We start from the raw sequence: 136,564 nt of genomic DNA on the forward strand, positions 1-136,564 counted from the left end.
GAGCAAGTGACAATGCGTTATCGTTACTCCCTCGTCGCTCTTCCTCTCTGTCGATTAATATCAACGATTTGTCGAACCACGAGCAGTTTGTATTTTGCATTGTCTTAGTTCGCAAAAGAGTGTAAAATTTAAGAAATTTTTTGTTTTCCTTTTTTCTTTCCTCATGTTTTTGTAGTTTCTATTATCCCATATAAGGCCTCAAAATGCAGAATTTTTTAGTGTATTTTTCAAAAATTTGTCCGAGCTACAAAAAGGGTCCCCCATACTTGAAATCCCAAATCAATTTTAAATATTTATGCGAAAACGGAGCCTAGAACGAGGAGGTTGAAGGTTAAGTAAAAAGTTGGGGCCCTGAAGAAAATTGCATAGGGGCCCATAAATCCTGTCGACGGCCCTGCATGCATGCGGATCATTATCACTGGCACTGACATAGAAAGACGAGAAGAGAGAGGACAATCTCGTTGTAGAGGATTATAAATCACTAAGATCGACAAACAGAGGCGGACTGGGTCCCCCAAGAGGGTGCCAACCTTAACTACCAAAGGGCGCGAAAGAACTGAGGTCCAAGGGCGCAAAGGTTTTAAAGGTGCAAAAATAAACGAAAGCGCACAGTTTGAGGGCGTGAAAAACGAAGGTACACAAGTTCAAGGACGCCAAAAATAAATAAATAAAGTAAACGAAGTCTCACCGGTTTGAGAGAGTCAAAAAAAAAAAAAAAAAACGAAGGCACACAGAGGACGCTCGAGGGCGCATCGTCCCGCAGGCCAGTCCGCCCCCTGCAAACAGTCACTGCCTTAAATAACGTGATTGCGCCACCAGAGGTGTTTCCCTTGACGGAACTAAGAAACCTTATGCCTAAAAACCCTAACCCCCTTTTTGTTTCATTTTATTTTATTTGTACCTTTGAAAGTGTGCGCCTTTTTTTTTTTTTTTTGAACTCTTGATCCTAAGCTCCTTTTTTTTGTGCTCTCAAACCTGAGCGTCCCCCCCCCCTCCCTCAAACCTTTTTTTTATTTGTGCCATCGAACGTGTGCGCATTTTTTTTTTTTTTTGCCCTTTCTTGCGCCCTCCCCTCGAACCTGTGTGCCCGTTTCTTTTTGCGCCCTCACACCTGTACGCCTTCGGTTTTTTTTTTTTTTTTTTTTGCTTTCTCAAACTTGAGCGCTTTTTCTCTTTTTTTGCGTCCTTGAACATGTGCGCCTTCTTTTTTTTATCTTTTCTTTTTTTGCGTTCTCAAACTTATGCGTCCTCGTTTTTTTTTTTTTTTTCTTCTTCTTCTTCTTCTTTTTTTTTTTTTTTTAACGTCCTGGAACCTTTTTTTCCATTTTTCATTTCTGCCCTTGAACGTGCGCGCCTTTGTTTTCTTTTCTTTATGCTCTTTCCTCGAACCTGTGCGCATGTTTCTTTTTGCTCCCTCAAACCTGTACGATTTTTTTTTCCCCTTTAAACTTGAGCACCTTTGTATCTTTTTTTTTTTTTTTTTTTTTGCGCTCTTTGAGAGTCAAGGTTGGGGCTGGCACCCTTTTAGGGGACCTTGTCCGGCCCTGGTAGAAAGATCAATTTTTGGGTCCAAAAGTAAATTTCGAATAAAAAAAGAACTGTTCATCGAAATTTTTTCGAAAATGAGCACTAACCTTTTATAAACTGAAAATAATACGGTTTTGGTGCTGCTGAAAATAATTTTAACGAAATCGGTCCAGTAGTTTCTGAATTTTTCCCGTACATATACAATTGGATTTTTTGTTTTTTTATATAAAGATATCAATGCTAAATTATTGGCACACTTACTTTCATTCGTAATCTTCAGTGTGATCGTAACTTCAATAAATATACATAATCCGGGAAGGTTTGTTACTGAAGATCTGTGATGCGACTTATATGCAAACATACGGTGCTTCAAGATTTATTATTTTTTAAAATTTATATTTATTTCATTTTATTTATTTATTTATTTATATTTAGTTTTTTTTTTTTTTTCAACTTGAACTTTTTTTTGGACATGGGGCTCATAGAAGTGAAGCCGATACTTCGATTTTGCATCGAAAAGTAAATGATTGTACATTAAAAAGTACGACGAAAACAAACTGCGGAAAAAAAGAAAAAACAGTTCATTTTGATGACTTTTTAAATATTTTAGGGAAGAGGTTGATCACCAGAACTCCAATCACCAAAACTCCAAAACGGGGTGGGTAATAGGGGGAAATAGTGTTCATATTTTCAGGTCCGGATCTATAAAATTTGGACTCCCTGCAACTAAATCCGCAGAGCCTTTCCCCAGAGGCCAGCAGTGGATAATTGCAACGTTAATAGGTCTTAGTGCTAGTGCAAGAAGAAAAAATCTTTTCAAGTATAAAAAATAAATGTATCGATCAGGTAATTTATAATCAAATTTTTCTTCTTCTTCTTTTCAATAAAAGGTTTAAGAAATACTACCAGTATACAGTTTTAGATCATGTTTTAAATGTTTTTATCTAGGGAAAAAATTATCTCTCATTATGCAATAATGTAGGTGATTCGATGTGTTTTGGTTTTGTCGGTTTAACATGTTGTGTAAATACATTTGTTTTACGTCAATTCTCGAGTGTGGGAATGTATGTTTTAACTAAATATGGAAGTTATACTGGCCTCAAAAAGTTAAGGTATAACCGTTTTTTTACGTCTAATTTGCAAATGAATGAATGTAGAAACAAAAAATTTGGAGGATACATGCCTTAAATGGTTTTTTATTAATGATTAATGACAAAAAAAAAAAAAAAAAAAGCAATATTCGCGGTAAAGTCCATTCTTGAAGAAGACAAAACATCACAGTGTTTTGTAGTAAAGTCGGAGAAACAATACAAAAATGAGTTTTAATAAGAAATGTGTCCCCCACTAACTTGAATTCGTTGGCGGCATCGATTTTCCATGCCGTTTATTAAGTTGTCGAACACCGGAATAAGAAGTGAAGACCAGACACAGAGTAAGAATTTGTTTCAGCTTATGTAATGACCTTGGAGGAGGATTAAAGCATTAACCTGTCTGCCAAGATAGTCCCAAAGATGTTCTATCGGATTCAGATCTGGAGATCGAGCTGGCTATTCCATGTATCCCAAAGCGTGATCCTTAAGATACGCCTCAACAATACGAGCGCGGTGAGGTAGTGTCTTATAAACCATTAGAATTAATGCCCCTATATATACGAGCCGACGCATCAGCTTAAGATCAGCCTTTTTGATCGAAGCGCGTGTTTGAGTGGTTGCCTTTTCTGGCAAGTTATCGCGTTTGTTGAGTTTTCGCTGGGAACCATTTCTAGCGTCACGTGAATTATTTATTAAATAAAATATTATGTTTGACGAAACACGAAACTTTTCTCTGGTAACCCTAGCTCCGCAACAATGAAAAATTTGATCCAAAATGGCTAAACTTAAGCTGATGCGTCAGCCTATCTATATACCGGCTCTAATCAGAATGAAGTCATTACCAATAGCACCAGCATATGGGCGAACATATGGATCTAGGATCTCATCTCGATATTTCAGACCAGTCAGAGTTCCTTCATGGAACACATGCAGGTCAGTGTGACAACCGACCGAGATCCCTGCCTAAACAATGATTCCTCCACTTTTATGAATTGTGGTCTTTCAACAGTTTTGGATTGATGGTATCTATTGCGCTGTTCCCTCCAGATCAGTAGACTCCCTGAATCACTCTCCAATGTAGATCTGGACTCGTCTGTGAACAGCACAGAAGCCCATTGCTGCTGGGTTCAGGAAACATGTTTTCTTGCCCAGCATAAGCGGATCCTTCGGTGTGGTCTGTTTTTGGGAACACACACAACTGGTCATCTTGCATAGAGACCTGCATTGTGAAGACGATTTCGCACCGTAGTAGCTGAGATTATTCTTCCTGTTGCTACAAAGTAGTCCGCAACGAGCTGCGGCACTGTAGTGGTTCTTCTCCTTCGGGCCGAAAGAACTAGAAAACGGTCTTCTGCTGGTGTTGTAGCTCGTGTTCGGCCTTGAACAGGTCTTCTGGACACAGAATCTTCGGATTGGTATCGATCCCAAAGTCGCTGAAAAACACTACGAGACACATTGAGACGTCTAGGAGCATCAGCCTGCGACAATCTCATTTCAATCCACCTAACTGCCCTCTACCTTAACGAATTGGGTTAACGACGTCTCTGGGATATTTTCTAAACTCTATTGACTATTGTCACCAAAATTGCCGACAACGGTTGAAAATTAACACAATTTACACACAAAAGTACAAAAGCTCGATATTTCCATTTTTTTTCTCACTCGTAAAAATATGTTCTTTTCTATAAAGTAAAAGTACTAGCAACTTCTTTTTCATAAATGTATTTAAAGTTCATTATTATCATTCATGCAAATTATGTATTTTATTGTTACTGACATTTTTTTTATGATGAGCTTCGAAAAACATGTACCTTAACTTTTTGAGTCCACTGTATTTCTAAGCCTCGAACTACACCAGGAAAAAGCAATGTGTGCATAAACTCTGCTCTTTATCGGAATAGAAAACTTACTTGTCCCACGAAAAACTGATCTTTCCCCTTCCTTCCTTAGAGCATTCGTTCATGTACAGCCCCAAAATCGTCGAACAGATACGCGAGATGAGCACCGAGGCCTTAAAGGTGCAATGCCTGAAGCGGCGCTCGCCGGATCAGCTGCGCATGCTGCTGCACAAGCTGCCCGAACTGAGGGGTCTGGGCGCCCGCTACGAACACCACCTGGAGTGGTGCCGCAACCACTGGAGGAGCCTGAACCTTCCACCCCTCTACTCAGAGATCTTTGACATCCCTAAGGAAACGGAGAACGTATCCCAACAGCAGTAGCTGTGCGCCCCATCGAAAGAAAAGAGTGTAAGTAAAGACATGCTGTAATTAACCAAAATGGAGGACTTTTTAATGCAACCAGGGAACTTCATGGATAGTGTAATAATGAAAACAAATTTGAATAGTTAGCAATCGAAAGAGCATATTGAGACATTTTTTTGGCTCAAAAATTATTTGCCCTCGTTCCCCGATATCGAAATATAAGGTCTTAAAATCAGCCGAAATGTTAAGAAAAGCCGCCAATTTTAATGACATAGCGAGAAATGGAAGGTATACCACTCAATTTCACCGTCTGCACTTGGCAGAGTGCATCCATCTGCGAAGCGTATGAAAGATGTCTTCCATTACTCAACCGAAACTCGTTAAATTTGGCCATTTTTCTTAAAATTTCGGCAGACTTTAAGGTCTCATATTTCGATAGGGAAGACTCGAGGACAAATAATTTATGCGTTCAAAAACATGTCTTACTATGCTCTTTCGGTTGCTACGTATTCAAATTTTTTTTCATTATTACAGTATTGTATAGTTCCTAGTAAGTTGTTTGGTAGGGTTGAAGATTCGACCCTGTGGAACCTAAAAGTTTCTTTCATTTCAGAACGAGTACATTGTCAGTCCAAAAACCTATCTATTCTAGTAAATAACTTCGGAAAAGAACCAAATATGCTTATTCAAGTTTTAAGAGAATGTAAACCATTTTCACATATCGTTGCTTAGCGTTTAGTGACACACAATATGGAAATCCTGTAAAATGAATTTTATTGCCCATTGACGATATAAGTGATGAACTTAACCCTAATATATTAATGACGATAAACGCATGCCTATCATATGCTCCTTTAAATTAGCGATATTGGCTGAGCTCTACTCAGTCTTAAATTTTTATTCGTCACACGCTGACTGACTGGACAAACGTTGTTATGCAATATAAATAGTTTCTAGTACATATTTTGGTTGTTAATCAAAAAATAACGAATGTATTGTGTAAAAGTGAGGAGATGGGATCTATGACAGAAAGAGAAATGGAGCGCTGTAGACGATGATTGCTGATTTAAAATAAATAAACGCCAACCATTCATTTTCTAATTGCAATTTATTTCGTTAACGTAACGAACAAATTCATTCTTTGATTTCTTTAAAGGTAAACATAATGCCCAAAAACAATGCATTTTTTATCCTATTACATGAAAATGAAAAAAAGAAAATCATTATCCATTTCGAAGAGCAATTGAGTGAACAATATTTTTTCGGTTTATGGACAGCACAAATAAGCTCCATGATTTGCCCATGCAAAAACATGCTACCTATAATTGTTCATGTGAAAATCATAGTGTGCTCAAATCTAAGTCGCAAACAGACAACGAATGCCGATCTAACAGGAAATTGAACAACGTGTTTGAGTTGAATTGGCAGGTGGTGGAAATTATTGGAATTCGTGTCAGCAAAACATTTCGGCTCGGAATTTGCCATTCAAAATGGTGGTATATGGCATTCGATTATAAAGTGGCGATGATTTCAAGCAAGCGTTGATCTCCTCAGCGTATTTTGAATGAGGAAGTGTTTGTCTAAAAGGAGTAACAGAGTACCACCAAATACGTAGTTTGTTGTTATTTTTATATCGTTCAGTGTTCTATTCAACGTCTCAAGAGAATGTTTGTGTGCCACAGTTCATCCCAGATGATAATTTTCCATTGTTTCAGTACCGTGGCCATAGACGATTTTTTTTTCTTATGCACACTGCATCTGGATTATTTTGAATAGTCAGTGGAATGAGAAATGTTTTGTTAGTTCCACCTGGTGCATCCAAAAGAAAAAAATCCACCTTGTCCTGCTGAAACTGCCAGCATTGCTGTGAGGGGTTTAAATAGCGTGTTCCTATCCAGAATTTTTTTTCCTTTTTTTTTTTTTTTTTTTGATAATTTTTTTTTGTGTTTTTTTTATTTGGCATAAAAAAAATCCCCAAAACCGTACATTTTCATCCTTTTACCGCTATTTTTTAATCGCTAATTTCCGAATTATCGAATTACCTCCGCAGAGAATGAAAGAGCGAAATTGAAAATCATTGTAAAAGTCTTACTTAAATTAATAAAATATTTGTTAACATACAGATGATACCGACAAATAAAAATTTTAAATCGTTGAGAATTTTCCGATACTTTGCCGGGGCTGGAGCGTCGCATTATTTTGACATTGGTAGCCAAAAGAATTCTGGAATGGACACTCTAAATACCAGCGGTATGAAATATACTTCATGACATATTCTCATACCTACCAAATACACATTAAAAAAATCATAAAATCGGTCGAGCCGTTTCGGAGACGTACAAACGCCAACGCCTTGACACGAGATTTTTTTATAGTAGATTACGGATCTAGGGGAATCAAGTCAAGGTAAATTCCTCTGGTTGCAGAAAATTCTTCCTATTTCCGTGGTTTATTTCGCTGAAATTAGCAACAAAAACATCCTGGAAGATGGCTAAAGGCCGGAGTTTCAAGTTTTCTTCTCGGCGTGGAAAAATCGTAGATCCGGTACTGCTTTCCTTCATGTAGTCACTGGGCAGATGAATAGAATCCTGCGTATTAAATATGATTTGGTTGAATGGTGCGCAATTTATCGCTATATTTTCAAAGATCCTACTAGATGATACACAAAATTTTGCTTCATTTCTTTCAGATTTCTTTGTTTATGTTCGTTTCTACTTGGTTGGTGGAAGGAATCTCTGAAAAGCGGGAAAAAAAAGAATGAAGAAGGTCTCAGCTCGACTTCGAGGCAAAGTTGACATCATCGGATCGTCCTTCCGAGAAGACCAAAAGATAGGGAAATAGCATTTGTCTTCAAATGGGGACCATATTTATTATTGCTTGTATTTATTCATTGCGTTCCACTTGTCGTTATGTTGCCAAGGTACTTTATTACCCACCGAAGATTTGCAAAATTTGTCTGGTGAAATTTGACAATACAAGAATATACATTTTGCCACGAATTCGGCAGCACGAATATTTCAGCAACTTGCAAAAGTCTTCTTTTAGCTACTGCGTATTTAATCAGTTTCGTCAATTGCAATGAAGTAGCATAGATTCCCTCACTCAGAAATGTTACTTCCATCAATATTTTCAATGCAAATACATGAATCATATACACTTTATCTCGTGTGCAAATCAATCTTTCCAATAAGCAAATTCATTTAACGAAAATCACGAATTTAATTGTTTTGTCTGGAAAATAATGTTGGATCTGATGTAGGAGCACTGTTCCATTCCAGGAAGCTTGTGCATGTGGTTAAGTTAATTAGAAAGTACAAACCATGGTGTTCTAGATAGAGATCATTTTGAGAGTGGCGGATTTTCGCTGCTCTACTGATGAAAAAAGAAAAGGGACCTGGAGGCATCATTTCTAGTTTTTGAGTATTTCGCTATTTTTGAAATCCAAGGATGTTGTCACAAAATAAGGATGACTATCAAACATTGAAAAGAGTCGTGGGTTAAAACGAAGCGATATACAAACGGCCATGCATTGATTTTAATAAAAGTAGCTTATAAATTTACCCTTTAGCTCCCTATTTACTTGACTGCAATAGTTTTTTCAATGACGGTGATTTGATCACAGTGGCCCTATCATTTAAACATTTTGATAAGCTGCTGCAATGAAAAAAAAAAAAAATATATGGAATGTATTTGATTTATTTATACAAGTAACTTCTATATTTAATCACTAAACGAAACTTTTCCATTTCTTCCATGTAGTAAATTTAATTCCTTCGAATCTTAGTTATTAGTATGCACGAAATAGTTCTATGAAATATATTTTTCAAACTTATAGAAGGCTCCGATTCTGAAGATGAGAATGTATCCTGAAACTTGGATTCTATGCAGAAGGGATGATTTTGAGTTAAAATAACAATCGATTAAAAATGATTCAGAAATTGAAAAATGCTGAATCCGACAAATAATTCGAGAACGTTTGTGAGGAATACTTCAAAATGTTCTAACTGGAACTATGCGCTTTTTCTTCTACCTCAGTTGTGTTCGTAGAGCTTTGAAAACGAACTCTTCGCCGCACGAACTTTTTGCAAATCTTTGGGAGTTATTTTGTTGAGGACTAGATACTTTATTTCGAAAATAGATCAAGCTTGATTGAAGAACACTAGAATATACTTGGAAAAATCGAAAAGATCTGTACCATATCTGTAGCCTACACATTTGTTCATAAAACCTGAGTGTTCGTTATGAACGAAGTTTAGAGCAAACTCAGTCATCAAAAAGCTTGATATTTTTTTTATCAATAAAAGAAAGGAAGTAACAAGATTTTTTTTTCTTGTATATATTTTCTCTATATCTTTGCATCCTTGCTTTTAAATAAAACTTACGACCAAACGGCACGACCTTGAGGGTCACGGATTTGGACAAAATTCTAGCTATAGGTTCATTCCCACTAGATATGAGCGCAGGTAAAGCGGTTTGACTGCATAGGCCCTAGTTTCTCTGCAACGAGGGTTCAAAGTTGCTAATTTGGCCCCAGAAATGCAATGGCGTTTCCATTGGAATTTCAGAATTCAACACTGTGTTCGATCTCTTAACACCTTTTTCATTTTTTGTTAGTAAATTAAGTATAAGGGAGGACAGTATTTATTTATGGACATTAAGTTATTTGAAACTTCGATACGATCTTATATTTTTGTTCTTTTGTGTGCCATTGTGCAACAAATCAGAGTTTTTTCTCTTCTCCTATTTTTTTTCTTATCAATGTGGGATATCTTTGATGCAAGACAATAAATATCCAGTTAAAGTAAATGTTTTTGTTAGCAAACGATAAATATTTGTTACTAGCAAACGATTAATATACAACGAAAATAATTAGTTTCATCTGCAAACGATAAATATCCTGTTACTATGTTATTTTGGCATTCAAGTTATTGAAATTAAAAGTAGTAGCCAATTTGAATTTGAGAACTGCTTATTAAAAATTAGTATTCAACTTAGTTAATTCAATTATAAAGCACATGCTCATTCTGCAGAACAATAGCAAAAAAAGTGTTAAAAATGGTAATTTTAAAGGAAATTCCATTGCATTTCGGGGTCCAAAGTATCAACTTTGGACTCCCGTTGCAGCCGAACTTGGGCCTATGCAGTCAAACCGCTATACCTGGGCTCATATCTAGTTGGAATTGACCTATATCTGGAATTTTGTCCAAATCCGTGACCCTCAAGGTCGTGCCGTTTGGTAGTTAGTTGCAACGAAAATCTTCAATTGCTTACTTTGATACAAAATATGCTGGTAGAAATCATACATTATAATGTGTACATTTAGTTAAAGAAAATGAGAAATTATAGAAGTAAAATATATTTTGCATGCTGAATAAGGATTTTTCTCTTAGACCAAAGGTAAACATAGACTACACCTTCTATTGCACCCAGGTAGAAACTAGCAATCAGAATGAAAGAGGAAATTGTGGTCAAGACAAGAAATTTGCAAAGTTTTACCATTTGGTCCCGTTATCACATCAATGTGAAATGGTAAGGTTGCTTCTAACTAAATTTGCAAGAAACACATCATAAATGGAAAACAACTTAGATGAAAGGTAGACTGATCTGCTCTTAAAACTGCTGCATAATCATGGTCAGAAAAGTCTTCATGTTAAAAGCCGAAACGTAAACCTAATTCTTCTTCTTGCTATCTTTAGTCTGGTTTTGCTTGTTGTGAGCAAGCCATTATTCCTTATCGAACCTATAATTTGCTAGTCCTGTAAATTTACCTGCAACTTATTAATCTCCCCCTTCCACCCGTAAATGTCACTATTGAACCTACAAGTTGTTACTCTATTTCTCTAAAAAACTGTTTTTGTTGAATCAAGGATGCCAATAAATGTCTTCTTTTGTATCATAATTTTTTACACCAAGATTCAAATATTAAATTACGGTTAATTTGAAATAGTTTATAACCATCCACAGGGGGTACCATTCATGACGATGCTGCGTTGTTTGTCAAATTGTTTCCAATTGCAATCAGTTTGGATCTATTCAAAATGAAGTATCTAGTTGCGCTACAAGTATAAAATAAAATGTTATTTGGTGTAGAAATTGCAATATTTATTACATTTCTCGTGTTGATGGATGTTTGTATTTCTTGTTCTTAGTTATGGTGTTTCTTCATTTTTATAAACATTACCTCATTTTGAAAAATGTAAAATATGTTATTGTTTAAAAAAGTAAAACATTTACTCATTGTATAGTTGTTGACGACTGCATTATTATCAGCTAATAGAAATCCATCAACATTAACGTTTTTCTTTCGAATGAATTAACTCATCAACTCCTGTATGTAAAAATTATGCAGACATTGCTAAAATTTGATATGAAATCAAAACTTGAAATGTTTCTATTGGAAAAAAAAATCATATAGTTGTGTTTTGGAAGCAATGAAAGTATTTTTTGAAAGTTTGACAAAATTATGAAGTTCTATTTAGGAGCATTGTTGTATTTAAATGTTGGTCTTATAATTGATGAATTTTTTGGTGAAATATTTTGTTCATTGTATCTATTCTGTATTTTAAGTAGATGAAGTAGTACAGATTGATTGAAATGAGAAAGGATGATAAAATGATAGAAGTCTTTTCTTAAAACAAAATCATTAAGACCATAGTTGTATATACAGCCAGCATTTATATTGTATTTGTCTCCAACCTATCCATGTTTTTGTGGAAAACATTTTTTTTTCTTTTATCATTAAGTCTAATATAATATTTAATTTCTTTTCTCTGGATGCAATGTTATTTCATTTTCCTCCGTAGCGTTAACCATCAATAAAATATATTTAGAAATAATTTGATCATCATCAGGATAATGCTTCATAGCACTTTCTAAAAAACTAATTTTTGTTCAGATTTGCAGAAGATTTAAAATGCTGTGAATTTTTATCAAAATATTACAGTTAGTATTCAACAGAAATTTATTCTGCACAATTTATTTAGTAACTTATATTAAAAGAGAAATTGTGCAAAGTAAATAAATTTCACAAAAATAGTCATACCACTCCAAATAAGTTTTAAAGTTTGAAATCCAACAGAAACTGTTTATGATCCTCAATAAATCATTAACAATGCTAAAATTATAATTAAAAAAAGTGGTGGGGGTGGGGGCTCATATAGATAGTTCAATAAAAAAAAAAAAATTCTCCCAAAATTTCAAAAATGTTAATACATGATATACGTTGGTCTTTTGTTGTACTTGATTCTTGCACAGATGCTTCTTAAAATTGCTTTTTTTTATTAGTAAGTAAATATTTAAAGTTAACTTTGAAGAACATTTAAATAAATGTGCAGAGTTCAAGCAAAAGAATATCATGTCAGATAAAGTTCAGAAGAAAATATCAATACAATGGAATGAGAAACTTCAGCTACTTCTAAAATCCTTGCAAACAAATCGAATTATAACGCATGTATTGAAATTTTACCATCATATACTTATTACTTACATTTACCTTCATGTGTTCAAGTACCGTAGTATCAATATTCGCAGCTGGGTATTTTAAGACACTATGAACTCTTTTAGTTTGCCAATGAACTTCAATATGCTGCAATTTAATATATGTATCCCAGTTCTGTAGCTTGTTCAGCTCTTAAAAACGTACTTTTGGGCGTGTTACAATGGCGTGACAGAATCCAAATTTCAATCATGGGACTTGGACACAAAGTCCAAGTACTGTTGCGCTATTACTGAAACTTACAGCATAACAGTAATAAATCATTAATTTGTTACGTTTTTCCAGCTAAGTGAGTTTTGGATGCTTGAAATAACTTAACTATAAGTTAAAAAAAAAAAAATTTGAGGAGAATTAACTGTTTATTTAATATTAATTTCATGTATTTATGAAATGTTTTTCAAAAATTTATCAAGCCACATTACAGAAAAATTAAATGTGCACTTATTGAACTCCATCAAAATTCAAAAAATTTAAGGAATTGATTAGGTTTTTTTTTTATTGGTTTCAGAAAAGAATACTTTGCAAAATTTGTAATGCAAAACAGGAACCCCTTCATAAAATTACCTTCCATTTTTACCTTCTTACTGAACTAAAAAGGTTTCCTCTACATTTCTAATTTTATGATGATTCACTTAAATTTCTCAGCGTAAAAATAATAAATTTTATGAAACGAATCGCATTTTAACAAAAACTCTTAAATATGCCCTGAAAAGGGACTGCTGCAATTTTTTCTACTGAATAAATGATTATACAAACAATTCAATTCCTCAACTCATAATTGATGAAACAATGATAATTCAATTATTTTTATTTTCCAAGATGCCTACCTAACATCCGAAAAACTATCAGTCTTAATAAGAATGAGGTAATTTTTGAGGGTAACAAAAAAAAAAAAAAAAAAACTGGACCATTTGGGTTGCCTTGCTTTAAGGACATTTCCTGTTTTTTGCAAGCTTCGCTTCAAGCTAGATATTACCAGGTTGTGTTAGCCTAGATTTGCAAGTTTAGAACGTATATATATATATACATATAGCTAAAAGTGGCTTATTTGGTCAATCGAGATGATTGGACATTTTCAATTTTTTATAAATCATACAAACAATTCATCTCTAAAAGAAAAAAAATCCCTTCAGTTTCTAAACAATTTTTGAAATGTAAGTAGAGAACATTTGTACGAAGTTGTAGAATAGAGTTTTTTTCATATAATAGATTAAAAGAGTTTGGGAGAACATACACACATAACTTATTTCCATTAAAAAAATTGCATTAAGCCCATTCTTCTTGTTTTAAATTTTATCTTCAATGATTTATTCATGCTTTACACAGTGTCAAAACTCAGTAGTGGAAAAACTTTTTCGTTCTTCATATTGCATTACATTTCTAACTGTCCATCGCCTTTTGGAAGCATATATTGACCTCTTCATTAAAAAGAAAAAAAAAAACCGTTGATTAAGTTTCACGAACTTAAATTAGCTACAAAACAAAATATAAAGAGAAGAAATATTCAAAATCTGTGATAATCGCTCTTTTTCATAGCACATGGATATGTTTCGCGATAATGAAATTGTTACTAATGTAGCTGATGTTAATCGATTGCTGTTAAAATATTGGTACTTTTAGCATTGTGTTTCAATGCTATTTATGCAATGAAATGTGTTATCAATTCTTGAAAAATGAAATGTATTCTAAACTCTTGTGCAAGACAGACATTTCAATCCACTTAATTTATCTGAAAGCTACTGTCTTTTCAGTTTTTCATAGTTTTAAAATAATAAATAAAATATTCCTATTTACTAATCTCATTTGCATATGAAAGCTTACCTTATATGAATTAAATCTCCAAATTTAAACTTTTTAACAAATGTGTTATTAAACTTTTAAGGTGTTTATATTCGCCTTAATGTACTTTTAAAATCTTTTTTGTTCTTCCCTCTCAACTCGCTTTTGAACGCTCAATTTGTCTTCTTGAATTTTTTATGCATTCAGGTATCGTTATTATTGAAATTTAAAAAAAATACTGATGATTTAGAAAAATATATTTTTTGTTTTTTAATCATTTTATTTCGCTATAATTCAGAGTACATTTGAAAACTTGCTCTAACTTTACTGCATTTTCGAATAATGAAAGAAAACCTTTTTTCTGCATATGTAATGCATCTTAAAATTCTGACTGACATTTTGAAATAAAATAACTTAGGATTTTCGAAAGTTCTACAAATGCTCATGATTAAATCTCATTAAACTCAGAATAGTGATGAATAAATCCAGTTGAACTATTTGCTTTATTGATCAATTTTTAAGGAAAACTTTATCGGTTCATTTTATTATGAGTTTAGTAAAATTGCTTGTTTCATAAATTTTTCAAATCAGTATCAATAGCTATAAAATACTTCCCTTCGTAGAGTATATCATGCATCTTATTCATAGATAAATAAAGCAAAACTATCACGTCATTAAAAGAAAATGTCACCATAAAAACTCTCATTAAACCTCTCATAACATTAAACCCCTTACATTAAGGTAAATAAAAAAAGTTAAGTGTTCGCCAATTTTGACGACAAAATTGGAGATCGAACAGGTAATTATAATCTCCTCAAACAGATTGTGCACTTTTCATTTTTGGGTCATTTTTCAGATTATTAAGCATAAAGAAGGCCACGTCTGCCTTGCATTTGTCAGCATTGTGTATCACCTTACACTTTAAATTGCAGGTCGTTATTGTAAATGCCATGGAGGAAGGAAGATACGCTTTTTTTTTCAAAACGCCATTGGTCTCAAAATGCCAACTATTCTATGGAAAGCATCATGGGAGACTGAAAAACAAAATATTTTAATGCAGAGGTCACGAACTTGTCACAATCGTGATGAAAACATTTATATATCACATTTAAATGTTCACATTTTGGCTAAAGCATGCAAAATCTGAAATAACACAGAATCTTAAGCTAAACTCTTCTTAGTTCCACACAAAAAACGAAAAAATTAATGTGTCTTTTGAATTATGCTTCCCATCAGAACACTATGGGGAAAAGACAACGATTGTATTCAATGACACCTCTGTTATAACACATTATTCTAATGAAGGTCTCTAGTTATTTCCCCTTTGAATGGGGGGGGGGGGCTCATGACGGTCCTTATATGTAAAGATATAAACATACTAGGATTAGGAACATGACTCGAGTTCGTTGACTTGAAAAACCCCTTCTGGCTACGCTGCTAGAGATTTTAGCATTGCATTGTGTAAAAGCATTGCAAGCTGGCTTCAAAATCTACCGATTTAAAAGGGCCTACCTTCCTTCCTAACTCCATGGCGAATTCAGAGTTTTATTTTGCGCTACATTCATTGTTGTTATTTGTGCTGCCCATATCGAACTTAGCCTGTGTGACCGACTCATACCTTCGATTGCTGAGAGCGGGATGGTGCTGCCTCTCAACGTCTGACAGAAGTAAAAGCTCAATGGCAGAACTAGCAATAAACTGTATGGGTCGGTGGTGTTTGTAGATATTGCTCATTATCTCACTTCTTTACTCTTTTACATTCTATTATTAGGTGAAGAAACAAGCTTAAGGGGGAGTGACACATCCCCTTTGTTTAACCTTCTTTTTGTAGTGGTAGTTTTATATAACATATATTTCTTGGATATATATATATTTTATGTGTTACACGCAGCTGGTTGGTTGTGCAGTCGCGGCCCTCCTAACCTTCACTGCCAAAATTCCAAGGTTAGGGCCCGACCGTCGTTTCAATTTTAAATATATATATAAATGAGGTTCGCAAAACAGATTTATTTGTAATTTAGCAGTGGCAAAGTAATTATGAAAACTGTAAATTAATAAAGCATGTTATGAAAACCTAAGGACTCCTGTTTTCATTCACGAAGCAATTGAAAGACTTCACGGGAATCAGGTGGGAAGTAACAAGATTATTTTGGCGAGAAGACCAGGGAGACTTACCATGTTGCAAATGTCTCAACTGTGAGGAGCTCCCATGCACAGCGGCCCCAAACGGGATCCAAAAGATGCGCATAAAACATGTTTCACATAGACAAAGGCCCCCAAACCTATAAATCCGATGAAGATAGATGAGTGACATAACAGGAAAAGATTGGTAGATTGTGGCTGTGATAGATTCAGCTATGACCTTAACAATGTTTACCTCTTTTAGGGTAATAGGAATTGGCGTTGATTTAAGTTGGGTCACTTTTGTGGTAGTTTTTCAAAAGTATTTTAACTCGGATCCATGTCAATTACAGACCCTTTTTCACTGAATTTTCTAAAAATAAGTAAACATTGTCAACTTAAAAGCTCATGGAACCGGACACTATACAAAAGTTGCCACTTATGACACACACAGAGAAAAGGTTTGATTAATTATAGGCTGACATTTCTTAATACAGTAGGACTCTGGTTTAACAAGCTTCTATTTAAAATTTTTTGTAATTTAGCGAATGTTTTCTTTCCCCCAAATAAAATGAAGGCAAAACCCCTTATTTACCGAATAGTAAACACCAAATTAGCGAATTATTTTAACAACCAATTTTTTTTTCTTATTTCGAGTTATGAAACGAATTATTGGATTGTTTTCCAAATGAGGTAGTGAGAAGCAAAGGGATGTAAGTGGCAAAATTAAAAATTGGGAGATAACCAGTACAAATGGTAGGTGAACCTCTCCTGTCTTGGGGCAAGAGATAGTACTAGCAGCCCTGGTAGGTGCTGCTGTATAGCATGATTTAGAAAAAAAAATCAATGAAAGCCTACCTAGGACGTAATCTTTATACACGTTTTACTCAAAATTTGAAAATGTCCACTCACATCTTTTTGCTTCTCACTGCCTCAAATGATACATTTATCTTGTCTGGAGCAGAAAAAGACTTTTCTTGAAATTAGCAATTTTTGACGGGCAAGGGGGACAACCGATGAATAGTGATTCAAATGCAGGAAACGATAATGAAACTCCCATCAAAACTTACTCTTCCTAATGCTTTACATGACCTGGAAGCTATAAATATATCTCATACAGCAGGCTGTAAAGGACACAGTATTTTCTTCTCTCCATGAAGTTGAAAAAGAACTATTTCGAGTCAAGTATCAAGGAAATTGTCGCACCTATAAAATTTGAAATTTTGAACAAAGTAGGTACACTTTGAAAATTTCAAATTAACTAATGTATAATAAGTCGCAGAATGCGAATAAAAAGTGTACCCTTTATAGTTATGGATATTTTTGTGTTGTTAATAACTAGGGTCTTTAGATAAAGTAAGGACCATTTTTTCCTCATCCTGATATTATGAATGACATTGATTCAACGCATAAAAATTTCGGGCGCCATGAATTCGTTAAAACGGGGTGCGACTATACAGTAGATTAACTTGAATTGATTACACAAGAGAAGTCATTTTAGTGCACAGGTATTTGAAGATAATTTCATATGAATTTGGCACCCTGAGTTCAAATATGACATCAGTTTTTGCACAGGAGCTCAAGTTTCTAAGGTATAACATTGAAATATATGTAATATGAGTTTAAGTTACACCCATTGATCAAATTAAAAAAAAAAAAAACATGGAATTTTTATTCCTACTGTATTATACAAATAAATCAGAGCTCAGTTACCAAACAGACCAGTTGGGCCCCGATTTTTTAGTTTCCTAAAATGACTGAAATAGTAGTAGTCTGTTATAAAAAAAATTAAGGCACTCTCCTTTACTTATTTACCTTTTTTAGGTGTATTAATTGTGGCGTGCTATGCCTCCCATCAAGTATTTTGAATGAGTGGTTCAGCACCTGGTTTTCCATTAATGCTTGTGTTCGTAAGGTTTGACTGCAAAGGACTCCACAAAAATGTTTGTTTAGGGTCACCTACTGTATTACATACAAAGATGCAAATCATCACACATTGTGCAAAGCGAATATATGCAAACTTACAAATTGACATTAATTTGCTGAAGCATTGTCACTAAACTTGCCAGATATTTATTCCATGAAGTGAATTTTCAGGAACATAACTCTATTTCAAACTGACAATAGGGCAAATATGCTGGAAGCAATGCTTGTTTCAGAAGCCTATACTTGCTTTAGAAGTGTGCAAAAAGGAGTTAAATCTGCATATTTTGGGTGAAACAGCAGCACATATCTGAAAAAGTAGAGCTGCTATTAAGAAAAAACTAATTTCATATTTTGATTCAGAGCCCCAAACAAATCTAAAATCCATTCTCAAACTCTCAGCACCAAAGAAAATTCTTTTTTTGTTCTACTGTGTTACCATTAAGACAACAACATCCAACTCAACTGTATATGCATGTTTTGGAAGACAAAAGAAACTGCTCAGGGATAAATATTGAGTAACATGAGAAAAACAACTAAATATAGAACATATAGCCACTATTTCACAGCTTTATTTCTGTAACTGAAGAAAGGGTTCCTTCTAATTTTGAAACATTGGTAACTTTCACTATACTTTTAACTCTAAAACTTGAGACTCCTTGATAAAACAAATTAATAAGTGAATTTAATATAAATTAAACTATGTAAATAGTGGCGTAGCAAAGGAGAGGTTCCAGACCTTTCCTGAAATGAGCAAAAAATTTCAAAAAAGAAAATGTCCATTTCTTCACATATCATCCTACTTGTATAATATAAGAAAACTCTGAATTTCAAACCATACAAGGGTGTATCGAGCTCAAAATAGAAGTTGAGCAGGCTCATTGTTCAGGCAATTAGGGTGGTAAATATCTTCCCTGAAGACTCTTGAATGCATTGCATTTGGTATATATGGGAGCAGCTGCCCCCCCCCCAGATACGCCCATGAAACCATATAATTATATTTATGTAGGGAGGAGAAATGCACATGTGAAAATTTTTTTTCATTTTTTTTTTCAAAAAGTATCAATTTCTCAGCTCAAATAATCTTTTCTTTGTGTCACGGAGTTTTTCGAAATTCTTAAAAAATTTTTTTTTTTACTTTATATTATTATGTTTTAAAGCTAGAAGCAAATGTTCAGATGTGCCCCTATAGAAGGGCACATGTGAACAGGCTAGTGGCACATATGAACACTATTACAAGAGGCAGGATAAACATCATATTTTAAAGATTTTTTTTTTTTTTGAATATATAACGCTCACTGTTAAGTTTAAAAGTTTCGTAGCCTGTCCTGATCACTGGATAGACACGAAAAATACTTATAAGAATATACAGTACAAAGACTTTTTTAAAATAGTGTAAAGATTATTCTAATTAAATACTGCCTTTAAATTACATATAGAGTACAATAATAATGTTTAAAATGTTTGTAAACTGCAGTTTTTAACTAAATGAAAATATTTTGCACCTTGTATAGGTATTACTCCTGTAAGTAACTGTAGACCAACAATTTAGTTTCAAAAGAATTTAAAAATAAATAAATATTTAATAATAATAAATAAAAAAAATTACAATATGATTATAGAAAACTAATACAGTAGACTCCCGATTATCCGCGAGCGGTTTATCCGCGAATCAATCAACAATCACGAACATGTATTTTCGCAGTAAAAAGTGAATACCAGTGGCCGTTTTTTTTTTTTTTTGAAAAATTGTAAATTTACACTCAGTTATTTTTGCTTGATTGATTGATTTAATTTTATTATTATTATTATTATTATTATTATTATTTTTTTGTGCGTTCTTCATCGTACATACACTTGTTTGTTAAGTTCGGTTATGCAAAAATACAAAACATTTGTACTGCACTCTATATATATTTTCACTATTGTTTGCAGAAAGTGTTATGCATCAATACAGTTAAGAATTTGAGATAGGACAATTTTTACCTGATTTGCCCCCCATTTTAGTCTTTTTGCGGTTATCCGCGATTTTTATTATCCGCGGCACTTGTGCCACCCAATTCCGCGGATAATCGGGAGTTTACTGTAGTTATAAATATTTACACTTTTTTTTAAACACTTATAATATGTTACACAAATATTAACGTTACAGAGAGGACATGGGAACTGCTCACAAGAGCCCCATCATCTACTTTTGAACAATCTTGCAAAAAAAGAAGAAAAAATGAAAACATTGTCGTAAATTTATTACAACGTTCATAAATGGTTAGCAATAATTAAGTTTAGTTTAACAGTTGATTTAAAATACGTTTTCAAGACGGAGATGCAAGTGGACTCAAGTAAAATTTTCTGAAGGCAGTGAAATTTTCTGAAACTATGAGGAAAAGCTTGCTTATAAGATTAAATAAATTTATAAAGAGCTAAGCTATACCTCTGATTTTAAATTTTTCTCTGGTAGTTACTCTTTGAATGGTATAACACAAATGACATTAATTCATAACTTCCAATTTTACTTTTTTTTTTGGAAGGGAAGGGGGATCTGCCTGACTTTTTGAGTACAAAACACTAAGCTAAAATTATAAACAATATAACATTTTTTAAAAAAAAGTGGAAAATGACAGCTTACACATACAAATCTTCAAATTGGTAACTTTACTCGGTTAGCTCCCTATGCCTAAGTTCATTGAAAAAGTTTGGAAAGATGGAAATTCATAATAATAATAAAATAAAAATTATTATTAGAAAAAAAAAACAGAATATAGCAAAATATTATTGCTGGACTACATGCCGCGAATGTGGATAAAGATGAAATGAAAAAATAAATAAAATTGACAGCTTATGCTGATTCTAAACACATATTTTTTAAGATGAATAGATAGGGACAGAAAAATACATTTTAAGAAAAGACAGTAAATAAATAGTATAAAACAGTTTATTTAACATATCTTTTATAACCCATGTCAAAATACATGACATATTTTCAAATGTATGACATGATACAAACTGAAGCATATGTCATAAAACGAAAGAGCAATTTTAGATTGCCATTTTTCGTCCCTCAATACTGATGGTAATAGCTCTTTGTGTTTTACTCAATCTTTTCTTCTCTTGCAACATTCTCATATGTTTTTCTATTCTAGTAAGAGGTTTTTTAGAAGAGCCCTGAAATAATTACACCTGATTAAAATATATTGAAATGCAATCAATTTCATAAAGAATTGTTTAATATATGAAATTCTTACTTAAAACAGTAATAAAATAACACTTTAGCATAATGATATAGCTTTATGCAAAGAATTAAAAATGAATAATATAGTCAAGCATATTTTCATGTTTTGAAAAAAAAATTAGTAGATCTGTGTGAAGCATTCGAGCTAGACAGAAACAATTCAAACACCCAGTCTTTTACGTTTTTCTTCTTCTTCTGAACAACAACAAAAATAAGAGTTTGTTTACTTTCTGCTGATAACTATGCAAAAACGTTTTAAACGATATCTTGCTTTTGAAGTTTAATGAAGTATTACTAACCAGTTCGGGAGGAACGAAGCAAAAGGACGCTAGGTGGTTCTTCATGCAACCGACCTAACGACTCTATTCTGAGTTTGGGATTTGGAAGGAAATGCTTACTATTAGATGGCATTACTTATCCATGTTCCCTTCAAATGATTGCTCTCAAGCATTAGTATTTCTCGGTCAGACCTCAGAATGGGGTCTGTCAAGTGTCTGTGGTTTATTACATTTCGTGAAAGAAAATATAAACATGTGCTTGCAAGTGAGAAGGGAAACGTATACTCATTTTGAAGTGGCTGTTTCTAGTTTTGGTTCCATTTATAATGGGATTGGAGGGGAGATATTCTAGCAAGGGGTTTTACTTTTATGTTCATTTGGTAGCCATGGTGAACACCTAATCTTTCCGAGGAGGAAATATCTTAATTTATGACTGATCCATCTATGGATCTTTTGGGTCACATTGAAACAACTATAAGTTATTTTTGTTGGAGTTCTTCATACAGTAGTTACTTTCGAAAATCATACACTGAAAAAAAAGGCAAAGAACTTGGATGGAGATGTGTAATTTACTCGAAGCAGAATAAAAGACATAACCCTACGTATGAGTGTAAAATGCTCAATGTGCATTTATCTGTGCTTTGAAATTTTTCATGTGGCTTTAAAATATTAATTGTTACAATATTCTTCAAGTATTTCATAATATTAAGCGCAAATATTTTTTCTGTTTTGTAGAAAATATATTGTTTAATTTTGGTACTTTTAGTTATTGTAAAAAACAATATATTTTGCATTTTTATTGTTCAATATCCATTATTTTCATCCAATTTTTTGTTATGTTTGAAATTTTGATATATTTTATCATGTATTAAAAAATGGTTTCATTTCTGCTTAAAGTATACATTTTATCCATTATTATGTATGCGTACTTTCCGAAATTGCGTATTAGGCTTAGCGGGAGAAATTGCCATGGCCTGTGCGCACAATCCGCGTGTAACAGCTGGCGTCTTGAGGGAGCGCTATCTTCTGCGGATTGCCGTCCCAAATGGGTTAAGGAAGGTATGGTGTACACCCACCAAAAACATGTTTGAGAAATAATATACACGTGATTAATCATGTTGAACTATACATTTTTTAAATTTCAATGGCACAACACAATTGAGGCAGTGAGAAGCAAAGGGATGTAAGTGGGTTTTTTAAAAGTTTTAAAAGAAACATGCTTAAAGACAAGATACTAGTTAGGCTTTCATTGAAATTGTTTTTCTAAATCATGAGGTATAAAAGGACCCACCATGGCTACTAATACTTTACTATTTCTTGCCTCAAGATGGAGGAGAGGTTTACCTACCATTTGTACTGGTTATCTCCAAATTTTTAATTTTGTAACTTATGTACTTTTGCTTCTCACTGCCTCAATTGTGGTTGTGAATCCTGCTCTCCAATGAGTAAAGATTATATATTCATAGAAATTTGAACCAGAATTCAGTTGAGGAAGATTAGTCACTCAAGAACTACATATTCTAGCCTATGGGAGGATTGATCCCATGCCCCTCAGAATTCTCTTACAAATTGAAACAAGTTTCCATCCCAGAATGCTGTGCACTAAACAATGCACAATAAAGCAACAAAATAAATAAAAATCGAAGTCTCTATTTTGCTAAAACATTTTTAAAAGCCATACTACGATTCACCACGTTAAAATTAACGTCTTTTTTTCAATTAAACAACAACAGAACAATAGCTCTAGTCAGCTGAGCCAATGAGTCGGGATGCTATATATAGACAAATGCATATGCATCAGTGAATCATCAATATGAAGCAATGCTGAGCGGAAAACAGAATCAATTGTTTTTTCAACAAAACAACTAAATTGTGGGTTGGTTGTCTCTTTATTATCCACAGGGAAACATTGCATTTTTTAAAATTTTTATTGATGCTTACTTCTGAAGTCTGATAAAGTATTGGGGAAACTGTGGCATTACCACAAAAAAAAAAAAACACCTTTGAGAAATAGTAGATATGATTCCAATATTTACACATTTTTCAAATTTATCAAACGTCCTAAAGGTTAAAAAATCAAAATAGAACACCACTTTTCTTTCAACAAAACAGCTAAATTGTGGGTTGGTTGTCTCTTTATTATCCACGGGGAAAAATTGATTTTTTTTTTTTTTTTTGATATTTACTTCTGAAGTCTGATAAAGTATTGAGGAAATTGTGGCATCACCACAGAAATAGTAGATATGATTTATCTTGGAAAATGTGAGGAGCGGTGGGAAGCAACTGGAATTCAAAACATTAAATACTACATTTAAATATTTACACATTTTTCAAATTTATCAAACATCCTAAAGGTTAAAAAATCAAAATAGAACACCACTTTTCTTTCACTGTCATCTTTCATCTCATCTAAGTTTTTTCATGGAATTGAACCACTATTAGTCCCTTTACTGTTTTCATATATTTCACTGCTCCAAAACGAATTTCACTGCTCCTAAATATGCAAGAAGTTTTTATGCCAAAAAAAAAGGGGGGGGGGGACTGTTTCCAATTTGTATTGCGTTGAGAATGCCTACTGTTTACAATTTCAGATTTCCTTCTGACTGAAAAACTTGATAACAATACTTTATATTAAAAAAAATATCTATTTTTAGTTGAATACAAATTGTAAATTTAAACTATTTTCATGTAATAGGAGGGAAATATACAAAAGTTGGATCCCAGTTCCCTTTTTGCATTTTTTATGTGCATGGGAGCTGGAACTTGAGCTCCGAATTTTCAGCACCATACACACCCAGAATCAAGGCATAGAAAAATTAAAAGATATATTCAAAAATAACAAAACATTGTGCTAATACAATAATGAATCACCTGAGAGAACTCCATTTCAACATTCCATTTTGGTCGGTTTACATAGTCTTTCGTTGAAGGCACAGGGACTCGAGCTCTTCCGATCCAACCTTTATCTCCCGGTCGAATAGCCCTGGTGCAGAAAGGCATTTTATCAAATACAATGCACATTTTAAAATTGGGAGAAGATGCAATTTGAATAAGGCTATTTCTCTTGAACGAAAGTCTTATTAAAAAGTGATACGAAAACGAAAATACACTCAATGACTGATAGTGCAACATCAAGGAGTAATGTAGAGAAGGGTATGCAAAACTTTATGGCAGAAGCAGTTTCCTGACTCATGCAAACAGTGTAAAATGCACAGCTATCCTGAACTGTTGGACTTGCTCACTACGGCGGATGAAAATCTCAAAGTTCAAGGAAATAAAAACGAGTAAGAGCGAGCCAACGAAAAATTTGTGAAATGATCTGCCCGGGGGAAGATAATTACAGATACATTTTAACATAATGTTATTACATAACATTTTTACTAAACAGTAAACAGGGGGAAAACAACAAGTGTATATAACAAAACATAATCCCATAACAATTTTAACTGAAAAAAAAAGAACAATATTCGTTGGAAAATTCAAAAACAAGTTTCATTAAAGTTCTAAAAATATCATTTGACTAATCAATTTAGTCCCACTTTGAGTTAAATACGGAAAAGTCCTGGTAAAACAACTTTAAAAGACTACCACCCCTGTCATCATAAAAAATGAAGATGGACAACGCAAGTGCTTTTAAGACTTCAATTCCGAAACATTGTCCCCGTACAGAGTCTTTCCGGGGCGAGGCAAATGCCCCCATTGCTCTTCCCTTGTATCTGTCCTTGGTGTATACAAAGGTTGGGACTTATAGGACTCGATAAAAATAACATTGGACTCTCTATAAAAGGTTGGACCTTTACAATGCTTTTAAATAACTACAAAGTTTTTTTTTTTTTTTAAATGGAACTACGTTGTTATGGCTCAAAAATTCAACAACAGAAAAAGTGAGAATTTATAAAATCATGCACAAAATAGGCAAAAATATATCCATACTTCTGATCCCCACTTAGCTCTTGGTCAATATCCTTCCTTGGTTCAGGTTCCTCTTCTTGGGACTCATGGTCTCTAAAGTTAAAAAAAAAAAACTTATTTATCACATAATTATTCTAATGAAAATGAGAAAAGCAAAGTATATGCATATAATCCATTTATTTGACAAATCTGTTTGCCTGCAAATGAGATTGGGGGGGGGGGACTAACTTTAGGAGTTAAAATAATTCTTCCTAATAAAAGATAGACTTCAATAATTTTTTTACAATAAGAGCTCTGGAAACTCACATAAAATGTAAAATATTTGTTCGTTCTACCTCTTAAAGTGGTTGACACTCTTGAAAAATAAGAACATGTTTAGGTTTATAAGCATTCAAAAGCAAAAAATCTAAAATGTTTTTGAAGCAAAATTATCAAGGGAACAAAAAGCATATTTGTATCAATCTTAAGGTTTTCACAAGGAAATCTGTTTGGAATTGTTAGCAGTTTTGATGCTAGATAAAAATGTACAAGAATATTCTAAAATATTATCAGCTTTTAGTTAAAGTTGCTAGTGCTATTGTTTCAAATATAAATACAAGAGTCATCCCAAATGGCATCAAGGAGAAAAATATTTTACTGCTGACTACTTGCATAGCTGCCAACATGCCAACTTAAAAAATCTTACAATGTATGCAGTGGCTATTTCTACACTTTTTTGACCATTAAAAAGAAAAGTATTTTAAAATTTAAAGTATTATAACATTTTCAAATCCTTACTTTTACTTGATCTGTGCTTTTATAAGCAAAAAAAAAAAAAAAATAAATAAATAAATAAAATAAAATAAAATAAATAAATAAATTTAAAAATAAGTACATAAATAAACTTACATTTGTTTGAACTTTAACTTTTAAAAGTTGCTGACTTAGCAGCTTTCAAAAATTGTCTATCAACAACTTGTTTGAAACAATAGTTTTTCTGTAAGTTTCTACAGATTAAAATGTTCTCCATGATGTTATCCAATAAAAAAAAAGTGAACAGTTCTTGTACAAATCTGCCATAAGACCGTACAATCGTACAAAATGTCCAAAAATCTTACTATGTAAGGCTAAGTCATACAAGTTAGCAGCTATGTACTTGTGCTATTACTCTGAGAAAAAAAAATTAACACATTTGTTTTCACCTCCTAATGTGTTTTTTAGGCAAAGCAATTAAAACAAATGAAATTTTCTGGAATTAATGTTAGTTAGGGAAAATTGATGCATTAAGTTTATGTGCAAACTTTTATGCATTCAAACTATAAAAGTATGTGGGGGAAATGATTTTAGATGCACAAAGCTTAGTTATTTGCTACCGGGACAAAACCTAAGAGTAACAAAACTTCATAAACAGAATTTCAGTTGAACAAATCATCTACAAAACTTACTTTAATTTTCGTTTTTTAGGCACATGATCATAATCTCTTTGTTCTCTTTCTTCCTTTGTTAGGGAGTGATAGTTAGTAGGAACATTGAATATTGGTCTTGACCATGCAGTAATGAGTTTTCCAGCCTTTTCTCGATTTTCCTTTGTTTCTTTAGGATGTTTAAAAAGATACATTATAGCTCTACCGATTCCACTTGATTTCAACAAACTTTGGTCAAATGCTGGCAACTAAATTAAAATGATTTTTATACATTGAAACAAACTTTCAAAAAGTATACAAGTTTAAAGTAATGAACTCAAAAATATGCAAATGAAGTATAACTTTTTAACACACAGCAACAAGTTTTAAAAATAAATATTTTTAAGTTTTGAAAATGAATGTCGGGTTTAGAGATTTTTGCAAATAATATAGGTTTTAGATTTTTACAAATTAAAATTGGTTGCTTTGTTCACGTTGTTTGTAGAAAAAAAATCAACAAAACAAAAAAAAAATTGTTTTGGTTCACTTTACATCGCAATGAACAATGTTAACGCATTTGATGACATTAGATCAAAATGAATGAATTATGGAGATTATTAATACTGTATGGGCTAATTTTTTCCCAAGCAGTTTAGGCATATACAGTGGAAACCTGCTCTATCATTTTCCCTGCTTTGTTTCTATGGTCCCTGTATAAATTCCATTTGAAGAGTTAACAAAATCTACATGTACATCACATTCTTCAAAAAGTTATCCTGTGCTCAATGCTGTGCACATTTTAATATTTCTCCTAGTTTGGCAAAACTTACAGCATTTATAAACAAAAAGTTGCTTTTCAGTTTAAAATATTAATGAAAAACCCTTCAAAATAAATCTTTCTCGGAAACATTGAAATTTCAGCAACTTCAATTATAATAATTATTATTATTTTATTATTATTATAATTAGTATAATATTTATTTTATTATTATTATAATTAGTATAATATTTATTTTATTATTATTATAATTAGTATAATATTTATTTTATTATTATTATAATTATTATATTTATTTTATTACTAGTATTATTTTATTTATTTTATTATTATTATAATTATTATTATATTTATTTTATTACTAGTATTATTTTATTTATTTTATTATTATTATTATTTTATTTATTTATTATTATTATTTTGCATTTTGGTAAGAAACTAATTATTTATTAAAAAAAAAATAATAATAAAATTTATGAGAAAAAGTACTGGCATCCCTGTATTAATGTTAGCACTACTTTTTATCACAAAATCCTGTCTGGGGGGGGGGGACTAAAACAGCAAATAAGTGGTACTGTGAACTACTTTTTCAAAACATTTTCCTTTTTTATACAGCACAGTATATTTCACAGTAATATTTACTTTAAATTTACCAGATTTTAAAAAAATGTACACATTTCACACATTGTGTGAATTAATGCATAAACATTGTTGTCTTCATGTTCTGACTTTAACATAAATACATTGCTTTTCCTCATTCATTGCCTTTCTCCATACCCCTCGAAAAACTAGAAATCAAGGTTTAACTATATTGCTAAAAATATATTGCTTCAATTTCTACGCCAGTGCAGTACCCCAAAGACTGATGCAGCCCTCTCGTATACCAGGAGATTCTCAAAGTGTACCACCATATTTGAAAAAGCTGGTGCAAAAAAAAAAAAAAACCAACAAACAATTTAGCGTAAAAGAAATAAATATTTAAACAGAAGAATGTTTAGATCATTATTAAAAAACATCAAACACAATAGATGTTACTCGTTATTCATCAAATAAACCTTTTTACTTTACAAAGCAATTTTACTTTCATCTGCCAACCACAGAGGAATAATTAGACTTTGGTGCTACTAGGGCAACCCTAGGACCTGAATGCCATCAGGGCCGGATTAACATCTATTTATGCCCTAGGCCAAACTTAGAGATTGTACTCCACCTCACATATCCAAACTCTATCAAAATCGTATCCCCCCAAACTCTATCTCCCCCCCGCGATGACCAGAGGCGTAGTAGAGACCAGTGACAATTGAAGATTTTGTGTTTCCCCCTTGTTTGACAAAATGAGGGATGGATTTTTTTCTTTCTTTTCCTTCAATGATGTTCAAAAGAGGGGGGTTTGATGGTGCTCCCCCAGGATTTTTTGAAACTGAAGGGTTAGAAATGCAATTTTAGACCATCTAAGGCTATTTATTTAACAGGAAGTAATGGCATTCGGAACTCGCCCAGGAAAATTTTCGTAACTGAAGTCCTACATACGTAATTGTATGTAATCTTTGAAGATGTTAAAGAAAGGGATGAGTTTGGGAACTCCCCTCCCTCCCCCCCCCCCGTAGAAATTAGTTTTTAAAGCAGAATTTTTGACAATCTTTTACTAATGATGCTGGGGAACAATGGGAGTCAGGAGAGGCTTCCTGAAATTATTTTGAAATAGAGGTCCAACAGCGCAACTTTTAACGCTCTTTTTTTTCATGCAGAGTGATTGGTGACTCCAGAGAAGAAACGTTTCGAAGCTGAAAACCAAAAAATTGAAGGACATCTTTTATGATGTGAGGAAAATGATGGGGTTTAACCGTTCTTCCTCAGAAGAGTTTCGAAATTGAAAACTTAAATACGCAAATGGAAATTATCTCTGATGACATTACGAGAAGTAATAGGGTTCGGTAACTCTCTTCTGTAGTTGTTTCGAAATTAAAGTTATAAAAACAAATTTTTGACGATTTTAATAATGTTGGACATGAGCTGCAATTGGGGGCGCTCTCAGGAAAGCATTTGAAATTGAGATCTAAAAAGAAAATCTAAGACGATTTTCAATAACGTAGTAGGAGGGCTGAAATCAGTGTCACTCTCCAGGAAAGTTTTTGAATTTAAGGTCGCAAAAACAAAATTTTAGATGATCTGATATGATGTGAAGGTGGGGCGTTTTAGAGATCTTTCTCCTAAAAGAAATTTGTAATGAAAACTCTAAAAATGCATTTGTGGGACCTATAATAATGGGTGACTGGATAGGGTTTGAGGAATCTCCTCTGGAAAATGTTTGAAATTTAAGACGATTTTCAAAATATTGAAAACAGAACAGGGGGTGGGGGTGGTGGTGGGGGGGGGGGGTTTTGAGGGAATCATTCTTTCTATCTTTTAATTTTGCTTCTATTTAAAACATATTTCGGGGCATTCCATGTATTTTTATCCACTTTGTTGTGATCTTCGTGATGAAATTTTAAGAAAATATTCATAAAAATAATATGTTGGAAGCAAACTCCGATAACTTACATCATTATACATCATCTTTTTTTAAAAACATTTTATGTCCTCGAACCTGTGAGCCCTTTGGGGGTCAAGGTTGACTGACGCCCTCTTGAAGGACACAGTCCGCTCCTGGGAAAAGCTATATTTTAAAGAAATTATTGTTCAAATCAAAGATATTGAAAATTATCTACTTTTACCAGAAAAGGAACTGGGCACAATTATTAAGCCCCTTTCCTATCCTCCAATTGCTTTTTTTTTTCCTAACTAATGGGCTGGTTGCAATCTATTCTAGTTGAACTTTGCTTTTTCATATACACTAGCACGCCACATTTTTTTTTTTTTTTTTTCACAAAGCAGTTTATTTATTTATTTTCACTGTGATGTGCGCTCTTTTCGGCTTGCGCCCCTAAGCCAGGGCCTAGGTGGGTAATAAGGGCCTGAATGCCGTTGCACAGAAAAGTATATCAGGGGTCTGTCCAGGATTTTTCACAAGGTCTGTTTTTTGTGAAAAATCAAATAATTTTGTGAAAAATGAATTAATTTTGTGAAAAATCAAAAAAATTCACACAATTTTTTTTTTTGTCAAAACGACATTTTAGAATTTAGAGATGGCACAAACTGCATCAATTAAACTTAAAGTTGAGTGTTTTCCTTTTCTATGTCGAGAAAATCATTCTGGAGTGTTTTTCTGATATTTGGCGGGGGGGGGGGGGGGGCATCGCTCTTTCAAGTATCAATATTTATCTACCATTCTACATTATGTTAAATTATACTATAAATATTTCTGTACAGTATTTAAAATAATTCTAACAAAAATGTAAATAAATAAAATAAAATTCAGAATAGGGTTTAGCATTCAACTTTTTGACCCAAGACATTCTTAAAAAGCACAGAATTTCGTTTAAAACTTATAAATTCCGTGATTTTAACAAAATTAAAAAGATATTTCAATTGTTTACCAGTTAACAAAGCGTAATAATAATCAAAAATTCGAAAAATCGGATTCCCATAGCGGATGCAAAGAGATCGCAATTCTCAAAGTGAAGGCATCAAAAGTATAAAAACGGCTTGTAAAAGAAATATTTTTGATAAAATTATTTTAAAGTTGCATTTTAGAGTCCTATGATAAACATATCATTAATATCTGTGGACACAGTTGACCTCCCCCCCCCCCCCAAAAAAAAATAAATAAATAAATAAAATAAACCACATATTCAGCATTTTAATTTTTGACTCATAACAGAAAATGGAATTTTGCTTTAAAAACTTGAAATGAGAGTTCTAACAGAAATAAAGAGACTTTTCATTTATCTGAATCCTAATAAAGCGAAGTTAGCTTGAAATAAGAACAAAATATGATTCCCATATTGGATGTTAAAAAATTGCATTTTTCAAAATGTAGACATCTAAAGGAAAAAAAAAAACGGTAATTAAAAGAGTTTATTTAAAGTTTATCATCCTTGTTAGCATCGAAAAATCAAAACCCATATAATTTTCTCCCAAAATAACAAACATCGCACTGCTTTTTTTAAATGTAAGTAATTATTTCATTGCAATGTATATGCATATAACTCCTGTATATTATAGTATGTAACATTGTTTTTTCAGTTCAATGTATTTTTTTAGCCCCCTCCCCATACTTATGAAGTTTGGGGAGAGGGTCGAGCACCCTCTTTCAGTTGGAATAGGAAGTTAAAATTCTTCCAGTATTTTACTATCCACAAGTCTAAAAACATTGAGTGGTGTCCTGTTTTCTAGGAGAAACCTTTTTTTTAAGTGTATTTTTGAACTACCCTAATGTACTAACACAAGTGAAGCAAATCACTGTAATAAAGAATTAATGTAAATGTAGCATATCTAATTTTCAATAGCGAGGAGCCACTGCCTTACATCAAGTGAAAGAACTGCGAAATTAACAATTGTGACATCTTTATCACAAAAATAAAGTTAATTTCTAAAATAATCTGAACTAAAAACTTATGAAACCTAAACTTTTTCAATTATTGCCTTCCACCCCTTCAATCCATTGAATTCACAGCGCTTTTAGACTTTGGGCTGTAAAAAAATCATGCATATTTTGGCTCCACATATTTCCCCTGTTTGTTGCTCATAAAGCAGGGGTGCTCCCCCCCCCCCAATATTTCTGAACGCTTTGGCGCTTTTTTTATTTTTAACCCTTTTTTTTATTTTTTACCTATTTATTTATTTTTAATTATTATTGTTTTGAAAGAAAAGTGTGCTCGCTCTGCAATAAAATACACACACACAGATAAAAATAATAAAGTAAAATAAAATAAATAATTTTAATAAAAATACAGTAAAATAAATAATTAAAAAATCCCCCCCCCCAAAAAAAAAAAAAAAAAAAAAAAAAATTTTTTTGATGGCGCAATTTGCGCCATAATCCTTCTGGGCATTCTGTCATAAAGTTAAATTTTGAGCAATGATCAGAAACTTCTCTGATGTGCAGATTTTTTTTTTTAATTGGCTTACTTTTATTTTGAAAGAAAGAAGCGCATTGAAAGTCTTTCAAGATCACTACCAAAATACTGAAAGATTGGCGATACTTCTGTAAAAAAGAAACTTTCTAAGTTTAAAATTGTCTAATGAACTAAATTTACAGAACAAAATTGTTTAGAAGAATACGATTTCAGAAAATAATTTAAAGAAATAATACAAAATATGAAAAGATTATATCAGCTCATTAAGAACTTCAGTCACACTCGCAGACAAAGCAATGTGCTGTGTATCATAACAACTTCAGAATTGCTGACGTAAACAAGCAGCATTTAAACAGAGCCCGCTCAAATTAGAAAGAAAAGAAGTACCTTCTGTGCATGTACGCCGCCGACTGCTATGGCTATAAAAGAACAGCAGGGGGAAGAAGAAAGAAGGGAATAACAAAACGACGAATGGGAATGGCAGCGAAAAAAACAAGGCTGAAAGTTTTTTTTTTTGACGTCATAGACCGAGGGCCGCGCTAAGAAGGATCAAGAACGATCCGAAAATAAAAGAAATTCCTCAGACATTTCCAGAAAATTATGCAATTTTTCATTTTCCCTGACATTTCAATGATTTTCGGCCATTTTCATTTTCCATGACAGGTTTTCCCGATTTTCCCGGGTGCGTGACAACCTGTGTTATTTTGCTTTCAGATTTGCTCTTTCAATAAACAATTTGTGGCAGATCTGATCTTGTTTATCAGAATTTTGTGAAGGGTCCGTCTTGTTTGATCGGGATTTTGTGAAAGGTCCGTTTTGTCTGATCGGGATTTTGTGAAAGGTCCGTTTTGGTTGATCGGATTTTTGTGAAGGGTCCGTTAACGGACCCAAATATCCTCTGGCCAGACCCCTGTATATATTAGTACAACTATACCCTCACACTTGTGACCTCAATCCTAGAAGAATGATTAGTTAAAATTGAATCTGAAGAGAACTTTGAAAGCAATGCTCTTTTAATGTAAATAGGAAATTCATTTACTATGACATTTTTTATAATATTTATAGCATCGTCTTTTGATTACTTATTAAATGATAAGTCACACACAAGATTCAAATACATACTTACATCACCTAACTGCTTCAGCATTCCTTCACGGATATTTAGATGAGGCAAACTGCGATCAGGCAAAGGAGTAAGCCATTCAGCAATAACATTCAAAACCCCTTGGTCTAAAAATGCAGTTTTTAAGTCCTGTTTTTTCAACTGAGACATCACCATAGACAGAATTTTCAGCTTTTTTGTTGCTGTTTTCTTTTGTTTATTTAAAAATTTGTCTTCCTAAAGAAAAAAAAACAATCAATTGTTACATTAAATAAACAATAAAAAATGCAAGGAGGTTACATTAAAACATTAGGGGTTACATTAAAAACTGCAAGGATGTTAATATTCGATGAAAATTTCCAACTGACTTACAACCATAATAAGTTCATACCAACTTAAAATTAACCATATCATCTGTCCGCACCCAACAAGATAACCGCTCTGTTGCATACAACTCAATATGCATTTATTTGACCCAATGAGAAAGTTTCTCGGCTTGAGTAACTTTCTAACTTTAATCAGCAACAAAGTGGCTCTGTTTTGTCAGTATCAATAAAGTTTTCCATCAGGGATCAAACTTTTCAACAAAAGGGCCTTTTTTGAAAATTTCTCGTCACTTGCAGGCCAGTACCCAGAAGGGATGTAGTGGCCTGATCGGCAAGGCATCAGACTCTTAACTGAAGATTGGCAGGGTCAATCCCAGCTGGTTGAAGAACCTCTACATTTGTTAATGATGACCGGGGCACATTAAATATGTCTTAATCACAAAGTCCTCCAAGTGAATCAATACCTCTGGGGGAGGGGGGGGGGAGGTGATGGACCAGGGATGGCTCTGCTTCAGGTCTGGACCAAAAAATCAGAACTGTCTTCAGGGTTCTATCCAACCACAAATGGGGGTAGGTACAGGGGACCATGAAGTGTGAAGCAGTCAATACCCAGATAGAGAAAACTCATCACACAAAATGTAATTCAGAATTAGAGGTCAATTTTTTGTACTAGAACTAATTAGAATATATAATAATTATACTTTTGATTAATCATAGTGATGGCGTTCATAGAATTCAAATTTAATATAAAACTATCAGTTCTTATTTGTTAGATTTTGGATTAATCCCATTACAGGGAATAAAACAATTTCCCTTTTTAGCATTGGAATTGACATTTATAAATCCCTGGGTTAAAGTATTAAGTAATCAAATTTGCTTAAAAATTAATTTCAAATTAGTTTATTTCAGTAGCTACCTATTAGAAACATTTTATACAACCTAATTAAGTCCCTCATTGACATGCCAGTTAAAAATACAAGAAAATAATGAAAAAAAAATAATTAAAAAACTTAAATTGATTTCCCCATAGACAGTATTGTGAACCAATCTCTTTCAGACTGATTTTCCCTGTTTTGTAATGCACTGTCCATCATCAATACATTTGATGTTAACTGTTTTCCATTTTGGCTAGCATTATTTTCTTGTGACCATGCTTCTGTTGCAAATAATATGACAATTCAATCAAAAATCACAAATATGTACAGTAATTGTTTTCAAAAAGATTAACGGATTTATTGCTTGTTAAACTTTCAAAAAACTTACTTCAGCTGCTTGTCGCATTTGACTTATTATGTCAGCAATTAAATCATCGCTATCACTGATTAAATCTACATCTCTCCTACGTCGCTTCTTTGAATTTTCTTCTTTTTTCTTTTGCATCATAAGATCAAAATCAGATACAAAATCTTCCCTGCAAGATATTTAATTATTATAAAAATTTATAATTCAAAATAAAATTTAAATAAGATCAAACTGATGCAATATTAGTTCTGATAATAGATTGAAACCGGAATGCAAAAAGTTTGTTAGTGCACTGAATAATAAGCCTCAAAGTGCTAATATAAATTATTTCTTTTTTAGATTAAGTTACAGATAATCAATGTCATCAAATCATAATTTGATGTTTTTCCAATAGCTCCTCTTAGTTTTCTTGATTTTACACAAATACTTTGAACACAAAAAGTAAGTAAATAACAAAAATGTAAGGAAAAAAACTTTTTATTTTATGAAATTTTAAAAGATAGAGTTTTTAAACAACAGCATAGCTGTTTTAGAAGGCAGTATTTACAAGATCCTAATGCTATATTATGGATAAAGTACAACTTATAATAGATTTAATCTAGTGTTTCTAATGTTTAGAATTATTTCAATAAAAATTAATTTTAAATCAAAATTTTAAATTTTAGTTTTATTATGTCTAACAAAATAGATAACTGAAACACATAAAACTAAAAAACATTTAAATTGAAAAATAACATTCTGTATGCAATCAATTATTTTTCAAAACGAGTATTCAGGCGTCTAAATTTTTCATTTATCAATTTCTTGACTTGAAATTTAGAATTTCTATTTTCCAATATTATGCAAAGCATTTTCTTTTAGTAGTTCCCAAAGATAGTTTAAAGCCTCTTGTAAAACTACATTACATCAGTTTTAGTTTTTTTATTATTTGGCTTAAAGTAGTTACCAAAAAGCCAGGATGGAAGAAACCATCACTTTTTGAAAAAGTTATCATACAACAATGAAATTGAGTTACTTGAAGGTGCACTTTTCAATAAAAATACAGTCGAGTCCCGACTTATGCGAGGGATGCGTTCCAAGACACCTCGCGTAAGTCGGAATTTCGCGTTGTGGAACAAGGTATGTTTAGTAATTTTTTATGAGCATACGCAATTGTTTCAGACCTTTGTAAACACATCTCATATTGTTTCAAACCATTTATTAACTATATATTGCAGTATCTTTTACAAAGAACCTACTTTTTCTGTATTTAAAAAAACATTATTTGACATAAAATTCTGTAATTTAGCACAAAATCAATGATTAATGGGGGAGAGAAATTTAAAATAAAGCAGTATGATACGTACAGTAGCATTATTACAGCACTTAACAGTATAGATATAGTAAATATATTTATAATTTAAAAAATGAAGAAGGTTTATGCAGCGCGATCAGAATGTTCTCAGAATGTATTTTATCAACGTTCATATGTAAAAGGAAAAAAAAAGTTAAGAATTGGAGCGGTTATTTGTGTAAACTGAAGCAAAGCGTTGTTTAGACTAATACAGTGGGTGAACTTCCACTTTCAGTGATGCTAAAGGGATGAAAGTCCATTCACAAAACCAATATCTAGTGTCAACGAAGCCCATTCTAACTCTCCGCCGCTCTTTTCCCAAAAATTTCAAGTTGCAGGCGAGTAATTTGTGTCCGCACTAAAAAATTCATTACTCATGAAAAATTTGCGTTATAGCCATTTCGCGTAAGTCAGATCGCGTTGTAGCGGGATCCGACTGTAAATTGTTAATTTTTGTTTGTTCATAAACTTTTTATACCACAATAAGAATTCACCATTCTACGTTACTTTCAATGTATGCTAAGTGAACTTTTTGTTTAACTTTCATAGAAGCTCATCAACACTTTTTACACACCTGTGTGTGTTAAGGGTGTATGTGTGTATTTTATTTCTTCACATGCTTCAATGTCTTCACCCTCTATTTCAATACCTATCATGTTAATTTTTCTATTTCTTGAACTTACTCAATGATCTCTAAATCTGATTTGAGTTTAGAAGTTCTAAGAAAAGAAAACTACACTGTAAACAGGGGTTAATTACAACTGCAGGAAAAGCCCTACATGTGCTCTGTTTGTCTGTATTTCGAGAATTATTGAAGCTATGCTTCTTATTGCACGCTGACGCCAAGTGTGGAGAGGGGGGAAAAAAAATGTTCCACCTGCTACTACAAAATTAACTTGTTTACAAATTCATTTAAAGCTAAGCCTCTATGCCGCAATCGGCTAGCCCGTTCTGCAGTCAGTTGAGAGAGGAATGATTCAAATCTAGTCAGGAGTTTGCTTGTGATTTATGTTTTTTGATTAGGGGAAAAAAAAAACTGGTGACAGAAGCAAACACAAACAAAAAAGTTTGAATTGACAATGTTGAATTCATAAATTTCACTGTATTAACTGTGGTTTCAAGATACTTTCAGCATTATACATTTAAGTAATTAAGTTTTTGTATTTCTTGCATTTTTAAATTTTTCTAGGTGTCCCAGCTACTTGAAAATTTGTATATCTACTGAAATTAAAGTATACTTTAAACCTATACAAAAATATTTCACGAATATCCTTTAATTAAAATTTTCAGTTTTTGTAATTTGGTTTAAAAACTCTTTTTTCAATCAGTTTAACTAGGGAGTGAAAAAAAAAGAAGAGACAGTTCAACAGTTTGTTTTGTGGAAAAAAATAGGACCGAAACATTTTTACACAACAGCCAAGGTCATAGTTTTAAGAATCTCATACAAGATCTTTTAAAATTGAGGTCTATATAACCACGTTCAACTCTATTTGTTGATTGCAAAAATTATCTTCATATATTTATGCATATGATCAAGCAAAGTTATGTATCAATACTCAGGAGTACAGAGAAGAAAAAATATACAGTCACCAATCGAGAAATGCAAAACAAATGTTCAAGCGGAAAAAAAAATGATACTTTTATCTAAACTGCATGCAACTGTTGAAAAATCATCACATTTTCTAAAATCCCCCATCATTTTAAAATAGAAAAAACACTGTAAAGTGTAACTTAAATACCTGGAACTAAATGAAACCTATTGACATTTTTTCTTTTAAATGGTACAATGCTAAAACATTTATTTTAACATGTTTGTTATTTATTATGTACCTCATTTTACGATCTACATCTTCATCATCTGAATCTTCAGATTCAACTTTCTTTTCTTGTACTTCTTCTTGCTCAACTTCTTCTTGAGAGGGAGCGGGAACATCTTCTATTACTCCCGCAGACTCATTTAAGTTTTCATCATTTTCATTCGCCTCGTCTTCAGAATCTGACACAACTAAAAAATGTAGAGATTTAAAGATAGTAATTACAAAACTAAAAATGATCAAAGCAGGGTGTTCAACTGAAAACTATGCAGAAACTCCTTGAATGTTTCCAGACTGACACCTTATTTTCATATTATTGTGTGATTAGGAATCTCAACCACCCCAAGCCCCCAAAAGCCAAGCTCTTATTTTCTCTTTACGAAATGAGACGCATCAGGTTTCCTGTCCCTGCCTGGTAAGCTAAATGAATTTTAGCTATCAAGATAAAGGTAATCTCTTTAGCTTTACTACGTCCAGATCTGTTACGTTACTCCAGACTGATGATCAATAAAAAGTGTGAAACTGTTTAGCATCCTTTGCTTATTTTTGATCTCAATTTAAAAATTATTTTCCTACATTAAGATTGCATTATGAATTAATGAAGCACAAATAATCTTCTATGAAATTAGAAACCATGCTCCTTTCAAAGTTTACCTTTTAGAGTTTTGTTAAAACTCAAAGATAGGCAATACTCAAGAAAAACGTTACTTTATATGAGCATAAAAAGGAAAAAATTGCACCATGTTATAAGTATAGAATTTACAAGTGTATCATTGGTTCTAGAGTTTGAATATGTCCAGGGATCTGTCCAGGATTTTTCACAGGGTCCGTTTTTTGTGAAAAATCAAATAATTTTGTGAAAAATGAATTAATTTTGTGAAAAACAAATATTTTCGCAAATTTTTAATTTTTTTTGTTAAAACGAAATTTTAGATTTTAGAGATGGCACAAACTGTATCAATTAAACTTAAAGTTGAGTGTTTTCCTCTTCTATGTCGAGAATATAATTCTGGATTGTTTTTTATATCGTTCTGGATATTTGGTGGGAGGGGGGCATCGCTCTCTCAAGTATCAATATTTATCTACCATTCTACATTATGTTAAATTATACTAGAAACATTTCTGTAGAGTATTTAAAATATTTGTAACAAAAAAATAAATAAAATAAAATTCAGACAAGGGTTCAGCATTTTTAACTTTTTGACCCAAGATACTCTTAAAAAGCACAGAATTTCGTTTAAAACTTATATATTCCGTGATTTTAACAAAAATAAAAAGATATTTTAATTGTTTACCTTTTTACAAAGCTTACTAAACATCAAAAAATTCGAAAAATCGGATTCCCATAGTGGATGCAAAGAGATCGCAATTCTCAAAGTAAAGGCATCAAAAGTATAAAAACGGCTTGTAAAAGAAATATTTTTGATTAAATTATTTTAAAATTGCATTTTAGAGTCCTATGATAAACATTACATTAATATCTGTATACATGGTTGAAGCAAAAAAATAAATAAATAAATAAACCATCTATATCTATCCTCATAAAAGGGAATGGAATTTTGCTTTAAAAACTTGAAATGAGAGATCTAACAAAAATAAAAAGACTTTTCATTTATTTGCATCCTAATAAAGCGAAGTTAGCTTGAAAAAAGAACAAAATAAGATTCTCTGTTAAAGGATTGCATTTTTCAAAGTCTAATTCACATCTAAAAAAAACTAGTATGTTGTGGCCATCACGAAACTTTCTTCTATATTTTTTTTTCTTTTTTTTTTTCTGATCCCTCCCCATGCTTGACGAGGAAGCAATATTCCCAACAAAAACAAAATTACACATGCAAAAACTTGACCCAATGTCTGAATTATTGCAAAAGCAAAGCAAAGAGCGAAAATTGAAAGTTGTTTTAAAAGCCTTGCTTGAATGAATTACAAATATTTTATTTGTTAACAAACATAAGATGGCAACAGTTAAAAATTTTAAATCATTGAGATAATATTTCCTATCATTTCCATACAATTAAAATCACGAGAAATACGCAAATGACAATCTATTACGATTTATCTTTCTTATTGTTGCATTAATAAAAATATTTTTATTCGCAAAAAAAAAAAAAAAAAAAAAAAAAAAAAATCAACACCTCTTGGAGCGATCGGCGTCAAAATAGAACCAAAGCCTGTTTACATATGGATTCACATATATTCCGAATTTCAACCAGAACGTAGCATTACTTCTTGAGATAGGGCATTCAAAATGGAAAAAAAGAACGGGTGATTGCGCTACCCCCTTTTTAGCTGTTGACACAAAAATAAAATCAGTTCTTATACCCACTAAGGGCTACTTGCCTATAAATTTTTCTTTCATTCCGTTCATTATTTCTTGAGATACAGCAGTCACAATTGACGACAAAAAACGTTCTATAGCTCAACCCCCGTTTGAGTTATTGACACCAAAATTGAATCAGCACTTGTTCCTGTTAATACCAACATATGGACCAAATTTTGTTTGATTCCGCCAGTAACTTCCTGAGGAATAGCAAGCACGCGTAACTCGAAAAACGTCCCATTGCTCCACCCCCCTTGGAGGAATTCGCGCCAAAAACTAATGGGCACAAGTTCACATAGGGGCACATATGTGTACTAAATTTCGTTCGATTTCATGCGGTAGTTTTTGTTGTAGAGCGGCCACAAAAAACTGGTCACACACAGACGTGACACACATACATACACACACACATACATACATACACACACACATACACACAGACAGACAGACATTTTCCAAAAATGGTCGAAATGGACTCAGCACACCTCAAAACGTTCGAATCCGTCAAAATTCGAAATTCGAAAATTTGCACGAATCCAATACTTTCTTCTATATATTAGATATAGAAGAAAGTAAAAAACGGTAATTAAAAGAGTTTATTTAAAGTTAATCCTCCTTGTTAGCATCGAAAAATCAAAACCCATATAATTTTCTCCCAAAATAATAGTTAAACATCGCACCGCACCTTAAAAACGCAAATATTGACAAGCTGGTAAAATGATGAGAATTTTTTCTAATCAATATATTATAAAGGTTCAACGTCAGACTCTAAGTGGTGATAATTTTTAAGTTGGTAACCCTATCTGAAGCGATCATATTTTCCCCCCACCCTTACTATCCTTTTGCAGTTTTAAGTTCATTTCACAGATATATATTATTATTGTTTATTAAATCATGAGCGAGGAGAAAAGTGCTTACCAACGCCTTTTCAGAAAAGTTTACAACAACACCGCTGCTAATTAGCTGTGATAAAACAAACAACAATCATTATATTTATTTGCAGTAGCAATTATTTATCGTTTGTAGGAGCATTGCAAGAGTGCCGGTGTTTTTTTTTTTTTTTTTTTGCAAAATTAGACGATTTTGTATGAGCTGATCCCTTTAATTTGACTTCAGAAAAGGTTCCAAAAATTATCGGTTTATACACAAAAATATGCGTTATTTTGCTTTCACATTTGCTCTTTCAATAAACAATTTGTGAAAGATCCGATCTTGTTTATCAGAATTTTGTGAATTGTTCGTTTTGGTTGATCAGAATTTTGTGAAAGGTCCGTTTTGGTTGATTGGAATTTTGTGAAGGGTCCGTTAACGGAACCAAATATCCTCTGGCCAGACCCCTGATGTCACCTTGGAATTTAAGAAATTAAGCAAAGCTCTCTGTGGCAGAATTTTATTTTACTTTATGCGACAAATTTTCTGGACCTAATTTCTTTCTGCAAGAATGCTCCATGAAGTGAAAAATGAACTTAAGTGCAATTCATTTCAAAAGTGAAAAATTTATTTATTAACAAATTTTGCACAACTTCTTGTTTAAGTAAATTCTTTTCTACAAAAACGAAAAGCATCAAAGCCTAGTATCTGGGCTTCTAACAGATTTTCAGTTTTTGCTAGAGAAGAAAAGAGACCTTGAGCTAAATCTATAAGGTTAAAAATATTAACACCATGGTAATAGCAATTGGTAAGTGGAGAAAAAAAATCGAATCTAACCAAAAGCAATGTAAATTATTATATTAATTTATGTAATGCTAATGTAAATTATGTTATAGCAGGGGGTGATTGCTTAAACAGAGATGCCACTCTCATATTTAAGTTTTCAGTCTTAATCTTTTAGCACTTATCAGTAGTTCTTAATACCAAAAAAATACAGATGCAACATCTATTCAATATTTCAAGAAATAAGATCTGAAGAAAAAGTAATTTTTAATTAAAATATGCATTACAGTTTGGGGGGAAAAACTCCTCCAAAGAAAAAAAAATAAAACATGTACATGAGATTTGAAAAAATAATAAGGATCACCCCTCCTCCTCCAACAAAAAAAAAAACTAAATTAAAATATTCATCGCACATTTATAACGAAGTATCCCCCTCCCCCCCCTCACAAAAGGAAAATTAATTTAATTAAAATACACATTTTAGTTAGAACAAATCAAAAATTCAATCACCCCCAGAAAAAAAAGTATTTTATTAAAATACTCTATGCATGAAAAGCAAAATAGAAATCCCACCCTGCCCCCTCCCTCATGTGCAAAAAAGAATTTAAATCAAGTACTGGAGCAAATAAAAGTTCCCTTTCCATACGAAGAAAAAATAATTTAATTAGAATATGCATTTAGAAAAAAATCTATAGCTCCTACAAAGAGAAAAGATTTTCAAACACCTGTGGGGCCGATTTTGACCTTCTGCCCCACATGCCTGGAAAGGGATATCCATCCCCTGAACCTTCATTCTGCTACAAATAGCCTCCCTCGCATTTTTGAATGTCTTTTAGGTTAAGAAGAGTTGACCTTTTTGTCGCGGCGCGGCGGTACATTTTCCCATGCAGGAAATAAGTTCAGACCCCCGAGCAGTTGCATCTCATAAAATAGAGAGTTAGAAATAAACACATTTTGGCAGGAAAGTTTCCCTCCGCTTGTTTTGAGTAAGCGACACTTGGAATTTTCTGTGACACCCGCATTGGGTCAAAAGGGGTTAGCTTCTTTCGGACATTTCAAACATTTTCCCCCTTTCCGAGTCACAGCTGTAGGATATAACTTCTGAAGGTCTGACATTTTCGAGCCCATAAAATAGAAGACTTGGGAATAACAAAATTCCATTCTGACACTTTGCGACACTCTGTACCGCATAAAGCATAGGGTTTTCCTGGAAGCTGGATCTCCAGATGTTGAACTATGATCCCCAGAGAATGTGCCCCGATCAGGGAACTTTATCCCCCCAGTATAAAACAAGGAGTTAAGATTTTTCGAGAGGAGAAGAGATATTTTTGGAAGGTAGAGGAGACAGAGTTTTCAGGGGAGAAGATCTTTCGAGAGCTCGGCGTTTCTCCGAGACGTTTGTCCGGAGTCATGATAGGAATGCGCTGTGCCTTTGGATGACTTAATGGAGAAAGGACCGAAATCTTGGTACGTACAATACTAGCTCCCACTTCCCACAACTTAATTTAAACCAGTAGATTAAAGTTTAATTCTTTGGAGAGCAGAATCATGATGTACTTAATTATTGAAATCTTTAATGTTTTGAATATAAATATTTAACTCCTAACTAAATATCTAAGCTTAGTTTAGAACTGTATATGTACTATTTTATTTAATAAACTTTCAAGGTGCAAAAATGAATCCAACTATTATTCTTACAGTCCAAAAGTCCACCAAATCATAACACAACGCATTGTACTAACTCCACTATGGGGTTTCGGCCCAGCAGTAAATGATGCCGTGACCATTCCGAACGGTTATTGACGACGCGAAATTTATGTTAGTGAACGGCAACAGTAAATGATGGCGTGCAAATTTGAATGTTTATTGATTACGCGATTTTTAATTTAGTCAAAGGCAATATTAAATGATACCGTGACTTTTTCTATTTTGCTAGAGAAATTACTTTGTTTGCATTCATTATAGTTGGATTCATCTTATCACTTTATACCTGTAATATTATATCACTTTTAAATAAGACTCAATTATTTTCTCGGATTTTAAATGGTGTCTATAGCTTTACGTAGTCATGTCTAAAAACAATTTAAGGCTCTTGAAATTTTTTTTTGTTTGAATTTATACTTGCCGATTTTTTTGTGATATGAAATTATTATTTATCGCTTTGATTTTTCTCTATAATGACGGATCGATATTGAAAATGTATTTTATTTGTGTTCTTTTGAGAAAATTTATTGCGTTATTATTTGTTTATTGAAATATTTTGCCAAGAAAAAAAAATTGTAATCATGCAAAATACAAACTCCGAAAATCCTCCCGCTGGTGCTAATTCCCTCCCCATTATTTCAAAACTAGCCACGTTTCAGTCCCTTATCCCACAATTCGATAACTCTTCTGTTGTCACACCCCGATATTTTGTACAATTAGTTGATAGTCTTACCACCGCATCCAATTGTTCCGATGAAGAGAAATTGTTTGTTATAAAATCACGAATCCGAGGTGACGCATTAAACCACTTGATAAACTGCCCGGATCTATCTTCTGAGCTTAATTATGATAATTTCAAAACTAAATTCTTAGATTTTTTTGAAATTAAATCCAGTTTAACATCACGACAACAGCTATTTTCATCGTGTAAAATGTACGAAAAGGAGCCAGCTAAGCACTTTGCTGCTAGGGTAGCAACCGCCACATTGAAATTTTTTGGCGACATCGCGTTAGAAAACGATGACGTTAAGAAAATTTATAATAACACAAAATTGTACGAATTCATTGACGGCTTACGCTCAGAATTCAAACAATCAGTCTTAATGAAAAATCCCACGGAATTCCAGGAAGCGGTCGACTTCGTGGAATTACTACAGTTGAACAGAATTGAAAATGAACACACAGTAAATACACAAAAACTCAGACAACAACCTCCCCGACTAACAGCGATTTTGCTACCATCCTGTCCGAACATGCGCGTGCCACGCACGAAATGATCTCATCCTTAACTAAAGATATCCAGGATTTAAAAATCTCTTCAAACTTTCGTGAATATCGAAATCAATATCAACCCAGAACAAATAACTTTAGAACTCCACCTAATTATAGGCAAAATTTTTCAGGCAATTACAGATCAGTAAATACACACGGGCAAATAATTCCCGAAACTTCAGACCTCCACCCACATACGAACAAAACTATGCGCGACATTGCGAAATTTGCAATAGGACGAATCATTACACTAGCGAATGTTATTTCCGAAATCGCACAAGAAATGACATCCCCGTCCTCCCCCCACAGAATCAGTTCTCCAGCAGATCCCCTTACAACAACTCTTATCTCCCGCGCCAAAGTTTCCACCCTCACTTTCATTCCCAGACCGAGAATAACAGAGATCAGCAGTGCGCTTTTCCTCCATTTCACCCCTCTACAAATCATCGTCCTTTTAAACTAGAAGTGGGGCTCGCAGGAATAAGAGAAAAAAATGAAACGGTTAGCGATCCCCAAACCGAGAAATATAAGCCATTTCCATGCGTCTTGAATATCCAGAAAATTGACCCAAATATTTCAAATTTTTATTTACCCGTATTACTAATGAAATTTGCAGGCCTTGACACTGTTTGTCTTGCTGATAGTGGGGCTAGTTAGTGTCAGCCTCCTTGATGATTTCGTGTACAAGAAAATTAAAAATGATCCTTTAATTAAACCTGTTAGTAAGGACATTTTGATAGAAACCATTTCAGGCGAATCTTTAAAATTTGAGTGTTGTGTTTCTGTACCAATAACAATAGGTGATAAGCATTTTCGACACAATTTTTTTGTTACAAAAAATTTTACGTCCCAATACAGGGCTATTTTGAGCTATGATTTTCTAAAATTACACAAATTTCACCTTAATTTTCACAATGACACGCTTGCATCCAATACTGTTTCAACGAGACTTTATGATGCTAATTCCACTTCATTTAATAATTTGCCTTCGTCCACAGCCACTCTCAGGAAAAAGCACACGCTGCAACCACATGAAACCAAAATTATTGATTTATCTGTCGATATCCCCGCTAAAGTAGGAGACGACATTTTGTTAACTCCAATTTTACGTAATCCGTTTTTAGAGTTACATTCAGCGGTTGCGAAAATTTCAAAGGATAAAACTGTTTCGGTTGTTATTTCAAACCTTTCTTCGGAGGAAATATCCCTCAACAAAAATACAAAAATGGCAAACATTAATTCGGACATTGAAATACGGGATATGAAAAAAATTAAACAACTAAGGAAGGATGAGTTTAAGGAATCGGATTTTAATTTATCGCATTTAGATAACGAAACAAAAACCAAACTTCTCCAACTGCTGTACAAATATGCAGATATTTTTAGTACCGGAATCTACACTATGGGCAGATCAAATATAGAAACTCCAAATCTACACGTAGACCCATGAAAATTACCTTCCACACGCTTTTATTCCGTACCCGAATCTCTTCGATCGGAATTAAAACGGCAATTGAATGAATTAGAAGAAGGTGGGGCAACTGAACGTTCATCTTCCCATATAAGTTTCCCACTGATAATGATAAAGAAAAAAAATGAGAGTAATGACCCTACAAAACAAAAATGGCAATTGGTTGTAGATTTTAGGGAACTGAACAAAAATTTGCGATACCAAAATCATAATTTACCTCTTATTCACACACTTTTGGAAAATTTGAAAGGTTCACAACTATACACGTCACTCGATCTCTCAAACAGTTTTTGGCAAATACCTTTAAAACCCGAAGATAGGGACATGACTTCTTTTAGCACAATTTATGGCACATATCGTCATCGCTCTCTACCGCAAGGTATTAATGCCGCACCTCCCCTGCTAAGGGTTAATAAGAGAATAAAACAAATTATGGGTAAATGAATGTATAGAAAAAAAAAAGGAAAATGAATGAAAAAAAAGAGAATAAAGTGTAGGAAAGTATGCAAATAAGGAGGAAAAAAAGAGGTTAGAAAGGAATTCGAACAAAAAAGTTAATAATGTGTAGGAAAAGTATAGGAATACAGAAAATCTGAGAGTAATAGGAACGAAAAGAAAAGGAATAAGAAACGATCTGAAAGTGTTAGGAATAAGATGAAGGAATGCTATAGGAATAAAGAATAGATAAAAAAGGTAATGAATTGAAGAAAAAAAAAAGTTTATACAGTATGAGAAATGTAGGAATAAGGAAAGAATCAGAAAATTATAGAAGTTAAGTGTAGGAAAAGTATTGAGATAAAGGAAGGAGAAGAGAAAGGTTTATAATTAAATAAACTTTCAAAAATAAATAAATAAATAAAGAAATCAAAAAAAAAAAAAAAAAAGATTTACATGTAGGAGGGAATAGAAAAGAAAAGGATTAGGACAGTTCAAAAAAAATAAAGTACAGGAAACTATAAAGATAATTAATGAATAGGATTGTGAAAGGAGTAAAACATAGAAAAAAATTAACGAGAAAAAAGGACAGAGGAATGCAGGCAAATAAGGGAACCTTAAAAAGAAAGGTATAGCCACAAAGAAAATGGGAAAATATGACGATCATTCTAGATGTCGTCCAATTTATTTTTCCCCTTGTGTTTTCCCCACGCTTCATTCTTTCCTCCCCCCCCCCCCGTTAAGTTTCTGAATTATTCGGCTGTGTTGTTAACCAAAAACTGATCACTTTTGGTATGTTGTTAATTGCCTCATATTTTCGGTAACGTTCTTTCATTGAAGTTTTGTTTACTTTTTTTTTTAATTTATTTATTCTGAATATCACAAAGTTTTGTGGGGCTTAGCAGAAAAAATTTAAGGAAAGGAGAAAAAAAAATGAAATTTTTTTTTCTTTCCCTTATTAGTTAATTTTATGTTACTCCGACATTTCCCTTTCCTCCTATTACTTTGTAGTTTTCCTCTGAACTTGAACAGTCATAACTGTGCTATGAAAAAAAAAAAGAAAGAAAAAAAGATAAGGCTCTTAGAGGTATAGACACCACGTACAATTTTTTTTCCTACATTTGTTTCTTTACGTTTAAAATTTCTGTTCTCCAAACCTAGATATTATGCAGAATGATAACAGAACAAAAATATTATAGTCTAATATTTTGATATTTTATGAATTTATATGGAATCATAACTTAAATTTTCTAGAAACTAGAAATTTTATTTAGTTACTTTATGTGTTTTGGGAGCTATTAGTATTTGTATGTATCAATGTTTTCTGTGTCCCTGAAGTATTTTATTTGGTTTTCCGTCGACGACGCTAAGCATTTCAGTCATTATGCTGTTTATAAGCTGGTGGCTATAGAAAGCCACTTATGAGACACAAATTGCGTACATGATTTGGCGTCACTACAAAAGGAAAATTGAACCGCTACAGAGACTTTCCAACAAATTTTAATGGCTCCAACTTTCAAAGAAATCGTTGCAAGATTCCATTTGATATCTGTGCATCTGCAAAGTCAGCGCCTCTACAACGAGCAACGCATTTCTCGTGAAACTGGAAAGAAAATCACGACAGCGAATCGCCATTCCTGCATCACGATGTCCATTTTACCAGCCTCAACTCATATGCGGGAGTAAACAGCAAAGCGGCAACCCTGGGACATATCAAGCCAAAGACGGCTGCTGCGGACCCCTCGTTCTTCTAGGAATCCCGAGCTCTCCTCATCGCTGCCATCCCCCCAGGGTCCCTTGACTGGAGAAAGGGAAACCGAAACTAACTCGCTGAGTTCTTCGCGCTCGTGTGTTCTGCGTTTTATGACACCTACATGAGCCTGAACTGCTCAAACCCAATCTCTTGTTTGGTGTTTCTGAACGTGAACCAGAGCATATCAAGATGCGCGAATTTCGAGTCTCCAATATTTCCGTTTATGACTCTGTGCCGTTGACTACAATCCTTCTCGTATTGCCATTCCATAAAATATTATGCTCTTGTAAGTTCACTTATCAAGATGAAGGATATCAGAATCTACAACGTATAGTGTTATTTAATTGTTCGTCAACATGGAGGAGAAACTGCGATTTTTCCACAATGCAAAAGAAAAAAAAATGTGTGTGTTTCACAATACAAAGGAAAACTGTGCTGTTTACATAAACATAAAGAGAAAAGTGTTTTACGTGTCGGATATTCGAAGCACAAGTGCGTATTGTGTGTATACGTGAGAAATACATTTTCTCACTTCACGAGATACAAAGTTCGCTCACGTGAACTAGTTCCTACAACTACGGTGTTATGTGTGCGTGCCTTTAATTAATATGGAAAAAAAACTATAACCTTTTATTAACCTTCAGAGACTATGTTCACTCCATACACTTTACATGAAGTGTAAAACAAACTCTGTGGTGTGTGTGCCTATCAACATGGAAAAAAAACTATTACATCTTTTTCTTCACTTACAATTTTTTTTTTCTGTACATGTACTCTTTCTGCAATTAAAAAAAAAAAAACTTTAAATTTTTTTCTTGTGATATGTGAATATCAGTTGATTACGGACATCCAGAAGAAACCAACGTGATTAAAATCCCAAATGTATTCTATACATGTATTAATGCATATTTCAGATTACATGCAAAATTTTTTTAATTATGGCTAAATTTGATGAAAATTTGAATGTATGATACGTCGTTCTTGTTATGATTATTATTCCATTACAATTCACTGTATATTTTATTTTATTTTTTTTTACATTATTGTAGTTTGTGTATATATGTTACCAAAGAGAGAAAAAAATACTTCACTCATTCTAACATTTTTTTTTCTTTTCTCTGGTTTACACTTTGAACTTGAAATTTTTTTGAAAAATTATATTTTATGCATATTTATTCAATTAATAAGTTTACCTTTACATCTGCTCTCCAGTTTTTCTTTTCCCAGAGGAGGGGCAGGATTGTGGGGCCGATTTTGACCTTTTGCCCCACATGCCTGGAAAGGGATATCCATCCCCTGAACCTTCATTCTGCTACAAATAGCCTCCCTCGCATTTTTGAACGTCTTTTAGGTTAAGAAGAGTTGACCTTTTTGTCGCGGCGCGGCGGTACATTTTCCCGTGCAGGAAATAAGTTCAGACCCCCGAGCAGTTGCATGTCATAAAATAGAGAGTTAGAAATAAACACATTTTGGCGGGAAAGTTTCCCTCCGCTTGTTTTGAGTAAGTGACACTTGGAATTTTCTGTGACACCCACATTGGGTCAAAAGGGGTTAGCTTCTTTCGGACATTTCAAACATTTTCCCCCTTTCCGAGTCACAGCTGTAGGATATAACTTCTGAAGTTCTGACATTTTCGAGCCCATAAAATAGAAGACTTGGGAATAACAAAATTCCATTCTGACACTTTGCGACACTCTGTACCCCATAAAGCATAGGGTTTTCCTGGAAGCTGGATCTCCAGATGTTGAACTATGATCCCCAGAGAATGTGCCCCGATCAGGGAACTTTATCCCCCAGTATAAAACAAGGAGTTAAGATTTTTCGAGAGGAGAAGAGATATTTTTGGAAGGTAGAGGAGACAGAGTTTTCAGGGGAGAAGCTCTTTCGAGAGCTCGGCGTTTCTCCGAGACGTTTGTCCGGAGTCATGATAGAAACGCGCTGTGCCTTTGGATGACTTAATGGAGAAAGGACCGAAATCTTGGTACGTACAATACTAGCTCCCACTTTCCACAACTTAATTTAAACCAGTAGATTAAAGTTTAATTCCTTTGGAGAGCAGAATCATGATGTACTTAATTATTGAAATCTTTAATGTTTTGAATATAAATATTTAACTCCTAACTAAATATCTAAGCTTAGTTTAGAACTGTATATGTACTATTTTATTTAATAAACTTTCAAGGTGCAAAAATGAATCCAACTATTATTCCTACAGTCCAAAAGTCCACCAAATCATAACACAACGCATTGTACTAACTCCACTATGGGGTTTCGGCCCAGCACAACCCTATCTGAATAGATTGGTCAGTCCAAAATACCACACAATTTATCAAGTATTCCAGCTGTTGCTGCAACCTACGACACCACAAATAAGCCATTTTTTAAGGGCTTAAATATTTTTCAACAGAGGTGAAAAAAAGCTGGAAAATAAGTCAGAACAAGTCTTTCAAACAAACACAAACATAAGATACCTTTGTGCTGAACAGTAGAGTAAGAAATAAACAAGGTCAAAAAAGCAAATTCCTAGATAACTGCTGACTCGTGTTTCGGCGTTACAGTAGTGCAAAATCTTTCTGCACAAACTCTCTCATTCTGCAACAATGTCACCGTGAGAGCAGCTTTCTGCCACAGGGCCAAAGAGGTGAAACATTTTAATTTTGTGCAGTCAAGGTAGAAGTTCATTGGACAGGTCACATCTTACGTTAGTGGGTGGCTTTTGGTTTCACTTCTTTCAGCAGTCATTGATCAGAGATAATGCCTCCTATAATTATTTCAGCAGAAAGGTAACGAGAGTACAGTGTTGCAATAAAGAATGCAAAGCTTGTGCATTTTACTTTTTCGCCAACTCAGTGCTACAACTTAAACTTTTTAGATCAAAATAATCACATAACAAAAATATACTAGGGGCCCTTTTTTTATATTGCCAAAATTTTGCTCAACTATAATATGGCATGCAGATTTTTTTCCTTCTCTACCTGTTTTAAGGAATGGACTTGTTTTCTCTGATTGACAAGGATCATTTGTTCGTGGTCAGACTATAACTCATTATGAGTAAGGTGGTAATGATAGCTGTAATTTTTTTCTATTTACTTTGATGCAGGGATGAAAACAACTCAAAGTCAAAAAAGAGGAAAAATTGGAGACTTAAAATTTGAATATATATATATATATATATATACATACATACACACTACATTACGCAAAATTATATTGATACTATACTTTTTTTTTTTACTAGTAGAAATGCTAACAAATGAATAAATAAAATAAGTTTGCATTTATTAAAGATTTTAACAGATATATGAATTCCATTTACCACTTTCAATTTCCCATAGCTCACAAATCAGGTGAAATTAAAACTTTATAATGTGACATCTAATGCTATAAAACTTCCATACAATTAAACACTTAATAGAAGCTGAATCATTGGACACCATAATTACAAAATGACATTATTAGTTTGGCTAACCTTGGAGAAACAATTTAAGGAGCATTTTGAAATTTTGTGGAGCAGCTGGGTACATTCTATAAAAATCATTAAAAAACTAAACCCAATACTTTTTGAGCTTTGATGGTCATTTTAAGCACTAGCATAAAAATGATTATTTTCAAATTGATAAAAAAGTTTTAAACACTATGTCATGGTTTGAGAATATAAGCTTCTTTAATTTCCTATATTTGCATGTCTGTCATAATAAAATAGTAGGACTCGACCGATGCATCAGCCTGGCCGATGCATCGGCGCCGATGGTTCAACAATTTAGCCATCGGCATCGGCGGCCGATGCTAACTTGCAGGAAACATCGGCCCATCAGCCTTAAAAACATCGAAAAGCCGATGGAATTGGCCGATGTTTTTGAGAAAAAAAAGACCTTTGTTTTACTTTTTAATACAAAGTAAAGGGAGTTATTGTTTTCAAACAAAATTGTTTACTTAAATTTCAGTATGAATTTATATTTAAGTCACCCCTGAAAGAGTTTTTAATACTGCATTCAAGTACCAAACACGTTAATTATTGCGTTGTTTCTTGCGGCTGGATGTACGTATGTATCTCTCATAAGTCATAACTAAAAAATGGTAAGCTGTAGATGGCTAAATTTTCGCCTGTGGGAAGTGCTTAAGTTCCAATTGTGACCTTCCCTTTTTGTTTTCGATCGGATGTTCTAAAAAGCCTATTAACTGATTTTTTTGTGGCTATTAATTACTTATTTCAATGCAAAACTAATATAGTGTCTCAGACTGACGATCATTTAGTGATATATTGCAGAATTGGAGACCATGGAAACAAATATGAGATGGCGAAACCGGTTTTGTTTCATTTTGTTCGATTCCTGTTGAACCGACGGTAATTTTTTTAATTTTTCGATGTTTGTAATATGAATCACAATAATGCAGTCTTTTCTGTATCGCTTCGGCGGAGCTACAAGTTTGGGGCCCGTCGAAATACATTTTGGGGCCGTATTTCTCTATCACAGAAGTTGTAAAACATTTATCAAAAGCATTTTTGTAACTCCTATGGTTATGGGGGGTTATGGGACCTCTCGCGCAATGGCAACATTTGCTACATTTTAAATCCGCCACTGCACGTCAAAACAAACTCGGGTGCACGTTTTAAAAGGGTTTTTCTGCTCAATGTTTATTATTATTTTGAACTCTATTTTTTACGACTATTTTTTGTATTTCCAAGAACACTTGCGTGCTCCTCCTCCCACTCCCTCAATTTCTGAAATTAAACTAAAGTTGTACTTCTGAGTTGTTTAAAACTAACACCATTTATAAAATTAGAGATTTTTTTTTTCAAGTTTTATCTATTCTTTAGGAAAAATTTAGAGCATTAATTAGAAATTGATTAAAGACGTTTTGAATGGTGACATAATTCGGAAAACAAAGGGATTTTGATTTTTTTTTCGGAAGTGCTGAAGTAGATTCAGAAACTCTTCCAAGGGGTTGGTGGTAGCGGTTCTGTACTAAAAAAATTAAGCCAAAATTGGGGCCTAAGTTTAACATTGTGAGTTACAACAAAATCAGAGGGTGATCCCCCTAATCCGCCCTCGTCGTTTCAAGCATTTCTTAAATATTTAGCGATTATTTATTTTGGTCAAGAAATGTCATTTTGCGTATTTTTTATACTTGTTTCACCTATATTTTGTAATGCCCCACCTTTTTTTGCATCATTAATAGCGAACGATTTTTTTCTGTTGTAACTATTTTTATGTATTTATATAAAACCAATGTATAAGTTATTTTCGTTTTCATCATATGTTTAATAATATGTTATAGAAAAGTTTCAAGGATTTTCTACTTTGCAATTTTTTAAAAATTTCAGAAAATTATTGTTAAATTGGAAAATTTAATTTGAACGTGTTTGCAGTCATCATAAAAGATTAATCAATCAAATTGTTCAATATTACGTGTGCAAACATCAAATCAAGTAGTATATATATGTATTCAGTTATTAACTTGGTGTAAATATTGAGTTTGTTTATTGTAGCTGCGTTTTAAGAACCTCGCTCATTTCATGGCTATTTCTTTTTTCCGCAAAATTTATGTCACTGTTATACATTTTATGAAAAATGCCAACTTTTCTATTCATAAATTTTAAAGAAGTATAAAAATATTCCTATTATAATTTAATATTGTAATTTATGTGTTACCTTTTTTGTTTAACTTGATGACTAAAAAATGTCTACGTGCAATCTTTTCACTTTAATAGCGTAATTTGTTGACGGTTTCAAAGTTTTTTTTTTTTTTTTTTTGAATGATTAAACATAATTTAATGCTTTTTAACTATGTTTAGTTTACCTAAATCCAAACATTATTACAATATTACTGAAATCTTAGTTATATGTTCAATTTTTAAAAAAATCAATTCGTTATTAAACAGTCTCTTTGTTTTTCCTCCATTTTTTTTTTTTTTTTGGCTGTTGTTCTTTGTCTTCAGTCAAAAAAGGAGAAGCATAACTACACCCTATACAGATTGTACGTAGTACGATCCAAAAGTTCGAGGGACAAGCTGTATAAAACCTTACCCAGAATAGTTCACATGACTGAAGCACATCCACCTACAAAAGGTCATCTTGAGGGACTATGTACTTCTGCCAGTGTTCATATAACTTTCGGAAAAACTCCTGGAAGCCATTTTTTGCTACCTTCTGTGATGCAGCTTTATCTTCTCCTGACGGAAGAAAGCGGCGTCCATGCAATTTTTTTTTTTGCTGGGAACAGGTAAAAGTCACACGGAGCTAAGTCCGACGAAACGTGATGTTATTGGTTTGTCATATCAGAGTATTGACCAATCAAACCGTGCATCCTCAACATGAAAGTCGCCTTCTTCCCCACGATGAAGTCAAAGCAGCAGCGAAAGAGGCCTTACAGGAGTTTGCGATAAATGTCTTGAAGGAGTCCTTCTAAAAGCTATACGAACGGTGGCAGAAGTGCATAGTCGTTCAAAGTGACTATTTTGTAGATAGTTTCACGGTAAATTTTTATACAACTTGTTCTCGAACTTTTAGATCATACTACCTACGTATGAGTTTTCATCTTACTATTTCATATTGTTTTTGAGTGACGTAAGTTTATGCGCATGAAAATATGACAAGAGAATTTGCGATAATTAACTAAGGAGGTTTTCAAAATGGATATTTCGGTCATCTATATGTTCTTAGGTATATATGCATGTACATACGCGCCGAAAAAACTTGTGAAGTTTAAATTGGATGATCGTAAAATAAAAATTTTATCTCGAAATCTGATTTTTTTTTTTGGGGGGGGGGGGTTGCAATTCCTTATTCGTAGAAAGGAAGTAAAGTAAAATGAATCAATGATTATTTAAATCCCTGACAATCTTATCAATTTATTTCTGTTAGATATTTTTTTTTGCCATCGGCCAACAGCATCGGCCATCGGCCATCTGCAATCGGCCATTTGGAGGAAAACAATCGGCCATCGGCCGTCTTTGAACAATCGGCCAACAATCGGCATCGGCCCATCGGCCAAAAAATGCCATCGGTCGAGCCCTATAAAATAGCACAGTATTATTAAAATTAATTTTAATTTATTAAGAGCTATATCTTTGGTAAGCCTGATAAGTATTAAAACTAGATTTGAAGAATGATGTTGGCTTAAATTAACTCGGATGGAATAGGATAAACATTTTTGAATGGCGAGTGGCAGTCTTCATAAAATAAATAAATAAATAAAGTATAAGAAAGGTTGAAAATATTAGTCTACAAAAAGGTATTAATGTCTAAGCAGTAGAATGGCATAGCAGATAAAAATGAGAGAGTGTTACAGAAGCGAATGCAATCGGATTTCAAAAGCTACATCTAACAATTGCACCCACCATCACTCTCCAGCATTCCCAACTACATGACTATTTCACCAACAGCAAAAAGTTCATTACTTCTTTCTACTCAAGAAAAAACATGTGCCTCAGCAAGAATCCTGGTGGGAAGGTCGGGGCCAGAAGGGAGGTGACGGGATATTTGCGCCAGCGCTAGAAAGTGGCTGTGAAATGGGCGTGGCAAAACAATGAGCATACAAGTCTTCAGCAAAAAATAAAATACATACAAGAAGGGTTGAAAAATAATAGTCTACAAAAAGTTATAAAGGTTTAAGTGATAGGATGGCATAGTGACAAAAATGAGCGAGTGTTATGGAAGCGGATGCAATCGGATTTCGAAATTCATAAACGCTGACACTTTCTACATCATTCTTGAGCCTTTTTCCCTCCCTGCTAGTGATGTAAAATACCTGGGTATTTATTTTTAGGGGTAAATACCCAGGGTATATACCCGGGTAAATACCCAAAATGGGTATTTACCCTGGTATTTATTTCAAAAATTTATAGTCAACTAAAATACTTTTCTGTCTGTATTCCACTATGTATATACATAACCAACCATATATACAAAACAATAAATTTTTGCCCAAAAATTGTATTTTGATCACATATTTAAAGAATTATTGTGTGAAACACCTTAGCAATCTAATATGATATTCACATTAAATGTGTTGGATATGTCTAATCAATGTCCCCATCTTTCTTTTTCGTTTTTCACTTTTCAAAGCAAAATTTAAAATTTTACCAGTACAAATACAAAGTGAGTGATAAAGTAACGCCTCCTAAATACTAAATGCCTATCGCGTTCTTCTTTTAACATAGAGCAAAATGGTTCCAGTAAGCATAATTTTGATCTTCTGGCTACTGCCAACTATCGAAGGTCGAAAGCATTAGAAATTAAAAGCGGAGAAAACAATTGGTCAACTTCTACATTTAAATTTTAAAATTAAGCAATTAATGGTTTGATTTGTATTGTTTGGATCCATCGTCATAGCAACACCATCCACGTATTGCCGTCAGGTAGGTAGCAGGCATTGTTTGTGTACTGGCCGAGGATCACTTTTAAAGCAAATGTGATAGGTATTTAGGAGGCTTTGGACAAACTGATCACAAATCAAAGCCAAAACTAACTAGCAGCATGATATTATGAAAAATCAAAGATGATAAGTTGTGCTAGCGCCATCTATGTGACAAAATTGAACTTAAATCCCTTCGCTTTACCCCATAAAAAATTAAATTACCCTGCCATCCTATTTGAGTTTTAGAATAGTTCATTCAAAATTCTGACAGTTTTTTTGATAAGAATTCATTATGCCTTTAATTAAGAAATTATAATATATAAATTTTTATATTTTTAATCTTTCATTTTACAATTTGTGTTTAAAAAAAAAAATAATCACCTTTTGATACCACTTTTTTTTTTTGGCAAAATGCGCAATTACTAGGGGATTGACCCTGAGGGGAAATACCCCCAAAAATATTTACTTTCTCACCCTACATCACTAATTGTGCGTATTAAAAATAGTTTGAATAAATTTTCATCATGAAGTATCAAGGAGCAAATGCAAATGAGCAAGGCAACAAAAAACAATATTTTGATTTTTTTTTTTTGCTTATTAATGTGAAAACTGTTTATATTTGCCATGTTATTGCTTAAACAGCAATAAAATAAATAAATAAATAACATCATAGTCTTAATAACTTCTCAGTAAATTCTTCAAAGCATCCCTCATGCTTCCTTTTTTTTTTTTTTTTTTTTTCATTTTGGATATGACTTGAAATCTGATTGTGATTTTGAAATCCTGAAGTTCATCATTGAATTGCCTATACTTGTCCAATTATGACATTGAAAAGAAAGATTCTTTGGTTCACATTATGTTTCTTTCATAATTTCATCAAGTCTTCCAACAAAAAACATTATAAACTGTGTAATACATATGTAGGCATCAGTTTTACCAATTATTTCATATTTAGATTTAAAAAACAATAAATTCCAACTAACTTTTTGATTTTTTTTTTGTAAAATACCCAGTTTTTGGGTACTTACCAAGGCCTTGGGTAAATACCTGGGTAAATACCCAAAAAATATTTACCTACCCACTAGGTATTTACCCGATCCACATCACTACTCCCTGCCCATGAAACGAAGTTCCTTTCTATCTTAGAAAGAACACAGGAGGCAGCAAAAGTCCTGACGGGAAGAACGCGACCGCGATCGATCGCTTGAAAATGCTCGGTGAATGAGAAGTGAAAAAAATACAAAAAGCAGAAAATCGCGGATCCGCGGAAGATTTTCATCCCTGTTGATGCTATACACCTTATCAGGTAGGATAGAAATTTCTAAACACAATATTCTTACTTTATCAACAAAGATCTGATGACTGCTACTAAAACTGAAAATTATTTCAGCTGGCGATTGTAAGTAGTGGTCATAAAAGCCTGTAAAAACAGTTGGATGGTAATGATACGAAATGCTGAGGAGAAGTTTTAACTATGTAACAAATATATTAATCTATTAAGCAGTAAGTTACCATTCCAAGCCAGAGCTAAGGCAGAACACATGCGATATACCAACAGCCCAGTTATCCCATCCAGAGATTGCAGTTTCCTTTTAGTTATGAACTCATCAGTCCCAAATAAAGAATAACCAAGCTCCATCTCAGTTATTCTTTATTCCAAATTAGGATACTTTAAGCATTTAAGTCTATATTAAAGATACATTTCAGTTTCTGTTTTTTTTTTTTTTTTTTTTTTTTTTTTTTTTTTTTTTTTGCTGTCTTGGCAGATTTTTAAAGATAGAAATTCAGACTAGGGACAATGAATGATAATGACATTTAAGTACTAATATTAAGCCTGCACATAAAAGTATTATTTAGCAGTGTTAAATGCCTATTATTTTTCTCTTTAGAAGGTGACAAATAAACTATGAGAAAAATAGAAATGGAAAACACTTTTCGAAGGTTGCAATGAGCCTGGGACAAAAAATTGCAACTTTCGAGAGAATTGCCCACATAAGATAAATTTTTATCAGTTCATGTTACTAATTGAATAAAAATTGAGCTGCGTAGGAAATTTTCCATAGTTGCAATTTAATTGGTTGAATGGCAGTAAAAACAAAAACGTGATATACAATTACTTGCGGCTAAATTTAACAATTGAGACACTGAGAAGCAAAGAATGTGAGTGGACTAAGTAAAAATAAAACATGTTTAAAGTTCAGATCCTAGGTAGGTTTTCATAGAAATTTATTTCTAAATCATGCTGCATATCAGCACCCACCAAAGATGCTAGTACCATAACTTGTCCTAAAGTAGAAGAGAGGTTCTGCTACCATTTGTACTGATTATCTCCAAATTTTTTATTTCGGCACTTACATTTCTTTGCTTCAATTGAGAAACTGCCTTCCACTAAGAAATTTTCATAAAATGAGTATATATTGTATATGTGTATGTTTTTCTAACGTACAGTCGGACCTCCATATATCGAAGTAGCAAATTGACGGAAAAACATTCGATGTATAGAAATTTCGATACATAGAAATGATCTTAGTTTATCATAAAAATCTCCTAAAACATTAAAATTAAAGCTAGTTTTGGCCAACCGTAATGCCCTTTCGTGTTTTTGACTGTGTTTACTGTAAATATCAGTACTTTTACTACAGTTTCCCGATTTCTCATAATAGCAGGAACTTTGCTTGCGAAAATACTAAATTTACCAGAAAGGACACTGTTGCGCCTTCATACATCTTCCTTTTTCAGCAATTGAACTTGATACGCAACATTAGGGAATTTTCGTTTTGAAAATGTAATCGAGAGAAAAGTAAAATTTCACAATCCACTTAACTTGAATGATTTTCACTGAAACTAAAAATGATAATCAACTGACAATATGGATAACTTGAAACTGATTTTATGGTATTACTGGTTTCAACTAAGATTTGAAATAAACTTGAGGGAATTTAAGAACTCCAAAATGGAATAATACCTATCTACTCGCCCCTCAACCCTAGATTTCTTGTGAGGTTTCGTAGCAACCTTTAGTGAACATAATTTTCTCCCCTAACTTTCATTTTTCATGAGACAAGCAGTCTAAAGTGGAAAAAAAAATCTATGAATGTCTCGAAAAAAATTTTGATATATAGAGATTTTTTCAATATATAGAAACAACTTTTCTATGTAATGGACGGAAATTTAACGGAAATTTGCTGGGACTTCGATGTATAGAAAATTTTGATATATGAAGGAAGTTCGATATATGAAGGTTCGACTGTATGTTTTTTTCTTTTTTCTTTTAAATAAAAGTTGACACCAATTAGATTTCATTTTATGTATAAGAATTGTTAACAGTACTGCAAGAAAAACAATCATGCAGAAAGTGAAAAAAAAAAAAAAAATCAGAATTTTTTTTAAGAACTAAAAAATATGCATGCAGAATTTTATCTTTATTGTTAATTGCAACTGAAGCATGTATTTCATTTATTGGATGACTGAATGTCAATTCATGTCTTCAAATTGACAAGTAGGATGAAGAAAAAAAAGACTTCTATGGGACCATTTCTGCTTGAAAAAGGCAATGTTTACAAGATGACTTACAGTTTGATGAACACCCTGCATTAAGTCTTTCTAACACAAAAGTAAACAAGTAAATATTTACTTTTAGCTCTTTTCTTTTTAGGTGTAATTGCTTTTGTGGAACCGTCTGTTTTTTTCCCACCAGCTTCTTCTTCTTCAAATCCCTAAATAATGAATTAAGTGAAACAGATGAATAAACATAAAAGTCTTGGTAGTCAAACAGCATACAGAAAATACATGAAGCATTTAGTATCATAACAAATTTTAATTTAGTGCTGAAAATATAAAATGAGATTGAAAAATAAGAGTTGCAAAAGAGTTGCACTTCAAAAATTTACAGATTAAATTTTTGAATAAGTTGCTTAAATAAATAAATAAACATGTCATTCAATATGTAGACACGCTTTGAGAACAAACAAACAAGTAATGAACTATTTTAAAACTAAAACAGCAAGAAAAGCATTCCATGGGCCATAATATATGCTTGAAAACCTTAAAAAAGGACCTGAAAATGAACCTTAAAAAGTTGGTAAATGTACCAGATTTTTTAACAGAGCACCATCCTTCAGAAACTGATCTTTGAAAATAAGGGTACGCACTTACCCAAACTCATGTGTACTTTTTTTGCTCAGTAATGCACGTATCTCATAAGACGTAATTGTTAATGGAAGCATTCAAAATTTATTTTAAGTCTTTGTAGGATGTTTTGTCACAATTGACGTGTCTCTTAAAAGGGAATTGCCCTAAACTTTGGAATATGGAATGCAGAAAATAATGGAGCTGATGGTGGAAGGGAAATATTTTTATTGTTCTGATGCAAATTATTCATTCAATAGTGCAACACAATGAAAAAGTCTAAGAAAATGCTTGAACCTTGAAAAAACATTTAAACTATGATGCATGATTTTTTAAAAAAAAAAAACCTATTGCTTACATCATAAAAGTAAAAAGTTTGAAATTGAGTATAAGTGTAGGTGCAATTTTTTGAGAATAATTTTACGTATAACCGACTGTAATCAGTCCCTTGGTTTCTCAGAAGCAATATGTTTTTTTTCCCCGTTCCAAATTGTATGTCAAAGTTAGGTGACTAAAAATATTTTCTTCAACCAAAATGTTTTTTCAAAAATTGAAAAATTTTGGTGTAGAGTATAACACTATAGCATATACTAAAAATTGCTTTATATTTTTGTTTGGAAGAAAACTTCTTCAGAGAATTATTTTGTTTCATTACAATTAATACCACTTATTTTTATTAAAAGAAAATGCTTCTAGGAATTAATTTTTTTGTCAATGAAAAAAAGTCTTATAAAGGCTTTTTATCATCAGATGCTACATCCTGGCAAAAATATTTTTTATTAGATGCAATAAATGTGTTGACCAAAGCGGAAATGAAAAAATGAACAGCAGAAACTGTTCATTAAAATAAATTATCCTAACAATCATTTATATCCAACTTACTTCAAACTCTTCATCTTCATCATCACTTTCACCAAATATATCAGCTATAAGACCACCTACTTCAGATCTTAAATAAAAAATTACGTTAAATGACTTCAGCAACCTTTAGAATATAAATTACAGAATTCATTTAAAACACTGAATAAAACTTTTGAACAAATCAAAATTGATAAACATGGTAAAGTTTACTTATAAGTTGATCATATTTAACTCTATAAATATATATATATGAAAGAACACATTGATAAAAACTATTTTAATTAAGCAGGTAAAAATCATTCCTAAAGGAAGGTGATTTAAGTTTTGTCCAAAAAAAAAAAAAACATGGAATGAATGAGGAATAAAAAGAAATTCAAACATTCCATGTCTTAAAATGGAGATTACACTGTTTCAATCCTATGTAATATATAAATTAGCGCAAGCAGTAGCGTACTGGGCCGCCAGGCTACGGGAAAATTCTCAGTGCACTGGTGCCTTAGTGCGAGGATGGTTTTTTTTTATTTGTAGGATTTTGTACTGGATATTGCGGCGCCAGTTCACATAAGATTTATTGTATGAAACAAACAAATAAGACGACTTGACATCATAAAACTACGTAATGTCCCTTTTTAAGATCAAAGTTACCTAAATTCATCAGTTTATTTAAAACCGTTGATGTAAAATGCTTTTCTCATTCCCATCCAAATCAACCTGCTTCACCCAAAGAATAAAATGGTGGTGGAGTTCTCCTTTCCTTTTTCCAAATTAATAATGTGACATCATAGAATTTCTTTTTTTAATTTGAAGTATTAGTTTGCGAATCGTAAAAAACAACAATAAGTAACCATTCAGCGTCGACTTGAACTCAGTTGAAACTCTAAACCTTTCCACTGAAGTTTTTGACTAATGCTGTTGTTCCCAGATTTTTTTTAACCAAGGCGCCTATTTTTGACATCAAATTTTCGCATGGCACACATTTTCTCCATAATTTCGTGACAAAGCTAAGGTTTTGGTCCAGGGGGCGGGGGTTGAGTTCAAATTTTTTTAAATATTGCCTTGGTGTCGCTTCACACGAAGCAAAAGAAAAGCAAACACTTTGGTTTCACTAAGTGCAGGCAGTAGCGTAGCTAAGGGGGAGCGGAGGGGGCGGTCCGCCCCGGGCGGCACTTTTCTAGGGACAGCAAATTGGACCTTTTTATGTGGAAAATTAAATGTGTTTTCCAAATAAGGAAATTATGGTTTTGATCTATTACTGCAGGCAAGAAAATCTCTTCTTAAAGCACTCAAAAGGACAAAATAACTTTTCTGGGGCATAATGGACAATTTAAGTATTCCTGTAGTTTTCAATTATTCCAAGAAAGTGACACCACAACTGAAGAAAAGTGCGTCTTAAGTCATTTCAAACCAAACTTTCGCAGAAAAATATGCGTGTTTTAACACTCAAATTTATGATTGAAAACAGGGGCGTAGCTAAGGGGGGGGTTTTGGGGACAAAACCCCCCCCGAAAAGTTAGTCTCAAAAAAAAGAGAAAAAGAAGAGAGAAGAGAAAGAAAGAAAAAAAAGAAGAAAAGGAAAAAATTCCAAGCGATTATACATACATATATATATATATATATACATACATACATACATATATATATATATATATATATATATATATATATATATAAAAGAAGTAACCCCCCCCGAAAGTCGGGTCTAGCTACGCCACTGATTGAAAACTCTACAATAATAAGAAATTCTCTACCTGACTTGAACCGCTGTTTTCTTCGTTTGCAGTGTCATTTTATTGGAATAATTGAAAACTAAAGTAATACTTAAATACTCCATTCTGACCGAGAAAAGTTATTTTGTCTTTTTGAGTGATTATGAAAAGTACATAGTATTTTTTTAACAATCTGTTATTTAAACTGTAGAGGTTAACTTCAGGAAGACAGAAACAATGAACTTTTCCAACTTTTGTTACAAGAAAAAGCTAATACAGGATTTAAAGTTTAGAATTTCTTGAAAACCTGCTCGTGAAACAAAAATTTCCCCTTTTTTTACTTCAGGAAAATGGTGACAAGAGTAAGAAAAAGAGGGGGAGTTGTAAAATGTTACACGAAACAATTTATTGCTCATCCCACTTTATTTGTTTCAGAGTTTGCTTTGATTTCCCACTCTTTACAAGAGTTCTCTTCCTCAAACGAAGTATAAGGGATTTCCGTTTTCTTGCTTCTGAGAGTAAATAATCTATCCGACAATTTTAAATCACATGTTAATCTATTCCTTATGGAAGGTAAGCGAATTTCATTTTTCAACATTTGGGTTGGACCCCCAACTTGTGTCCAAACATAATCTAAAATGCGTTTTAAAGTATTCAGTTTCAAATAATTCCAGTTGGGAACCTCTCCCACCTCCAATCTGTAGTCGAACAATGCGAAAAAACATTTTAGGTGGGAGAGCGCTTTAATATCTTATCCCTTTTCCTGATATCACCAAAGTAGTTTAGAAATACGTTTTCAGACCTCAATGTTGGAAAATTTCTGGGCAGAGCCCCTAACCCTACCGTTTCCTCTAATGTAGCAAACACAGCCAAAAAGTATATATTTAGGACTTTAATTCTGAAAACTTTCTTGGAGAGAACTCCCACCCTCTCTTCTAAAGTCTCAACATCTAGCTTAAAATTATGTTTTTAATGCTTCGATATTTCAATATCAATTTGTGAAAACTGCATTTGAACCCTGACTGTCCTTGATCTCCTAAAGTGATCAAATGTAGCCTAAAATAAGTTTTTAGGGCTTCAACTTTGGAATTTTTCCGCGACAGATACCTTAGCCCCCCCCCCCCCTCTTCTAACATCTCCAAAGATTGAAATTGCGTTTTTGAAACTTCAATTTTGAAAAATTTCAGAAGGACGAACTCTTCACCCTTTTTCCATACGTCTCCAAAGAAAGCCCAAAATTTTCTTTCTTAGAAATTTGCGTGAGTAGGAGAGCTTGCTACCCCTTCCTTCTGACAGATTGTCTAAAATGAACTTCAGCTTTAAAAATGATTTTTGGAGGGAAACCTCCCTCTGTCTCCTCTTCCTCCTAACATTATAAAACAAAGCACAAAGTCGGACGTCAATTATGGAAATTTTTCAGGAGAGAACCGCTTGGCTTCACAACATTTTTTAAGCCATTAGGGAACCTCTCAACGTCACCAAAGACAGCCTAGAATTGCGTTTTTGAGACTTTGGTGCCGAAAAATTTCAAAAGAAAGAACCCGAACCTTCCCCTTTCAACCAAACCACCAAAGATACCTTTAAAATTGATTTCAATTTAAAAAATATTTCAGTAAGAAACCTCAGCGCCCCTCTCTCCCCTAGTTCCTACAACTGTAATAAGCATGCAATTGCATTGCCAAAGATAGCCTAAAATTACATGTTTCAGAGCAATCATGTTTCAATCTGTTTTTTTTTTCTAGGTGGCCCCACTTGAAAAAGCCCACTTTCTTCGTAAAGGGGATTTTTCAGAATTAACTACACATTGAAAGGATTTATTTGAGAAACAAACTAAATATTATATCTATATTAATCAGTAAACACACAGCCAGCTCAGTCATTCCATCCGAGGAATGCAGTCTCGTGCTTATTAGCACTCATCAGTCCGGAATAGGAAGCGACTGAGCTGGAGGTGGAAAACCTCTTAAGGAAGCCAAGAGTGCCAAACAAACTGGTAGCTAATAACTGATAACTTACTGAAAATATATTAATCAGTACCAAGTCCCGAAATTCCTATCTTGCTTAGAGGACAATTTATTAAGCATTAGAAATTAAAATTGCATTTAGATATCATTCTTTTATTTCTTGTCTTTTTTAATACTTAGGCCAAAATAGTCGATAAATAATTCAATTTTGTAAGTTTTTTTTTTTTTTTTTTGCATTATTATGTGTAACAGGGAATATCTTTTTTAACAGCAGTTTACTGCAAAGTTGCCAAGTGAAAAAGTTATGTTACAATAATCACATGGAATTAGCCAATAGTAACCAACCTGTGTACTGACTGTGGTGTCATATTCCCATATTGTAAAAACAAGATTTATTATGTGACTAATAATTACTAATCTTAATACAGTTCAATTTTTTATTTCTAACTTCTTGATTCAATGAATTTAGAAATACCTGGTATTATTCATGTTTATGGTTTATGCTGCCCCCCTTTATCTTAAAACTTAAGTCATAGGTCGTGAGAACAAACTGCAAAAAAAAAAAAAACATTACTACATAATGTATTTTGGGATTACAAGAAACTTTTTAAAAAATGGTTACACGTTGTTGCGTGTAATTTGTTTTTGAACAGAGGAAAATGTTTCCCTCTAAACGATCATGTTATAAAATTTTTTAATAGTATTTCATAAAAATAAATAACTGCTTTCAAATGCATATTTTTTTTCTTAATTTTGACATTTTTACTTAATTGTAAGAAACAGTAAATTTGGCAGACAAATTTAAATTTGTTATAAGCCCTCTCTTCTTGTCGGCTACAAGATAAACCATAGTTATTCTACACACAGAAATTCAGTGCATAAAAAATAGCCAGTCTATTCAAGTATAGTTAAATTGGTTAATTTGCTAGGATATTAGGATTGACTAAGGCACTCTTACGTACCTAATGGTTCGGACGGCGTATTACATCACAAAAAATAATCTGTTCAACTATCGTATGCCCAGAACATTATTAGCGTCTGAACTAATATAACAAAGAAATCTAATAATTTCCAGCATATTCAGTTATGAGTAGCAAAAGTTTTGTTGAAATACTTACTCATCACTATCAGCTTCACTCTCTAAAAGACAAAAAAAAAAAAAGAATTTTAAGAATTTTGAAATTTGATACCACTGATTAGATAGCATTATGCCACAAATGAGATGTGAATTCCCGATTATCTGCATAATAGGATGGCACAGTAACCGTGGATAGTCCAAATAGGTGAAAAATTATACATGGTGTATACGAAGAGTTCTTAAAAGGTAGGTTGTGACCCTTGGGGGGGGGGGGGGGGGGTTGTGGGATGTGTCTAGGGGGGGGGGGGTCACAAAATGTGGAAGAAAAGTTTAGATAAAATTAATTTATTGCTGTTTTTTTCAAAAAAAAAAAAAAGAGTACATATAAAGCTTTTAAAATACGTAGTTAGTTTGGTGTTCTTTAGTTAGTAGGATACATGAGCTTGCTTGGAATTAACAAATTTTTTAATGTCTGGAATGAGCTTTGTAACGCACAAAACAATGTCCTTTTACAGTGTTAAACGATTTCTTGATTTTGGTTTTAAATTTATCATTATGGAGAATCTTTGTTCACAGTTTTGAGATGTAGAAAAGGGCATCAAAGTTTCTTATGCTGTTGTGGACAGTTCTGGGTATTTCGTTTCAAAACCCATCTAAAATTTGTCGTACTGCGTGCAATGGTAGAACTTGAAGGAGCGCAAGGTCAATTACTGTCATAAAACTTTTGCACGATTATAAAATCAGTAAGGTCTACTACTGTCCTTTATTATAAAATAATTCAAGGGACAAAAATTTGTGTTTATTTTACTAGTTACTTATGTTTCTAAGGATAAAACTTAATCATTTATCTTTAGTAATTGTTTTAGGGTTTAGACAAAGTTAAAACTTGGGGTCGCTAAAATACTTAGTCTAAAAAGGTGGTTGCCATGTCAAAAAGTTTGAGAGCCCTTCGTGTATACAATAGCTCATACATTTAAATTATAACTAAAAACAATGCATCTACTAATATTAAATATAAAAAATCCAAAAGCAAACAATCATAAGTTGAAAAAAACAAAATGTGGAAAGACCCTCGGATAATCCAACTGCCGATAACCGGGAGTTTACTGAAGCACTGAAAACTTTTGACACATTAATAAGATTTTAATTTAAAAATAAACATAGCTTACCAGAATCAGAGTTATCATCAGTTTTGGACTTTCTGAAAGTAAAAACATTTGAATTCATTAATCAAACTTATAATTACAATGAAAACTAGCTGTTAAAGGGGGGTGGGGATCATAAATTTCCATTAAGAAGAATAAACGTAGCTTACCCTTTGCTTTTTTTGACAGCTGATGAGTTTTTTGAACTCTTATTGGTTGAAAGTTGCTTTTGTGGTGACTCATCATCAGATCTTTCAACTTCACTGTCACTTGTATCCTTTATTTTTTTTTCATCTTTATCTGTACAAGCAAAAAAAAAAATAAATAAATAAAAAATAAAATTTGATTTCATCAAGATAAATTACTAGAATGAAAAAATAATAATAATGTAATGTTAATAATTATCTTAGCCGGTATAATTTTGCATGATAAACAAAAATACAAGTTTGTTGCTGTCAAGTTCAAGTTTTAACACTTTATTGTTATTATTACAACAGAACGTCAAAAATCGAAACTCACTCCCATGAAGCTATTTCTCTTTTTTTTTCTTAATGTTTAAAAAAACAATCAAGAGTCAACTTTTGTTAAAAACTGTACTTACATATTGTTGATTTATGTACTATATCGTACGTTACGTACATTTATATTGAATTACTTGTATCGTATACTTTAATTATATGGCATACTATTTTTCTAAACAACGTTTTCTCAGTTATTTTCGAAAATCCAAACAATTTGAAAAGCTGAATCACCTATGGTCCCAATGAGTTTCATGAACAGATCTTATTAAAAATCGTAAACTAGTAAGAAATGAGTTTAAAACATCATAACTTAAATTGATACACTAGTATCAACAACAAAAAGAGCTAAGCATAAACATTATTTCATGCTTAGTGAATTTTGGGGTATTTATCACCGGCAGGGGGGTGGGACGATGAAATTGATAAATATTTTTTAAATAATTTTTTTCAGTTTTTCTTGTTCCAGAATTGCATATAATTGATTGATAACAGCAGCTACGTGACCATCACATCTCAATTTTTTTTAACATCAAGAGTAAAGATCAGTATATTAAAATATGGGTCAAGAAAAAGCAGATTTCTGCATTTGCAATCTTCTTTCTGCTTGCATAGACTAAGCCTCACCACCAGCATCATTGCCACCAAAAATATGAACTATAGTGAATACTAATAAAAGTAAACGAAAGCGACATGACACTTGAGGATACTGTCATCTGCTTGGTGCTGGGATATTGAAACGCCAATCAGCTAAGCAAACTGTCCATGAACAAAATCACCAATCCAATAAATAATTGGTGAAAGTGGTATATGTTGCCGCCAAGCTGCAACCTTTTTTGTTTACTGCCGCTATCTCTTCTCCCTGAATGCACTCAAGTCACAAAAGATATATAGGAAAAAAAATTAAAGAAGAGTAACCTTCATTATTTTCATCATCAGAAGCATTCTTGTCTGAGTCATGTCCCTCCTCTTCATCTGCACTTTCAATATTTATTTCTGGAATATTTTCTTCTGCATCTGAATCTTCTTTGTCACTATGCTTTGATTGTCCCTTTTCACTCTGGTTATCGTCATTAGGAGATGCAGCACCTTCAATTTCATTTTCTTGCACAGCACTGCTTTCAGGATGATCGTCATCACTTGCTTCACCTCCACTCACCTTAAAATTTCAAATAAACTATTAGTTTAAAAATACTAATCTATCCAAACTCAATTTTACTAAACTTCTCATTGTTAAATATTTTAAACAATGAAATTTTTCTTAAGAATTCAGTTCAAGTTTCATATGTTGTTAGCAGTACTTCTGTATTAACGTCATCGTAGCAGAAGTTGCCCTATTGCACCAATAAGGATTTTGGTGCATTAGTTGTTCACACGGGCACGCAGTTATGTTTTTGATTCTTTGTAGCCTTGTTTGACCACCAAATATTATAAAAACTTCCTAATATTTAGCTGCAGTGGCATTAATACCTTTGTACTTTGTTAGCCACTTTCTTACTAATTAATAAGACAGTTAATGATGAAACAATAATATGGTAACATTAAAAAGGAAAAAAAAAATAGTTCAATTTACAATATTCCTGACAAATAAAGCTTGTGCGGATAATATTGAAGAAAATGCGTTACAAACATTTAAAAAATCAACTTACCTGCACTTCGTCATCCGATTGTTGACCAGATTCTGACATAGGAGACTGGGGGTTTGAAGCAGGAGACTGGGGGTTTGAAGCAGGAGACTGAGGGCTTGAATCATGCGACTGAGCATTAGAGGCAGGAGATTGAGGATTTGAAGCAGGTGACTGGGGATTTGAAGCAGGTGATTGGGGATTTGAAGCAGGTGATTGGGGATTCGAAGCAGGTGATTGGGGACTGGAAGCAGGAGAATGGGGATTAGATGCAGGAGAATGGGGATTAGACGCAGGAGAATGGGGATTAGACGCAGGAGAATGGGGATTAGATGCAGGAGACTGGGGGTTAGAAGCAGGAGATTTGGGGATTGAAGCAGGTGAGTAAGGTGGTGTAGAGGGGGAGGGAGAATTTGATGCAGGTGAGTGCCGATTAGAGTCAGGTGATTGAGGATTTGAAGCAGGAGATTTCGGGCTGGAACAGTGCGAACCTGGATTAGAATTCTGAGATTTAGGAATAGAAAGAGGAGACTCCGGATTTGAAATTGGAGAGTCAGGATTTGCATTTATCGATTGAGGATTGGAAACAGGAGACTCCGGAGGAGAAGGAGATTGTGGAGGAGAAGGAGATTGTGGATTAGATGCATTCCATTGTGGTGATGCTGGAGACTGCGGAGGAGATGGTGAGCAGGGACCAGAGCAGGGAGACTGTGGTGGGGAAGAAGGGGACAATGATGGTGATGGCGGAGACTGAGGTGGAGAACCAGAAACCTTTTCATCTTCACTGTTATTGTCGTGGTTTTCATCCATCTCACTCCCAGATTCTGGATCAACACTCTAAATGAAGAAAACAAGATTTTAAAATTTTCATGGATAATATTGTCAAAGGTAAAGCTGATTCGCTTTAACTTAGAAAATAACCTTTCAAATTTGAGGGAGAACTAAGAACGGAAAAAATAAATTGTCCATTAGATGATTCTTAAAAAGTACTAAAAATAAATGATAGGTTAATGGTATTTTTTTAGTTGTAAAACATAACTTTTTATTTATGAGAACAAGGAGAAAGTTAGAAAACAACATTTCAAATTTGAGGGAGAACTAAGAATGGAGAAAATAAATTGTCCATTAGATGACTACTAAAAAGTACTAAAAATAAATGATAGGTTAATGGTATTCTTTTAGTTGTAAAACATAACTTTTTATTTATGAGCAGCTATATAAATAGTTGAATAAAAAACTTTCAAAAATAGACACATCTTTGTAACATAAATAGCATTCTCTTGTAATATTTATTAATACATATTTGTTAAACATTTGTAATGTAACACATTAAATAGGAGCTGAAGAACTGTTATTGTTACTTGATAGTATAAATTTACTGTTAAGATTATCTTGCTAATACAGGATGAGCCGAAATTCCGTCAAAACTTTTTAAAAAACATTAAAAAGGAAGAAACTGCTAAAGAAATGCTAAAAATAAATTAATTAACTGACAAATAATCATCTGGTTAGAAAACTGTAAATTGTAGAAGAGAGTTTTTATGTTCATTACAACCAAAATTTTCAACTAAATCAAACCATAACCAAACAGGTATAAAATGCATTTGAAAACCAACCATCTGCATTGACAGTGCACAGTACAGAAATTAACAAACCACCTTTTTTACAGTAAAATGCTTCTGTGAAAATGCCCTTTCAATCGAATTGAAGTGTCTTATACCAAGAAGTACCCCTTCTCTCTCTTTTTAATCGGGGGAGGGGCGAAATCGAGGGCACTTTATCAATTGACCTTTTGAATATAGTTTCTCGTTGGTTATATCTCCATCAGGGGAGGATCCAGACAGAATTCTCGCCATTTGGAAAAATACGATGCTTTGAAAAAATTTTGAATTTTACAAATATCAATATAGCCCATTTTTAACTAGAGCATTTTTTAAGGAATTTTCACTGGGTGACGTAAATTTAACATAAAAGCTCTAACCTTCCCAATAATTTTCCTCTTCTCTTAACAAACGTGTGCATATATCGTCGCCTCAAAATGGTATTCCTGTAATCAGTGGTGTGTTCTGAGACGACTGTATAGGACTTCTGATTTAAGAGGAGAAGAATTTGAACCAACCGTAAGTATAATATTAACTCCGAGGTAAAGGTTTGTAGTCTTAAAAACACATTTTAGAGGAGTTTTGGTAATTTTAGGGGAGAAGAGGTTCGGTGAGGCTCCCCTGTCTATTTTTGAAATTGTAGCTATAAGAATACAGTTTTAGACTATCTTTGATGATGTTAGAGGGAGGAGAAATTTGATGCCCATCTGAGGAAATTTTTCTGATTTGTTATCTTAGAAATGCATTTTAACTGTTTTTCGTTATACTAAGGGCTCGGATGCGCCCCCTCACTTCCCCGCCCGCGCATTTTCAGAAATTGAAACATTAAAAACGCAAACGTTTTCTCCAATAATGTTAAAAAGAGTGAGGTTCAGGGTTTCCCCGGTGGATTTTTTTTTTTTTCCATTGTAGAGACAAAAACGCAGTTTGGTTTAACCCGCAAGAACGCATGCTGTTTGGATGAACACGAAAACGCGCAAGGGGTGTCCCAGCATCCCACTGGAGAATTTCCATAATTTACTAAGCAAAACATTATTTTTCAAGTTGTCTTTTAAAACTCCCTTACACCAAACATAATTATTACTTTAAATTTTGCAAAGCAACCTATTTCATGAGTGATTTTCGCCAAATTAAGACCAAAATTTGAAATTCATTTCATGTAAATACACACTTACATTGTTGATGCATTCGGTACACATGGCATCAGGATGATTTTTGCAAAAAATGTTTAAGCATTTTAAACAACAAGATTTTGTTGTCGTTCTTACTACCACAGATATAACAGCACTTGTATGACACCTTTTTTGTTCTTGGAGTTGGCTCTGTCGAAAAATTACCTCTCAAATTTTGGTTTTCTTGATGCTTGACATAGCTCTCTGATCTGCATGGTTTTTGACAAGTTGAACTGCCAAGTCTTTAATGAAAGGTCTCCTTCTTTTTAATACTTATCTGAGAATCTTTGATTAAGAGCAGCAAAACTCTGCAGTTGAATGTAGCTATATTTAGAAGAGAGAAAAATAGCACCATTGGCCTTTTTTTTTAATAAGCAGCTAACCAATAAATGTTTTCAGTTCATCTTTGCTGATATCATTGGCATTTCTTTATCGAGAAAAATTATGTCTAATACTTTCAATAGGTATTAGTAGACTTCATTGTACAACCCAGAATGCTTTCAAAATAAAATTAAAAATGATTCTGAAGGTGTTGACATATTACTCACATGCTTCGTATTACCTAGAAGTTTCTAAATCATGCTCTTTTTTGGTGTTCTTAAGTTGGAACGGTATTTTTCTTTCATCCCTTTTGTATGACCATCTTTTCCAATGGAAAAAGTTTCTCTTTTACGACCAATTATTTCATCATCTTCTGATAAATCCTCAGGTTCACTATCAGGATTATGGCGACTATAATTTAACACTATTATCAGGCTCCTCGTCAGATTCATATATCTATTGATCATCAGGGGAAACTTCATCTAACAGCTTTTGCAAATGTCTCATACCCTCATCATACGTAATGTAGCGCGACATTTTCGACGAAAATCAGAGAATCACAAGGATGCGCAAGAGGTGTTTGACACCCCATATAAGGAATTCCAGGAAAACCGCTGCAGGAATGCACACAGCAAACATACCCTCCATTAGCAAGTGACCTTCAAACCAGCTACAACGAATTTGATCCATTTTCAATTAAGGGAACTTAAAAAGTTTGAATAATAAAGTTCTGTGGGGTGTCAAACACCCCCTTGCGCGTGCTAGCGGGTTAATAGGTTTTTTTGTAATGATACGTAGAGGAGAAATTCGAGGGCTAACACTAAGAAGTTTTCTAATGCAGTCTTAAAGATGCATTCTAATTATCTTTGGTAATGGTAGGGGAGAAGATGTTTGGGGCGCTCCCCCTCAAGCTAAAATGGCTGTTTTAGACTTTTTTGGTGATGTTAAGTGGAGGAGAGATTAAAAGGTACATCCCAGGAAATTTTACTTTTATAGACTTAAAAATGCCTTCTAGACTATGTTAGGTAAGATTAGGGGTTAAGGAGATTCTGAGGTCCACTCCCAAAATTTTTTCAAAATTGAACTCTTTAAATTGCAAATGTAGGCAATCCATGATTCATGAGTAACTTTGGAGGACGAACAATTTTTCAAAATTGAAGCTCCAGAAACGTAATTCTTAAAAGACTTTCAACGATGTTAGGGAGGGAGAAGTTCTCCCCTGGAAACATTTTGAAACTCAAGCGCTTAAAACAAAATTTAGGCCGATCTTGAACAATGTTGGCAAAATGAGAGGTGGGGGACCCTCCCCTGGAAACTTTTACAAGTTATTTTTTAAAGCGTGATTTGCAGACGATCTTCGGTAATATTAACAAGGAGTGGTTTGGGGGGTCCCATATTAAGAAGAGAATGAAGAAGAATTACATAGCACTGCATAAAGTCGGGTTAAAACTTGAATAATACTAACTTAATGCGAGATCATTAAATGTATAACTTTTTATCTGATACTTACTAACACATATCCCTTTTCTTTCTTCCTTGGGGGAAGTAAACACATCTAACAAGATGAGCCCATTATGTTAAATGAGCCCAAATATTTGGTATACACTTCATATTTTTGAAATTTTCGTGGGGTGGCCATGCCCTCCCTCTGGCATTGTTTCCATTCTTGATAGACTTCAAATGAATTACAATGATTTTTTTTTCTTTTTTTTCAATTTAAGCAAGGAAAGAGGGTTAAAAAAACTATACTTGAAACTTTCGCAGTGTGGTTTTAAGGCTCCCTGGCATTGTTTTTATATTCTTGTTCAACTTCGAAGAATAAAGGATTTTTTATATTTAGCTCTAAAAAAGGTTTTTAACTATTTTAAAAACTTTCTTAGAGTGGCCATGACCCCCTTCTCATTGTTTTCCTTATCGTTAGACTTTGTATGTATTGTAAGGGAAATTTTTTGCATTTTTGCTCAAAAAAGGAGATTTTAACAATTCTTGAAATTTTCTCGGAGGGGGCAGTGGCTCCCTCCCTGGATCCGACCATGATCTCCATAGATATAGGCTTCAACTTTGCATGTTTTATTGTGTGTTAGTCTTAAATTTAGCATTTTATATGACTATAGCTAAAATGCCTATCAAAGGATACTAATATTTTTTGCTAAGTTTACTGACAGACTTAAATTGGATAATTATCCAAGAGTAAATTAACTATTTCAATTTACAAAATCTATTCAATAATGACCACAACAAATAGATCACTTCAGAATAGTGATGTAAAATACCTGGGTATTTATTTTTAGGGGTAAATACCCAGGGTAAATACCCAAAATGGGTATTTACCCAGTATTTATTTCAAAAATGTATATTCAACTAAAATACTTTTCTGAATGTATTCCACTATGTATATATACAGGGTGATTTGTTTTAACCTTCAAGACCAAGTTAAGATATTGAAAATTTGAAGTAAAAATAAAAATGAGTAAAAAAATACAAATTTGAACTTTTTACACGTGCCCCAAGTCCTCCAGGGCTGGACTGGCCAATCGGGCGATCGACCGAAGGGCCGCTGGATCGCGGGACTTGTAGCGATTTGTGGTTAAGCTCCCCACTTTTTTTTTTACTTGCAGCACTCTCTTAATAAATACAAATTTGAAGGAACATCAAATTTGGTGGTGCCTGTACCTGGCCTACGTTTAATAGAGCCTTGGGACCTTAAGAGGCAACCAGGTACAGGATATAGGTTTAATACCAGAAGTGCCTACCGTAAGGTATTTTTTGAGTGTACTCAGGACCGCGGTGAGTAAAGGCAGAGTGTTACATACCCATTAGTGAACTTTAAAGTTTTAGTAAGTACAAAAAACAAATTATATTAACAAAATACTCAAAGAATCTAAAAAAATGGCAGATTAAAAGTTCCTTTCTATAAAAGTTTCTATAATAGTTGAACTTGTTCCTAGGACTGGAGAACAGGGTTGGCCGGATTGGACCCAATGGGTTTTTTTGAAAAAACCCATTTAAAAAAACCCATTATTTAGCCCACTTTTGGGTTTTTTAAAATTTTCTGAGAACTTTTTTAAAAAAAATAATTAATTTAAATACTTTTACAATTTAAACTTCTTTTTTATTTCTTCTTCACAATAGGCAATGGACATAAAAAATGAATTTTGAACTTTAATAGTATTTCTTAACTCTTAAGGGCATTAAAAAATGCTTCAAAGATTTTAAATAAATATATTTAACTTTTTCCTTCAACTGGTCAATAAGGAACTCAAATTATCTTGACTAAGTCCCGTCACGTCAGATTTTCTCGGTATTTGCAGATTGTACAAAGGATACTACTTTAGCTAAAAGGCTCTCATGTGAATTATTTTCTGCAAACCAACACGTCACAAAACTCGAATAAACAAGGTATATTTTTTAGAAATTAACAGGTTTTACAAATGGTCGGACAGAAAACGGAATAGGATGTACAGTATTTTCATTATCTTACGAAAAAGTTTAATATTTCTTACTCTGTACACAGAAATAGAAAAACAGGCAACGTAAAATTCAAAGAAATGTCTTAGTTAAGCTGGAATTCAGTAAAAAGGGATTTAAACTACTTGAGGTTCTACAGTAGTTTTGCATAACAAAATGAAATACAATAAAGTAAAATACAAAAAAAAAAAAAAAATGTCGCAACAAAAAACGAACAAATAAACAATAGATTTTATCACTCAAGAAGTAACTTTGCCCTAACTGTTGGTAATCATGGAAACTAAAAAAATCTGAAACTTCACCATTCTTGAATTTTGTCGTCTTTTATACCCTTCTTCAGAAAATGCTGAATTTTCCAGCTTTTTTTATCAAGACAATTTTTGTGCTTTGTCCATATACTTATGCTACAATATGCTACGAGTACCCCACCTTTCCCCTAAAAAAAGAAAAAAAAACACATTTCTTTTAAAAAAAACCCAGCTTTAGTTGGGTTTTTTTGGGTTTTATTTAAAAAAACCCAAAAAACCCTGGGTCCATGGGTTTTTTTAAAAAAACCCGGGTTTTTGCCAACCCTGCTGGAGAAAGACATGAAAACCTGCAGACAAACTTAAAAATGATATTCCTCGATTATTTAAATAATTAAACTTACTTAAAGAATGTTATTTTAAACCTGTAAGTATGTGTAATTTAATACTACAAATTAAGTTTGTGGAATGTTGATGTAAAATTTTTAGATAATTTAAATGTATCGTAAAACTGTACAACTTTAGACCACTTTATATGTGTATTTTTCTTCATATTATCATCATTCTTTGCCAAAAAAAGGTTGAGCATTTAACCAAGGGCGCCCAAATGGGGGGGGGGGGGGGGCAAAGGGGGCTCAAGCCCCCCTTTTAAATTAGAACTTCCTTGCTTTTAGTACTTTTTTCTTTGCGAAAATATAAAATCATTTCTTCTCCAGCAATTAATGAATAAGTAATTAAAAAAATGTAAAATTTTAATAACTATTCTGTACTGAAATTGGTTTCTATGGGGAAAATATCCTGCTAAACCATGAGGAAAATATCTGAGGCCCCCCTTGAAATTTTGCATATGGGCGCTCTTGCATTTAACCATACACTACCATACATTTCAGCTGCAGTGTGACGCTTCGAAAAAAAATTCTAAATTGCACACAAATGGAGGGGGAATTTTTTGTACATCGGTATAAAGTTTGCACATGGTGGTGACAACTTTAGATCACCTCATATTTTCCTTGATATGCACCGCTAAACCACTCCGGTCTAAAACTACAATGCATAGATCGTTCTGTTCCAATCCCGTACACTGCAAAACTTGTAAAAAAAAAAATTGTACTTACTTTTTCCAATTTATAAATAGTTTTATATTTTTTGAGTCAATTTCAGGTTCTCTTAAATAAAATCAATTGTGAAAAATAATATGGTTTATTCAGATACATAAATATGAACGTTAGATAGTATGAAAAGCAATTATTAGGTACCTACTGACGGAATTTATTATTTTTTTTACAAGCGCATTTTTGTTTATTTTTTTATAAGGACTTGATACAAATTTTTTCCCAATTGGGTAGGTTTCTTCGTTGTCACAATAATCTTTTTTTTTCTTTTTTGTATCAAATGACATCGGGAGAATGAGGTCAACATCAAAATTTATCCTTTTTTGTTTTCCTTGTTTAAATTTGGTTGTTCCTATTTTGTGGATCACCTTTTCCATCAAATCAGGCAAATAGTTGAGATAAGGACAGCCGCCTATCTTCTTTCTTTACCTGGATTCATGTTTAAAACTAAAGAAAACCCGAAAACTAAAAAAGCTGCTCAAGACAATACAAAATATTGACAAACGACAGTAAAAATGGGTGGTCTAAAGTTGCAATTTGAATTCCCGGTTTTTATTTACTTCGAAACGACAGGCAAACAAAACAACATCAGGATTCGCCGATATGGATAGATCATCTTAAATACCTATGTAATAAAGTAATAAACTAACCTCCAGAGAATTCAATCGGCAAATATAGGTTTTGAAGGAGACTTTGAGAGTTGAAGCAAAAATTTCAGTAAACCTCCCAGCACAAATGAATGTTGACACGAGAATGATAACACTGGAGCTTGGGGTAAACAACATGAACTTCTCTGGACAATACTTGCGAACCTACTGATTTTTTTTTAGACTTTAGTTTTGCTCTAATGACCACTACATGGCACATACTACAAGATTCCTTCAATAGCCTAAAGTTGCAACCCTGGTCTAATGTTGTACGGTTTTACGGTATTTGAGAAACGAATGAGGACACGCCAAAAGAGTGACTTTCTGAGTGTTCAAAAAATTTTGTTGGGAGAAATAAATGAGTTATTGTTTTAATATGAATGGAATAACATCACAAAAACTATTTCTAGCTATTAAAAAAAAGAAAAAAATTCTAGGTCAAACAATTCTTGTGTTCGGCTCCTAGGACATTATATTGTTAGGATTTCGGAGAATCACCCAACTGCGTATTTGAAATTTCAGGTTCTAAAAAATGTTGGGCCCCTAAGCCTCCCCCCTCACGAACAGTACAAAGACATTCTAAAACTGCGCTTTTGAAACTACAATTTCGGAAAATTTCTGGGAAGAGACTATCAGAAAACTCCTCCATTGAATTTCGAAATCCTTTCAGAATCCTATTTCAAAATATTTCCGGAGGAGGATCTCCAAATCTCTTTTCCCCAAACACCATCAAAGATTGTCTGAAACTGAGTTTTTAGAACTACAATTTCGAAATATGTTTTGGTAATATTTAACATGCAGGGAAATGCTTTACCGTGACAAGGCTGAACTCGATCCGGTGGCTTAACTGTTTTGCTTCGTTGAACATGCAATACGAAAGGCTTCCAAAAATCAAATTTTCTTATTCTGTTATTTACAGGAGCAAATATTTTAATTAAAATTCTTGAGCAAACTAATTGCTTCAGTTAAATTGAATTTGGCGCTGTAAAAAAAGGAAGGATTTTTTCGAAAAAATAAATACATGAAATCGCTTATGCTCTGAGAAATATCACTTTATGAATCTTTATTTTAATTTCTCTAGTTTTTTATTTTCTTGAAGGGTATTTTTTTGAATTTTTCTATTTAAAAGTTTCAGTTTGTGAAAAATCATCATGTTTGCAAACAGTTGTGGGAGGAAGTCCCACTTATGGATGTGTTCAGGACAATCGAACCAAGCGCAGTTAATTGTATTGAAGGCGAAGACTAATTTTTTTTTGATGCCAGGAGCTGAACAAATTTTAGGAAACAACTCCGTAAAAATCTTTCCAAATTTTATAACAGTTTCTTTTAAATGGGAGCTGGGATGCGTCAATCCATTCTTAACCCATTCGTACTCCATTAAATTTAGGAATAAAGTGCCTACGTTTATTTTCTTTCGTGTGCTTAGTATTGTTTTGCAATGATTGCAGCGAAATTTCTTTAAATATTTCTTGGCCAAGAAACCCGAAAGATAAGTAAAAATGTTCTCTGCCTCCACAGATTGTCCTTCAATTAACTGTAGATTAATGTCAGGATTGTCAGGGTCGTGTTCAAGATCCTCGTCTTCCAACGCATTATTGGCCTCAATGTCAGCAGCTGCTAAAATTTCAATAGGAACCAGTGTGGTACTCCCATCTGGTTCACAATTTGCATTTCCGCATATCTGGATGAGAGAATCGGCGAGCAATATGCGGTTTCTATGGAGAAAATTTAACGGCTCCGGTTTGGAAGTTCCTCTGCTATTCCACCACATGGGATTTCAATTCGACACAGGCTCTTAACTTGACAATGTTCTTATGGGATGAGAACACCTAAGAAGTTTTTTTGTGAAGGAAGTAAATTAGTGTGGTCGACGATAAGAGTTTATAGATTCTTTTGTGTGAAGCCCAAGGTAGGAAAAACTCTTCTGCCCCTGCTTCTGCGCTGTCTTCGGCTGCGAAGGAGAAAGGACAATAATAGGAGATAACAAAGAAAAATTGGTGACAATGAGGCAGATAAGCAAAGCTGTGGACAAACGCGGGAAGATTTCACGCAAACGGCTACTGCACTTTGAAATACTGATTTACACCCTGAAGATGAACTCAATCCTTTGAAATTTGAATGCAAGGCAGTTCGGTATGGAGTTAATGTTAGCAAGCGTAAGTATAGAATTATGAAAATAGTTTTGAAAGTCTTGTGATTAAAAAGAAAAAAAAAAGTAGGTTTCATCCACAATTACGGGGTTGCGTGACATGAAATTTTTCAAAATGTTAACTGAAATTTTAAACTTAAAAATATGTTTTTCCAAATTAGATTTATCAACAAATTAATTAACATTTACGCAATTCATGTACATACGTGTGCGTGTGTTTTCCTTTCAAATTTCACGAAATCGTAATTCTAAGCGAAGGAAATTTTTAAAATTGAAGTCGTAAAGTGCGAAAAATGCCAAAGCAAGCCATCTTTTGTAACAAAGTATAGAAATTCGAAACACTCTTCCTGGCATTCATTTGAATTTTGAGGTCTTGAATTCAAATTACGGCCGCGATAAAAACCATTAGTAGAAACAAGAAATCCAATGAGCAGGGTCTCAAACCAAACTAACCCCCACACTCCCTTAGTTCTATTTTTACTATTTTTTCTAAAAAAAAGTCTATGAAATAGTTTTAAAAAATCAAAATTTTTTTGGGAATAACGTTTTGAAATTTCCATCCCGTTCGCTGTTGCGCCCCTGGAGAGAGTTACTCCGGCCAATCCCTATTTACGCCACTGTTTACAAAGATTACTTTCACAAATTTCTCAAATGTAAACTATATTATTATACACAGGTATACCATTATTATATCAGGAAACCCATAATTTATGGAGCCGTCTCATATTTTGGCGCCCGGGATGATCCTCCCGCTTGCTCTCCTCTTCGCTGCACTATTTTGCAGAAGTTGATAAGGTTTAAAAAACTTCTCAGTCATCGACTACATTACTTAAAATTTTTTATCTCGCAAGATTTCCCTTCAATTTTCACTGTGAAGTGGGCGACAAATTCGTTAGATTGAATGAATTTACAATTATTTTTTAAATTCTCACTCCTGTTAATTTTGTACTAGGGGCTCCACTCCCTGCTCGTTTTGTTCGCCAACCTCCGCTCGCCACTTGTGGCGCGTAACGATTGGTAATTTTAATGCTTACTCCTTGGTGTCCTCGGGACATACAGGGTTCATGATATTCTCAAGACTGGATGTTGAAAGCCCAAAGCGGAATGGCTTTCTCTGGATGTTCGATATCCAACGAGACCAGTTTCGACCTGAGACATTCCTAATCCAGAGGAGATTGGGTTAAAAGACACACAGACAAATGCGTGTTTACCTAAAAATTTATTTCTCGTTAAAAAAAAAAAAAAAAAAAGTCTAAAAAACTGATTCATTTTAAATCTTAATGTAACTTTCTTGAATTTTTAGATCTCTTCTATTTCAATTTATTTTTCTTTTACTTTGTATATTAATTGGGTTAAAAAAAAAAACGAACTATAAGTCAAATAAATACTTATGTGCAAAAAGTAAAATGAGAAATAACAACGCCAAATAGCACACTTTGCAGATTACTGCAGATACGTGTTTCGGCGTTACAAATGAATGTCCTTTTCAATGCAAAAGAAATGAGCTTATGTTTGAAAAAACATCGGAGAAATGGTTAGGTTTCTTTTGTCGGGTGTCTTTTCAACCAAAAGCTCATTTCTTTTGCATTGAGAAAGCCGTCCATTGTAACGCCGAAACACGAGTCTGCAGTAATCTGCAATTCAGTCTGTTTGACGTGGTTATTTAATTTTCACAAACAAATGGGGTGGTTTCCTTCAGTCAAAAGTAGTACTTGTAGTCACTGAAATCGATAGAATAAGCAAAAACTATAACTTGGACCCAGAAAATACTTTCATTTTCCCAACACTTATTTTTTAATTATTTTTTTTAAATGTCTGATTTTTCAAACAAGGCGTGGTTTTAATGGCGTCACAAATGATGCAGTTTGCTGCATCTTTCACAACGTTTCCACGTTGTGATAATCAAGAAGCGAATTAAAATTGCGCTCTATGCTTGCCATCAACCATATCGTTGCCAATACACGTGAGTAAAGATTTTTGTTTAAAATATATTTTGATATTTGATCTATTACTGCATCTTTTTTTTTTTGGCACAGTTTGATTTGATCAAGAAGAAAAAATTTGAACTTAAAATTAAAAAATTCTTAGTAGTTCACAACATCATTTTTTTTTTCTTTTTTTTCTTTTTTTTTGTTTGTTCGCAAAAACTTAAAGCATTAATAAGAAAAAGCGTTGGAATTAAAGGGGCGTGTAGAAAAATTATTTTGTTTAGTTTTAGTTTTTGACAGCCCACTCCAAACGTATTTGTACTTTAGACTTTCTATGGCATTATGAAGAACACATCGCCGCTTAATCAGCGTCCCGTTAAATAGATTTTCAAAAGAATGGGAAGAGGATGTAAATTGAGTTTCAAGATTCCGTAGATAACATCTGGAATCAATTAGGTTTTGTTATCATTGTCGCGGGAACTGAAACCGGTGGTTAGTATCCCCGTCCTTTCTCCCCACTTTTTCTAAGAATTCTTAGTGTTGTAACCTTTACGCCAATTCCAAGAATCTCCAGTTCAACTTGGCGGCTATAGCTCTGAATGTCAGTTTTTTTCAAGCACCAGTTTTCATTCTACTTACGCTTGTTTTCCTTGCCATGCGTAAAAACCGGTCGTCGAGTGTCCAATCTTCACTAGTTCTATTATCTTTGTTATCATCATTCTTAGTCAAAAAAAGGTTGAGCATTTAACCAAGGGCGCCCAAATGGGGGGGGGGGGGCAAAGGTGGCTCAAGCCCCCCTTTTAAATTAGAACTTCCTTGCTTTTAGTACTTTTTTCTTTGCGAAAATATAAAATCATTTCTTCTCCAGCAATTAATGAATAAGTAATTAAAAAAATGTAAAATTTTAATAACTATTCTGTACTGAAATTGGTTTCTATGGGGAAAATTTCCTGCTAAACCATGAGGAAAATATCTGAGGCCCCCCTTGAAATTTTGCATATGGGCGCTCTTGCATTTAACCATACACTACCATACATTTCAGCTGCAGTGTGACGCTTCGAAAAAAAATTCTAAATTGCACACAAATGGAGGGGGAATTTTTTGTATATCGGTATAAAGTTTGCACATGGTGGTGACAACTTTAGATCACCTCATATTTTCCTTGATATGCACCGCTAAACCACTCCGGTCTAAAACTACAATGCATAGATCGTTCTGTTCCAATCCCGTACACTGCAAAACTTGTAAAAAAAAAAATTGTACTTACTTTTTCCAATTTATAAATAGTTTTATATTTTTTGAGTCAATTTCAGGTTCTCTTAAATAAAATCAATTGTGAAAAATAATATGGTTTATTCAGATACATAAATATGAACGTTAGATAGTATGAAAAGCAATTATTAGGTACCTACTGACGGAATTTATTATTTTTTTTACAAGCGCATTTTTGTTTATTTTTTTATAAGGACTTGATACAAATTTTTTCCCAATTGGGTAGGTTTCTTCGTTGTCACAATAATCTTTTTTTTTCTTTTTTGTATCAAATGACATCGGGAGAATGAGGTCAACATCAAAATTTATCCTTTTTTGTTTTCCTTGTTTAAATTTGGTTGTTCCTATTTCGTGGATCACCTTTTCCATCAAATCAGGCAAATAGTTGAGATAAGGACAGCCGCCTATCTTCTTTCTTTACCTGGATTCATGTTTAAAACTAAAGAAAACCCGAAAACTAAAAAAGCTGCTCAAGACAATACAAAATATTGACAAACGATAGTAAAAATGGGTGGTCTAAAGTTGCAATTTGAATTCCCGGTTTTTATTTACTTCGAAACGACAGGCAAACAAAACAACATCAGGATTCGCCGATATGGATAGATCATCTTAAATACCTATGTAATAAAGTAATAAACTAACCTCCAGAGAATTCAATCGGCAAATATAGGTTTTGAAGGAGACTTTGAGAGTTGAAGCAAAAATTTCAGTAAACCTCCCAGCACAAATGAATGTTGACACGAGAATGATAACACTGGAGCTTGGGGTAAACAACATGAACTTCTCTGGACAACACTTGCGAACCTACTAATTTTTTTTAGACTTTAGTTTTGCTCTAATGACCACTACATGGCACATACTACAAGATTCCTTCAATAGCCTAAAGTTGCAACCCTGGTCTAATGTTGTACGGTGTTACGGTATTTGAGAAACGAATGAGGACACGCCAAAAGAGTGACTTTCTGAGTGTTCAAAAAATTTTGTTGGGAGAAATAAATGAGTTATTGTTTTAATATGAATGGAATAACATCACAAAAACTATTTCTAGCTATTAAAAAAAAGAAAAAAATTCTAGGTCAAACAATTCTTGTGTTCGGCTCCTAGGACATTATATTGTTAGGATTTCGGAGAATCACCCAACTGCGTATTTGAAATTTCAGGTTCAAAAAAATGTTGGGCCCCTAAGCCTCCCCCCTCACGAACAGTACAAAGACATTCTAAAACTGCGCTTTTGAAACTACAATTTCGGAAAATTTCTGGGAAGAGACTATCAGAAAACTCCTCCATTGAATTTCGAAATCCTTTCAGAATCCTATTTCAAAATATTTCCGGAGGAGGATCTCCAAATCTCTTTTCCCCAAACACCATCAAAGATTGTCTGAAACTGAGTTTTTAGAACTACAATTTCGAAAATTTTCCGATAGAGATCCCTAACTTTCAACCTAGTTTCAACTTCGAAAAAATACGAGCAAGGGCTCTCGAACTCCCCCCCTCCCCCCACCACACACACACTAGTGTAAAGATTGTCCAAAACGGCATCTATAAAACTACAATTTCAGAAACTTCCTGGGGGAGAAATCGCCGAGCTCCCTATGCCTGTGAGAATATTACACCTCATGATTAGGTTTATATTGCTAACATTTCAGTCTTGCAATGACAACCTCTTAAATCAGAAGCTGAAATCTTTCTCGCTCTCTCTCTCTTAAAATTCGTTAAAAATTGAGGCACCACCAAACTCATACACTCCCCTAGTTTTTGACCTGCATTTATTTTATTGCTCTTTTTCCTACCATTTTCAAAAAATCCTTAAACTTGCAAGATTGTTTACATGGGGGGGGGGGGGTAGATTTATCCCTCAGATAAGGGCCGGTTTTGTGTAAACGCCCGGGCCGTTTTAACTGTCCAGTCCGGCCCTGAAGTCCTCTGACTTATATTTGAAGGAAATAATCTCCATTGAAAAACAATTACAAAAAAAGTTTGACATTAGTACGACCAATATTCACTGAGGTATGAAACGCAGCGTTTTGTGACTTACACCACTTTACATTCGCCCTCAGTAACATCTTTTTGGAGAAAACGTAGTAGTTAATGAGTGTTTATATAAAATTATATGTGTGCAGAGTGTGGTTTTTCATATTGTTCAAGGTTTTGCAGCGTGTTTTGCGTATCACGGCATAACATTTGCATGAATTTTTGAATAGAAATGAAAAATGTAAATACCTTGTGTTTTTTACTTTGAAACCTATCATTCTTCTGAAAGGGTAATAAGTTTTAATCTCATCTTCTGATGGTCCCTTAAAACTTTCAAATATATCCTTGAGTTTTGATTGCACAAATGTCAAGTTTTTTCGTGTCAGTAAGTTTTAAATGCAGATCATTTCTCTAAATATAAGTTAGGGGACCTAGGGCCGTATAAAAAGTTAAATTTTTTAGTTTTGACTCATTTTTATTTTTTCTTCAAACTTTCAATATCTTTACTCTGCATCTGATTTTGAATATTTTTGCAATTGGAAGTATGCATCTACAGTGGCGGATACAGCCGGCGGGCAACCGGGCATTTGCCCGGTGGGCCGGTCATGCTTTGGGCCGATCAACTAACAGCAAAGTATTTCGGGCCTGTCTACTAACAGCAAAATGTAAATTTCACGCGGATGTGTTTAGAATAACGCAAATTCGCAAAATACAGCCTCAGCTCCTCTTTACGCATGGATTAAAGCTTGCGGGTGGAGGGAGGCAGGACCGTTACCAAGAGGGGGGGGGGGAGGGGGAATTTCTGAAATGGGGCTGCCCAGGGCCTGATTACCACACAGGCTGACTAGGCCTAGAACTGGGGCCCCATGTTCCTAAGGGGCTCCACATTTTTCAAAGAATTATTCATAGTATTGCAACGATATGAAAAATACATGTATTTAAAAAAATATATGACTTATTAATTGGAAAAAAACTTTTTTAACGGGGAATTTTTAATCATTCTGCCAGTAACGAATTTCCTTGATCACGATTATGAGGGGGCCCAAAGGGGATTCATAAACGCACATAAGTGATTTATACATAGTTGTGTGATTATACAAGGAGACCTCCAAAAGTGCTTTCGTGTTTTAAAAATGTAAATCAATCACAGCATAAGGGGGTCTCCAAATTAATGTGGACCTAGAGCCTTACTTTTAGTTGTTCGGGCCCTGGGCTGCCAATATATTTTTAGTGGTGTAATAAAAAATAAATGAATAAATTAAAAAAAAAAGCAGGGAAACCTTAGCGGTCGTAAAAAGTTAAAATACTTTTGGTTTCTTTGACGCTTTTATTCATAAATGATGATTCAAATTGCTCTAAAATGCAACTTACAACAAGGGCCGACGTGAGGTTATGTCAGCTTAGTTGGAGAATAGGGGCCCGGCTCTTAATTGAACTCGTGCAGAGGGTAAAATATCCTAATGGTGAAAGGTGTAGAAGGGGGCCTGTGAAAAACATTGACCTATGTCATTTTTTTCCCTTTTTGCTCTCGGCGACTCAGTTTATAACAATTGGAATAAAAGTGACAATATTTTTTTCGGAAAAAATTATTTAAAAAAATGCAATTGTAAAATTCCATTGAGGAGCTTGAAAGGCTCTACATTATTAAGATTATCAAATTATAGGCCAAATGCCGCCGAAATGTGAGTTTCAAACATTTTTTGACAAAGCATAAAGTATTCTGTACGCTGTACAAACTCACGGTTTCGGGCCCCTCAGTTTAAAAAGAAAATAAGTTGATAAAAACCAACGTCGGAAGAATTCCGGTGGTCCCCAGAACGACCCCCTCCTAATATCATCGAAGATCGTGTAAAATTTAAATTTTTGGGCTTCAATTTTGAATAATTTCATAAGAGAACAGCCGAACCCACTCCCGCCATAACATGGAATTTCAGTTTCGAAAATTTGCTGTAGGAAAGCACTCGAACCTCTCTCATTTTTTTAACTTTTCCAAAGATGGTCTAAAACTGGGTTTTTAACTTAACATTTTCAAAAATTTTCTGGGAAAGTGCCTCGTCCCCTCCTCTTTCTCGGCATCATCAATGAAGAACGTTTTAAATCTCGTTTTTAGTGCTTGAATTTCGAAAATTTTCCGGGGTGAGTCTCCGGAAAACTCCTTCTCCTAACATCACTGAAGGTCAGCAAAAATTTCGTTTTTGGAACTTAACTTTCGAGTAACTGCTGGTGCCCTAGTCTTTACCAACATAGGCGGATTTAGGCTGTGAATTCTGGGGGTGCAACAAAAGAGCAGTGGCGTAGCTAGGGAGGGGCGGAGAGGGTATGGTCCGCCCGGAGCGGTGATTCAGCACTTTTGGTGTGAAAAAAAAATCAAATAAGGGAATCATACTGTAAATCTAATACTGGAGGCAAAGGAGAAAAAAAACCCCTTTGAAATGTAAGGTTTTGGACTGAACGATCATTTCCGTGTTCAAAGATGTAATATTTCCGTCGTGAGCCCTTGAATCTTCCTCATTCTTAATGTCTTTAAATTGTAAGTCCTTAAATTGTAATTCAACACTTAAGTTGTATTTTTAAAACTCAAATTTCGGGAAATATTCAAATATGTAATATGAAATATATTTCTGGAAATATAACATCTGTTTCTGTATATAAGTATCAAATATATTTCTGTAAAAGTTGTTTCTTTGCCAGTGCTGAATTAATGCAGGGAAAACATTATTGGAACTTTGTTACGGAATAAAAGCTGATTCTCTATCGTCCTCAAAGGTTTAAACTGACTTCAGTTTTGATAAAGATTCTGTAGAGAACCCCATTCCCCCAAAAGTTACTTTAACTGCAATTTTTGATGTAAATTCAGAATATTTCTCCGAGATAGGCGCCTGACCCCGCCCCCTTAATTTTTGTAAGAATACGGATTAAATTAGTTTCCCTTTGCTACCTTAAATGAAGTTTTCTATTTTGAGCGATAATTTTCAATGCTTTAATGTATTAGATACGTCTCAATGAAAAGGTGGCAAATAGAAGAACCGCCCCGGGCGACAGAAACTGTAGCTACGCCATTGCAATACAGGGGACGGGGAGGGGGATACAGCACTGCAAATGTCGACTAAAGCTGCTATTTTGAGGGCAAAGGTGACTATTTTGATGACAAAAGCGAGTATTTTACAATCATTTGTAAAATACAGCGACTATTTTAGTAAGTGTAACTAAAATTCATAAAAAAGATTTTTTTCTTCCTCCTAGAAGAAAGAAATCGTAAAAAAAATTAAAAAATCGCTTTTAAGTTTACCCCCTACTTACCACGAAAAAAAAGGAAAAGTTTTACCGCGTTCAATTTTTGAAAATAATTCTTTTAAAAAGTGGGAAAATGAAATGTAATAAAACATTCACGACCAGAAAAAAAAAACGTGAAGTTTATATTTTTGTATAAAAAAAAGTTTCGTAAAGTTTCGTCTCGATCGTAAAAGATCGCAAATTTCGTAACGGTATCGTTTTTGTATGTGCGATTTTTGTAAATTATTAGTTCGTGCAATCAAGTTTTTTTTTTTTTTGGTTTTTAATTTCTTTTATTCGTACTATACATTCATTTTTTTTAACGAGAGCTAATTTTCTCTAGATCGGAAATATGAATGTGACGGCTCTTTTTGTAAGGTCAGTATTTTACTGTTTAATCAACAGTCAGACAGTAAGAAAAATATACTAGAATCTGTCAGTGCTGGTTTCTCTCTGGTGTTTATTCGGGTTGGGCTAAAATTTGGAAAATATTTTTTAAAGTTTTCCTTTTTAAAGGTTGTTTGGAGAAAATTTACCCCACGGCGCACCCCCGTAAATCCGCCTGTGTTTACCAAAAATAGCTTTTAAGACTTCAATTTGAAAATTTTCTGGTGGATGGCCTCGGAATCTATCTAGACTTAAAATCACCAAAGATCTTCTAAAACTGCGTTTTCAGAGCTAATATATTTTTAAAAATTTCTGAGGAGAGCTCCCGGAACCGCTCTTCATAGTATATACTCGGAGATAAATTAAAATTCTGTTTTTGGATTTCCACTTCCGAAAAATTGCAGCAGGAGAAACTCTGAAACTACGCTCCCCTAACATCGCTAAATATTGGCTAAAATTGAATTTTTAAGACTACAATTTCGAAAATTTTCCGGGGGAGAGGACCCCTGGACCCCCCTATTTCAGACTCAAAGTTAATCTTTCCATTAAGTTTATATTGCTAATACTTTAATGACTCCCAGAAGCCAGAAAGTTAAGTCCACTTTCTCTCTTTGTATTGATACATGCATTTGAAAAAAAAATTAAGGGGCTGTAAGACTCGTACCCGACCCCTCCCACCAGGTTTTTGACCTCGTATCGAGTCTGGGGGTCGTCAGAGTATGGTAGTATAAAAAAGGGAATGTTTATGACAGGGCCCAGTAATGTGTGTTTGTGTCGAGGGACCCATCACGTTCTAAGACGGCCCTAGTCTTTCACCCATGAACATCGCTAGATCAGTTTCATAAAATAGGACAATTAAGTTACTTGTTATGACTGCAGAAAAGGACACACTGAACAAGCAGTGTTATCATTACGGAAATATTCAATCAAGTTCCGGGCATTATAAAAATACTTAAATGGGCAATTACAATTACAAATTTCCTCCAGAATAAGGTTTAGCTAATACTGTGTTCACCATTAAAGCGCAGAAGTGTTCCTATCTGTTAAAATTCGTTTAAATAAAACATATTTAATTGTTAGGAATAATTTCCTTATATTTAAGTGATATCCCAATCGTTAGGTAAAATTTATCTATAAGAGCTAGGGGGCCGCTACATCTCCTGATGCCAGGGCCGATTTTTTCAACCAATCCGCCACTGTGCATCTAGGACTAACGGTTGCAAAAATAAAGGTCTTGCATGTTAAAACAGAACACCCTGTATAACCAACCATATACAAAACAATAAATTTTTCCCTAAAATTTGTATTTTGATCACATATTTAAAGAATTATTGTGTGAAACAACTCAGCAAGCTAATATGATATTCACATTAAATGTGTTGGATATGCCTAATCAATGTTGATAGCCAAATTTCACATATAAAAAGTCATTCTACAAAAAATAAAAAGCTTAACTGGTTACAAAAAAAAAAAAAAAAAAAGCAAACATCTTTTTCAATTATGGCATTGAAAAGAAAGATTCTTTGGTTCACGATATGTTTCTTTCATAGTTTCATTAAGTCTTTCAATAAAAAATATTGTTAACTGTATAATGCATATGTATGTATCAGTTTTACCAATTATTTCATATTTAGATTTAAAAAAACAATTTCTCATTCACTTTCTGCATTTTTTTGTAAAATACCCAGTTTTTGGGTATTTACCCAGGCCTTCGGTAAATGCCCAAAAAATATTTACCTAACCGCTGGGTATTTACCCGATCCACATCGCTACTTCAGAACATATAAAATGACCAGACATTCCAATTTTTGTGGGACTGCCTACTTTTTGTCTCAAAGTACCGCAGGCTGAATTCCCGCTTTCCTGTCCGTTTCACTAAATAGAGAAAAAAATAAATAAATTAGATCCCCCCCCCATTGTTTAAGCTTTCATTGTTACATTAAAAATCTAACCAAAAATAAACATTTCATATTAATTCAAGGTAATTTTTGAGAGGTGATGAAAATTTGGTAATAAAAATTGCTTCCAAGAGTTTATTTAACATCTTTGTAGGTACAAATTTACTGTTTTAAGTTAGGGTATAACTGCATAATATCTCATTTATTAGTTGTGAATTTAATTCAAAATTTAAGAATAATTGCTACGATTTCCTAAAATATGATAATATTAAAATAGGGGGAGGGTAGGATTTAATTCAAGATTATTTTTCATGAGAGATCAAAATGTCTTCAATTCGGTGACACATTGAGAAGAAAATAAATATAAATAAATCCCCCCCCCCTCCCGTCAGGAATAGGTCCTCATTTTTAGATTGAAAATCCTGGTTATACAAAGAACATACTTCGCAGTTGATAATGAATAAATTGGAAAAGTACTAACCAAATATTCAGACTTATAAGTTTGTAAAAATTGAAACTTTACGTGAAGAGAAAGGTAAGATTAATAAAGATGATAGACACGAAGAATGAAAAAAAGATCTTTAAATTAAGCAAAGAATTAATAAAGAAGTTTAATAAAGCACAATGCTTCAATGAAAGCTTGGTAAAGTGTTGCAGGGAAAAAAAACATGTAAACGTACCTGGTTCATTGTACAATAATTGTAAAAACTAAAAACTTATAATATATGTTTGGGCACTTAACTATTTGTTAAATTAAAGGCATGTAACACTGACATCTTTTCATTTTAATTCAATATTCTGGCATATTACTTTCACAACACAACAGAGAAACAACTACCCGAGACAGACAGAAATTCAACAATCGAGATCGAACATCACAGTTGCGATTGTGAATTCCGAATTTCATCTTAGTCGTGTTCGAATAAAGTGACCAATATTGACCGATGTATAAACACGACCGTTCACATTACTAACGTACTAACGCTCGGTTAACTGGTATCCCTGTTCGAGCATGACCCTCGCCGCTCTAGATCTCCATACGGATCGGCACTAGCGGCAACCAATGGCGGCAGCAGTGCCTAGCTTCCGTAAAGTTAAAATGGTCACAGCTGAAGAGATTGTTGTAGTTTTATTTGGCAACACTGAAGACAATGTGAAATGTAAATAATGGCGGATGAAAATGCAGCTAGACGAAGAGAATTAAGGAGACGGAAAATTTTAGAATGCTCTGAAGCCAGACTGCTAAAGATTACAAGTTCGAACAGAAAATACAAGCCAGGTATTTTCTGTGACTTTCATTTATACTGTACTGTGATGTCAGATTTTTTAAAGTTTTATGTACTCAGTTTCTATTGCGATTAACAGATGGTTATCGTTAAAATAAAAATCTGTGATTTTCCAAAGGTGTTCGAGGCACGAAAAAAAAAACTTTGTCGTGAACAAGAAGCAAATCATTAAAACATGTTTTCATCTGGCATGGTTGACAAAGTTTTGGATACTTCATGGATTAAAACGTAGGAAGAGTTGCGGCACTTTGATCAGCTTTTCTAGTTTGCAGCTTTTTATATCATCAGAAAATGAATTATTTAGAACGATTTTTTACCATGCGATTAATTTCAGGGCTCGTATATGTCCTTAACAGATTTTTTTGAGGAAATATTCAGACACAACTAAATTATAAATTTAACTCGTGGACTAGTTTTATTCTACGAACAAGAATTTTCCTGTTTTCACAAGTGATGTTAAGCGTAATGTACGCTTTAGAAATTTTGTGAAAGCAGAACATTTTGAGTATGTAGGTTTTATCGTATTTTTAAAATGATGGTTCACCCAAATTATTCTGTTGGCTGAAACAGTAAGTGAGAAGCTGCTCACGAGCAGATACAAGATGCAATGGTGCTTGGTGCAGACGCAAGGTGTCGTAACCCCCCCCCCCCCCCCCCGAAATTTTCAAAGTTTTGCTTGCTGTGAAAAGGATGTCAACGTAACGTAACGATCATAACGTAGAAACGCAGAAACGCGGTAGACAGATGCGCCAAAATACATCATTTGTGACGTCATAAAGACCACGCCTTATTTTCAAAATCAGACATTTAAAAAATTAAAAACTAAGCTTCGGAAAAATGAAAGTTTTTTCTAACTCCATGTTATTTTTATTTATTTTTTGATTATGCTATGAATTTCCTTTTGTAAGGAAAAAAACTGCACTTTTTCGAAATAGCTCTTGTGCACTAAACATTTGTGCATCTCTATGCGTATTGTGCACTAATATACTACTAAAATCTACACTAAAGTTATTATAACATGAGATGTGCTAAAAATGGAAGGGGAAAAAGATAAATGACATTATTTTGGTATCGGTAAAATATTGGTGCGAGAACCACGGACCCATCGTAGAACCATGTATTAATCACACTCTGATTTTAAATGTTTTTAAAATTATGTGAATGGTTCATTTTCTCAAATTGCCATCATATTTTTAACTTTTCTATTGTTCTTCTTCATTTGAAAAAGAATATTCCTAACCAGGCCTGTCAAGTGGGGATATCACGGGGGGGGGGGCAATTATGACACCCCTAAATTTTACAAACATACTAAAATTAGGCATTATGCTTGTTTTTTCCCGAACACAAAACCTTTGACCCCCCCCCCCCCCCCACGAATTTTTAAATGTTGGGCCTGTTCCCAAGCGTACATTTTTAATTAAATTCTGTTCGTTGTAAAATATACACTACATTACGAGCGAAAAGAATGGCAATTGTTAACGTAAATTCCTATGCCCCCTCCCCTCTAATCCCCATCAGGGTCAAAAGGGGCAATGAATGACCCTCTCAAGTTTTGAGGAATGAATGTATTTACAGATTGCGGGGCGTGTTTTTTTTTTTTTTCGATGTAATTTATTGAGCAGAAAAAAATTCGCATTTAAATGAGCATGTAAAATTAGAAATGAGGGCTGCCTGCCATATATCATCAATCTTAGAACTGTTGTATCCAAAAAGGAAACCCCAAGGGATTTTCAACAAAAAATTTGAAAATTATTTGCAAAGCTTTCAAAAAAAAAAAAAAAGTTTGAAAAAATATATTAAGAATTACGCATTAATATTAAAAAAAAATCATATGTTTTCTGTGTTTAGTTAAAATTTTTTATTACGCGTAATTTTTGATATAATATTAAAATAATAATAAGAAATGCTCTTCACCTATGTAATACAATGTTTCTTCAGCACTTTTTCTCTTCATTCCTTCTTTTGAAATTGAAATTTTCGTCAAATGACGTACGCCCGACATTAAGTCGAGAAATCACGTATTCACAGATGCCAAAGCGCCAACGCTCACAATCACGCCAAGTGGAAACAAAAACAGGGGTAGCCAGTGGCGCCCTCTTTGTTGCCATGAGTTTCAGCGATTGCCACGGCCGTTAAGTATTCAGTGGGGCCATGCTCTGTTAAACCAAATCCATGTTTCAGTTTGATATTGCATTAGATTAATTAATCAAGTTAAAAGCTCTGAGCTGGTATTTATAGGATTTTTAATACTTTTTATTAATTTTGAATTAGATGAAAAGTTTTAATTTCTATGTTGCCCTAAGTTTAACAATAATTTTTAGTATGCATAAATTGTTGCGGGAAAATTTTGAATTTCGCGATATCTTATTTTTATTGTTTGTTATTAATTAATTAAATTAATTATTTACAATTAAAAAAAACTTGAGTATTTAAATGTTTACATTTAAGTTCAAACACCAATGTATTTCAATTTTTAAATTTTCTTTAATGCAATTATTAACTTAGTTTGTAATATTGTGATCAACTTTTTTTCATCTATCAAAATAGGGGGCAGGCCAGGGGAGCAGAATCCCTCAAAGTCCCCTAAAGATTTTCATTTTATATGTTAGCACACATGTTAATTATCATTAAAAAAATATAAAAATTATTTTAATTTAGACCCTCATGTTAAAATTTTAAAATTTTGACTATCAATTTTTCATAAATTTTTCAGTTTGTTAATTTTTTTTAATTGTTGAATATAAATTTAGATTTTCGGCATATTTTTTTCTGAAATACTTGAGATCTTAATATATAATATAAAAATTTTCCAAATTTTTTTACCTTTAGTTATTGAGAAATAATTTTTTTTGCAAACAGCTGCTGTTCATTCTCAGAGAACTGTAAATGACAACTGACGCAAAATCACAAAACTTTGAAGGGCGAAAAAATAAAAACTATTTTTAATAAAGAAGAAATACTTGAGGAGGTTACTTAGGACTATGAAAAGTAGAAGTATACAAAGTTTCATTGGAATCTGAGATGGTAGGTGTTGGGGTGTGGTTGAACTGACATGGAATGACCCCCCAGTGATCTTTTACTGTTCCCGAGGAGGAAAAAAATTCTGAAAGTGAAGCGTTTTGATGATGTAGAGGCTGTAAAAACTGCTTCTCAATGGGCACTGGACATGGTCAAAGTTAAAGAGTTTCAGGGGAGCTTCAAATAGTGGAAAAAAAGAATTAACAAGTGTATATTATATCTTAGGACTTTGAGAGAGACTGAAGAAGTTTTGTGAATAAACTAATATATAAATATTTTAGAACAAAAATCTAGTTATTTTTGGGTCCCCCCTTGTATGTACTCAGTGGCAGCGACTCGAGAGGCAACCCCCCTCCCCACACACACATTTTTTTCATCATCAAAGATTGTCTGAATGCTCTTAAGATTTTAATTTGAAAAAGTTCTAGGAAGGTCACCTAAGCTTCATCAACGATAGATTAAAATTGCAATTTTTAGACTTCACTTTCGAAAAGTTTCTAGGGGAATAATAGGAAGAGAACCCACTTGCTTCATGCTTCTTACATCAGTAAAAATGTGTTTTTAAGACTCCAATCAGAAAGCTAATTTGTTGGTAGACCTCCAACACAACTTGCCCTCAATTTGCTAAAAATGTTTTAAATTTGCCTTTTTAAGACACCACTTTCGGTATTTTTTTTGGGAAGTTACCTTATTTACATCACCAAAGACAGCCTAAAGGTTTCTTTTAATACTTCAGCTTCGAAAAATTTTCGTGGAAGAGTTTCCAAACTCTTAAGTTACCCAAAGATATCCAAAAGTAAAATCTTCAGCTTTTAAAAAATTTTTGCCCCCGCACTAATAGTCTCCAATCGTCGCCTCTGTATGTACTTAGAGACTAATTTATCATTTTTAAATACTTAGTAGAATTCAATGTGTGACCTATTACGTGGCTTGGCACACATCCTGATTGTTATAAACCCCTTCCCACATCATGGCATCTAGAGTCCACTGTCTCTCGATTGAGTCTTTTGCATTGACATGTATACTGTACACTATTTTGTTACAAAACTCTTTAAACAATATTCCATGGGTTGGACAAGGAAAAAAAGATAATTACATTTTTAGTTAATTCGACTAGTTTTACTTATTCTGAGTGTTTTTTGAAAAATATAAGATAGAAGATTAAAAAAAAAACAGTTTCAAATAATTTAACACTTTGTACCACCTTCTTATCTTATGATGAGAAATTTTATGATATTTTTTTCCATTTTCAGAAGCTGCCAAATCTGTAGAAACTACACAAAGTTCCATAAATATTCAGGAAAAAACTGCCAACACTTTAAGCAGCAATTATGCTGAAAATGATTCCCATGAAAGTATGCTTCCAGATGAGAGACTGTGCAATAGTGAAGTTTCTTCAAAATTTAAAAACATTGAAGAAAACTATACAAATTCAGTCAATGGGTCTATACGTAGGTCAAGTTCTTCTGATCTCTATTCCTTTCCGAAAAAGGTTTCTGATGCAGAAATGCGCTCTTTTGGAAGAAATAGGACTGATATCCGCAGGAGCAGCATGTGCTCACAAATGATACAGGAAAGTTGGCGTTTTTCTTCTTTTTCATTTATTTGCTCTCGTCCATACATAATGATCATCTTAGCAGCTCTTGTTACAATATACTTTAGGCATTCAAAGAATTCTGCAATATTTCAAGTAAGTACATTATAGAAGTCTTTTTTTTTTCTCTCTCTAATTTATTATTTTGAAATTACAGTCAAACCCCTCTATAGCGAACCCAAGATATAATTATCCCCCAGCTGTAGCAAATCTTTTGAATGGTCTGAACTGAAGGCCTTCGTCGTTAATGCAATTTCAGACGCTTGTAATGATCTCCAAATGCTAGAGAATTGGGTATAATGATACAAAAACTTCTAAAATTGCAAACTTATCATCATCTGGTGAAAAATCTGAGAAAGATATATTTTTCATCAACCAATCTGATCTAAAACATATATTTGCTTCAAACAAATTTTATAAAAGATAATTTTAGGCTGTGAACATGTACAAAGAAGCTTTTCTGGTTTTATGAGCTTCGTTATTTTCTAATCAATTCAGAAACCTTTGATATCTTGACTATCGGGGTTGGCTTTCTGCTGGCAGAAACTAGTTTTTGCCATGCCAGTACATGAAACCGGTTATAACCGCAGAAATTGGCAAAAACTTAAAAGTGTCTCTAATACTCAAGTAATCCCTAAATCATATTTGTTTAGGTAAAATAAAAAAATAAACTTCATTTCATCATTTAAAAAAATAAAACCCTATGCTAGTACGCTTGATTAAGTTCGAAAAGGGAAGTCTCCAATTGCAGATGCTCGTAATATTTGGATTAATCTAACAAAGGATGAAAAATCATATGGGTGCTTAGAAAAGATGAGTGACATACAAAATTAAATAGGCATTACTGATTGTGATTTGCTCGATTATATGCTTCATCTAAACTGCTTGTGATTGAAATTAACTTGTGCTTCAAGAAGCAAGTGCCAGAATTTTACTTGCCAATATTAACGTAGATTTTGCGAAAAAAATGGCCACATTTCTCAAAACTAATTTTTACCATTACCCCAGTTACTAGTTGGTCCAGTTAAAAAAAAAAAAATACAATAATGGAAAGTTTCACGAACATTGCTTGTTCCTTGATGCATTGCTTGCTAGCTCTTTTGTTTAAAGAATATTCTAAAATTTTTCATTTGTACATATTAAATTGAAAAACTGTTTAGATTTTAGAAACCACCTTTTCCAAAGGACAACTGCAGGATCCAAACAATGTAACATTTGATTTTGAATTGTGATAAAATTGTAATTAAATTGTGCTTTGGTTAACAACTAATTATTTTCTTTTCTTTTGTATGTCCAGGGTTGGGTTTCTGCCAGCCAGGGTTGGCAAGTTTCTGCCGAAGCGGTTAAAACCACTGGTAGAAACCGGTTAAAACCGGCATGGCAAAAACCACTTTCTGCCACATTTGTGGCAGAAACTGCCACAGTTTCTGCCACAGTGAGTTTTTGCCAGAAACTGGCAAAAACTCACAAAATGACAAAAAATTAATTACTGACATACAATAGAAAATGCATGGAAAAACATAATTAGTTGTAAACCCCAAAGCATACTTTAATTACAATATCTTCTCAGTTAAAGCTTAAATGTGACATTGTCTTAACTCTGCTGTTGGCTCTTAGAAAAGGTGTTTTCTATAATCTAAACAGTTTCTCAATTTAACGTGCACAAATAAGAAATTTTAGAATAATCTTGCTACAGAAGAGCTAGGAGGCAATGCACCAAGGAACAAGCAATGTTTGTGAAACTTTCATCTAGTGCATTTTTTTCTAAACTGGTCTACCATGCAGTAACTATAAAAATGGTACAAATTTGACTGGAAAAATAAGTTTCGAGAAATAGGGTCAATTTATTTTGCAAAGCTATGACATAAGGGCAAAATATCGTACAATAATATTGGCATGTAAAATTCGGGCACTTTCTTCTTGAAGCACACGATAATTTCAATCACAAGCAATTTAGATGAAGCTTACATAAGCATTCAAATTACAATTAGTAATGCCTGTTTAATTCTGTATGTCACTCCTCTTTCCTGAGCACCCGAATTATTTCTCGTCCTTTCTAATATTAATCCAAATTTTTCGGGCATCTGCAATTGAAAAGTTCCCTTTCTGAACTAAATTAAGGGCACTAGCATAGGATTTTATTTTTTTAAATGATGAAATAAAGTTTAATTTCTTAGTTGACTTAAACAAATATTATTTAATAATTACTTTAGTTATTAAAGACGCTTTTAAGTTTTTGCCGGTTTTTACCAGTTTCTGCCGGTTTTTACCGGTTATAACTAGTTTCTGCCACTGGCACGGCAAAAACTAGTTTCTGCCAGCAGAAAGCCAACCCTGCTGCCAGCAGAAACTAGTTTTTGCCTTGCCAGTGGCAGAAACTGGTTATAACCGCTAAAAACCGGCAGAAACTGGCAAAATCTTAAAAATGTCTTTAATAACTCAAGTAACTAGTAAATGATATTTGTTTAAGTAAACTAAAAAATTAAACATCATTTCATCATTTAAAAAAATAAAATCCTATGCTAGTGCCCTTGATTTATTTCAGAAAGGGAACTTTCCAATTGCAGAGGCTCGTAGTATTTGGATTAATTTATTAAAGGATAAAAAATCATACAGGGGTGCTTAGGAAAGAGGAGTGACATACAGAATTAAACAGGCATTACTGATTGTAATTTGCTCACTTATATGCTTCCTCTAAATTGTTTGTGATTGAAATTATCATGTCATGTGCTTCAAGAAAAAAGTGCCTGAATTTTACTTGCCTAAATTTTGTACCTAATGTCACAGCTTTGCAAAACAAATTCGCCCCATTTCTCAAAACTTTTTTTTCCAGTCAAATTTTTACCAAAACCCCAGTTACTACATGGTGGACCAGTTATACAATAGATGAAAGTTTCACGAACATTGCTTGTTCCTTGATGCATTGTCTTCTAGCTCTTCTATTTTCAGAATAGTCCAAAATTTCTCATTTGTGCGTAGTAAAGTGAGAACCTGTTTAGAAACCACCTAGTTTTTGAAACCACCTTTTCTAAGAGACAATTGCAGGGTCCAAACAATAACATTTGATTTTGAATTGTAATAATTTTGCAATAAAATTACAGTATTTTGGTTAACAATTAATTATTTTTTCCATGCATTTTCAGTTGTATACCAAGAATTATTTTTTTATTTTGCGAGTTTTTGCTTTTCTGCCGCAAAGTGGCAGAAAGTGGTTTTTGCCATGCCGGTTTTAACCGGTTTCTACCAGTGGTTTTAACCGCCTCGGCAGAAACTTGCCAATCCTGCGTATGTCAATAAATAATTTTTTGTCATTTTTATTGAGTTTTTGCCATTTTCTGCCGCAAAAGTGACAGAAAATGGTTTTTGCCATGCATGTTTTAACCGGTTTCTACCAGTGGTTTTAACCACTTCGGCAGAAACTTGCTATAACCCTGTATGACTATAGACTTATCTTCTGATATTGATGAAGAAGCAGAAGGTATAAGTCCTGGACTTTAAATTTCTGCTTCTAAGTCTTCTTTCTGACCACGTTTCGTTTTTTTTTTCTTCTTCTACAACTGAAACTATACATCAATCTGATGCGTATTTGTTTGTAGCACTAAATGCATATAAAATTCAATAGCTTGAAGCCGAAAATAACATTTTCTTCCATGCTATAGAAAAATAAATGTAAATAATTTAGTTTTTGTTTATTATTGAGTAATATATAATTAATACATTTTTCTTTATTGCTCCAAAGGAACATTGTGTAATTTAGATTTTTATTATCAAAGTATCTTAACAAATTCAGACTGTTTTTTCTAAAAACCGGATGTAGCGAATTTTTGTCCGCAATAGAGGGACAGGGGTTTAATAGTGTTATTTGCCTTGAAATCAGGGAATTGAAAATTGTTCGCATAAAAATGATGTCCGTTAGGAGGGGTTATATGTGTAAATGTATATATGTATTACTGTGAAACTCCAAAAGTTGGTGAATGTTGACATTAACCACAGAATATCAATATTTGCATACCAAAGCCATTTGCAAAACAAGTGAGTTGCCAATGAAAGTCGACATTCTCAAATTTCGGTCACTGGAAGTAACATATATATATATATATATATATAGTATCTATATTGTACATGCATTTTTTTTTAAAATATGGAAATAGATTAATATCCATTTGTTTAAAAAACATTAATTTCCTATAATCTCAGACTATTTTTGGAGTTTTCTTATAACATGAAGAATTCCAGTAAATTAGGATCTGTAAGATCCTGTATCCGTAGTTATTGTTATTATTTTTTACAAATAGTAAAATTTTCAGAATTAAAATTTTATTTTTTTTTTCTCAATTAACTATTATTGAAGTTAATTAAAGCATGACGCTGATGAATAAGAAAAGTTAAATAATTTACGAAGAAAACAAGCACAAGCAAATATTGTGTTATAAAGATAATTTATCTCATTTGAAATTTTATTAAAACATTATTCCTTTTCTGTTTTAGTCGATATTTCTTCCATATGCAATACTGGAGTTGACCCTTTGCTTTTGGAAAAATGTTGAATTTCAGGTAAATAATTTTAAACATTTGAAACATCTTTTGTATGAGTTGAGTTCATTTGCTTCATTTTAGTATTTTCTGATCAAATGTTTTCTTTTTTAAAAATTTATTTGCAGACCTTTGTTTTGCATACACAGGGGCGGATGGGGCCGGCGGGCGGTCGGGCATTTGCCCGGTGGGCCGCCTCTGTTTGGGCCGCATTGAATTTTACAACTGAATAGCACAAAAAAAAAACTTTCTTCCTTTTTTTCTTTTCTTTCTTCTTTTTTTTTAAAAAAATATTTATATATCTATGACAATATCATAATATTCTGGTACAATTTTCAACGACTTACAAGAAAATCGCTGCAAGAAAACTAATGGCTACAAATTGGAAAAAAAAAAAACTCTACAGACTCATATTGTGAGTAATAAGATATTTTTCTGCATGTCGGTAAATTCATCGGCCCATAAGGTATTTTTGTTACATAACTGCCCAGCACCTTCTAAGGAACAACTGCCTCTCGTTCGTTGGGGACATTGAACACGTCAAGATAGGGTCGTCGCGGAGGCTGCCTAACCGAGACTGCCGATTTTAATTTGGTGATAAACAAAGAGGGGAAAAAAAAACGTTATCGGTAGTAAAAAATTGAAGTGTTGAAAAATAACTTGTGGAGTTTCAGTGACAAAAGTATTTTTTTATTTTAGAAGAAAATGCGACGGTTGAATAACCGTATTCAATTAAACCTTTGAATATAAATGAGAAACATCTGCGATCCTTTATTATAATTTACTTAACTGAAGGCCGCTGAAATGCATATTCGAACTTTTTTTAACGAAAAAAAGTATTCAGTACATAGTAAACACCCATGACTAACTTCAGCTGAATACAATAAGAAATGAATAGATAAATAATCGTAGATAATAATCAGTTTCGTAGGCGCCGCTGAAGAATGTTTTAAATAGACAAAAGTTTAAATGCAGTAAGAGAGATTTAAAGTATTGTTATGAATAGTCACACCAGTTTAGCAGTAAATGTCCGACCTTAAAACCAGTTCTAAGGCCAGAACAACATGCAATATACCAGACAGCCCGGTTATCACATCCAGAGACTGCTGTTTGCTCTCGTTAGAACACATCAGTCTGGAGTAGTAAATAACCGAACTAACCTTCATTTACAAGCTTTGGCTTCAATTTGCGAGTTGTACCACACCATGCTGCGGACACTCGATGGTGAGATAAATTTACTTTATCTACCAGTTAGTTGGCGCTCTCTACTTTATTGAAATGACGTCTGCCTCCTACTCGGGTATTCACTATTCCAGGCTGATGAGTTCTAACAAGAACGAAAATGCAGTCTCTGAACGTGATCACCAGGCTGCCTGCTTTACTATTGCATTGTATTACAACAGTAGTTCTAAGTTTTTGAGTGTACAAAACGAAAATAAACCAAAACTTTATCCAGAGATTCTGGAGAAATGATATTTAAAGTAAAACAAAGTTGGGAAAAGAAGACTTACGTTGTCACTGAAAAATACCACATCCGTCCAAAATGTTAAAAACATATTTTAATGAATCCCAAACGCTTTAAATTCAAACAAGTACAAACATTAGTCTGGAAATTGAAAATTCCACTATGGAAAAACGAAAGAACTATTTAACATTACCAAAGATTGCTTGAAAACTGCATTTTAAAAGCTAAATCTGAAGAATTTTGGAGCGTCCCCAACATGCTGTCCAGCATCATTAAAGGTTGTTTTAAATTTTGTTTTATGGGCTTCAATTTCGAAAAAAATTCTGAGGAGATCTCCCGGAAACTCCTCCCCTTCTCGTGATTGAAAGTCGACTAAAATAAAGTTTTTTAAACTTCAGTTTTGAAAAATTTTCGGTCTTCTTGGCGTTATCAAGGAAGACAATCCTATTTTTAGATTTCAATTTCGAAAAATGTCCTGGGGAGCACCCCTGAACCTTTTCACTCTCTAACATTACCGAAGGTCATCTAGAATGTATTTTTAAGGCAACAAATTAAAAACTTTCCGAGGGGGGGGGGCATCGGATTTTTGCTCTCATTAACATTGTCGAAAATAGACTAAAACTGAGTTTTTAGAGATTTGTAATCTAACAATAGCACTTCTTAAGTATCAATTTCGAAAAATGGCAGGGAAAGCGCCCCCCCCCCCCCATTCACTCTTATGTAAAGAATTAGAATCTCACCTTTCCTTACCACCACCAAAAGCCATTTAAAGCTGCGGTTTTGGTCCTACAACTTCGCAAAACTTCTCCGGGAGAGCCCCTGAACCTCTTCTCCCTCTAACACATTACCACCCCCTTCTCCTAGTGTTTCTAAATTTAGCTTACACATGCGCATTTAAGAATCTAGTTCTGAAAATTTTATGGGGAATTCTTCAAATCCCCTCTCCCGCAAATATCGTAGAAGAACATCTTAAAATAGTCTAACAATGAGTTTTTGGAGCTATATACCCGGACCCCCTCCTCCCATATTACGTACGAATGTTACTCTTTTGATTGCTCTTCGTATTATTTATGCTTTTTCTCCAAATTTGTAAACGCAAATTCTCCTAACTTGAGTCCTCAAATTTTAGTGACGACTCTCTCCTGAAACAAGAAACTGGATTCGCTATGTAGCAATTTTTAAGGGGCTGGTTGGTCTCTAAATGCCAGGGCCGGTTCATGCTGTCCTATCCGCCACTGTGCATACAGCTCTATACCACATTTTATCTTTGTGAATAACTGTATACTTTCAACTTTATAACTAATTTCAACTTTTCAGTTCATCCAAAAACGATGTACGCAAACTACTTTACATATCTTGTATGCCTTTCTCTTATGTTACAAACTCTTATGTATAACATAGTTTTCATTGATGGCATTAGAAAGGAAATGGTTTTCTGAAATATAGCCATAAATTTCAGAGAAATGTTGTACAGGATGCTCAAATACATCACAAGGGTAAATGTTTTCAGCCATGCTACCCCAAGAAGCCCTTGCTGAACCATGGAAATTATCTGTTATCCTTCCATTATCATGCTGCTGTTTCCACTTCCCAGTTGTACTATGCAATCAATCGGATAGTCTCCTCAATCAGAGCCATGTGTTTTAGAGAAGTGGCGTTGTCCTGGATGCATTTCAGGCAGGGTTTAAGCTGAGTTTGAAAAAATTTTTAGCAAAAAAGCTAAAACTGAGGAAAAGTCTTTAGCAAAATGCTAAAAATCAACCTTGACATCTTTGAAAAAATAAATGCACAAAAGGCAATATTTTTTTAAAATTTGAAATGAAAATTTCAGAACTGTTTTTAGTATTGAGGGAGCAAACTTTTTTAAAACCCCAATGATGCATTTATTGGGGGGACATAGTGCTCATTAAGACGAAATAAGATTAGGTTCAATATCGCCCTGCTTGCTTCCTCTTTTGGGTTGTGCATCTCTTTTCCCCTTCTTTTTCTTATTCTATTGAAGCAAAAGAGCGAAAATCCTTGTTCCATTTTCGCACTTTGAATAATATTTTCTCATCTTGTGAAAAATGCAACCATAGTGGAAACCCTTATTTCAAAGTTCGTTTCCAAATGCAGTAAGCAGAGTCGTATGGTGTGCTTAAAAACCTTTTTTTTTTCTCCTAAGCTGGGCGACAAAGGCATTTAAAGTGTTTTTGTTTATTTCTTTTAAAGATTTTTTCTTTTTTTTTAAAGTTCTTTTATTCTGACAATTGAGTGTGCTGATGAAACATTTTTATGAAAACTCCCAAAGTGCGTCCGGACACAGATTGAACTCACTTTGGAACCCCTCATCCTTCACAAAACTCTGCTATAAAAGCAACCAATTTGGTAAATGTTTATGTTTGTATTAACGTCCTTTTCACAAAATTCCATATTGTAAAACAAGCCATCTTAAAATCAATTCTACAAAATTTTGTTTGTAACGTTAAGTTTCCAGTAGCATAACATTTGTAATCTGAACCTTGGTTAAAAACCTCTAGTTTCTGAATGTTTAGAATTTCATATGAAAGTATCTCAAAAACAAAAGAAAGAAAATTCTCATCCCTCTCCCCCCCCCCCCTTAAAGAGAACTCCAAAATATAAACCTGAATTGAACCTTAAGCTCATTTTCATCGGCATTAATTCAAAATTGATAAATTTAATTTAAGATATGAATCACTTCATGCTGTTTTCATATTTCAGGTTAGCACAAGGTCAGTTGCTTCATCTCTTATTCCTGGTTTTTTAATATTATGTGGATGTCGTCCTTCTGTGGTTACAGCCTTTAATAGTATTTGGAACACAATAAAATGTATTACACTTGATGTTGCAATATACTTGTTTTCGTTTGTAATGTTACATTATATTTTTGAAACTTATATATTAATAAATCAATAAAATTTTCAATTATTGATCTTATTGGTGAATGAATGATTTGAAACCTTTTCCATTCTCATTTACTAACGTCTCATTGCTTTTTAAGATTCCTAGTGATGAAAAAAACTGCTAACGTTCCACTGTTGCTGAAAGGGCAAATTTCTGTGTTTAGTTATAGTGTCAAATTATGGAATGAATAATGACTTTTTGGGGTTTTGTGTATCAAAGTTATTAGCACTATTTACTTTCCTTTAAAAATACTTGCTTATAAAGAGTGGACCCCGATATTTTCTCTTTATAACCGAGTGCTTATAAAAATTCATCATAGTTGCTTTTTTTTTTCCCTTGTTCTTTTTAATCACATGCAGTTGTAATTTCAAACGTTCTTCACTCCACAAATTGAAAAGGTGCTGTCATCGTTTGTTCTCAGGATTTATCACTAACTTTGGCTAACTTTGGAATGTTAAAGAAAATTTACCAAAAAAGGCTAAGCTGAGCTGGAAGTCAGCAGAAATTTTATGTATCGCAGAAATGTTGCTCGTTTTAAGCGAGTTATGCTCTTATGTACTTAACATTGTGCCACCCAAGTATTTCTGATTTTCCCACTAAATCTGAATTTTCTTTGAACCAGAGCTCGTTATAAGAGAGTGCGACTGTATATGTATTTTATGTGATAAAGTTTTGATGGTTCATAATCAAAGCATAGATGCCTAATTACGCTAACACATGCTATTTTGAGGAGAGACAGTTTCATAACTAATAATATTGTATAGTCCTGGATAAAATTGTAAATTCATTAAATAAAAGCTCAGGTGTTCAAGAACATGTTATTTTATACTTTGACCTTGGATTGATTAGACTGAAATTTATCACATAGTGAAGAAAATCAAATCATGCAATCAACATTTGAAACATCTTTTGTATAAGTTGAGTTTATTTCTTTCATTTTAGTATTTTCTATATATATTCAAGTTTTATTGACCTACTCAAGAATTATTTCTTTAAATTTTATAGGCGAAGCCATTTTTTTCTTTCATTGAGCTATAATGCAGTTGACTTTTCAGTGGTGTTATATGCACTTATTATTATGGTAATGCCTTAGCGCAAAAAAAAAAAAAATAAAGACTATTTCAAAATTTGCTTCATTGCTTGAAATATGACTCTTCTTAGTACATAAACATATACACCGGTTTTTCTTTTCATGTAAATAACGGATTCTGTTATCGAAGCCTTTATGTACCCTTGAATTTGATACGAGTGAGTTAAGTGAGCAAAAGGAAGTACAGATTTAAGAATAATATTACTCCTATGGCAGACAACAACTTACTAGGCACAATACACTTACAATGGCTATGGTTGCCAAATAAAAGTGATTTTATTCAAACATGGTTTTACAAAATAATTTTTAAACTTTGCTGTCAAGAAAATAATTAAGCATTATAAATGGTACAATTACAAAGTTATTTTACCCTTTTAATAGAGCACCTGGCCCCCAAAATCTGCTTTGTTGTACTTCAGTTAGCTTTTATACAACCTTTAAACATCTATTGATTCTTAGAAGTGCTGTACAATACCTTTTTGCTTTTGTCATATGACATGCATGGAGCAAAAAGTATTAAATGTAGCTTGTTGCCAATATGAAGCAAAAGTGTTTTTAAATATCTACTTTTAATGAATCAATAACGATCCTCTATTTCTCAACCTATTTGAAAGTAACATATAAACATATTTGACATGAAGATCTTCCATTATTATTTATTTTTTACAATGCTATGACTAATGAGTGTTATTAAGATACATAGACTAAAAAGTCAACCAGTGAATACGAAATGCATTTTTTAATGCAAGCTCTTTTATTAATAAAGGACTGCCGTCAAAGAGGTGTTTTGGAGGTGCTTCTTTCCTTGTTTTCATAAAAGAGGCTACCAATTTCAATTTAATGAAATAAGAAAATTAACTTTTTCTGTAGTGCAATAAGTTTTAAAAAAAGAAAAAATAATAAAACTGACAACAAACATGATTTTCACCAAAAGTTTTGGCTAAAAAAAAATGCAATCATGAAGTATTATTTCGGAATGTCTGAGAACTTGTATTTAAAATTTCCGAAGCGCATGTTTGTTTCAAACCTTTTTTGTTTTTTAAAGAAAACTTTTTTTGGTGAAGTTCAATACATTGTAGGAACCCTTAGCAAACCTCAATTTAAAAGATAAATAAATGAGAGCTTCACAAGGGGAGTGAACATTGATTTCCTTTTCTTGCTTTTTAGACAAACTGTCCCGAAACCCGCAGTAAAGCGGAGAAAAATAGATCAACCGCCAAAATATGTTTCAAATTGAGGAAGTTTAAAGAGAAAGTAATTAAAAAGATAACAAAAATTCCAGAAAGGGATCAAACTTTGTTTTAATGCGTAAATATAGTTTATAAAAATATTGAAAAGTACAAGAGCTGAGATCCCATAAGCTATGACTGTGCCGCAGACGTTTGTACCTGAAAATGAAATATTGCTGTACTAGTGGGTACCCGCACGACTTTGCTCATAGTAGAAAATTAAAAGGTCATTTGTTTTGCTTGTATATTTACAAATAATGGACAATGAAATTTCTCACCGATTTGCTACGTTTATTTTCCCCTCGTTACGGTTCCACGTTATAATAATTTTGAAATTTACTAGTCCACATTGTGATAATTTGCTCGGTAAAATTTTCTTGAAATTGGAATAGAAAAAGAACAAAATGGAATTTTCGAAAAATCGCTTTGAGGTGCACACCCCATGCTACAAAGTATTTTGTACCAAATTTCATGAAAATCGGCAGAACGGTCTAGGCTCTATGCGCGTCATAGACATCCAGACAGAGAGACTTTCAGCTTTATTATTAGTACAGACTCACTGCAAAAAACCAAATCAGTCGATGTTTTGGAAAATAGAAGCTTAGAGCAAGTTCGCACAAAATTTAACTCAAAGCAATTGATGATAGAGCCGTAATTCTAGAAAGGAAGGAGGAGGTTCCCGAAAATTTTTGTCACCAAATTTATTTTAACGTTATTAGAATCCCAATTGCGGAAAAATTCTGTGGTTTTCATAGAGGAAATAAAAAATGGGAGTTTCCAAACCTCCATTCGCCTAACACCATTAAAGATCGATCTAAAACAGCGTTTTTGGAACTTCGGTTTCGAAAATTTCCATGAGAGCTGAACCCCATCCATGGGCCCCCATGTGCAAAATTTTAAGGAGGTGGGGGCTCGGATATTTTCCCCACGGAAATCGATTTCAGTACAGATTAGAGTTATTAAAATTTGACATTTTTAAGAACTTATTCATTAATGGCTGGTGAAGAAATGTTTTTACATTTTTGCAAGGAAAAAAAAGGCACTAAAAGTAAGGAAGTTCTCATTTCTAGGGAAAGGGGGGGGGCTTGAGCTCCCATCATATATGCGCCCATGACCCAATCGTTTCCCTAAAATCATCGAAGGGCGTCTAAGATTGCGTTTTGGAAATTACGTTTCAAAAAATTACCGAAGGTAAGTACCGGAGCCCGCTCCTAGATTATTATCGCACGGGCATGAAATTTCTAATAAGAGGCCTGAGCCATGCGCTTCCCCAAACATTACAAAATATTGTCTACTATCCGGGTTTTTCGCTTTCAATTTTGAAAAATGTTTGGGGATAAGACCCCGAACCTTTTTCTCTATTAACACCAAAGGTCGTTCAAATTCTTGGTGCAGGATCAACAATTTCGATTTTTTTTTTATTTGAGAAATAGTTCCGAATCCCATTTTTTCTTCTGGCGTCACCAAATATGTCCTACAATCGCGTTTTTAACGTCCGTATCTTAGAAAAATTTCCATTTGAAGAGTCTCGAAATGCTCTTTTCCCTAAAAGAAATATATATAGTTCCATAATTTTTCTCCATTTTAAAATTAATACAAAAAAACTCCTTCATTCTTCTTCTGATATTAAGCAAGAGCACCCCCCCCCCCCCCCCAAGAGACTTCTCTTTCTGGTTACTTTATTGTACTGTTTTTATTTCCTTCACGGCTGCATTTTTAAGGAAAAAAAACCCTCTTAATTGAGCAATCACGAACTGCTTATTGTTTTCACTTGACTGTTTTCTATGCAGAAAATCTCAAAATTCAAATATTTTTGCTTCTTTGGAGCAATTACGAATTGTTCTCACTTGACCGTTTTTGACGCCTTTTGATTTTATCCCCCCCCCCCTCCCGCCTTCCTTGGCAGCACCACCTTCGACCGGCCCCTCCCGATGCTGCTCCTCCAGCGAGCTACTGGGCGGTGGCGTTTATGTTCTACACACACACGACCCGGCACGCAAGCCTACATACACACGTCTACACACACATACACGACGTGATTGCGAAAAGCATGATTTGAATTCAAGATGTCAAAAATCCAAATTTTCTGTTAATTTTCCTTTTATTTATTTAATTTTTTTTGAGCAATCACGATTGATAATTATTTTCATTTGACCGTCCTTGATTACCGATTCCTTTTTCAATCCCACCGTCCTCTGTAGGCGCAGCTCCTCCGGTCATGAGATATGTCACCTCGGTAGCCGCTGCTTCTGGTCGGTGGCGTCCATGTCCTAAACACACGCACGCTCATACACACACGCCAATGTGCATACACACAGGTCTGTGCGCACACACAAGCCTACACATACACACGTAGCCGCCCAAAAAGAGGGACAGGAACCATTTCTAGAAACAAGCGAGTGGGGGACTAACCAATGAGTAGGATCCTGTCGCAACTCTTGATTGCGAAAAACATAATTTGAATTCAAAATTTCAGAATTCAAATTAATTTTTAACATTCGACGCGTCGAGTAGAATGGGATACCAGAGCGAGGGTGGAGTGAGCTAATCGTGGAGTAAATGTAGCTCTGGTTTTTTCGCTTTTTGCGATAAAGATTGGTTACTTCGACTGCAATCTAGTTAAGCCTTGCAGTGTAAGGAATAACTATTTGTGATTAGTTTTTGGCTACACTGTCATACAGTTGTCGAGGGCGTCTGATAATAGGAACCCCGGAGGGGGATTGCGCCGAAGGCTAGGACCACCCATGGAGTTAATGAGTTACCCCCTGCTGCGCAAGTAAAATTTGGGGTTGCCGTATTTGGCGCATTCTCGCTTAGCTGGCGATTTTAATAAATCTTGTTTTTAATACAGTTAAAGCATGGGTTGAAGTTAAAGTACACGAAGAGTTGAATGTAGTTAATGACGCAGTTAATGCAGGCCTTAGTTACGTACAACAGATATCTCTAAAGATAGTTCTTCTTAATTTAAATGTGCAATGAACTTTCAAAAGTACCGTTGAAAATTTTAAATTAAACGGTTTAGATGAATTTTAACTGTTAACTACTTATATTAATTGGCATATCCTGGCATGTTTAAAAAAAGCGTATATCTTGAACAAAATCGATGCATTTTAATTAAAGGAAAGTATTTTCTGTGCAAGGTATGTGAATTAATTTTTAATCAATTAAATCATTGAAATTTTTTTCAATTTCCTTCACATTTGAAAGTCTTAACTTCTAAGGTCGCGTTCGAATAGAGTGACCAATGGGTTCGAGGTACGATATTCATGAATTGGGTTCGTGGTTAGGGGAAATTACTTGGTCCGTGAGTTTACAAATATCAATGTTAAGTACTGGTAAAGTTCGCCGTTAAAATTCAAGATTAAAATTATGTTTTTGTTGTTTTTATTCCATATTTTTGGTTTGGGAGAAAGATCACATTATGCCGCACTTCTGCTTGGCACTCGAATGCGGGAATAGTGAATCATCATGTTGTAGCTTAAAAATGTAGAAGCTTCCATACCTTTGCTCGATCATAGTCTTAAGAAAAAGCATGTAAAAAGATAATTGGATTCATAATGGAAACATCGATAACAAAATGGATAGCAAAAGAGAGTGCTAGTATACTTTAAAATCTACCATACTCTATTGCTGACTTTTTTGTTCTATATGCTACATTTTTTTTTTTTTTGGGTGACAGGTAGGTAAGAACAGTTATTACTCTATGTTATTTCAATTATGTTGTTTTGATGTTCAAAATTTTACATTGGTTTCATTTGCTTGTGTAATGTATAATAATCAGTAGACGTTAAATCCCGGTTATCACACATTTGCCATTTCAAACTTAGCTTTTTGGGATTTCTGTTTTAAGATTTTGTGTTGCTTGTTTATATTTATACTGAGCTAGAGTCCCAAGAAATTAATGACTGCGATTAGAATATTTTCACTGCGATTTCGTGATATATTACATGAAACTGGATATGAATAACTGATAATCTTTATAATGAAAAGGGGAAAATGACACTTCCAATATTTATTGGTTTGAAAATATTTATTTAACGTAAACCTAAAACCCGTTGGGTACTTCAAAAATGATTGGAATATGAGTACAGATGTCCGTCTTTTGTGGATATTTTACGTTAGGCTTAAATAGCAGTATTATACATTTTTATTTAGGTTGATGGTTCGGCTTTGTATTAGAAGTGATGCTGCAATTCTAGTACGCTCTTCTGAAGTTGAAAATTTAGCCCTGAAAAGGGCCATTGATAGAAAAATCAGACTTTGAATCCATTAATAATTAAGACTCAAAACTCAATCTTTACCGAGGCCTAAAAACTAAACCAGAGTTAGCTTTGTGATTTCTAATTTTTATCTGTTGCTATCTCATATTTATTAACAAATTTAAAATGTTAGCAAGATTTTTGAAATCAGCTAAGTCTGTGTACAAGCGCAGTTGAAATGGCAAATTTGTGATAACCGGGATTTAACGTTGAGTATAATAATCAGGATGTATTGATATTGTTTGTTGTTATTATAAAAAACTCCATTAACAATTGAAGTTACTTGATTTTTTATTCACATGTTTTGCTGTTTCACAATTTGATGGATTTCATTGAATTTAGAAACAAAAATTTACACATTTACAGTATAGTGCAACCTCAATTGAGATCTTGATAAACTTTAAAACTGAAGTTCTCTTTAAAAATTTCTGCAAAATGCCACTGTATTTCTCCAGAGTCTTTAGTGTCATATCTTAACCAACAGCAAAAATGTCAGTGAGTAGAGTACCACAATGATACCAGCTTGGTTTTTTAATTATATTTGGTCTTTTTTCAACATTATTAATTGGGAGAAACAGGAAATTAGCGAACAACATTTGTTGCTGGCTCAGAGGCCATGTTAGCCTAGTCGGGAACTAGGGGCCCAGTTGGAATCTGAGTAATACAAATGTTAAAAGTTTTATGAGAAGAGGGAGACCTGGTGAACAAACTAACAAGGGGCCCGAATTGGCTTTATGCAGAGCTGAGCTCGCCAAAATAGTTTCGACGCAGAATCGAATTGGGTTCGCTTTGCAACTCCTTCACAAAGATCTGCAATGTAAAAGCGGTCGTTTCAGAAAATTCCACACTGTAAAAGCAGCTCATTCATAAAAATTCGCATCATGAAATAAAGTTCTAAATTTAAGGTGGCCCTTGCCACCTGGCGATCCAGTGTGACAAAGTGCCGACCCCCAAAAAACGGTTTTTGTGATTCCATCACTTGGACATTAACAATTGCCTTCTTATACTTCATATTGTGTAATTAAGGGTTGCACAAGCATCATTTTGCCATGCCCATATATAACCTGGCAATTCACAATAATTTCATTTTCAAAAATAAAGAAAATTTAGAAAAATTTTGTTTTTTAACAAAATGGGGACCCAAAAATAAAAACTTGTATCAACCCCTGAAAAATGTTCTGAAATTTAATACGTTACAAAATTAAGTAATTGTCTGATTAAGTAATGTTAATGAGCAGTGACTAGCATATCATATATACAGGCATACTTCATATCTCACGGTGTTTCTACAACACTGTTTCCATACAGTACAAAGTTTTAACTTAATATTACACGGTTTAAATATAACATGAATTTTAAAAGATAGAAATTCATTTTTGTTCAATACTAATAATTCTACACCCATGTATAACAGTAACTTTTAAATACTTTATTTTTTCATCAGTGTTCTAAAAAAAAAAGACAAATATTGTTTCCAATTCATTGTAAGAAAATAACATTTAGGAATAAATATAAGTTAAATTTTGCACACGATAATTAAAAAATGTAGTCCAAACAATATACAATGAAATAAATGGAATAATTGTATTTGTTCTTTTATTTGGTCATTGTTGCTCAAACTTGATTGCTGTAGAAAAGCTTAGATTTTTTCCTCCATGATAAAATGCACTTTGTTCTTAGCAAAGAAAGTTGATCAAGTTTTTACTTGAGCTGTTGTATGTTTTAGTAGCCATTTTTAACCGACTTCAAAAAGGAGGCGGTTATCAGTTCATACCGTATGTATGTTTTTTTTTTTTTTGTCCACTCACAGCGTCTCACCTAGTGGACCGATTTTGATGATACTTCTTTTAATGGATAGGGGATGGCCCAACTTAGGTCCCATTACTTTGTTTGACCATATTTGTTCCTTAGAAAAAAAGTTATGGGCAAAAAACAGTAAATTTCATGCAATTTCCCTATTAATTGATTAAACATAAAACCCATTGTTTCAACAATTTTGTGCCATACAACAATATTAATAGTAATTGTGGTGATAACTTTAAATGGAGGCTTCTCTGAAGCAAGCATCAAGTTTCTTCAGTGTCATTGCTCTATAGTGGGGGTAAACGTAACGTGGAAGCGAGGTTTATGCAGTGATTAGGATCTGCTTAGCCTTCACAATGCTACTACTTTAGGTTTGCTTCAACTATAGTAGTATTTTTATCGTTATCAAGTATGCCAATAACAGATGATTTGGGCTGAGTAAGGAGATACAGGATTGCACAAAAAGCAACTATGCTGTGAAATGTAAATTAGTTAGGGAAAACGTAATATTTAAATGATTATAATTAAATTAACACACAAATGAATTCCAGTGAGGAACGAAGATAAATTTTTATTGTCAATCGCTTAAAGTTTAAGGCGTGTTTTTATTTTTTTAGTATGGAGCATTTTTATGAAAAAAATAAGGTAAAGTTTCGTTACAGTAACTTCTTAATATTTCTGAAATACATTTACACTAAAAAGAATAAAATAAAAAAATTTTGAAAAAAAAAAATAGAACCGACTTCAAAATTGCTCTAAAAAGTGAAAAATAATTTTATTCTTTAAACACCATCGATAATACTTTTAAACATAATTTTTGAAGTTGGCGCAAAAACGATCGATAAAATCATTCACAGCTATAACTCAGTTACAGCTATAAATTAAATCAGGCCCAGTTTCTTCACTACCACATGCATTACGCATTGATGACAGCATATTTCAGTAACGATATAAATGTTTCGTTCCTAACTTTGGATGATTTTTTTATAACAATATGAACGAAGCATGGTTACAATGGATTTTACTTTTTGTTTTTGCGCCAACTTCAAAAATTATGTTTAAAAGTATTATCGATGGTGTTTAAAGAATAAAATTATTTTTCACTTTTTAGAGCAATTTTGAAGTCGGTTCTATTTTTTTTTCAAAATTTTTTTATTTATTTGTATATCCTATTTAGTTTAAATTTCAGCTATTATAAAATCTTTCCCTTAAGACTTGGTTTCAATATAACACGGTACACATTTCTTGATCCTATGTAAGACGTAAGATCAAAAAATATGTTTAAAAAACTATTTATAAAAAAGTCTCATATTACACAGTACGAATCAACCGTGTTATACAAAAGATACCTGTATATGCATAAGTAAGTGACAAAAGTACTGTTAAAAATTAAATTAATAAAATGTTTCTTGAAAATTTTAAGCTTTTCTTATTTTTATGCTATACATAAACATACAGTAGCATAGCAACCAACTTGTAAGATTTAGCCTTACATTGTAAGATTTTTGGAGATATTGTAAGTTTATAAGATCTTGTGACATAATTGTAAGATAATTAGGTTTTAGATCCCTAGTATTGCTTTTTTTTTTTAAATGAGTATCCTGTTATGTTACTTCAGAAGAATAGAGAAACTGCAGATGAAGAGCCTAAGATAAGCTCCAAAGTGAATTCCACTCTGTACAAATAGATAATTTGCCCGATGTTGTGCTAAAAAGGGAGAGGATGGATAAAAAATAGGCTGCTTTGAAGAAATTTAATGTCAATGGTTCATTGAAGTATGAAAGGCTCTCCTTTTCTATGCTTTTCATTCTAGCCATACCTCACAGCAATTCAGAGTGCAAAAGAAAATTCAGTAGGGTCAGAAAGACGAGGACAGAGCTGTGCAGTCCTGTCTAATAACCTGGATAACATTTTAATCATTAAGAACTTCCAAAAAAAATATATTGTTTTGAATAAGTTAGGGAAATAAATTTTTTGAATGTTGCTAAGTCAGCAACTTAAGAAAGCTTAAGTTCCAGTGAAAGTAGTTTCAGCAAAAGCAGCTGACTGCATTAATTTACGACAGAAAAAGTAAGATAATACAGCAAGTTATTAGTTTCTTCCAAAAGAATATTTTTAAAGATTAATATTAATGCATCCTACAGAAAAATATAAGACAATATTTTAAAAGTGCACACTTAATAAATTTTTAAATGTACAAGCCTGCCTTTTTGAAACTAACTGCTTGTTGTAATCCTATGCTTCTTTTTTGTGAAGCCAGTTTTTTTTTTTTTTTTTTTCTGTGCTGATTAATTACAAGTAAAGATTTGAAAATATAATGCTTTCAGTTTTAACAGTTTGTGGTGTGTTGGTTAAAAAAGTGTACAAATACACCCATGGCATGCATTGTAAGATTTTTAAAGTAGATATGTTGGCAGCTACACAGTAGAACTCTACCACAACTATCCGAATTGCTTTCAGAATTTGAACAAAAAATTAAGGGCGATTGCACTTGCTGTGATTTGCAAAATGATGATTCTGTCGACTTATGCTATTATCCTTCTCTCCGCAGCAGCATTGTTAGTACACTTAGCATGAAAAGCGTTACCTTTCTACTTGATTGATTCAAAGTTTTTTTTTTTAATAGTTTTTCTGATCTTCAACATTCATACAGTAAAACCCCTTATACCCCTAGTAGTATATACCCCTTTTCCCTTTTTTTGTTGTTCTAAATAAAGTATGTGTCTTTAAATTCTTGTATTAAACATTTTATCTGATGCATATTTCTAATTACCAGTAAAGTTTCAAAGAATCGAAACAGAGAGATCATTTTTTAATAAAAACGACTAGTTCGCCGTCAACGAAGGCACTTCCAGCAGATAGACGATTTTACGAGGGGTATGGTGATCGCATTGAGAAGGGGAGGTTGGTCCGTACGTCAAATCGCAGTTGATACCCACATGGATGTGAGCACGGTGCATCGGCTGTGCCGAAGATGGTTGGAACAACGGAATGTGGCAAGATTGAGGGGTGCAAGGGCAGCCAGAGTGACGTCAGAACGCGTGGATCGACGCATCCACCGACAAGCTGTAGCAGACCTACAAGTCACTTGTTCCTCGATTCTGCAGCAGGTGCAAGATACCCTGAATGTTCCCATGTCAACCAGAACCATTTCCCGTCTGGTCGCACGTGGTCTGCAATCACGGCGTCCGCTAAGAAGATTGCAATTGACCCCCCATACTTTTATAAAATAATAATACTTACATTGTAACTACTAATAATGCTTTTCAAAGATATCTTGTTTACATATTTGGTTCTCCAAAGTTTTGATGATTAAGAATTATTTAATTTGAACCATACGTTAATTTTTAACAATTTTTTTAACTAACTCATTTGCAATGTTAAAAATGATCACAGAAAACACAAAGGCACGTTGTAGTTCCTTTATTATCAATTTCTTTTGAATATACAGTAAAACCTGTAAAGTTGACCACCTGTCTATGTTGACCGCTTTTGTCAGGAACGGAATTCGTCCCCTTCAGAAGGAATTCAAGTTCTTAAACAGCGTCAACACAGCTGTGAATAAAACAAATATAAAATATCAAAAAGATTGTTGTAAAAACGCCATTAAAATAAGAAGCACAACCTTTCTTTTTTCTAAATTCTCATTTCAATGGCGACAATAGTACATAAAACTTGACCTTTGGGAAAGAAAATTTTTTCCCTAAAAGTCACCATTAGAATGCCTATATCAGTGTTTTGGAATAATATTAACCTCCCATGGAAAATCTAAGTCATGATTAGTAATAAAAATCTTCATCAGTAAAGGTCCAATAGTATAAATAAATATATATTATATATATATATATATATATATATATATATATATATATTAAATAAAAGAACAATATTCTCATTATCTCCATTAAAATACAGATATTAGTTCCACAAAATCTTAATTGGCATCATTAATCCTTAAAATCACACATACAAGGGGGGGGAGAAAATTGAACCTTAATAGTATTTAATCATATTTTTACCAAACTTGATTTGGCGGCAACTTAATAATGGCTGTAACGCTGCTATTTTGAACACACGCTACAACCACATTGTCGTAACTCTGTCCTCCAAATTGCTGCAGACACGTATTTCAATGTTACAAGGTACGCCTTTCTGAACGCAAAGAAGTGTAAGTTTATGGATTAAAAGTCATTCAATCAAAGATCCAAAGAAAGGACTTTTCATCCAGAAGCTCACGCTTCTTTGCATTGAAAAAGGTGTTCCTTGAAACACCGAAACACAGCAATTTGCAATTTTTGTGCTTTAAAATGTTGTGGTTAATTGATTCATTTAACTGGATAAAATGTTTTCTTAATATAATTCATAAGATATGTTTTTTAATTCTGTTTCAATATTTGAAAATTCAGTTAGTGAACTATAGATAATGATTATTTTTTGATGCATCCGCTAAACATTAGTGCATAGTTTATGGTGTAATAACACTTGCCGACAATTGAAAAATTTTCTAAGTGTTTTAGTGATTGAAATCTTTCTGAAGAAGTTCAGGGTTAGCTGAGAAATAATATGTAAAGTCAAAGATGTAAAAGGTGTTGATAAATACGTGTATGTTTATTTTTCTTAATTTTTGAAAAAGTTTAATATAAGCCGAAGGCCATCTTTTCTTTAAAACGTTAAAGCAATAGCCTTGTTCTGGTCTGTTACAGAAATTGCTGTCAGTAACTATGAATCTGGTGTAAGATAAGCTGTGCAACCTTTTTTTTTTTTTTTCAATTTCTTTTTTTCCTAAATAGCTGCGATTCAATCCTAAATAATACTGCTTTTATTGCACTCGAGGTAATAAATTAATACTTTTCGACTTACCTTTTTTTTAGCAGGCTCATGGATTTAATTCTAATAGGATCTTCATGTATTTGTTTTCGTCAAAATATATAACTTTGGAGACAAAATGACTCTCTTGGCGAAAACCCGTCACAATATATCTCTTGAAAAATCAAAGAAAGCCTTGTTTTATTATAACACTAAAATATTACTTCTTGCTTTGGCGAAAACACATTGCAATGTAAGCGTTGAGACTCTAAAAACTGAAAACAGACAAAAAAATGTGAATGTATATATACAGATGGGAATATGTACAAATGTTTGGTTATAATGCGTACATCTAAGAGGAATATCGAAACTTATTTTATAACTTTCTTATCCAATGTTGCCTGTCGCAAGTTGTAGTGTTATTTACATACCTATGTAACGGAAAATAACATATAGATTAAAAATAAAAATGAAATAAGAGACTTTGTCTATGACTTACTGTGGTAATGTTCAGGTGAGGCAAACAATTTATGCTGCAGGTACATAGAATCCAGAACAAAGGTTCAAGTTTGTAGCCTGGATGATCCAACTTCAAAATCCTGTTGTAGCAATAAAAACCAACACTGATAACCGAAAAGAATGCCACTACGTAATGCTTATGTCAGACAAAAGTCATAACAATAGTGGCACACCATTCAGTCAAGTTAGTGAATTAACTTCGTCCCTCTATTAATGCACTATTTTTTCGTAGACAAATTAAACCTGGAAAAGTTATGGTCAGCAAGTCAATAAATTACATAAATCTTTTCTAAATTGCAGATTATTAGACTATTTAACACATTATCAAATAACTAATAATATAAATACTTCATTAAAATTTTAAATTTCCTGATTTACATCATGGTCAGGTGAAATTCTCAAACCAAATTTTGTCATTCCACTTGGCCAAAACAGGGCAGTTGTAAAAATTTAATATTTACAATTGTCAACCAAAACTATAGATTCTAAAATTAAATAACAGTAGGCGCCGCTTAATGTGATCACTTTGGGGGGAAAGCAATTTCATAACAATAACTGAAAAGAATCCAGCACACAATAACATTGACTTTTTTTCAATTAGGAAGCATTCATTTTTACAACTGCAAATTAAAACAACAATGAGTCAACTAAATGCAGTTTTAAATTATGAATTACTAAATTAGTGCGTGCTATGAAGTATTTTTTGCCAATTTTCCAAGCAAGATCTTTTGTTTTCCGTCACATTAACGGACTGTTTACTGGTGTATTCTTTTCCCCGACATTAGTCAATCAGTTTCGAAGCAAATTCAACTTCATCATATTTTCCAGCATGGTTTTGCTTTTGTTTAATCTTTTATTTAGCTTTGCTTTGTTTTCAGTGATGGCTTAAGCCTCGAAAAAGTGAGGGGCCCCCCTCACCTGGTTTTTAGAGGAAAATTTTTTTCTTTTAAATATTTAAACTCTTTTAAAATAATTATTTGTATTAAATAAGTAAAATTAACTGCATTTTAAGCAACAAAATACTTAAACTACAAAGTAAATCACAAAAGATATTGATACCATGTTTAGGTCCATGATTGCTGGTAGGGTTGTGCACTTTCACACCTGACTTTCAAAACTAAAATTTAACTAATTAGGTAATGAAAAGCTACAAAATACCACGAAAATAATTAATCTCACGTTTATGTCCATTACGCTTTCAAGCGCTACAGTACGGCTTGTAAGGAAGGGGGAAGAAGAACTGCACAGGACAACTCCGCGGGAATGTGTAGAAATTAAAGCCTTTAAAACGTGGTTTTAGGCCATATTTATTGACGTGAGGGGGCTCTCCCCGATCTTTTTTTTTTTCCTTCTTTTTAAAAATAGAAATCAATTTCTTCTCCCCACCCCCCTTCCATTTTTCAAAATTGCAATCTCATCACAATTTTTTAATAATTTGAATTAATGGTTGGGAAATTTTTAGCCGTGCTGCAGCATTTCTTTGATTCATCATGGTTAAGTTGTCAAAGCACTTTAAAATGAATTTTTACCTTTTCATTTAAATCACTGCATTTTTTCCTCCATTACAAACATTTTTGACTGTTTAAATAAAGCTTAATTTATGCGGCTTTTTTGAGCAACGTAACCCCTGTGTAAAACGAGGGTCTACTGTATTTACCAATCTTGAAAATAATAACAAATATAGTCAACTCTCAATAACTTGAATCCTATAGGGAACAATAAAAAACTTCCGACTTACCGCTAGTTTTAGTTTTTTGACATTTTAATATAAAAAAAGCAATCAAACATTTTAATTAATATGTACATATCAGTGTTTAAGCTGAGCTCAAAAGTTGTTTAGCCAAAAAGCTAAAATTGGGGAAAGAGCTTCAGCAAAAGGCTAAAACGTTGAAGGTTAATGAATACTTTTATATCTTACTCACTGCCTCAAAGTATATATTTTTAAATTCCTCAACATTATTTAGCTCATAGTCACAGTTAATTAGAATTAACAAAGCACATAGTCTGCATTTTTTTCACGCTTAAAACTATTGCTTTGCATATTTATTTGTATTTGGTAATAAGTTTAAAATAATGAAATAGAAATTAATTATTATTTAATGAATTTAAATGAAATAGAAAATTGCTTGTACCAATAAATTGAAAAAATTATTGTTCATAGTAAAAAAAATATACCAAAATGAACATAACTGATGATGAATTAATTCTTTACTGGCCTGTCTAGAAGATAAAAATATTATACTCAGATCACTGCAGAATTAGTAGGTGCTTGTAGAACTTGTAGGTGCACGACTGAAAAGCATGCCACTATGTAATGCCAATGATAGACAAAAGACGAAACAATGGCGGCACACCATTCAGGGATTTTCTTGGATTAAGCAGCATCTCTTAGTAGAGGACATTTAATACAGGGCAGTACCAGTAAGTCCTCCTCATTCACGTGTTGGGAATGATCTTTCCAATCAATGCGGAACTCACTCATTTATCCAGAGGCAAAACCTTTATGTCCTAATAGAAAGGATATTTTATCAGATTAAAACAATTAAGAAGCATGTACTAATTTTAAACATCATAGTAAAAGTCAAGGATTTGCATCTCACAACAGGTTAAAATTAAAACACACACACACACACACAACCATTACTATTCAAATGACATTCAGATTCATTAAACAAGAAATTTGTACTATAACCCTACAAATTAGGAGAAAAGAAACCAAAATTTCTTGGAGAAATTTAAGTACATATATTCTCATGCTGCTGGTGCCAACATCATAATTAATGACAAGGGTTAGTTATTGCTTAATGTGTTAAGAATTCATAAGCAACAAAAAAAATTTTTTTTTTTTTTTTCAAAGTTAAAAGACAACAAAGAAAAAACATCCTGAACAAATATCTATTCAAATATAAGTATTTTTTAACAACTACATAGAAGTTAAAAAATAAATAATGAAAATTTCCAGGACAAATGTCCAGACATGTATTTATCTTTTAAAACAAGGGTGCAAGCAAATAGTAAAAAAAAAGAAAGAAATAGTAAATAAAACAACAAATTGGAATAGTTAACCTAAAGAAAGTAAAGAAAAAATATCCGAGACAAATGTCTATTCAAGTAAATGTATTTTCTAACTACATAGAAGTTAAAAAAATAAATAAATAATGAAAATTTCCAGGACAAATGTCCAGACACATACTTATCTTTCAAAACATGGGTGCAAGTAACAAGTACAAAAAAAAAAAAAAAATAGTAAATAAAACAAATTGAAATAGTTAACCTAAAGAATATATATATATATATATAAAAGTTTCAATGGTGCAATCTATGCATCAGGCAAGTACATGCATCAAACTAGAATAAATAAAGAAATAAAACAAAGGACAGTTCACAGAGGAGCACATGCATCTATGAAAACCATGGTACGAATTGACCAATAATGAAAATTTCCAGGATAAAGGAGGCAATGAGAAGCAAAGGAATGTAAGAGGACATTTTTAAGGTTTGAGTAAAATGTGTTTCCAAATGATGCTGCAAACTTGACTTGACATCCTGAAGTCCCCTACAAAACAATGCTTCACATCGTCACCTAAAAGGGTTACTAGTACTAGCTCTTGCAACAAGACGTAGGCAAAGTTTACCTCATATTTGTATTGGTTATTTCTAAATTGTAAATTTTGGCCCTTATATCTCTTTGCTTTTCGCTGCTTCAAATATCCAGACAAATGCAATTTTCTTTTAAAAACAACAAGTAATTAACTAAGAAAGATATTTTTGTACACAAAAATATGCAAGGGGTTATAATAAAAATAATATAAATATGATAATTTCCAGGACAATTGTTTAAACAAACACATGCATCTTCATGCAGGTAACTCAACATAAAAACAGATAGGGAAAGGGGAATCCATGACCATTACTATTACAAATTTGCAACTAACATAAGAAAGCAGATCAATTAGCATAAAAATGAAATTAAGACAAGACGTATACATACAATTGAAGATATACTGTAGAAGTAATGTCTCAAAGGGGATGATGCATCACTTTCCAGAAAAATTGCTCTAATTATTACAGGCGCCTTCATGCAGCCATATTACAAACCATTTTTTTTCTTTTTAATATGGGGGTGTGGGGGGCGATCCTCAATCAATAGAACAAGAAATCAAATTAAAAAGTAGCAACAAAATAAAGAAAATAAAAGTACAGTAGAGAACAAATTATCCGGGAAGTTCGGGACCATCGCTATCCCAGATATCTGAAGTTCCCGGTTTTCTGGATTGCTAAAAAGCTCTGTTAGCCGATTGTTTATAAAACTTAAATTACTATAATAAATAGTAATATTAAAATAAGAAAAAAAACAGTTCAGAAATGCTTATAAATACTATCAAAAAATTAAAAACTACTTGAAAAGAAAGAATAATTTAAACACCAAAAAACTTCAAGTTATTCGCAAGACCTCAGACCCTCACATTCGATATGAAAAAGAAAAAAAAAATCACCACCTTTCGATGTTTTAAAACGAGGAAAAAAATGAAGGGAAGGGCTAGACGCAAGTTTTTGAACGTAAATGTGAGATTTTCTTGCTATAGTGCATAAAGAATTTTTCATGAACAAGTTTTTTTTAATTTAATTTTTATAAAGATTTTGTGTTTGTGATTATGGTCGTTATTGATAACTATTGCTTTTTGTAATATCAATAGGAATTTGATTTGTGAGTTCTTGCAGCCTAATTAGTCTTCGTTGAACGATTTCTAGATTCCACGATCAACCATCCAGAAAATTCGCAATTCTGGCTTTCAGCATTTCCCGCAATTTCGTGGTGTCACGTACCTTCTAAACAGTTTTAATTTTAAACATTGTTCAAAACAATATTGCATTAGAATGCGACAATATTCATTTCTTTAGTTTTCAATTGAAAAAAAACACGAAAATTTCCAACTTACGAGTGTACTTAATTCAAAAAAATATTTCCAAAGAAATTTTTCCCCGCTTCGTTTTTGTGAACATTTTCTTCAGTTATACGTGAGTAATAAGGTTTTTATTAAGAAACAGTTCATATTCGTTTCGGTATTTCAAAACAATGCATATTTTTTCAAAAATTAACGAAAATGTGTATTTTTTTTATAAATGGCGGGAAAATAGACAAAAAATTGCCGGTTTTCTGGTTCCAGGATAAAAAGTTCTGGACTGTCAATACTACAATTGTCCAGAGACATGCATTTAAAAAAAGATAAAATTTAAACAAGCGTAGTAAAAGGAAAGCACATGCAATGAAAAAAAAACTCAAAAATTATTCTATCAATTAAGTTCCACATGTTACATTGACAGTCTGTATTGTTAAAGGCAGACAATATAGACACATTTAAAACAAGCAAAAATAAATTAAAAGTTACAAACAGAAAAAATACAGTCGAGTCTCCGTGTAGCAAACACTATTTAACGAAGCATGTTCAGCGACACAGAAAGTTTCAATAAAAAAGCATGCAAATCTGCCTCTCTTTAACGAATATCAAACAGCCGAATTCAGTATTGCAAATTTTTTATGGAGAAAGTCGATATTTCACAAAATAGAACTCTTTGTTCTGGTGCTTTTGCTGTGATTTACTCATTCTACGATTTTTTTTCTCTTTGTCACTTGTGGTGATGAAAGGGGATGAGGAGGGTAGAATTCCTTGAGGGGGCGAGGTTTCCAAGAGTGTTGATGTTGGTTGGGGCTGGAGTCTCTTGAACTAACCATGTGCATGTTGTGTTCATTTTCACCTAGCGTTGAAGAGAACGTGTTTGACAAAAGGAAAAAATTTCACTAATCAATGATGTTGAAAACAGGATTAAGTAGAAGTATGTAGCTGCAAAAAAAAAAAAAAAGAATTCCTACAAATAGTGCTATACTACAAAATAATTAGTCAATTTAAAGTAAAGTTTGTGAAATGTGCAATTCTAATGCAAGACGAGTACTATTGTGCGTGTATGACGATGTTGATCAAGTCATTTTAAAATTGATTAATTCTGCGAATGATTAGATTTTACCTTGGTTAAAAACTAAGCATAGAAATTTACCATTTTCTGCTTTACGAAGTTTCTATATAACCTTCTCAAAGGTCCCTTGCGACTTTGCTATATGGAGACTTGACTGTAGTTCAAGCTAATTATTTCGACAAGCATGCAACATTAAAAAACATGCCTAATTATTTCGACAAGCATGCAACATTAAAAAACATGCAAGGTAATCAGTTCACACGTTTACTACACATTAAGTGTTGCAAGTTTGTGCGACGATTTTAATAAAAAGGTTTAAATTTGAGATTTCTTGAACATTTTAAACTTAAATTTCAATAACAATTTATACTGATCTAAAACTTTTAAAATTATTAATACATTCTTGAAACATTTAAAGGAATAGATCTAAAATGATGAATAACTACATTACAGACAAAAATATTATTCCTAATAAAATGTTCAAATTGAAAAATTTGGTATAAAGCAAATAAATTAGTTGTGTGCACTTCAAATCTAAGAAAGGCTATAAAATTGTGTAAGGAAAAAATTCGATTATACTGCTTTGAGGCCAGTAGCAATAAACTGGTTTAAATGCTTCATAACACAACAATCATATTTTTATGAAATTTTACATTTTTTATTTTTTCCCGAGCCTAGAAACTCCCGCAAATAGAAGTCCTAGTACCCGTTTTTTTTTTCTTTTTTTTTTTCCATTGTTTTTCAATTTTACTTTTTTTCCAACAGAGCCCAAGAGCTTTCACCAAAATATTTTGTTCCATTTCGGCATGTAGTACTGATGGCGGACAGCTGATGTTCTTTATGTTGTCGAAGCGGTTGTACTTACTTTCTTTTTTTTTTCTCCTGGGACAGTCCGAGATAGCGGTACTAGGGAGAGGTATTAGATTTAAAAACATATACAGAAGAAGTTCTGAACAGTTAATCTTGCATGACAACTTGAATGGCATAAAAATCTCCTAAATTGAAATTTCTCTGTTAATCAACATTAATCATCACTAATTTGAGGAGAGCTTATAAATTTAACCCTTTCCTACCGAATTAAAAACTAGATTTTTCCACAAAATGAAACAAAGGCATTACAACATATATTTTGAACATTTACACAGAAAACTTAGAAACATTTAAATCTAGACCCCCTAAACTTATAAACATAGATTTCCTAAAATAATATGTATCAAAAGATATTGTAACATTTTGATTTGAAATTATCTGATGAGCAAAATAACAAATAAATACACCACAATTCATGTTATCAGTCTGATTAGTGTGAGGAGGAAAACGATAAGCCAATTTGTAGTTATTAAGCAATTTACTCAGGAAGTAGATCCATAAATGAATAAAAGGAACATAAATATTTCTATCTGACAAACCTAGTGGGTCATAGAAATCAATTACACAATCTTGCACTCTGTATACAAGTAAAACCCAATGACTATTGATATTTGCTGGAATAAATAAAAAGTCAGCACTGGAAATCTGTTCTTTAGAGTAAAAATGTGTCACTGAATTTGTATTTTGAAGAAAGGTACTATGATATGTTCTTGCAGCAAGTGAATTGCAGCGAGAGGTTGTGTGAGTCAGATGATGCATATAACTATCAATTACACTATCATACAACCACCCCTTTTGAAAAACTGAATTGTGTTTCCTTAAAATATCTAATTCATACCCAGACAAGCAAGGATCTAATGATTTCATTTCAATGAATGTAATCTGAATGTCATCGGCACGGAACACCACTTCATCTAAATTTTTAAAGTTCCTGACACTAGGAGTAAATGAAACATTTGGACTGTCATAGTCAACAAATTTTGTATCTTCAAAATCCATCAGACTTTTTTTAATTTCTTGCATATTTTGAATACTTGGGTTTGTTAAGCTTTTACGTTTTTTACTTTTTGAGGCTTTTGTAGCAAACAAATCTTGTTTACAATAATTTAAATTAGGAGCTAAGTTTTCAAAGGGCATATCTACCATGTCATTTACTTTTCCAGAATTTCTAATGCCTTTGCAACTGGAAATTATGTCTCTTAAATGTTTGGCAATGCTATTACCTAAAACCTTTTGAACTGAAGGACTTTGCATTTCAACAAATAATTCCGAAATAAGTTGTTTACACAAATCAAGGGTGTTGCATTCTTTTGGAACAAAATTTATTGACTTGACAGGCTCAATAACCAAAGGATCCATTGTTATACTTTTTTCTGGTGAAGTATCTAAGTTTATTACACAAGTACTTACCTGCCTAGATACCATGGAATGAACTTTATGGATATGCTTACATAATGGATTCGGATCTGGACAGTTACAGTAATATAAATGACTACATAAATTAATACAGGTTAAGTTTTTGCATGTTTCAAAGCAGAAATCTCTTTGGGGACATTCATCAAAAAATCTTCTTACAGTATATTTAATGTTTGGATCACTTTGAGACCTTACCATCCAAGCGTTACACAACATACTTTCAATGCTATCATCACTTATTTTCATCCCAGAAGCATGGCGCACATTGGGACATACACTGTGTGGTTTTTTACTGATGACATTATATGTGTAGTTAAGATATGTTTGTTTCTCAATTTTTAGGAGGACCTTTATTAAATTATCAAGACGCCTATTTACCTTTCGGTTAAAATAAATTGTTTTCAGTTTACTGTGAAATGATTCACAATACATGTTAGTATCGGTAAAAGAATGGGGAAAATTTCGATATGCTAAAGCCCACAGATTTGCTCGACCTACGTAATTAACATTAAAATATTCAATAAATTTACTTGCACTTTCCCTGTACTTGTTAACAAAATTATGAAGCAAATTATGAAAATCATTTAATTTTCTTTCATTTAACAACACTCCTAAGTCATTCTTCATTTCATTTCTTAATTCTGGGTTGAAAACAAGTAATGATAACTTCCTCTGCCATGCCCGACGTATATGCCATTTGCATAATAAGTGAATTGTTCCTGGACCAAATGCGCTTTCAAATGCTGGAAATGTAGTTTTGTCATCATCTGTCATTACACAATTTATTTTTAATTCTGGAACAACCTGTTTAAGACTAAGGAATAAATTATACATAGTTAAAGCATCTATCTGATCTGTGATAAAATGCGCTACAGGATAACCATTACCGAACTCATCAGGTACAACTAAATTTAATAAATAAAAATTATACTGATTTGTTTTGTGAGTTGAATCGATACATAAAATTCTACCTGATGCATCAACCAACATTTTTTTTTGCTCTTCTGTCTGTAAACCTAGTGCAAAAGACTCTGAAAAAAATGGCAACTCATCTAACCCCTTTGGCCCAAAAACTGTTTCCTGTCCTTGTGGTTTAAACAACAGTACTGGATTGTATTTTTCTTTACTCAAATTACTTACTATTGCATGAATTGACTTTACATCGCTTTCAATAACAGGCATCTTGTGTTTACTAACATAATACTGAATTTTTTTCCTAGAAATAAAGGCCTCTCTCGGAACTATCAACTCTCTGTTTCCCCTTTCACCAGCTCCATCTTGAAAAACATCCTGTATCGCTGCAGCAGGAACTTCCATTTTAGCCTGAGCCTTTATTATGTTGCGACAGCTCTCAGTTAATTGTTGAAACTTCAGATTTTCAGGGGAAAGCTCATGGTTGTGTGCAGGATAAAAATATGCAGTTGTGATGTTTGCTTCTTCGTGAACTACAATTCTAGCAGGGCAAAAATTGTTAATCGGTAAAACTCCTTTAGAATTCTTTCTGCTTGTAATGCGCTCCGTATAAACATTTCCCTTAGTGTTAAAATGGCATGCATAATAGTGAAAAATTTTATCATTCCGAACTTTTTTCCCTGTTGCTCGTTTAAAACAACTAAAAGTATTCGAAGAGGTTACATCTAGCCACTGTTTAAATTCATCTATAGAGTTAAAGCTATATTTAATAACATTTACATCATTATTATGGCATTGATTGATATGATCATATAAAATGTTAATAAAACGAAATTTGAAATCACAATTAGGATAAAAACATAAATTGTAATTCTCGTTATCATGACATACGTTTTTATGATTTTGAAAATCTCCCTCAGTCGAAAAAATTTTGCCACATTTATCACCAGATGAATCACAATTTTCTTTCACACCAATGCATTTCTTTTTGTGTTTATAAAGTGCTTGACGAGAAGAGTAAACCTTATCGCAAGCTGGACAGGCAAATGAACTAGAAACATACTTACTACTGTTATTATTGTCACCATTTTGGTTATTGCAAGTTCCTGCTCCCCCATTCATCGCAGATTTTCTAGCCCAGTAGCTGCAGGTTCCCTTGGGGCATAGGTCAGGAAGGCTCTCCGGCCAAACAGCAGAATGCCTAGAAATTATGGATAAAATGTCAATGAATAGTCATATAGCATTTAAAGCTAACAAATTCATTATATGTACGTATTCTAGAAAATTAAAAGATATATATAATAATTTGATTTCAGAAATTTTGAATTCAAATTATGGTTTTTGCAATTACAAGTTGCCACAGGATCAGGGTTGGCAAGTTTCTGCCGAGGCGGTTAAACCACTGGTAGATACCGGTTAAAACCGGCATAGCGAAAACCACTTTCTGCCACTTCACAGCAGAAACTGGCAAAAACTCACAAAATGAAAAAATCTTGATATACAACAAAAAATGCATGGAAAATATAATTAATTGTAACTGTAATTTTATTAAAAAATTATCAAAATTCAAAATCAAATATTACATTGTTTGGACCCCTGCTTCAATTTACTATGCACAAAATTTTCTTAAAACTGAAGAGAAGAACTATTCTGGCACTCAAAGAGCAAGCAATGTTAGTGAAACTTTCATGTATTGTATAACTGGACCACCATGCAGTAACTGGGGTTGTGGTAAAAATTTGACTGGAAAAATAGGTTTTGAGAAATGGGGCCAATTTGTTTTACAAAGCTGTGACATTAGGTACAAAATGTAGGCAAGTAAAATTCTGGCACTTTCTTCTTGAAGCACATGACATGATAATTTCAATCACAAACAATTTAAAGGAAGCATATAAGTGAGCAAATTATAATCAGTAATGCCTGTTTAATTCTGTATGTCACTCCTCTTTCCTAAGCACCCCTGTATGATTTTTTATCCTTTGTTAAATTAATTCAAATACTACGAGCCTCTGCAATTGGAAAGTTCCCTTTCTGAACTAAATCAAGGGCACTAGCATGGGATTTTATTTTTTTAAATGATGAAATGATGTTATTTTATTTAGTTTACTTAAACAAATATCATTTACTAATTATTTGAGTTATTAAAGAAAATATTTTGCCAGTTTCTGCCACTGGCACGTCAAAAACTAGTTTCTGCTGGCAGAAAGCCAACCCTGGACAGGATCCTACTCATTGGAGTAATTGTTTCTAAAAATGACTTGTCCCCCCCCCCCATTCTCCTAAGCGGTTACGTGTGTATATAGTTTGAGTGTGTATGCGTGTGTGAACCTGTGTGTGCATGTAGGCCTGTGTATATATGGGACATGGACGCCACAACCAGGAGAAGCACATTCCGGGAGACAGTGCTCAGGACCAGAGAAGTCGCACCTCTAGAGGCTGGTAGGCGGTGGTGCTGCTGAAGGTCTGGTCGAAGCTGAAAAAGGAACTAAACATCGAAGGAGAATATGACTAAGTGCACAGCATTCGGCACATATGCAAAACAGAAATAATCTATACTTAAAAAGTCAAAAAGTTATACACAAAAAATAAGCAGCAACATACATGAAAAACCGATCAGAAAACTTTCTTTTAATCCTTTTGGATGATGAATACACCTTCACAGGAACAGAAGATAAGGAGCTGCAGGTCCCTTCAGGAGGTTGGTTGGGAAGACTCTCTGGCCAAACAGCAGAATGCCTAGAATTATGGATCGAATCAGATGCCAATTGTAAAATGAAGAATAAAGAGAAATTTCTGTTCCACAGAGCTTTATAAAAGCAAGTTCAAAAAATAATTATTCACAGCAATAACACAATGGCTTATCCATAAAACATGTCTATTCCCTCAATTAAATGCTAGTTGAGTTGCAAAATGGCGAATATTTGCAAAATTTATTTGTGCCTAATGCTGTTCCGAGGCAGATTTGATTTATTTTCATTACATGTTTATTATTTAACCAAATTGATGAACACAATTTTAAACTGGCTGTGGGCAATAATCTGGGACTGAACTGTTAAACATAAGATATAGCCCAGCATAATTACCAAGTACATTCATTACCTAAGTTAAGTCATTTTCAAGAATTAAATTTTTCGAAAACATATTGCACTTCCTCATTATGGCAGTGACGAAGCTCTGTTACTTGCTTCTCAGCAATTAGAATTTCTTACGTGTGCAGCAGGAATTAATGGTGCACTTCCAGATAGTGTAAAAAAAATAGTTGGATTTCTTTTTCTACTACTGACTATTGATGCAGCTAGAATTTGAATTCAAGACGTCAAATATGAGTTGAATGTCAGGGGCTCAGTGCTGAAACAATTCGATCCTAAGACACATGGACGCCTGCATTATAAGCTTAGAAAAAATCAAAGGACGAATGTCATTTAATGGTCAAGTGAAAACAATAAGCAATTCATAATTGCACAAAAAAGAAAAAACACTATGATGGAGATGCGTGAATACTAAAGCAGAAGATTATGACCAAGTGCATAGGAGTTGGTACATCTGTAAAATATAAATAGACATATGTAGTATTTATACTCGAAAAATCAAAAAGGTATACATATAAAACTAGCAGCAACATACATGAAAAAACGAGCTGAAGACTTTGTTTTAATCCTCTTACGGTCGACAGACTTGGATAATGAAGATACCTTTACAGGAATAGAAGATAACTCAGGTCTGTAAAATGTAAAAAAATATTTAATCAGTCAATAGAATTGTTTATAAAGAGAGAACTACAAGATATTCTTTATGCAAAAATCTAAAATTTAGTATCTACCATTAGGTAATTGAAAAATTGACTTTCAATATACACAGACACCCAGAGTATAAGAAACTTGAGCACATAAATAAAATATAGAATGCAATCACTAAAACTGAACAAAAAACTGTTACCAATCAAGCAAAGTAAGCATAACCATGCAAATAGTGGATAAATGAATAAACAATTATCACAATATTTGGCAAATGTGAGAAGTGCACATACTAGCTTCTTTTGCAAACTGAAGCAGGCGGCAGTTTGCAAAAGAAGTTGTATCGAATGTCATGTTTATACTTGAGTGCAAAAATAACAAAATAAAAGTAAAGTAATGGCTCAAAATTAAAAGTAAAAAACTGACTCAATGTGAAAGCTACAAATTGACAAACACAGATAATGCACTGTTTTGTAAACAGAGTTGAAGTTGTAGTCACTATGCAATGTTGAAAAATAATTACTGCAAAAATTAATTTGGCTGTAATCAGTGAAGAGGCAGATTAAAAAGCGCAAAAGTCGTACTATTTATTAAAATTAAATAATCTTATAATCCATTTTGCATTTTACTCTTACCTAAATACTTCTTACTAAATATTAAGATATAATTAAAATATGAATGAACTAATTATGAAAAATACTCAGTCTTTTTTGGAAGAAATCTGAAAATTCAAAGTGGACGTGGATCACCTAAAATTGTCAGGAAAACAAAAAAATTTGGTATGGAGAAGTTTTAGTAATGGAACATTTTTAGACTAGGTACAAAGCAATTTGTTAATGGAGGGTGGTCTGATGCACTCTACTGATTAACCAAAACACCATAACCTACTGGGAAATGGTAGCACAGTACAGCAATCTAATACTTTTTCATGATGACTGAATTGAATGTTTTGTTCCGGTGGAAATAACTTCAAAAAATTACAAGGTGTACTTCAAAAGATGAATAAAATATCATCTAAGTTTGAAGAAACTTTATTTATATCTTTCCTGTTAAAAAAAAATTTCACCACAAATACTAAATTTTGGCCTTCTAAACCGATTCCTCCCTCTCCCACCACAGGTAATTTCACGATTAAAGTTATTTAAAAATAAATTAATAAATAAAATAAGCACAATACTTCAAAGTTTTCTTTCTCCTTTTAGAAGTTTTACTTTTGGGAAGAGAATCGCCAGAAGCTTTGCTGAAAGTTGATTTACGTAAGGGAACAGTAATCCAAGCATCACAGGATGTCATCATGGGCTTTTTCGAAACTATCTTCCAATTCCTGCAATTTTTAAAAATTATAAATGTTATAATAGTTTATTCAAGAAATGAATAAAATAAAACAAAATGTCATGTAAACTTTGTTAAAACTAATTGGAGTTTGAAATATAATCAACAGGGTAAGTGCCTTAGGAGTATTAGTAAATAAATGTTTGATTATTTTCTGTCATTTGCATGCTATTTTAGTTGGACTCTTTTACAATTCAGAGATATTATCAAATTAATCTGTTCAATTACTGCGTTTTGAACTAAAAATGCTTGATTAAAACAAGCCCATGTTCAGATTTTAAGAAAGGGAGGGATTTCAATATTACATGTTATAAAAAATAAGTATTCATACCATCTATTATTTTTATTGTACATTCAATCAAAGTTTGAAAAAAGTTGAGTAAGATTGTTATTAAAACCATGCTTTGCTCCTTACATTACCACATCAACCATTACTACAGTCGTCCCTCGCTATTTCTCGCTTCACTATATTGCAGTTTTTTGTTTTTAAACATAGTAATTATCCTTTTGATGAGTTCGTGTGAACTTTTTCCTGCAAATGAATAACAAAGCATGTCTTTTAAGTAAGGTAGGGTTCCTTTGCTTTTCGCTACCTCAAATGATATTGAATCTTTAATTTCCATAAGAGACGTTACTATAGAAGCATTTGCTGTGTATGCAGATTAATTAGACCCTATCTAAAATTCATGAAAAAAATACACAATGAATGTATGATACTATTTTGCCGATTATGCACAGCATAAGACAAATCATTTTTCAACAGAAGTGATTGACTGAAAAAGTGAAAAATTTGATCTACACCAATGAAACATAACAGGTAATATCTTTAACTATTTGATTTTTAAAAAAATGCTTTTTTATTCAAGACTTTTCCTAGCTCAACATGACATACAGAACAGTACTAGATAGAAGAAAAGAGCCACTAGTTAGTTATAAGGTGCAGCTCTTTACATTACCTTGGAAGATGACTTACAACCCTTTGTTGCTGTTTAGAAGGGTTTTGCAAAAGGTTATAGCAAGTGCTAGGAGAATGAACAGCTGTCTTGCAGTTTAACGCTACCACCTCACTGTAGAGAAGAGATGTAGATGGTGGTAGATTTGGTGTCACAAATGAAGGCTTGACGTCTAGTCTCAAAGTTTGATTAAATGTTGAATTCAAAAAATCAACAAACTGATGAGCTAAACGCCTGTTCCCTTCTCTATTTAAATGCACACCATCTCTAGCCATAAATCCTTGCCAAGAAGCATCAGACCTGCAAAAGAATAAATCACAGTTAGTACTGCAAAGCTCAGACACAAGTGTATTATACTTACCATACTTACGATTAAGCTCTGCTATTTCCCCAGACATCCTCAAACGCTTGTTTAGTGGTAAGTAGCAGTTTACTTCTCTTGGCAAAACAGCAGAAATCACAATCTTTATCTTGCTATTCCAGCTGAAAATGTTCCCAAGTAACAACTTGAGTTCTTGGATGCAAGAGGATGCGTCATCGGATACGTTGTTCGTACCTACATGCAAAATAATTAAATCATAGTTAGTTAAATCCATGGTAGATATCTTATTTGCCAGACGTTCAATAGTGATCCCTGGAAAAGAAACGAGATCCAGCTCATAATTTAACAATTCACATGGTAAGTACTTACGTAAGTACTTAACCATAGAATCGCCGATTACGAGAGCTCTCATGATTAGTAATTTCAAATTGCAAAATAAAATCACACAAAAAAGAAAAACGTGCAGTGATCATGCAAGGAAAGAAAGGATACAACAAACAATTTTAATCTAATAAAATTGCTTTAAAGATAAGCGTAATTAGCGGCAATAGGCCAAGCGTACAGCAAAATCACCACGTGCAAGCTTAAAGCTTGGCGAATAGTTAAATGACTTTGGC

General features: G+C 33.2%; 3 protein-coding genes across 4 annotated transcripts in view; 2 read left to right on the forward strand and 1 right to left on the reverse strand.

Moving 5' to 3' along the window:
• LOC129216699 (ecdysone-induced protein 78C-like) overlaps positions 1 to 4,837 on the forward strand; it is a 109,468-nt gene extending 104,631 nt beyond the window's left edge. The window contains exon 8 of the mRNA XM_054850914.1: positions 4,569 to 4,837. Within this exon, the coding sequence (XP_054706889.1) occupies positions 4,569 to 4,837 (269 nt within the window). The remainder of the gene's footprint in view (positions 1 to 4,568) is intronic.
• A 16,214-nt stretch (positions 4,838 to 21,051) lies between these two features.
• LOC129217540 (protein IWS1 homolog) lies at positions 21,052 to 92,790 on the reverse strand. Of its 2 annotated transcripts, none has more exons than XM_054851857.1 (15): positions 92,610 to 92,790; positions 70,510 to 71,322; positions 69,779 to 70,019; positions 68,513 to 68,642; positions 68,367 to 68,398; positions 67,238 to 67,259; positions 62,471 to 62,537; positions 61,095 to 61,176; positions 38,508 to 38,682; positions 35,366 to 35,513; positions 33,801 to 34,013; positions 26,981 to 27,207; positions 25,578 to 25,649; positions 24,516 to 24,627; positions 21,052 to 21,299 (listed from the first exon to the last, which is right to left on the reverse strand). In XM_054851857.1, the coding sequence occupies exons 1-15, from the start codon at positions 92,616 to 92,618 to the stop codon at positions 21,174 to 21,176; spliced, it is 2,469 nt and encodes an 822-aa protein (XP_054707832.1). In that variant the 5' UTR covers positions 92,619 to 92,790; the 3' UTR covers positions 21,052 to 21,173. The 2 variants fall into 2 exon arrangements, with proteins under 2 accessions (XP_054707832.1, XP_054707834.1); XM_054851859.1 differs by having other exon boundaries at positions 92,672 to 92,772.
• A 234-nt stretch (positions 92,791 to 93,024) lies between these two features.
• On the forward strand, positions 93,025 to 106,750 carry LOC129217541 (uncharacterized). Its single transcript, XM_054851860.1, has 4 exons — positions 93,025 to 93,208; positions 97,487 to 97,923; positions 102,316 to 102,381; positions 106,547 to 106,750. The coding sequence occupies exons 1-4, from the start codon at positions 93,097 to 93,099 to the stop codon at positions 106,739 to 106,741; spliced, it is 810 nt and encodes a 269-aa protein (XP_054707835.1). The 5' UTR covers positions 93,025 to 93,096; the 3' UTR covers positions 106,742 to 106,750.
• Positions 106,751 to 136,564: the final 29,814 nt, after the last annotated feature.

The sequence above is a fragment of the Uloborus diversus genome, chromosome 2 (genome assembly GCF_026930045.1).
Source record: "Uloborus diversus isolate 005 chromosome 2, Udiv.v.3.1, whole genome shotgun sequence".
In the NCBI taxonomy this organism is placed as follows: Eukaryota; Metazoa; Arthropoda; class Arachnida; order Araneae; family Uloboridae; genus Uloborus; species Uloborus diversus.

Excerpts from the sequence above, each read along its gene's own strand:
- LOC129217540 (XM_054851857.1), bottom strand. Across the intron at positions 67,260-68,366 it reads TGATGATAACTCTGATTCTG|AGAGTGAAGCTGATAGTGAT; the intron begins GTAAGCTATGTT and ends TTTGTCTTTTAG. Across the intron at positions 61,177-62,470 it reads ATGAAGATGAAGAGTTTGAA|GGATTTGAAGAAGAAGAAGC; the intron begins GTAAGTTGGATA and ends TTCATTATTTAG.
- LOC129217541 (XM_054851860.1), top strand. The coding sequence starts at position 93,097 with ATGGCGGATGAAAATGCAGCTAGACGAAGAGAATTAAGGAGACGGAAA. Across the intron at positions 97,924-102,315 it reads AGAATTCTGCAATATTTCAA|TCGATATTTCTTCCATATGC; the intron begins GTAAGTACATTA and ends TTTCTGTTTTAG. Across the intron at positions 102,382-106,546 it reads GGAAAAATGTTGAATTTCAG|GTTAGCACAAGGTCAGTTGC; the intron begins GTAAATAATTTT and ends TTCATATTTCAG.